This window comes from Phaenicophaeus curvirostris, chromosome 1 (genome assembly GCF_032191515.1).
Source record: "Phaenicophaeus curvirostris isolate KB17595 chromosome 1, BPBGC_Pcur_1.0, whole genome shotgun sequence".
In the NCBI taxonomy this organism is placed as follows: Eukaryota; Metazoa; Chordata; class Aves; order Cuculiformes; family Cuculidae; genus Phaenicophaeus; species Phaenicophaeus curvirostris.
Genome location: NC_091392.1, coordinates 31,211,362 through 31,355,540, shown reverse-complemented (window position 1 = coordinate 31,355,540; position 144,179 = coordinate 31,211,362). Strand labels below are relative to the sequence as shown.

General features: G+C 38.6%; 1 protein-coding gene across 1 annotated transcript; it reads left to right on the top strand.

Annotated features, from left to right (window-relative positions):
- Positions 1–32,032: 32,032 nt before the first annotated feature.
- Positions 32,033–116,061, top strand: ADAMTS20 (ADAM metallopeptidase with thrombospondin type 1 motif 20). Its single transcript, XM_069866147.1, has 38 exons — positions 32,033–32,476; positions 43,997–44,162; positions 47,967–48,223; positions 58,487–58,570; positions 59,300–59,424; positions 60,319–60,359; positions 60,683–60,788; positions 62,472–62,618; positions 63,265–63,406; positions 64,772–64,876; positions 70,363–70,508; positions 71,664–71,845; positions 71,942–72,078; positions 73,111–73,228; positions 76,557–76,652; positions 77,345–77,511; positions 77,621–77,750; positions 78,857–78,983; positions 79,666–79,876; positions 81,216–81,380; positions 82,066–82,230; positions 84,200–84,322; positions 85,637–85,744; positions 86,910–87,074; positions 87,267–87,557; positions 87,922–88,083; positions 90,316–90,492; positions 106,111–106,278; positions 107,463–107,636; positions 109,120–109,290; positions 109,944–110,144; positions 110,271–110,400; positions 110,557–110,651; positions 110,750–110,844; positions 110,939–111,072; positions 111,806–111,897; positions 113,576–113,680; positions 114,352–116,061. The coding sequence occupies exons 1-38, from the start codon at positions 32,033–32,035 to the stop codon at positions 114,439–114,441; spliced, it is 5,742 nt and encodes a 1,913-aa protein (XP_069722248.1). The 3' UTR covers positions 114,442–116,061.
- The last annotated feature ends 28,118 nt before the right edge of the window (positions 116,062–144,179 follow it).

Genomic DNA, 144,179 nt, shown 5'->3' with positions numbered 1-144,179 from the left:
ACACAAGTCCTACCCTTTTTCTAGCTCCCTAATAATTTCCTTCCCTGATTTTATTTTATTGCACTGCCCCTATTATTAGATGCCAAAAGTTCAGGGGATTTGGCAGACTGCTGCTATCATGTGGCAACCCCCTTTGGTGCACAGTAGATATGTTGTGGGTTTACATTGTGTATCTCCTTTCCACATGCTTGAATCAGAGGACTCTTTTTATCCCATACAAGGCTGAAACATTGCCTCAAAATTACAGCTGGAGCTGTAAAGAACACCATAGGCTTGAAGGCCAGGCCTCAGAGAAACTTTATTGGACAACAAGGCAAAATTTTAAAAAGAAAGGAGGAAAACAGATGACAATCACTGCAGGATTCTTTCTTCCATTTAGCCAAAGTGGAGTTTCCAAGTGGGGCTGCAGACTTCACTTAGTAGCGGGTTTTAATAGTTTGCCAACCAGAAGCACCTTTAATACCTCCAGTGTGACCATTAAAAGTTTTATTCAGAATATATCGGATACTATTACTGTAATAGAAGATTAAATTGGCTGCACTTCAGACCCTGCACAGAGGAACAATTTGACTCCTTGCAGAAAAATGACAAATCACATCCATTTACTCTAAAATCTTCAAGTGACGCATCTTCCGTCTCACACTGTATTTATTTTTAAAAAAGAAAGTAGAATCATAGAATCATAGAATAACCAGGTTGGAAGAGACCCACCGGATCATCGAGTCCAACCATTCCTATGAAACACTAAACCATGCCACTTAGCACCTCATCCACCCGTGCCTTAAACGCCTCCAGGGAAGGTGACTCAACCACCTCCCTGGGCAGCCTGTGCCAGTGCCCAATGACCCTTATAGAAATAAAGGAAAACATTAGAAAAATGGCAAAACCAATTATTATGATTAGTAATAGAAGTATTTTTAAAAGTTCAGGGCAGTGAGAGTGTTTAAATGTATTTCTGAAAGACAAAGAATATATTTATACTTTAAATGAGGTTGGTAGATAAATCCAGTGGTGGGCATGGATATATTCTAATTTACTTTATTATCATCTGGAGAACAATATAGCTGACCTCAGAAGTAATTTCTTACATGACTCGTATCCTCTATTTTCCTTTCAGTAGCTATTAGGAATTTGATCTTTCTCAAAATTAGAAATAAATCTGTTTGTACCCTCCTTACACTGGAAGAGCATTTTTTGAAAATGCTTTTAACTAAGAGAAAGAGTCACCAGCCCTTACTGTGTGCATCTCATTCTCATTACACCTGAGTAAAATAATTTTCCTAAAAGCATGCAGTTGATTGAAGAATAGGTTGCAACCCAGGCTGGTAATTGCTTTCAGCCTTCCTCCATAGTTTCACTCTTTCTGGAGGCAGTAGCCACATGAAGAGAGACAACAAACTTGAATACCGGCTGAAGGTGTAAAAAATCAGATTTTAAAATGAAATCTTAAATTAAAATACAATGCTATAATAAAAATTATAATACAATGTTAAAAATTGGTTCAGAGCTCTCTCAATGATTCAATCAGCTTGACTCAGCAAACTCTAAAGTGACATGTGCATTTGACCCTGGCAAATATTCCTGCAGTGGAAATGAGTAAGTCAGATCTTTTCTTGAGATATTCACATCATAGAACTCCATTGTACTGCTGCAAATGTTCTGTAAAGAAAAGACCTGAGTAGGTAATTAGGAAACAGGTTTTCAGGGGTTGGAACTAGATGATGTTTAAGGTCTTTTCCAACCCTAACTGTTCTATGATTCTATAATTCTTCCTGCATCCTGTTTATAGAGGATATAGACAGAGCTTCCTGCTGTACGACCTTCTACAAAATAGTCATTTTTTATTTCTGTCACAGCAAAAATTTGGTTAAATTTCAGGAGTAAATATTTTTTTCTCTCTCTCTCTTTTTCTGTTTTTTTCTTTCTTTTTTTTTTTTTTTTGTTTAAATAGAAAGGTTTTTTGAGAGCCTGTGCCTGCAATGTGCTGTAGCCTTCAACTCTCTCTGGAAACGAAGGAAGTCTCACTTTGCAGAACTGGTCAGAATTGCCAAATATAAGCTCTGGAAGGACAGTCTAAGAAGATGATGGGGTAGACTTTAATCTTCATTAAATGACTGCTGTGCTCTACAACGTCATGACTGAAATCAGAACTGGGGCTGCAGACTAAGGAGAACATGAACTCCTATGTTGGGAGCTGCTAGACCAGAGGAAGAAGCCAAGAGAAAACACAGCTACTGGGATTAAAAAGATATAATAAAGGGCCAGAAGTGTCCATAGGGTAGAGAGATGTCAAGATAAAGCCAAAATGTGCCCTAATCCTTCCTCCTATAATACAAGGTGACTGGGCAATGGATGGGGTGTCTTAGAGTCTGACTGTAGGTGTGTCTGAAGATGCTGGACCTGAAACACTTATTTTCTCAATAAAAGAGGATCCTGCCCAAGAAGGAAAACTCCACAGATCTTACTTTGCTGTCCTTAGGAACCAGAACAGAGATTCAAAGGATCACAGAATCACAGAATCACAGAATAACCAGGTTGGAAGAGACCCACCGGATCACCGAGTCCAACCGTTCCTACCAAACACTAAACCATATCCCTCAGCACCTCGTCCACCCGTGCCTTAAACACCTCCAGGGAAGGTGACTCAACCACCTCCCTGGGCAGCCTGTTCCAGTGCCCAATGACCCTTTCTGTAAAGAATTTTTTCCTAACGTCTAGCCTAAACCTCCCCTGTCGGAGCTTGAGGCCATTCCCTCTTGTCCTGTCCCCTGTCACTTGGGAGAAGAGGCCAGCACCCTCCTCTCTACAACGTCCTTTCAGGTAGTTGTAGAGAGCAATGAGGTCACCCCTCAGCCTCCTCTTCTCCAGGCTAAACAACCCCTGATAATGTGACCCTCCTCCTCACACTTACTGGTCCCTTGGTTTCGTGTTTGAAATTTTATTTATATTCACCGGCAAAAGGAGACACCAAGCAAAAAATGATTAGTTTTCAGAAGAAACTTTATTCTATCAATGCACAACAGTAAAGAGATGCATAGAGAAAGGATTTGTAGATATCACAATAAATCCACTGAGATGCAAAGTGAGACTGTAAGAATTTTCAGTGAAATTAAGGAATGTCTCTTAAAAAAATTTAGTTCACCTTGGTAAAATGTTAAACCCGGAGAACTGCATTATGAAAGTCAGGGTAAAGACAACAAAATGATAGAATTGGTTACTCTGTGCTGTGTGCAGCAACAGATAAATAGGTGACGTCAGTGCCTCTCTGAGTGTCTATCAAAACCCTTCAAAGACCCCAGAAAAAAAGAAATATTCAGCCTAAATAATTTCTGGAAATTGAAATTTCCCTGTATAGTGATCAGACTTGCCATCAAACTTTAGAGAAGTTCAGCCAAAAAAAAATGGATTTTGATGTTCATATTGCATAGTATCTCTTTAACTTCACTGTGGATTAGTTCTCATTTTTTATTTTCTGAACAAGTCAGCTCAGCTATGCTCAGACATTAAAGTGAAATATATTGAGGGCAAAACCTGCATGAATTTAACAAGCGTAGGAGCTATCTAAGAGGCTTGAAGCCCTGAATTAAAAACAACTCCAGTACACCATATATAATTTCCTTGATTTGAACTCTATTATTGTTATTGTTGATATTGCTGCTTTGAAAGATTAACTGCTTGCTTGCTAATTCAGAAAATGTAAATTGATCACTAGTGAGAGATGTGACACTAACAACACACTTCCTAATTCTTTCCCTATGTGATGTTGTTTCGGTATTCAAAATATTCACCATTTTATATATTTGGAAAGGACATGCCTTAGCAATACTACACATATTAACATTGTGTTTTGCTCTCTGGTAATTGCAACATCACTTATTCCGGCATCTAATTCATGAAGCTGCTATTTATAAAATGCTATCTATCTGCTGAATTGCAGCAATGTGGAGGCAGATGCTCCACTAGTAACCCACTTATAGAAACATTAACAGAAAATGAATTGGAAGCAGGGATTTTTCTGAATGGCAGAAGGAAAAGTCTAGTGTTTTGTGTGCTGGATTATGGGATTTGGAGAACAACCTGTGGGAGACAGAAACAGCAGTTGAGGATGAAATGAAGGAGATGCAGGAGAGAAAGAAGGACTGGTGAAGGAATTTCTCAGAACAAAATCAGAAGGAGGCTGCTCAGGATAGTAGGAAATGACTGGGAGACTCAGCATTGTTCTTCAGTCAGCACTTCTACAACAAGCTGGTCCAAATAAAACCCTTCCTAAAGATCACCAAGAAGTAGGTCCAGGAGATTTCCAGTTAAATCAAATCTGCCTCAAACTGTTGACCTGGCAGGTAGCTGGTAGATCACAGGTGTGTTCCATAGTGATGCTTCCAGTATGGGTCTTTCTGCTCTTTTTATGCTAAAAATCCAGTCTGGTCCCTCTGAAGTCAATGTGACATTTCTGCCTTTGGGTTTTGAAGATGCAGGGTAAGAAAAGCAAGTTTCCCTTCAGGTTCGTTTCCTTTCCTCAGACACTGTTGGACACAGAGCTATTAAAAATGAAATGCTTTTGTTTTGTGACTTTGCCTGAGCTGCTTCCTCAAGTCCATCTCACCCTTCCCCACACAATTAGCCCCAATTTTCCTTCTAGGAGGAAAGAATTCACGTAGTATGGTGACCAAATGCATAAAGAGCACAATGTATACAAAGCCACATCATTCCTAAGTGTAGCCTTCCAGACAAAATAGGATCATCTGTGTATCAGTGGGAATTTTACGTCAAATATGAGCTTTACTGAAATAACAAAATCCTGCTGAATTCATGGAGCCAGAATTTTTTGTCCTCATGTTCTCTTACAGGAGTGTTATATAAGGAGAATTAATTTACTGCCCCAGAGGTCAGAGTAAACCTCAGTGTGATAAAAGTTAAAATTGATAAATAAAAGGGATAGGAAATCTTCACTCTTTTTTCTTATGTTTTTATTCAACTGATCTGGCAATTTAATAGAGCGTCTTATTTTGATTTAAGAAAATAATCTGTTCTAAATAACAGATCATCTCTCTTTTTTTAACAATATATGGAGTAACTTAGTGTCAGAAGACACTAAAAAATGCACAGCAAACACTGTCAAATAGAGTGACCCAAGCTTTCCAAAGTCTGGAAACTGTTGTTAGCATACAAAGCTGTGTTCATTAAACCATTTTTTCAATACTTACCCAGACGAATAACATATGAAATAGTCATCCATGGAACAATAAAAGATTTAGTTAACAACTTTTATTCAATTGAAACAATGCGCATATAAAAAAATTGATCACTCAATCAAAAAAATGCAAACAACCACCTCCAGAAACAGGCATTTCAGTCATACTTGGAATTTAAAGTTTCAAAACTGTTCCAAGCATCTTTATCTGCAAAGCCATTCTTTGCTAATAGTCCAGCTCTGGTTTACTTTAGCAGAACTGCTCAGGGTGAAGAACCAAACGACTTTTGTTACCTACAGTATACACAAAGTAAGGGAGTGCTGAATGTGAACAGCATCAGCAGAATCGGATCAGTATTTGAAAAGAGGCTACGCTGAAAAGTATAGCAGTTTTTGTTAATGCATGCAGCATATCTCGTCATTTTGTTGTAGGCAGCTATACATCCTTTTTTCATTTTTCTTTTGAAAAAAATGGTAAAAATGCAAATAAAGAATATGGAAAAATCCTTTCTTGTCTATCTCCCATTAAAATAACAAGTTCTTAAAAAAGAATAATTAAAAGAAACCTGAGAGTGTAAAAAAGTTAAAAAGGAAGCTTTGTCAGGGTAGATCAAACATTAATGCATCTTGTGTCATGTAAAAGATCTGTAGCCTGTTCAGTGAGAGCTGCTCTCTTTTAAGTTACAGACCTCTGTGATCCTATCCCTCATGCAGGCTTTGATTCATAAGCAAACTCTTAGGACACTGACAAAAATTAATACTACTTGCTAGTAATAGCACTTGCTAGCTTGCTGTCTTCTCGATTCTAGCCTATAATGATACAGACATTTATTTCTTCGCAAAATGTAAGTGAATATCAAATCGCTGAAAAGAGTGAACATCTCAAGAAAAGCTGCACGCCCAACTTGCAAGAGACAAGCAGTCACATCTGCCAAGCCATCGCCTCCCATGCTTTGAAATCCATTCCAGAAGGGTTGTTTCTTCCACAAAAAATGCAATGGTAACATTGACAGTCGACAACAAGAAACAGAAATTTGAGTGATATCCTCTTGGCTTGCCTATTTTGTGTCTTCTGAAAACAATAAACTCTTGCAGGAGAAGCACAAACAATGTTTGAGCTCTTCTCTGAAGATACTGTTAGTGCTTAATAATTTCAGACAAGAACAGAAGAGCATTTTAATCTGTGAGAGGGATGAAAGATGGAGCTGGCAAAACTGAATGACACAGAATTTGGGGAGTTCAGTAATCCCCATGAAAATAAACAGCTCTCAGGAAGTACTAAGTGATGATTCCAGGAATTAGTGCTGTTAGACTATACCAATATAACAGCAATTTAAGTTCTTTTAGGTCAGCAATAAACAGTTACCAGACTCTAGAATAACTCAATATAATGCTAGCAGAACCGAAACTGATGTCAACAGGAGTGGAGCTGCATTCACTTCTTTGAAACTGCAGAGATCTGAGAAGCCTGGAGATAAGGAAGAAAATTTCTTGGAAATGGCAACAATAAAAAGAGCTACAGCCAACAGTGGGTAGATTTTGTAACCTATCAGTAATAGGTTTCAGCTCTGTCCCCTGATTTCCTTTGCAAACAGCATTACAGTGTAATGGATCAAAGTCTCTGCTGCACTGTGGCTTCATTCACCCAGAAATATGAGGGTCACTTCTATGCCAGTACAAGCCCCAACTACTGCAGAGCCAAGAGCTGCTTTAAAGCCTGACAACTTCCTAAAGCTTTTCAGGAGCAAGCGTCACTGCAGGAAAACATGCTTCCTCCTCCGTGGAACAATGTGGGTCCAACTATTTGATCAAGCTCAGTTTGAAATTCAGTAATCTAAACACAGTTTGGAAAGGACATTGATCTTTCTGAGCATCCAAGCTGCTCAGAAAGATGGGTCTCTAGTGCACTAAACATTACATCAGTGAATGAATGAACCCAGAGGACAAAGAGAAGTAAACAATGCTGCCTTCTGCACACATAAGCTTCTCCCATCAAAAAAGACAAACCCATTTTTGTTCACTTCTGTAGAGCTTAAGTTTTCACCCTTTTTTTCACTAAGTCTTTACACATTTATTACCTTTTAAGCACTTTCAGCTAAAGAGTTAAAAAAGCCTTTGCACTCTTCTGCTATAACTTAATTAGCGTATAAATGTTGCCTTGGCAACTCTGAAGTGTGAAGTCTGCTCATCCCCAGAACAGGTACAACTGCAGCCAGAAATGCTGCATTTTTTTCCACATTGCCGTACCAATAAATCTCAGCTGTTGCTCAAATAGAGTAATTCTAGGAGTGAAAGGACAGTTTAATCTCCATGTCCATTCAATTTTTGGCCTCTGTAAAGAGACTGCCAAAAAAGTTGCCAATTAGTGCTAATTGTAGAGAAGGTTTTTGTGATGTGCACCCTTGTCCACTGAAAATTGGATTACAACCATCAAACTCATTTCCTATGCCGCTGGTATATTTTATTCAGGTCATCAGCAGTTCTGCAGTTAGCCTTTTTTAAAATAGTGTCTGATCATGCACGAAGAGAACAGAGATTGAAGACTCATCACTGCATTTCACTCTCTTTTCTCTCAATGTGTTAGAATTATTTGGGAGGTTATGTTAGTTGAATTTTCTCAACCACAATACACAAAACCAAAATGAGACTTCAAGACTCATTCAGTTCTCATGTGGTTATGTAATAATACATTAATATAAAGGATTTCCATTTTTAGACATCAAGCCCCTGACAGATGTTTTTGTATCTAGTTGCATTTAGTTAGTCTCCATTATTATGGCACACTTTGATCTGGAGAATTCCTTGTCTGTGATCAAATGTAAAATGAATTCAGATTCATTTCCTTTCATCTCATGCAAGCAAGACGTGTGAACCATTTACTTAGCCTTGCAACTCTGTATGATGAGTATTGTCTTTTTCAAGGTTCCTGGTGGGATTTTTTTTCTTTTTCTGGTAGATGAACCAGCTCCTTTTTATGATCTTACAAAAGACACCAGCAGAATGTCACTTCACATTTGTCAAGAGCAAGGCCCACAATCTCTTTAACAAGTGATGTTTTACAATGTCTTGCAGGAGATTTTTGCAAACTGATGTTAATTAGCTGAGAAAAAGAAAGATAGCAATTAAAACATCAAAACTCTCTTAAGAAAATCTGAAAGGTTCTACTCAACCCTGGAGAGGTAGATGTTATGAAGGCTAACACTACAAAAGGCTCCTTAACTCATCTCATTATAACTAAGCATTGCAGTCATCAGACAAGAGATTACCCTCGTTTAGGAGTCTTTCCTGCCACCATTAAGGCTCAACAGAGTGTGCTGAAACAGATTTTCAGTAATATTAGTTTCTTTGTTTTCACAGGTTTACACCATAACATTACCAGAGCTGTGCACATTTCCTGTACCTCTATGTTGTTGCTACAAGGAATATGGAAAAGGCAAATAGGTAAACCAAAAATACTTTCCCTCACACTTTTACCGTCAGTATTTTAAACCAAAGCGTTACTATATATACTGAACATCATAGGTCAACCATTTAAATTTAAACTCTCAATTTGATCATAATCTTTCCTTTAATCTATGAGAACAACCAATGTTCCTATAAGCTTTGAAGAAGAGGCTTTTGCATACTTATTTTGTACATATGAGGTTTTTTATCCATTTATTTGCAAACTATTTTGTATCCAACCGTCATGCCTTATGCCAACACATTTTGAAGTGAGATACCATCATGGACTACAATCTCACAAGCATATAAGTGTGCATGCAACTTCAGCAACTTAAATAGCCCCTTACACAGCATAAGGGATGTCTGCGCAGCATTCGCAGGAGAGACATCTTTAGACCGACCAGGATTATTTCAAATTTGTGGTCCTAGGTCCTGCTAGCAGTTCAACTTCAGCCGAAATTCATCTCAATAGCCAAAACAGAGTCTGGTGCTGCGCTGCGCCTCTGTCATTGTGGATCTCCCTGGCAGGGTTGGTTACATACTTTCTGTATTTGTCTTGCCTATAAGGTTTTCATGCTCCTCCAGCACAGGGTCCCCATTTCCTCAGCACTGCCTTGAAACGGCAAGCTCTGCCAAACACGTCAAGTGTTAATGGAATGGGTGAAGGTCTCCATGCCTGCTCCTGCCCAGGCACACTCATGTCCCTGGTCCAGGGAGACCAAGGTGGATGGCTCCCAATTTGAGCTGAGACTCTTAAACTGAAGTTTAGGTGACTCTACGTAGTTGTATTTGTTCTTTGCATCTCTAGGACTGACATATGGCAATCTGACACGTATCAGGACCAAAATGTAGCCAATGTCAAGAAACATCATTTGGCCAATTCTTAACCTGTAACTTAGAAGCATTGAATAAAAATGCTGACCTTCTTGCTAACAGCAGCAGTTATTTAGCTGAACATCTGTGCAATGTTTTAGCTTTAACTCCCAAACCATGTTTATGATAACATTGGGTTTTTTTATTGTCAGTTTAGTGTATTTGAACCAATTCTTCAGGGAAAGCTACCTTAATGCCCTGTAGTATTGTTAGGAAGGAGAAGCAAAGCTTATGAAATTCCACAGAAAGGTCACCGAAACCAATAATTGATGAAGTGGCCCAGTGCAAAAAGCCTGTGTAAGACTAACTTTATCTTTTCAGCCTCGCTTATGTCCATGCAGACTGCTTCTGGAAGGACTGAGAAATTTCTGGTCAGCCTTTTAGAGTTAAAAGATTTAAAAAGTAAGTGTAGCAGCTGGATGGACCACAAGAAGCCAGGGGTGCACTATGCAGGGAAAGAAGCAGCTACAGTAAATAAGTTACTGAAAGCAAATGGTGAGTTCAGTTTGACAAACAGAAACATAAAAATATTATAATCTATCTATTGCTGTCCTTTTGTTTGCTTGGAAAAAAAGGATGGTTAGTATGTATGAATAAATTACACCTCAAGTGTAGGTGGGAAGAGAAAATAAGTACAAGGAATTAAGTAATTTTAAAAAAAAAATGCTGTGTTTTTCAAAGTAGATGGTTAAAAATACAATGTGAAAGATCAGATAAACCACCTTTTTATATCTGCTGTGATCCAAGATAACTTCCCCAGTGCATCATTGTTGTTCAGCTGATCTGGAAATTTATCAAGCAGTGGCAGCCGTGTCCCTCGCAAATGCATGGCCTTCCAGTACGTGTCCAAGGCAAAACTGTATTTTCACTGTTTCACTTCTTTGCAAAACTTTCTTCTGTTTTGGCAGAAATTCCACTTAGTGAATTTTTTTTTCCCCAAACTAAGCTTTTGGAGGGACACTGAACAACTTACGTTATATTGTAGGGCGGCATGCAGATATTACTGATGGCAATACTTAAAGGTAAAGGAATAAAATGATCTATGTGATCTGAAGCTCTTACTGGCAGATGATTGAAATACTTTTCATAATCCTTTTTTGCTGCAGTGATGTGAGCTGGTATAATGATTGCTTGTAAAATCCATGATTGTAAAATCTTGATATCACACATTAGTGTTATTTCGAACTTACTGTGCCTTTTTAGCCATTTACTGTTGGAATGCTCTATGTGCAACACCTTCCACCATTTCCACTTGCTCTCTGATCAGCTGCAAGTCCTTGGTTGATTTAATTCTTCAAACTTTTTCTGTCTCTAGGGTAGTAATTATTAACATTGGTTCCATAATGTATCTGGATGGCAGTAAAGAAGCTGATGTTAGAAGGATTTTTTTTCACATACAATATTTGTATGCCACATTGTGTTGTACACTACGTCAGATGCTTTGAATTCCCAAATGTTACAGTTCTGGGAAAACAGGAAGGCAAGGAATCTCAGTTTCAAACTGAAGCACTCCAGTCTTCAAGAAAAAATTGTGACCTCAATTTTCTCCTACAAATCACAACCTTTCTGGCTTGAACATAATTCTGCTGGTTATGGCCAAATAATTTAATGCCATTTGAAACCATTTAGATGTAACGCATGCTTTCTACTGCAGTACACATACAGAATAAATTAGAGCAATCTAAAAATTAGCCCCTGAAAAGGTGCATATGCTTGATACATCTTATTGCTTAGGTAACCAATGGGATATTTCAAGAATCAAATTAATGGTCCAAAAGATGCAATCATTTAAATTAAAAATGAATTCTCCATTTCGACTAGCATGACATCCTGGAGAAATGAATACACAAAGGCTATTTTGCAGCTGTGGAAAAGATTGCAAATAGTTTTGTTCTGCCAACAACTGCCAGTCAGAAAGGGCATGAAACATGACGGTTTGCTGTTCTGTACAGCCATAGTTATATTTTTTGTATATAACAGTAAAGCGTTATGCCCTTGTAGACAAATTTCATTCAAAATAGTGGGGCCCACAGAGGGACCATAGTTTCATCACATAAAGGGTGATAACAAGATCTGTGGGCAGACGGACAAGGGGCCTTTTGCTGTTCATGAGCATATCAGAATTAGTTTGCTATTTTCTTTCAGTTGCAGGATGTTGGGATTTCCCCTTCCTTGTGTTGAGTGGGAAAAAAGAATTTCAGTGATTGTTGAATGTTACCAGCGCAACCAAGGACACTCCCAGGGAGGGACTGCAGGGCTGTTGTGTTGGGCTGACGGACAGAGAGGTGCCCAGCTTTTTTGGAGATGCCCTCATGACACAGTGTCAAAAGGCTCCCCCAGGGGGCCTCTCGGGGATGCCATAAGTTTGTCATGTGCTTGGAAAGATCATTGTAGTGGACAAGTATCCTATATGTCTATAAGTCTCTGACAGCAAATCTGTTCCCAAAGGAATGATACATCCGTTACTGCCAGTGAGTAATCATCCAATGGCCTCAGCCATCCACACATCCACTGGGCTGTGCAGTGTAGTGACCCCAAAAGTAGTCTGAGATTTTGCTCAGTGCTGGTGTTGAAGTCACTTCTGCCCAGGACCATTTATCACCTTCTTGGAGAGCTAAAATTCATCCAAAAGCACATCTATGAGAAAACCCACATTTGGTACAAATAGTATCCATAACTAAACCTGTCTTCTATTTAGTATTACTTCTAGATGGCCCTTCATTTCTTCCATCTGTTGACTTTGTGAGAGCTTGCTTTTTGGAAGAAACTCAAATCTGCAGTGACCAGACTAAGGAGAAATATGTGTAAAATAAAGAAATTCTCTGATACTCAGTGTTCCTGGGTTATCCTCGGCTGCCATTCGTCAGAGTCTTGGTAAAGAAGCCTTACGGAAGCAGGATAGTATCCCCATCTTCTTTAGATTTGGACTGGTCCCACCTAAATACTTTTCCTCTCCAGACAGTGGCACTATTATAACTGACTATGAGTGTGCCATGTCCATCAACACATTTGGAGTCCTTCTTTTTGAATTGCAGTGGAACTAAGTACTCATCTTTTGACTGTAGTACTCATATAGAAAACTGGTTTTCCAGTTGGGGTATTTTTAATGGATATGATAAGCACATGCTCTGTAGTCACCTCTGATAATTTGTTCATTATTTTTCAGTGCCTGCATGTAGGAGAAACCTAGGAAATGTTTATTTCTGTCTACTCAATAAAGCACAAATCTATCAATAACAGCTTCTGACACAATTTTCAGAATTCCTTTTTTTACATCAAGGATGAGAGAGGAATGTTGTTAAACTATCAAGAGGTACCATCTTAAGACATGATGGTTTGTGTAGTCACCACATACAATGCCATGCAGTGAATCATACACAGACAAATGTCATCAGTTATTCAATTTTCTGAGTTTATTTGTTGTTACTATCTGGTATTGCAAACCTTGCTGGGCTAAAAAGGTGAATGTTCTGCCAGAGTTCTGCTTGTCTGACTATTTTTCCAGTGTTTTAGACTCTTACATTTCAGTCCATGGCATTTCAGAATGTCTTAAGGTTTTCCCTTCCATTATGAAAGTAGTTACTCATAACAGAATTCAGACAATGTCCTTCCAGGACTGGAAACTCAAATTTGTTCTGAAAGTCACTAAATAAACCACAACATCTCAGAATCTGATAACTCAAGAACATTTCTATTACACATACCTCTTTCTAGGTAAACAGAAGTAGCACACTATGATTCCTCCTTGTGTCTAGCAAGCATGACAATTAGACTATCTTGGGTATTTCTCAACAGAAACACTCCAGGATTAAAAAAAGTGGTCTTGCTACAATTTCATCTTCCACTTTGGAAGAGAAGTGGAAGACATAACTAACTTTGTACCCGTCATAGTGGAACACAGAATTAAAACCATTAAATTCACGGGTTTGGATCTCACTGAAGCACATTATTCCTCCATGGCACATGCCTCACATAACCTTCAAAGACTGGTGTGAAAGTAGTCTTGCTAAGATTGGAAATACAAACTAATACAGCTCTCTAAAGAATGTAAAGCCAAGTACTTCATTCTCTCCAACACCATTTCTGAGATCCATGCATATTGTGGTAAGTGATATAATAACAAGGTGTTGATGATTTAGCTAAAGAATTTTGTGGGAAAGGTATCTTCATCTTATGTTCAGACAAAGTCTCCAATTACAGTAACAGCATTTTCTTGCGGGCCACAGAGCACACAAATGGTAAGACTTTAAACTGAGAGTTTAAATTAAGTTTGAAGTTCTGGACAAAGATCAAATACAAAAGCACGTTGCATTCAAAGTGTAAGACTTCATCCTGACAGTTTAAAATGTGATGTTCTCATATCTGGACATGTTTCATGGCTCTGCTACAGACTTCTTGGGTAAAGCTAGTAACTCATTTAAATCATGACGTGTTACAGTGTTTTGATCTCTGAAATGAGGATAATGACAACTGTTCATCAGAGAGGTTGTGATGTTTAATTTTTCACTGAAGCATTTGGAAATCTCTGGATGGACTTTGCTATAAAAATATGCAGTACTGTTAGTGTTGTAACTGGGTCATTTATTTACTCTTAGGGGATGCTACAGTTATAGTTTAGATATAGTTTATATCTTAAGTCTTTGTTTACAGTGACTCTTCTTCATTTTCTTTCACTGCAAACTCACATATCTACCTTAGTCCAGAAGTCTGAAGGAGAGTGATTCAGCTGTTATCAAAATATATGAAAAAATTACATCTTTCAGCTGTTAGAGAAATTGAGCAGAAGTATTTGGCAGCTGGCTTCTAATATGCATGTGCAGTAATAGCCACTGTGAACTTCTGCTTTGTGAGAAATAGTTTAAGATCCTAACTCGGTTATCTGTTTCATAAAGAAGTATATTCTTCTTACCTGAGGGAATGAAAAATATAACAGACACACATACATTTGGATAAATAAAAATACATGGGCATCTTCTATGGAAATATATTAAAATCTTAAGGATAACAGTGAAATGAATGAGGTACAAATAAGACACGCTATATATTTTATACAGTGGATTCCAAACTACAGCTGTTGTGACAACCAGCAGTTCTAAAGTCGATCCTCTGGCTGCTTCGCCCCAGCCTATCCATAGGGTGTGTTCTTTCAGGATTTTCCTTAGAGAGTGACTGTCTTTCAGTCTATGGATGTCTCCACACTACGCTATCTTTGCTGCAGCTTTCTGGAAGTGGAAAGGAAGCATGCTTAGAGCAGGGCTCTGATTTGACATCCTTAAATGATGCCTTTGCAGACACTGACAGCTTTGCTTAACACACAACAGTCCCGAGTCTCTTCCAGGTTGTATTTGGAACCAAGCGTTCCCCATCTGAGCCTCAGTATGGTTGAACTCAAAGAAGATCATCTAATTATTTTAGCTCTCACCCCTTTGTCTTTTCTCTAGAGTAGATTAGGTGGACCAGAGTCTTGTTCCTACAAAATGTTGTCTAAAACTACAGTTAGGATAATATTCTCTGTGGATCCTGTCCTAAACTATGGAGAATTTTAACTGTATGCCACTGACACACGGGACTCATAGTTTTTCTCCACTTAAGTCAGTAAGATTATGCTGATTACCAGCTGGAAGCTGAACAAGTGAGATGAAAAATATTCTTCACTCTTGTTGCTGATCTTACATCTTCAATTTCTTCTTAGTAATCAAAGACATCTAGCCTAACTGTTGTGTAAATGAAATCAGAATGCGATTACAAATCATAATTTTTCTGTTAAAAAGTTACTATATAGAAATTCAGTATGATTACTGCCCAAGTATTGCTGAATGTGGTTGCCATAAACCAGATGAGTTTTACATACTGACAGATGAAATTTGGACCACAAATTCTAAAACTGAATTTGGCCAGAAGCCTGATTACCAGCAGTACAGACAGGATAAACGTGCTTCCGTAGCTTGTTTGTTTTAAGGGCTGGATATTTTCAAATAAGGGTATTTTTATCACGAAAATAAATTTTTTTGCTTGTATTCACAATTATTTTTTTTTGTCACATGACATGGTATAAGAACATAAGTTTGCTCACTAGCATAGTCTTTTGTTCACACATCCTACACCTACTCTGCTGCGGAAGGTCAATTTCAGCAGTCAGACTGAATACTAGCACTGATATATAAGGCTTTTTGGTGTCTTTATCTTGACAGATCGTGTCAGTCTCTTGGTTTGTGGAGATAAAAAAAGAGACAGGTCTGGCTTTTATGTCCTCTCATAAGAAGTTGGAGAGAACCAGCAAGCACAAGTTTCAGGAAATAATATAGACAGGCATGTCTTTTTTTTTTTTCTTTTCCCCTAAAATGTCTAGCGTATCTTCTAGTATAAAGTTCTGAAGTATCACATACTTATTTAGTCATTTCAATATCTATGGTAGGCAGGACTTCTATGATTGCTTAGAATTGCGATTGTACAAAGCCACCTTTGCAGGATCCTGTTGTCATTGTCCATAACTTTACCAGACTTTGAGCTGATCCTATATGAAAAATTTCAGACGTAACTTTGTAGCCATCTCTGATAATTGGATTATACAAAAAGTGAGGTATTTCCTACTTGCTGAAAAAGTGCTGCTTACCTAAGACAGTTTCTTGGAGCAAAGACATATATAAGATAGTGGATTGCTCTTCGCATTCTCCCAGATTCTGGCAAATTATAAAACTCAAAAAATTCAAACTGCACTAGAGAATTCCACAGTTTACAAGCTAGATCTTCTATAGATTTTCTCCAAATGGAATTTGCTCTTTTCTTTTCACAGCTTCTGTGCTGATTGCATTGTGTATACACCATCTTCACTTCTCCTAAAAGGACAGCAGATGTCTCCTTCTGGCACTCGGTTTATCACAGTGCAAAATAAAAAATAATTTGGAAAAAACTAACTTTTTTTTTTTTAAAAAAAGGAAAAATACCAGATCTGTTAGGAGTACCATATTGAACTGGAATGTGTGTAAGGAATTCTCTCCTCAATGTGGGGAGACTTTTTTCTCAGTCCTGATTTCTCCTCCACTTGGCCGTGCAAACCCCAGGCAGGCTGGTGTGGGGTGACGCTGTTTGGGATTGTCCTTGGAGCAAACAGCGTCTGCCTAAGTATTTATCCAGAAAACTGGATTCAATCAAGTTAACAATTTATAACCACTGCCACAGAGATCACAGCAGCTTCTCTACAGGATATAGGTCTCTTGCATGAACACACGGATGGGGAATGCTGGCCGGTCTCTGTTTCTACCCTCTCTCAAATTCAAAGACCTTACACATCAATATTAGGTTTTTCACAGTCATTCATAAACATCAGCATCCAGGGCGAACTCCTAGAGGCCCAGGTGAAGACACCCACAGAGGTGCCTAAGGCCACACGCTGCCAGGGATGACAAAAGCAAACATATCCACCCGGCTTGTCTTAGAGAGTCTGAAACCAGGCACCAGAGCATAGGAGACAGCAGCTCTGAAGCAGCAAAGGAGCAGTTCCCTACTGGCTGTGTGGCTCCCTGTTTGCCACTGACAGTGCTGGATGCAGGGACTGTTGCCCTTTGTAGATCTTCCTCTGGCTCTCCTCTGAAATTCTTCCTCTCTTCTCTTCCCTCCTTTGCCCTTTCCTGAGACATAAGTGAATTTTCTCTTGACTTTTCAGGCAGCAAAATTCAAGTTTACTTTGCAATGCTAAGAAGCTTTGAGCTGTCTTTGACTTGGTTTCAAGAGAACTAGGAAGATAATTAAAGAAATATGATAAGAATAAAGCACATTTCAGTAATTAAATACTTAGTCACACTTAAAAAAGCAGAATACTTGTAATGAATGCTCTCGTGCATTTATCCTAATATATTTTAGCACTACTAGATGTTCATGAAAGTTAGCCTTAGTATATTTGGTGGTCATAAGTAAAAAAGATAAGTTGTATACTTTTATCTTTCCTACAGTGTTAGAAGTAATTTTGCTTTTATTGTCAATGAAAATGAAATAGCTGTTTTAAAATAAAAGGTATACTTTAATAACGAACTTGACAGCATTTTATTCTACAGAAGTGTAAAAGAAGTGACAGGTTATTGTGCATGTAATCATGGCTAGTTTTTAACTTCAAACACTCCTCTGTGATCTTAAAAGCTTTTAATTTGTTCATCGCTACAGGTTTGTACAAGCCCTGTGCAACGTCTGTAGGCTGTTTTAACAAATAACTGTAATGGTGGTCCCCAAAAGTTTAATTAGATTTCAGAAGTGGCTTAAGCTCTTATGAGACTTTGACATCTATGACCACCATCAAAAATGTTCACACTTTGAATCTGGCACTACAAAGGTCATGGAAAAATGTTGCATCCCCAAACCCTGCTGAGAATGGTGGGTTTCAAGGTGAGCAGCACCATGGGAGACACGGTCAGTGCTTTGTTGAACTGGGAATATCTGGGAACTTGGAATTCTGCGGCAAATCTCTTATACACTTTGGAGTACTGGCAATTTTGAATTACAGTGCTGAAATACTTAGCTGATAGTGCCATGGCATTAAAGATCAAGAAAACAGAAAACCAGAATTGTATACGCCCTTGTTCTCCAACACCCATTCTCGATTACCCCAACCTGCACTCTATCACAGAGACTCCTCTTCAGGAGATATTTTTAATAATAAAGACCTAGACTCCGTTACTGAGAACAACATACATACCATCACAGTTGAAATACATTGTGATTTTTACATATCGTCATGTGTACCAAGTAATTCACATTTAATTCAATACAGATAACTAAATAAGACTAAACTTTATCATATTTTTCAGTATTTTTCACTTTGTAGCCAGTTTTATGACATTAATTCCAAAGTGTTTTAAAATGTATTAACATATATTGTTTTTGAAATACCAGTTTCTGGTAATTGGTATCAATTGCCATTCCTTCCAAAAAGCTCCAAGTGATAAAATTTGTTGAAATAAGATATATCTGTCCAGTTAGGTAACCGGTAACCCTTAGAGGAGACAAAAAGTGAACACCACCTGGGCTGCTGAGAGAGGGACAGAGTGCCTGAGTCTCCAGCAAGCCACCCACAATGAGGTGGGGGCTCCTTGCGGGTCTTCCCCACTGCCCACCCTCGTAGGAGTCACTTGTAATCATTCTTGCTTTTGGATTGTTTAGTGTATAGCAGGTTTTGATAAAAAGTTTCATTTCTGATGTTCATCATTCATCCTCTCTCATTAAAGTGCTTTTTGGCACATCCTAACAGAAGCAGACTTGACCTGCAGGTCAGATTTTTACGTAGCCAAGCCACTACCAAATATACAGCAATCAAGATAATCTCTCTCCCTGCGCTAAAAAAGCCTAGATAAAAGTGGGTATTAATAAAGCAGATGTTTAATGTCAACAAACAGTTTCCTCTGTGCTTCTACTTTATATTATGTAGCTCTCTTTAGTGATTGAAAGTCTACGATTTAAAATAATTAGCAGTGACATAGGAAAAGATATTTCATCACACTACACAAAGATCATCTTGGCAATATTTCTGCTATAGGAGCCTAAGAAGAGTCTGTTGTCATTGCTGTATAGGTCCTGCAAAGCATCTAAATGCAACGTAAGGCATGCGCTTTAACCGTGCCGTGAGTCATGACTATGCACCACCTAAACTCAACTAGACTCAATTCAACAACATATTCTCTTCTGGCTGGATCCCAAAGTTGTGGCTCACTGTCATCACTTTTAGTTGGCCCTACAGCTTACTGCTCATAGTGCCTTTCCATCTGCTGAGAGCAATATGCCATGCAGCATTCATTCTGGTTGCAGCTCACTTTGGTGACACCAGTCTGGAGGCCCCCCAGCATGAGCGTTTGCCCCTTCAGTTTCTGCTTATACAAGAGAATACGTGAGAGGAGAACAGAGAGTCCTTGGGTTTGGTGTGATTGTTAAAATCAGCTACTCCCAGTACAAACAATTGCTTGACACTATCTTGATGCCTCTATCTTGATACCTAAGGATGGAGAGCTTTCAAAATGCCAGCAGCAGTTTTTCAGGGCAAAAATATGTCTGAGTATTTTCTCAGATGTGTGTTCATAGCTGCTTCACTTTGCACAAAGGATTTCACCAGAAGCAGCCTACCTTTCTGCATATTTGCCACCAGCAAATCAAATAAGTTACAAATTTGAAGAAAATGCATGCATCAATTTCAAGTACCTGAGAATCTGGAAAGAAATTATTGCTGCATTCTAAGGCAAGGAAAGTACCCTGTGATCTCGTCTCTGATGTGGATGGTCAGTGGCTCTGTGCCCATTTTTCATCTCCACCATGATGTTAACCCACCTTACCTGGCTTCTGTCAGTTTACCAGGGTAATCTGTGTGAGAAGGTGATCTTCCCTCTAATCCCCTGCCAGGCTGTTTTATTGTCAAGAACCTGCATTGGATATATGACATTTGGCCTGCTTTTAAACCTCTTGTAAGAGCACACTGTTTTCTAACTCTATAACTTTCCTCTTCTCTAACCTTTTTCTAACCTTTCTTTTTAATTTAAATTTTATATTGTGATGCATTACTTGAAGCTAAAAACTTTATGTTACTAAAGTGGATATACTACCCATGGTGAAGGTAACTTGTAAGCGCGCAGGCAGAAGCATTTTTAGAAACAAAGTTTTTATAACAAAAGTAGAAAACTAGGGGGAATAAGTTGAGCAAAATTGAAGAAACATGATCCATAATATTATACTGTACTGACAGGATTGTCTTCTACATGTGTAATGAACAGTTCTTATTGCTAATTACTAGGCTATAAGAGGTCTTCCTAATATATCCAGATTTAGTACATCAAACAAGGAATGTATCTGTTGCCCTGTAGGCTTTTCCCTGTGGTTATAGGATCAGGTTCTAGCTATTTTATCACTAATTCAAAGGAATGACCTGAGTAAGGTAGATTTCCGATTGTCACAGTCCATCACAGGCAGTCTTTGCAGCTAATAGTTTTCATCTCTAAGACACTATAGTAAAGTTACAGATAATTGTATCTAAGTGTCCCTCTGCAAGGTGTTAGGTGTCTGCCTGTAAATGACAATGAAGATAAACCAGACAAAGCTGGCTGAATTCACCAGGCACATACGGTGCAACTCACAAAAAAGTTTAACTGTGGAAGGAGGTAATTATTTCCCAGAGAAGAATAAGATACAATAACTGTAGTATTATGTAAGTAACACGGGTTAGTTTCTACTCCCAAAGACTCTTGCCATAGTTCTGAGTGAGCCTATTACATACTGTATTACTGACTGCAGACAAAAGCATATTGTTAGGGCATTCACTAGAGCAAGCTTTGCGTCTGAGTGCACTGCTAAAATCTGTAGGAAAAGTTTCCATGTATTATCAAAACCCATCATTTAGCAACCAGAGAACATAATTCTCCCCGTCGCGCTTTGAGAAAATTGGATGCAAAATGTTTCAAAATCAGAAAGACTGTACTTAATGGCCACAATTTAGGAATACAAAAAGATATCTAATACTAAACAGAGCGTACAGCTTTGAGTCAGCTATGAGAAGAACATGTGTACATATATTTGTGAAAAAAGAGTACATTTATCAGCAAAATACTTTAGAAACAGAAGTTTAAAGGAACTTCATTATTGAAAACAGTTCTGTTTTTCAGAAAATGCATTACTTGTAAAGATCTTACAGGTACATCTACTGCATTTTAAAAATTTCTTGTAGGAATATATAATGGATATGTGTCTTAGTAAATGAACTGCAAGAAAGGAGAAAAAAAATCATGAACTCTGTAAATGAAAATATTGTTTAGAAAAGGGGAAAAACAGAGCACATGACATTACTTCATCAAAGAAATATGATTGCATATTTTAAAGTAACATTTTCTTATTGCTGGCAAGGAGGGCAATGCATGTAAGAAGAGGAGAGTAACCACTATGGTCGTCTGTGGCAATCTGAGGGCAGAGAAATTTCTGGGCACAGAGAGTATGCACGCACAGATCCTCTAAGGCTAATGACAGAAGGATCACAGGGTAATGGACACTTCACAGTATCTTTATACTCATTTCAAAGAACAAATTATAGCTTGAGTATTAAAAAAAACCCTAAGGAAAGTAAGCAAACAGTACTGATCTGTATAGAGGGCTCCGTCATTTAGATATTTTTGAGTCACCATAACTAGTTGAATTATTTATGAAATGAGTCACTAATAGCCATGTTAAGGAGGAATGGTGTTTTCCTCTGTTTAGTGTTAATCTTTCTGATAAGCCTGATGTGTTTTTTATGAAAAGCCTGACTGATGCCAGCACCTGCTAACTTGGGATCAGTGTATTAGATTATTTCCTTCTACCACCTGCTGTAGGAAAAGAGCTGGAATTCAGCTGATGTTTTTACATACTGATGACAAGATTGTAACTGTTTCTGTAAACTATATTTTAATCTAGGAGTTTCCCTGGGAACATTCTGCTGATTTTAGCTAGAAATGCTGAAAATATGAACTAAGAATAAAAATCAGAATCTTCTTACTCGAGTTTTAAGAAATATGCTTTCCTTACTCATAATTTACTTTGGTTCTCTAGCAAATCCAAATACTGAATTCACTTTTGATCTTTTACTTATTTTTTTTTTACTCTATACTTATTTTGTATTGGGTCACTAGGCAACAAGATGCTAAGCCATGGAGGATGGCATAATGTCCGTAATAATAAAATCTCATTATGTATAAATTAGTATGCAGGCTGTCCATGTATTCTAGAAACAGAAACAGGCAGCCCTTCAGGAATTACTGTAACTACTCTTTTTGCCTGAATGGTTTCACAGGAATGCAAACATGACAGAGCAGCATGTCATTTCTCCCTGTGATTTGATGTGGTCAGCCTTAAAAAATGGCTCCTTTCCAGGTAACTCATTAGACACACTTATCTATAGTTCCACGCTTTATAGCAGCAGTTTTCAAGAGGAAGCATGCACATGAGCAAAATACATTTCCCCATAAACAGGCTGCGTGCCACTGAAATCCTTTTAGGCCTCCAGGTAATTCTATGAGTAGGGAATGGTCTATAGTTTTATTAAGGATTGAATAAAAGTGCCGTATTGTCTTAAAGTGTAATGAAATCATTATACATGTGTGGGAGAGTTACGTTAAAATTACAGTGGAGCTACTTAGGATTTCTCCTTCTTTAGTAACAAATGCATTACTGAGTACAGAACCTTAATATTTCTCTGGTTTTAGAAATGAAAAGAAGGGGGATCTAGTCTTAGGAAGAAAAACTGCGAATGAAAGTGTCTTGTTGGCTCAAATTCAAATTACTTTTTTTCAAATATTGACTCGCCAAGGTCTTAAATCAAATGACCTGGTGATTTTGCTTCAGGGCTTAGCAAACAAGGTCTACAACACAACACCCTTTGCTTGGCAGGAAAGTCTTAGGATCATCAATAGTTATTTGGGCTTTGCTAGTAACATTAAAGTTTGTGTACTAGGTTACAGAAAGCACAGTCAACCTCTCTGGATACTGATTTTAGCCAAACGCCTTGGGTTTGTACCTCTCACTTCCTGGAAGTGAATTTATAAGTACTATATGAAGGGGAACAGTGGCATCTCAGGAAAATATTGTAAGCTTTTATTAAGTTTTTTAAGCACTGATGGAAGTATTCTTGTACTTCCACAGCAAACTCCCACAACTTACAAATTTAGTACACTCTGTGACCTGTCCACTCATCAGTCTTACCTTCAAATTTGCCACGACCATAACTGTTCAAGGCAAATGCCTTGGGTCCTGGTTGATGTTATATAAAGTTATTACCTTTTTGTTCAGTGCCTGAACCATATTACTATATTAGTTCCTTTGCTCAGATCTAATCTAAATAATTTTTCCCAAAACTCCTAACCAAAGAATGTAAAAGAGAAAACTGGAAAAGTGTTCACTTTGCTATCATTTCTTTCAAGACGCCAGAAGTATGGCAGAGCAGATTACTCCAGCAATAAAGAAAAAGTTAGAGACCTCAATGAGAACAATGTATGATCCTTGAATTTATTTTCTATTGATGCCTTTATGACATACGAAACCATGCAACAGAAAGCTGATCTAACTGCTATACTGTAACAAGTTTTCCATTAAGGAAATGGAAAGTATGTAATATATAGCGGAACATCATAAAGATGTGGAAACACAAGATCAAATCTCCTTTGGAAGGTATAAGATTAAACATGGATTTTCTCCTGGATGAATTCTGTAACTGCTGGGTGGGATAAAACAAATCTTCTTTATTAGTTTTGTAAATCTAAAACTAAATTGAGTCAAAATCATTGAGTAAATTTTGGTTTATTTATCAAAATAAAATTTTTGCTGCAATCTCTTTGAAGATGTAATCAATTAGTCTAATTAGGGCATCACTAATTTCTGCAAAGTCAGCATGTACAATCCACCTATCAGGAAATAATATTTGAGAATTAATAGAGACAGAGGTATAATATTTCCAGGCCTTATAGAATAATGGATTCCAACACAGGTTGAAAATATAACTGAAATGAATTAATTTTGGTAAGTTACTTAGTATTATATAAATTGGATTTAAAAAAAAGTGTCAAAATAATATATGATTTCACAAAGAAAAAAGAAGCTAAAGGTTCTTCCACCCATAACTTTGAATGTTGAGCTTATACAGGCCTAGTACAATAAACACAGTTCTTTACATACAGCTTTGAATTGCTTTGCTATGAAAGCCCTCATCCAGCCTTTGTCTTGGTGGTCAGCTTGGTATTTTTCTTGTGAGTGTTCCAGTAGGGAAAAGTATCGTATGAAGGAAGAGTAAAAAACCAAAGTTTTTAAAAAAAATCAGAATGAAGATGATAGCTTCTGGTATGCTAATTCAGCAACTATCCAGAGCTGACAACTCTTTTCCTAGAAGCTTCTTGAAAGATGTGAAGCATATACTGTTTCCAGGAACAGCCTGTTAATGCTATACATGTTTTCACTCTTCTTTTGTGTTCAGCAACTGCACAGCAAGGCTTATGAATTCTAATATATGAATAATATTCTAATAATAATGAATGAGAGTATCTTGCCCAGCGAGATACTACAAAGATCCATGAATTTCTAATGTTCGTGCATTCATATAATATGGCTAGAATGCCGGAACAGTGAAATTAGTGCAAAACAAGCTCACATCTCCTCTGAAACACAACACAGTGGTATAAGGACATCTCATGATGCTGGTGGTGTTCTTTAAGGAATCTTATTTCTTACTTTGTGTGGCCACACATAGCAAAGTGGATGAGGTTTGGCTGGTTCTGTATCCTTCCAGTCTTCGTGCAGCTCACTTGGATGGACATAAACTTTAATACAAAATTCCAGTCTTAACTGTTTCATTCCTAATAAAGCTAGCATTTCTAGACAGCAAAAGATATCACTGGGTAAAACCAAATCTGAGTTAACACAATTAAGAGCCACTTCACTCACTATTAACAATTCGATACTCACATTTTGTGACTGTCACCTGTGTCTTGCAATGTTAAATTTATGTTCTCCTGTTGAGTAATTTTAAGGCACTGCCCAGAGTGGGGCTCTAGAAAAGGCTGGTAGCTAGGAGAGTGTTATGTGAGCCAAATTATCCCCAGCATGACTAACAGGGTTGATATGAGAGATGAATTGGGCCCTATGTCCCTTTCCTGTAGGGAATACTTTCTCTGGAGCCAAAGTAACAGCTGCACTGTGCTCATGACTTAAAAAAAAAAGCTTGCATTTTTGGCAGAGTGAGTACACATGCCTTTCCCTTGACAGTACAGTAATTCTTATTTTTCTGAATGATTTGTACGAGGACACTTGTACAGCTCAGGTTAGATGGTTGTTTTTTTCCTATTGCACTCCTCTTTAAGAGTAAGCAGTAACCTACACTTGCCTCTTCTTCAAAGCTGAAATTCCCCTGGCTGGTACAACAGGTGCACTGTACTGATGGAGAGCAAAGACAGGGTGAAGTTCAGAGTGAGATTCCTGCACCAGGGTTAGCAGAAAGCACAGAGCAGTCTGCCAGCTTCTGTCCGGCGACACTGAGCCCCGAGACGTCCATGCTGCCTGCACAACACTGTGCATCTAAGGGAGGCAAGTTCTAGTTACATGGTAGGGTGTGCAGTACCTTTCAGTCTCCTGATAAGCCTACATTTCATGTGTAAAACTTGGCAAAAGACTTCATGTCAAATAATATTGAAGTAATGAACTTTCAGTTACCTTTGATTAAGCAGAAAGTAAATGTGCAGACATTAACCTCAGAGGAAGCCACCATTGTTCAAAAACTGTTCGAGTGTGACTGCAGATAGTAGCATAGAAGTATACATACTGCAGGCAAAAAAACTCCACTTTTTTTTCAGAAGAGCTTTTGAATCAGCCTAAGAATGAAAAAGGTCATTACATCAAACAGTTGAATCCATTTATAATATTGGTCATAATGCCTATAGGTTTCTACTGGGTTTCTATAAAATGTCATTGTTTTCACTCCCTTTAAATTCTGTGGGTTCATGGGTTCACCTACAGGGTCATTCTGAGCTGCTCCACTGTACCCTGGTCTCATCAAGAAACTCACTGCACACACAATAACCTCCTCCTGGGCTCTCTCTGGAGTGATCAGACTGGTTGAAGAGACGATCTACTCCAGCTCCACCCAGCGAGGGTGGATGAGACCATGCCAGTGTTAACATCTCAGCTCACCCAAAAGCATTTCCTGCAGCATCCACGCTGTCCTCACATCTTTACCTTTCTTTATACGTTACTCCAATGCTCACAGACCTTCCCATCTTCCCATCTCAGTACCAGGGAAGACGTTATAACTGTGTTATCTAGCATGGGTTGGTTGTTTTTTTTTTCACTTCATACTTGACCAGTGATAATTTTTCTTTAAAATGTCTTTTCTTTGGATCCTATGGTTATTTAGCCCCTGTTTCACTTGTGTTGGTGACAAAATCTTTGTATTTAATTTCATATTCAACGTATGCACTGTCCTTGTGTGTTGTGGGAGTTTCATAGCCAGATCTACCCCCCACTGGAGCTGCAGTTGGGCTTGTGGCTGGAAAGACACTCTGGGAGGGAAGCTGAGGACCAGGCAGGATAGTGTGGGGTAAGGTGAAAGAGGAAAGAGCAGGGTGGAGGATGGGGCAAACACCATTGAACCTACGTCGGCTTTAAGTTATTTGGAGTATGCTGAGTCCTTGCTGAAAGTCAGCCTCTGATAGATGATGCTGAGTTTCATGAGAAAAGCCAAAGCTGCCTGCAGCAGTAGTGGCTGAGCATGCAGGAAGAGCAGAACTGCCACTGCACATGGAGTACCTAATCACCAGCACACAGCAATCCATCCAGCCATCTCCCTCCAACAAACTCAAGTTTCAGCAGCTGACTGCAGATGGATTTATGCAGGAAGCATGGTGAGGCACAGACAAGAGGGGTCATAGAAGAGGCACTGAGCCAGGCTCGCTGCAAGGCTAAGGGTCTGTGCAAGGGCAGCCTGCTCCAGACAACAGTAGCCTTGATCAACAGCGATGGAAGTCACATTTGACCTGGTGCTATGGGCCAGACGGCTCCATGATGTGTGTACGTATACATATGCTGTACAAATAACCTCTGGGACTTCACTGGATAGGCATCAGTAAAGGTGATGAATAAGACAATTGATTGCAAACTGGGCAGATTTCTGTAATGAACTTAGTGTCCTGACAAGAACAGTATATAAAGAGCCTGAGGAATTGATTTAAGTTATATTCTACAAGACAGAAAAATGACAAGACATGATAATAAGGAAGTAAAATATGTACTTCATATAGTCTTCTTTTCCAAATAAAATCTGGTCATAAGTCTTACTTTTTATAACAATTTCACTTACTGAAACATTGCCTTTGCCTTTTCTGAATAAATGACTTCTACACTGCTATTTTCAACTTTGTGATCTTCAGACAAAATCAGTTGCAAAAGACCACTTTTAAAAAAAGGAGGCAAAAACAAGTTAAAAGATTTAATAGCTAATCTGTGGTAGGTTGCACTGGACCAAAAGAAGACATTAATTAACTACTCAATGTACATTTTTACAAATCCTATTCTTTTATCTGGTAAGCCTTATCTAATGCAGCACGTTAAGTATACAATACAAATATTTGAATGATCATGACATAATTACAAATCAGTTTGCCCATGCAATCCTAGCGAAACCCCAAGGAAGTCAAGTGGTTTCAGTGAGCACAGAAGATCCTTGTATTTCATTCATTTGCAAAGTAATTGGCATAATATAATTCATTCCAAACATATCTGCTGGAAGAGATAAGTGAGAAGAATAAACAGTGTAAACAGGCGGAATTATTTCACTAATGTAGGAGGCATTTCAAAGGCAACAATTTAATGGCAAGCTTTAATGTCAGTGTGGATTTAATGAAGTCAGAATACATTACATTGCTGAAAACTGCATTTGCAGATGTAAACCAGTATAGCTCCACCAACTTAGCTGGAACTTTACCAGTCTATAATTTCTAGCCTTGAAAAATCTTATCAAATAGTCTTAGTTACTTCTCCTTTCTCCCTCTTCTGTTTCTTTATAGATTAAGACTATTTTCTCCAGATTTTTTCCCCCCTATATCTCTATTCTTTCAGTATGTCTACTGGTTCTCTTCTCTTCACTTAGTCTCTTCAGCTTTCTCCAGGGACCTTCTTTTCATTTTTTCATAGAATAATCTTGGCTAGAAAGAACCTCTGGAGGTCATCTAGGCAAATGCCCCGCTCAAAGCGGGACTAATTTCAAAGTTAGTTCAGGTTGCTCAGGGCTTGCTTGTGCAGTTGAGTTTCCCGTATCTATGAGGATAAGGACTGCATGACCTCTGTGCCTTCCTCCAGTGCTCAACCCCTCATTTGAATTTTTATTTTATTATGTATTTTTGCAGATGTTCTCCTTTAAATAGCTTCCATAATTTTTCAACCTTGTTTAATCCTTGTGCCTGCCTCTACCCTTCTATCTCTTAAAGTGTTAGCAAACATACTATTTCCACACTTTCTCAGTTTTCTGATGCACTTCTATTTCTCCATAATCAAAAGACACTCCTTCCTTTGATACACAGGGTTATATTTACTTCTCACAAGATTCAAACTGATGCCATATGGGTAGAGGTCAGGTTGAATGACCACAGCTTATTGCCCAAAGCCATTCAGGTAACATGAATACTACTAGAACTGCCTACAACCCCCCTCTTATTCTCCTTTGCTGCTGCACATCCATCCCATCTTGCATTTGCAAGTGAGACTTGTGCCTAAAACCTGTAGATCCTCAGTGGTTTCTGAAAAAGTAGTGGCTGCTAAGCACGAAAAGGTGTTTATTTTGAAACAATCATTCCTCTCAATTTAATTTCTTCCCATTCTTCATGCATTTTACAACAGTCATTAAAATTAAAGCATTCATCCTTAAGCTTTGCTCTACTGCTATGTAAGCACCCTATGTGTTAGCTTTCTGCAACGGGACATCTCAGAGTACTGAAATGAGCTTTGTATCTTTGTGCTTCTGCGGCGGTGAGGATGGAGCTCTCTCCGCCCACCTCCTATTCTTTCTCATTACCCAATGCTTGGAACTGGAGTTTTGCTTATATATCATGATCAGTCTTCTCCAGTGTATGCAGTTTAAAAGAAATGGTTTGGAATTCTTGCTTCTTGCTGGATTACTTTGATATTCATAGTATTTGGAGATTTAGGCTTTCTGTTTGTTCTCAATTTGCAGAAGTCTTCAGATTTCAAATATTTGTTTCTTGTCATATAACAGTACTTATCCGCGGCCCACTTACAGAAAATGGTTTAATATGCACCTGAGAGCTATCATCTTCAGAGTATCCAAGAAGGCAACTCAGTATTCCCAACAAGACCAAATATTCTCAAGATTAAGCTGGATAGCAATATTCTTTGGAACAACCCAGACATCCTATCTACAATCCTAGACTCTCGCAAGGGATATTTGACTTTATTCTAGTGGCGAAGGTTCTTCCAATGCTACCCACCTTCATTCAAAGCCTGACCAGCTCACTCCTTAACTTCAGAAGAAAGCATGTCCTCCAACTCAATTTCTAGCTTACAAGATTCCTAAAATAACAGGTAACCCAGATCACAAAACAGCCATAAGACATAAAAGGCACTTCAAGCTCAAAAAACATACTTTAGGCTGTTTTGCCTTTGACAGAGTGGTCCCTGGCTCCTCTTGTACCCTGGTAAGAACAGAGGAAGTGCCTGAATGAGCTCCGTTCCACCTGTGCACCCTGTTCCCTCCAGCCATACAATAAGGTTATCACTTCTGAAGTTGCTCATGCAATCCTGGCTACCAGCGGACTGATGAACGAATTCACTGAACACAGTACTGGCCAAAACTATAAACATTTCTGCTTAAACCCTTTATCTGTCTTACTTTTTGTTGAAGCAAACAAGAAAACATTAAGCATTTAATAAAAAGAACACAAAAGGAATACTTGAAAAAAAGTTGTATGCACACCGCACGTCTTCTGGAGAGCATTGGTGGCTGGATAGACAGGTCTCACTGCCTGTGTTGACTTCGATCCTCATCCAACTTAGAAACATGGCTCACCATAGCCATCTGCATTGTAGATATTTTTGTTTAGATGGATGACGCTGAAAATCATTCCCTCATCTTTAACAGTGATTAGTCATTGACTAAATGGATTCCTGAGGAATTTTTCATTCAAGGCTAGATTCCTGCCCCCTGCCCACTTGCCTGAAGACATAGGTTTAATTGCAGCTATAAAAACTAGATTTCAGTACCAAACAACTCTAAGTCACATTTCATTAAAACAATTTCCAGAATTGCCTACTTCTTCTGAAAAGAAACCACTGCACTTGTACAGCAGTTGCCAGAGTATGGTCTCCGACCAACCAGTTTTCACTTTGCCCAGACAGAATAATCTAAGTGGGGCACTGAGTGTTAAAAGAAAACAACAGTCTGTTGACACCATGGCATCAGATTCAGCCTTGAGCTCTAGTTCCTTCGAAGTTGCTTGTGGAAACGTCTTCACTCTGGAGTGGACATGAAGGGGAAGGTTATCTGTGGGAGCACGTGGATGACACTGACCCTGAGGCAACACCTTTGAACCTTCGAGCTGCCCAGGGAGGTGGTTGAGCCACTATCGCTGGAAGTATTTAAAGACAGGTAGATGAAGTGCTTAGGGATATGATTTAGTAGTCGACAGGTATGATTAGGCTTGATGATCTCAAAGGTCTTTTCCAATCTAGTGATTCCACGATTCACCCTTTATATAGGGGTGAATCTATATAGGGAAAGAATGTGAAGAGCTGTCATTGAAGAGTAGCCATGAACAGGTTGAAAGCTTGTGGGTCAGAAGACTGAGGAAGCAAGAGGAACCTTGTGGTTGGTGTATACTACAGGCCACCTAATCAAAGAAATCCAACCGATGAAGCCTTCTTCCTCCAGCTACAGGAGCCTTCACGCTCACAAGCTCTCATCCTACTTGGGAACTTGAACCGCCCTGACATATGCTGGAAAAGTAGCATGGCAAGCTGTAGGCAATCCTAGAGCACACTGAAGAACATTAGCTTGTATCAGAAACAGCGTGACCAGAGGGTCCAGGGAGGTTATTCTCCCTCTGTACTCGGCACTGGTGAGACCGCTCCTTGAATACTGTGTTCAGTTCTGGGCCCCTCACCACAAGAAGGATGTTGAGGCTCTGGAGCGAGTCCAGAGAAGAGCAACAAAGCTGGTGAAGGGACTGGAGAATAGGCCTTATGAGGAACGGCTGAGAGAGCTTGGGTTGTTTAGCCTGGAGAAGAGGAGGCTGAGGGGAGACCTCATTGCTCTCTACAACTACCTGAAAGGAGATTGTAGAGAGGAGGGTGCTGGCCTCTTCTCCCAAGTGACAGGGGACAGGACAAGAGGGAATGGCCTCAAGCTCCGCCAGGGGAGGTTTAGGCTAGACGTTAGGAAAAAATTCTTTACAGAAAGGGTCATTGGGCACTGGAACAGGCTGCCCAGGGAGGTGGTTGAGTCACCTTCCCTGGAGGTGTTTAAGGCACGGGTGGTCGAGGCGCTGAGGGGCATGGTCTAGTGTTTGATAGGAACGGTTGGACTCGATGATCCGGTGGGTCTCTTCCAGCCGGGTGATTCCATGATTCTCAATCTGGCTAACAGACCCCCCACCCGAGGGGATGCGCTGCTCGCCCTGATGGTCACAAATACAAGCGAGTTTATCGGTGACACGAGGGAGGGAGGCAACCTGGGCTGCAGCGATCGCGCACCGGTGGGGTTCAAGGTCCCGAGGGCCAGGCGAGGAGGCCAGTCAGGACCCTACCGTTGAGGACAGCAGGCTCGCAGCTCCTGAGGGAGCGAGGCAGCGGGAGCGCAGCCGGCGAGCGCTCGCCCGCCCCCCGGCCGCCATTGGGCCGCGCCGCCGGGGGGCCGGGCCGCGGGGCCGCTTCGAAGCGCGGGCGCGGCCTCGCGGGGCTGCCCGGCCGCGGCGGGCGGCGGGCGCGGCGCATGGCGGGGCCGGCGCGGGCGGGCGGCGGGCGCTGAGGCGGCGCGGAGCCATGCGGGGGGGGGCGGCGGCGGCCGCGGTGCCGGCGCTGCTCTGCCTGCTGGCCGCCTCCTGGGCGGGGGCCCGAGCGGCTCCGCGGGGCCGCGGCGCGCCCCTCACCGCCGCCCCGCGCCTCTCCTCCTACGAGATCGTCACGCCCGTCCGAGTGGACGAGTTCGGGGAAGCCTTCCCTCCCGCGCGTCACTTCAGCGGGAGGAGGAGGAGAAGGAGCGCGGAGCCCGCGGCTTCCCGGGCGCACTACCGACTCAGCGCCTACGGGCAGGTCTTTCGGCTCAACCTGAGCGCCGACGCGGGCTTCGTGGCCGCCCGGTACCGCGTGGCGCACGTCGGGGCCCCGCGGCAGCCGCCCGCCCCCGACCTGCGCCACTGCTTCTACCGCGGGCACGTCAACGCGCAGGAGGCGCACAGGGCGGTCTTCAGCATCTGCGGGGGCTTGGTAAGAGTTCGTGCCTCCCTCGGCTCCGCTCCTGCCCTTCTCGCCCCGGGGGGAGCGCGGGGGTCAGGGCGGGGGGTGCCTGGGGGTCGCTCCGGTCGGGAAGTGCCTCGGCAGCTTGGAGTCGCGGTGATGCTGTTTTGGCGGGATGGACAAACGCTGCTCCCGGAGGGTCTGTCGCTGGGCTGCCATAGGGTGGGTTGGTGCAACTCCTGTCGTCGGGTGCCTTTTTTCATCCTGATGTGACTCCTGGTGTCAGGTGCTGCATCGTGAGAAACTCCCTTGATGTCAGGAGTTCCTCTTGCGCTAGCTCCTGACATTAGCAGTTACATGAGGAGGAAGAAGCATCCCTGTAAAAAGCCACAGTAAGCTATTAGGAACATCAGGAAAAAAATTTTCACGGAAAGGGTCATTGGGCACTGGCACAGGCTGCCCAGGGAGGTGGTTGAGTCACCTTCCCTGGAGGTGTTTAAGGCACGGGTGGACGAGGTGCTAAGGGGCATGGTTTAGTGTTTGATAGGAATGGTTGGACTCGATGATCCGGTGGGTCTCTTCCAACCTGATGATGATTCTATGATTCTGTTGTTTCGATAAAACAATGCCGTTAGTCATCATCAGTTACCTGTTTGTAGCTTTATAGGTACCATGTAGTTATAAGTGAGGAATGGTGGTGCTTGTGATGATAAGAACTACTGTTGGTATCTTCCTTCCTCCGCTTTCAGCCGTGTTGTAGAAGTGTGTCATGTTCTAATAACTGTGCAGTAATGTTTTCTAGTCCAGTTTCTGTTAAAAGGGAATGCGAAGCCTCCTGTTAACTTCAGTGAGAGTGTGTCTACAAAATGCTTCTTAAGAACTGAATTGAGCAAGCGAATAAAAACTCTATTGATTGATACACATTCTTTGCTTATCCCTTGAGAGCATTCCTTCTGTCTTCCAAAGTGGTAATGAAGAAGCAGTGTCACACAACTGCCTATCAAAACACATGTTCTGTGTTGCTAATTTTACGGTTTTGTGTCAAGAAGCAAGATGACTCACACCTAGCTCCTTACCCCATCACTGTTCATTGAATTGCTGAGGATAAATATCAGTAACGTGCACGCTGTAAAAATATGCTGTAAACATTACTGTGAATTTGAGTTGATGTCACATGTTTTTTGCAGTCGCTCAGAAAATTCAAATGCAAGTCTTTAATTTCTGGGAACTGAAAAAATCCAGTCGTATTCCAGTCTTTTTCTTGTAGCCTATAGAAAATGGAATGGAGTTGGCTGGATGCGTGCAGGAGGGTGTAATGCATATTAAAAGAAGGCAATAGACATGGTGGAAGAAAGGATCAGAAATAATTGGTACTTGAGAAAGACACCTCTGTCTAGTGATTGCTGTTGGATATGTGGATGTATGCTGCCTCGTCTTTGGGTTGAGGCCTGTAAGCTTGGGATAGTCCTTGGAAATTACTGGAGAAGCAAGTGTTCAAAAGCAGTAATTTTATGTTCATCAAAGTTTTGCCATTTATCTTGCTTCACAGATGTCTGCCGTTGGTTCTTGTCTGCATTATACAAAACTCAATTTAAACTTATACCAATTCCCCTGATATGTTGCACTTCTAAATCAGAGGGAGTAGAAAGTGGAGGAATCAGGAATATCAGGGCTTTTCTCCTCATGTTTCTTGTTCTAGTAGATGCTCACATACCATGATTCAGCCTGGAGAAGAGAAGGCTCCAAAGAGACCTTAGAACAACCTTCCAGTAACTGAAAGGGGCCTACAAGAAAGCTGGAGAGGGACTTTTAACAAAGGCTTGGGACTGGCAGTGGCTACAAACTGGAGAGAGAGAGAGGCAGATTTAGACTAGACATAACAAGGAATTTCTTCACCATGAGGGTGGTGAGGCACTGGAACAGGTTGCCCAGGGAAGTTGTGGATGCCCCATCCCTGGAGGTGTTCAAGGCCAGGTTGGATGGGGACTTGGGAAGCCTGATGCAGTGGGAGGTGTCCCTGCCCATGGCAGGGGGGCTGGAACTGGATGACCTTTAAGGTCCTTTCCAACCCAAACCATGCTATAATTCTATGATGTTGAGAATAGTATCATAGTCTATATGGGGTAAATATAAGAAATTTTAAAACCTTCTCTTTTCATAACTTTTTTTACTTATTTTAATTCTGTCCCTACAAATATTGCTTGTCATTACTTGAAGGGACCACATGTGCTGAAAATAATTTTTCCTGAAAAACATGCACTGACTGCACTTAAAAGTTGTATCAACTACCTATTATTTAGCAGTTCTCAAACTCTTCCGCACAAGACCCTCCTCTTCTGCGTAATAATTTGAACGTCTCACTTGTCTCTCACTGCTTTGCTGATTTGTTAGCCTGTATCACGTGTACTTCCACTAAGAAATCCTTGAGTGCCTTTAAACTCAGCCTTTGCCTCTTCCAGATGAGCCTTGTGAACTTATACTGCAGCTTCCAGCTGGACTTCATGTCCTCAGCTGTTTCCTGGCTGACACAGTGCCTAGTCTGAGCAAAAGCCTTGTCCCAGAATTTGCAGCTCTGTCTGGAGACCTTCTGTCACTGCTCATTTTACCTTCTGACCCAGCAGGTACAGCCTTGCAGAGGGTATGTAACATATCCAGCATTGTGAGGTTTTTGGAAGGTGAAGCCGAACCTTGCACGGGTGCTGGTGCATATTTTGTGGGAAGTGCCTATGGTTCCCAGGGGGGCAACTGTATGGAGATGAAGAGGTGGTCATAGCCACCTGGTTGCCAGTATCAGCACAGAGTATCCTCCAGCCTGTCTCAGAGCCTTCTGCCTGTGTTCTACCTCATTTGCATTGATCTGAAGTGTTACACTCTTAATGTGTCTGCCAGGGGAAGACAGGTCTTTTTGCAGTCAAGAGGAGGACTGTGAAATGAGGGAGATAGAGACCAGGTGGAATTTTCCTATGCAATCTTGTCCTCCCTGAATGCATTCTTTACTCCCTGGTGGGGCTACCCTCGAAAGTTAATAAAAAGATATTTGTTCTCAAGGGTTTTAGATTTCATATTTTTGTGCATTCAACAAATACACCTGCAAAAATAAGCTAATCAGTTATTGCTCTTTTACTAAACAGTACCAGGCTTAATAAATCCATGCAAATATTTAAGTGGGACTGCTGCTGAGGTAAGATACTGTTTATTGTGAGACACTAGAAACTAGACTAGTGACTTGGTAGCCCTATATTGTATCTACTTTAAATAAAATCTCTCTCCTTTGTAGCATCCATCTTCTTCAATGCTTCATGTATGGAAATTAAAATAGAAGAGATTGCTTTGAACAATTAGCTATAATTTTATCTTCCAGCTTTGCATGTATAAGGCAATTGCAGTAGACCAATGTTCTGAAAGCTAGGGAGGAAAAACGGACATCGATTTAGATGGAAAACTGCAGGAAATTTAGCAATGGAATTTTAAAAATTGCTCTGAAGTTGTGCCTGAGTGATCTGAAGTTAAATCGGGTACTTGAGTTCACTTTATCCTATAGGTATCTGTCCCCAAGCTCTGTGCCTACCTTCATTCACAGCTTCACTGCTGCTTACCAATTTCCTTCTTTTCTTTTTTTGCATTCTCAAGTTGTGTGTTCTGCCCCTCAAGCTCTGCTTTCTCTTTTCACCCTCAGTAAAGCCTTTTTCTGAGTGTGCCAAGAGCGTGTACAACCCAGAGTACCCGTGAAGCATTGCTTAATGGCTCCTGACACCCTGTGTGCAGTTTTGTTGTGTTACATTTCAGAGCATGCCCTGGGTTCAGGGATGCAAATGGCAAAGGGAGGTTAGAAGGTCAGCGGGGAGTCTGTAGTAATTGCAAGGAAGGAGTGTGTAATTAGGGAAGTTTGGGATGCCATCAAAGGCAGAAGGTCATTTGGAGTGATGGCCTGGGTGCCTAGTTGAACATCTGATCACATACAGGCATATTGCTTGCATCTTTAGCGTAATTTTTGGAATTTCACCCTTCATTTCACTTTACTTCCTTAAGTTCTGCGTGTTTTTTTACTGCATTGGTCAATTATAAATTTCTGCAAACATGGGAAACAAGATCTGCTGAGGATGTCCCTGGATATATGTAAAAAAAATCATTTAACTTTCAAGAACATGTGACTTAAAAGTTTATTAACAAATATTAGCAAATACCAGTGAATAAAGTGTCACCATTTATAACTCGAATGAGCCTTCAGTTCCTAGCAGACCCCTGTCTGAAGAAAGGAGCTTTATTTATATTTGTTTTAATCCTCAACGAGTGCTATAAAACCAAGTTGTTTAGTCCCTTGAGAAGCCTGGTATTCTTTTGTGGAGGTCAGGAATGTGTTGACTGATGCTGAGAATAGTTAAAATCAGTTTTTGTGAGCTGAGAGAATGCCTAAGTGCAAAGGTAGTTTATGTGATCTACTGTGAGAAAGGCAAAGATAAGAAAGGAAGAAACACTTTTTGAGTCTGCAGTCTCTGGTTTATAGAGCGATTTCACATGCTCACTGACTGGCAAAAGTTAGGAGTAGGAAAGTACATGTGAATCTCTTTTTGCATGGAACCGCTAGCTATCAGCTTTCTGCAGTCCCGGAAGGTAGGGCTGCTTTGTTGTGATGTGGCTTCTGGAGAGTAACAAGGCCTGTGTGATAAATTCCTTCCTTGGGAGCTCCAGGAAGCCCCTTGGTAACATTCCTTTACTGCATATCAAACTAATTTTGTCTGGAGATTGGCAGGAATATGAACCCAAGTGTGGATCTTAAAAATTGCCACAGTACAAGAGTCTGTGTTTATTTTTTTTACTAATATGGATCAGCGGATCACCTCTCTGAGAGATTTTTGAAAACAATTCTGTCTGCTCTTATGGATGAGTGCAGTGGTTCCTTTTCAGGAAAAGTAGGCAATCCTGGAATTTATTTTAATGAAATATAGTTTTAAATTTTTTGGTTTAATACTAAACCAAAACAAAAAACCCCACAAATAAACCTACAGTTCCCAACCCTCCCTGAAAACGCTAGAAGCTGATGCCAGAATAGCCAGAATCTAGTTTCTTTTGGTGATCTAGTGCAGGTAACAGGCTCCGGATATTTGCTCCTTAGTTTTGTGTTGCTTAGTGCTACTGATTTCAATGAATTAAACTACATTGGTTTTCCAATGAAAGCCTTAACCCTGTAACTTGAAGATACGCTTACCTTGATGTAAATTAATACTTTAACTTCTCGTCGGTCACTTCAAAAAGCTATCTTCTAAATCTGAAAGGCAGATTAATTTTCAGCATTCAGGTCACATTTATAAACCTATGAGCATTCATAAACTACATATTAGCTTTTGTAGGTTTTTTTATCTTAATGTAGAGAATCCATTATAAGCTAGGAAAAAAATGTATGACAATCTGTTCTTGTTTGGACAAACTAAGTCTTGTTGCTGCTGACTGGCTGATGTGATGATTTCCACCTTATAGCTCTGGTTTCAGTTGTCATGTAAGAGTACAAGGTGAGTCTCTAGCCCTGAATCTCTGCAATACAACAGTCAAAAATTTCAGCGCGTCCGTTATCACTCTTTACATTTGTTCTGTCACACCAGCACAAAATGGTTTCAAGTACAAGGACTGATTTTGCAAGTAAAAGGTAAAATGCTGGGCTCTCGGGAATTAGACCAAACTCTACCTTCTCTACAATGAAAAGTTCTAGGTAAAGAATTTTGTACTTGATTGCTTAATTTGATTTTTTTTCCCATTTGATTTTATCTTTGCTGCTTTCTTCTCTGATTATTTATTCAGTTACTCTTGTCTAATTTGATTTAAAATTTTTATCTCATTTACTTTGGTTTGTTTTCTTATTAGCTTTTCCTCAATATACATTCTCAGAAGCAGGCCCAGTTTTTAAGTATCTCCACTTCTGTGATGCTTAATCTAGCATTTTTCAACAATAGTCTATGTTAATGACTGCAGTTGCCTGAAATCTTCCCAGTCTTGCTCTGCTGGTCACAGGATGAATGGCAGGTATATCTTACTATTGCTATCTCATCTCTCTTTAGCTTTGTAGATGCTAGATGTCTTTTTCACATATATCTGGAAGTGGGCCATAACACTTGAGTTTACTTGAATATGATCCTGTATCCCAAAGTCAAATTCTGCCTGTCTGCACTGTTCGTTGCACAATTTGTTATAAAATAGTAAGACAGTGTAGGTCCCCCCTGCATATGTTACAAAAAAAACTTGAAACATACCTGATAGATTATCTCTGTCTCTGCTTTTTATGAAAACATCTCCACAGATGCAATGCTTTTACACAGGGACCAGCAAAGATGAACGAATGCCGGTGGTTATTGGCAACTGTAAGCTGAGAAAATACGTGGGGCTGTGAAATGTGCAGCTGAGGTCTGTCACAGAAAATGTCTCTCGGATGCAGTAGGGTCTGAGTACAGATCTACTTTTCACCAGCAGTTCTGCATGAATTGTCCTTTATGTAGGCACATTGACTTCTGTTTAACGTTTTATCCCAAGGGTGCTCAGACATTGCTGGCCCACTTTTTGCCCACATCCTGAGTCTGGTAGCCTTCTTCTTGGCAGCTGTTTGAGCACATTCTGTTTTCCGGATAAATTGTCCTGCTGGGTGCAGCCTCTTCTTAACTACAGCCTTTATAGGCGATCCACAATCTCTCTTTCATCATTTTGGGTTTATGTGACATGGGTGAATTTGCTGGAAAGCTGTGGGCAGCCACAGAAGGTAAAAATTATATATATGCGTATATTCATTAAACTTCTAGGAAGTATGCAGAACATAGTGTTCATGAATGTAAGTGATTGGCCCTTTGGAACATATGGCCCTTTGGTATCACTAGATGAGCCAAATTACTGAAATGGCATGCAAAACAGCTCTTTTTTGGTCTTAAATAAATGTGTCCAGCCCTAGGTGTTTGTCAGCAGTTGGCAGTTATGGATCTCTGGAAACTGTGCTCTTGGGGAATAGATAGGCTTCCCATGTGAGATAACATATCTGCAATAGTCTCAGTTGCCATTCTGTGTAGTCTCATGTAGAAAACAGTGAGGTAGCAAATTCAGACACTGATAACAGGCTGTACCTTGTGGGAATACTCGTACTGGCAAAAGTACTCAAGGTAACTTACTTTGTGGTTGACTAAAACTGGTGAAAATCTAACCATACCTTGCATGTACTTGAGTGATAATTGCCTGATGGCATATGTGAGGTTGAAAGGACGTTTTGGAGCTGTTCATCTTCCAGTGAAAGAAGAAGGTGGTTCTGCATGTACTTAAAAACATCAAAGCTAGGAAGTTCTCTTTAAACAAAGGTAAGTTGCAAAAGTACATTTGCTTGACATTTACAGAGACAGACAAGATTATATGATGGAGTTTCCTCTGGTATTAAGTGTACAGATCTCCCTAGATCTGTGTTCTGTGGAAATACTTAGCTTGATGATTACTTACCCAAACCCCCTAAAAGCTAAACATCAAAAGCCACCCCTAGAGAAAACCCCAACCAACAACAAAAAAACCCTTCTTAATGTATATTTATAATGCATTTCACTAGTTTCAACAGATAGAGCAGAATAGCTGCTTTTCAATAGTGAAATCTCCATATACAAATCTGTGATAAAAAATGTTATGTGTAATTTTTATCTGACTTGTCTAGCTTTCTCACTGTGAATTGTATATAAAGGTAAAACTAAATTGCCTCTCTTCCTTCCACTCCAATGAATCTTGTTAATTGCCGTGATCCCTCCTCTTTCCAGCTGTCATTGAGACTGTTATTGTAACATTCTCTGAAGTTCTCTGCTAATAGTTGTTGATATAAATTGTATTTAGAAACTCCCAGAATACACAATGGAACTTACAGGAAAGCTGGGGAGGGGCTCTTTATCAGGGAGTACAGTGATAGAACCAGGGGTAACAGTTTTAAGATGAAAGAGGGGAGATGTAGATTAGATACTAAGAAGAAATTTTTTGCTCTGAGGGTGGTGAGGCACTGGCGCAGGTTGTCCAGGGAAGTTGTGGATGCTCCATCCCTGGAGGTTATCAAGGCCAGGTTGGATGAGGCTTTGAGCATCCTGATCTTACGGAAGGTGTCCCTGCCCGTAGCAGAGAGGTTGGAACCAGTTGATCTTTAAGGTCCTTTCCAACCTGAACCATTCTGTGATTCTATACAATTTTTACCAGGATTGAGCCAGATTTGCTTGCCAAAAACGCCTTACAAGGTAAGGCTGTATCTAAGAGCCAGGATTACACTTCCTGCGAGTATATCCTTTCCCCTATGCATTATGCAAAATGGAAATACGTTTGTGTGTATGTGTTCCTTGGTGAAAGTAACTTGGCAGTGAGGACACTAGATCCAGTGCTACAGTTATCAGCGTAGTTAATCGGATGTCGTCTAAACATACAAATAGGTAAGATCCCTTTAGTAGTTTATATGGAACTTAAATTCCTATCTGTAATTATATAGATTTATTTAACAAAGGATTAAGCGGCTCTTCACACCGGGACACTTTTGAGCACGGGTAGGTGCCTCATGAGTTGTGTTAAAGATGTGATTAAATGTGCTGAAGGTGTGATTATATCTGCTGATGAAATCTTAACATCACAGAATTTGTAAGGAGATCAATTGTAGTTAAACTTAGGATAAAAGATTATTTCCCCTATAACAAGCTTTTAGCATTTTCTATTTCTTTCTAAGAAATTCAAAACCAATGTTGTTTCAGTCACTTCAAAAAGGTGTTCCACCAGGTAATGCTTATGCATTGTTAGATATTTCTTACCTGTTGCTTAGCTGGTGTACTATTTATTATTATTTTATTATTATTTTCCTATTTCTGTTATATTAACTCTAGTTTTAATTAAAACATTAGCTTGCAACCACTACCTTTTACTGTATTTCTAGTTGGATTATTGTCTAGTAGAAATATTTTTTCCAGATGTTGGCAGTATACCATGATCAGATAACCTCTAATACTTTTTTCTTCAGTGAACTAATTAAGCCATGCTGAAGTCTTTCATTAGAAAACATTGTAACAGTGGAGCAGGAAGAAAAGGGTGAAGGGCTTCTCACATGATTCAGAAGAGCTTTGAATTAACACAAGAAGGAGGGAGGGAAGAAGGAAAGAGAGTAATATAAAAGGAATGGGGTTTGTAATTTACTTTGACCATGAAAGTACTCTTGCTGGTTTCTTGTTGTAAATCGCTTGCAGTTTTTTGAGTTTGTGTTAAGAAGTCATATCATGAGGGCATAAAAATACTTGAATACATCAGAGGAGCTTACCTGGGAGGGAGTCTGCCAGTTTAGAGTCCCTTTTTCCAGAACTGCAGTTGTTGTTTTGGAATTTTTCTGAAAGCTTTCCAATTTTGCTGTTGGACATATTAAGATTGATTCCACGTTTCTGAAACCTGCTTTATATCCTTATGTTTTCCATGTGTTCTATGAAGTTGCCATTATACACAAGGATATAATTTGTACATGGGCATGGTACATACTTGAACCATAAATTCCACAATATTTATTTCTTCTACTCTTGGGTTAGAACAAATACATTGATTAAGACTGTACAGTTTTAAACTACTTTAAATCCCTAAGACATACCATATATTGTGAGTATCTGTGTTGATCCGTTGAACCTTGATTTAATATAAGGTGTCTAACTCATCCAAAGTATTTTAAGTCCAAGATATAAATTACCTTTCTCATGTGGGTTTTCTCATAAATTTCTTCAAATCAATGCATATGCATAGTGCTGGGTTGCACTCTCTCTTTGGACCGCTTATTTATGATGTGCAAGAGGCTGTTTTCAATTTTGTAGTCCACTTCTACTGAAGAGATCTTTTAAATGTACGTTTACTTCTTTATCTGAGAACAGAAATAGAATGTTTCAGGAGATTTCTTGTTACATGATTTGAGAGGCATCTGTAGATAAGTAAATCCAGTTCATTTCTGATTTCATTTCCTGCAAATGCTTAGGCTCCTGTTTCAGCAACCTCCCTCTGTATATCTAAGTGACTTTGGTTTATTTGGTTTTTCCAAAAGTATTTTTCATTTGGGTCTCTCAGACCTTTTCCTTGTGTGCCTAACTCACAGTAATAGCTCCATTTGCATTGGCCATCTGTCACCTTAACCTGTATCACCTTCATGAATGAAAGACTATAAAACAGTGTAGCTGGTGATTGAGTTTTTGTACACCCTTGTATTCGGAAAATGAGGAGATAACCACATGTAGTGACGAAAATCCAGCTTTAGTCTTCATAGAGAATATAAAGGACTGGAACTGATGGCTTCAAGCTTGATGTCTGCTTGGGTTTTAAATGACAAGGAGCATATACCCTTCTTAAGACAGAACACTGGTTTTTGTCTCTTATCCTTTGGTTTTTTCTCACATACAATATCATGAGTTCTTCTTAACTGTAGACAGGTCAGATAGACTGTAAAGTAATGAAAGTTGAGCCACATATGTTGCCAGGCATTTTATATTCATTGTTGGGCTCAGCTTGATATGCAGGCTTCCGAGTTGCTTGATGGTCTGGCTTTACAGTTGACTTTTGCTGATATGAAGTTGCTTTTTCCACCCCCTCCAGGAAAAATTGTTCTCTATTCCAGGTGACCCTTGCTATTTCAGCTGAAAAATCTTTAAAATATCTCTCTTTGGTAGGAGGCATAAATATTTAACAAAATAGATGAGTTGGTATGATATCCAGTCTACATGATTTCCATTGCTAGTGCATAAAAAAGTGTGGTTAGTGTACATCTAGACAAGGGGCAAGACAGGACTACTGCTTTCAGAGTATCAGCAGTCCTAGACTGCCAGAGATCAGATATGGTGCCTCATGTTGCCTCTTCCCAGTCCTCTGGATAGGATAATGGTGCATAAATGTGGTTTTGAATTCCTAGATGGGTTTTTTTGTCTGTAAACACTTGGTTGTTTGGGTTTGGCGTCAGGAGTTTGAATGGAATTTTCAAAGTGATCAAACTCTTCAATGACACTTCAATGAAATGTCAGCTTTGAATTCCTGGCACTTGTTTCAAAGACTTTAAAAAGAATATCATGTTAGCGCTGTTTCTAATCTATGGGCAAAATGCAATCTTAGAAGAAAAATATTATATAAATTATGTATAGGACAGAAGGCAGCAAACTAGCCTAAAATTTGGACAACGCAGACACTGAATTTCTTGAAGGCTTCTGCTTACATTTGTACAGTTCCCAGCTGGTCTTGCTTGATTGTATGTATATACTCTTTACTTTTGTGATGTCCTTTGTTTTGTTAACTCTGTATAGTGATTACCTGTGATACGTTTTTAATATGCAAGGTAGTCTGTTATGAGTTATTCTGTTGGGACAAGTCTCTGAAAGCAAACTTCTCTTTGCCTTACTTTCAAGCTTCCATCTCCAGCTTCCACTGAAGTTTCCTCTGTCTCACGTGTAAATTTACTTTCATTAATTTCAAAATATTATCATAAATAGTTATTATTTCAATGAAAATTATTTTCCCATGAGTATTTTTAGTGGAAAATAAATCAATTACTTCTCTTACTTTCAGATGGGCACCTTTAAGACACATGATGGTGAATATTTTTTAGAACCTCTGATGAAAGCGGATGGAGGTGATCATGAAGATGATGAGCATAACAAACCACATCTTATATACAGGCATGAAGAACTTAAAAAAAAGTATCAGAAGACCCATAAGCCTTGTGAAGTTTCAGGTATAGTCATACTTTAAATTTCACTGTGACTTTTTCAAATTACAGATGTTAAAAAAAGCAAGATTTAATTTTCATAAATAATATTTGTCTCCAGATTGTTCCATTAGAACCTACATGTCTCTTTCATGTAGGCTTGGCAGCTGTATCTTTTCTGCCATTGACTAATTCAAATATGGCACAAAATGTACGTGGAAAAAATATCGTAATATTGCAAGAACTTCTCTGTGGGTTTACTATGTTCTGTATGTTAACTTTTAAAGAGTAGATTCAGGGGAGTTGTTGTCACTTACGTTTGCAAAAGATAATGACTTATTGCAAGTCTAACAGATAATACAGGACATCTGTCTTTCTTAATAATGGAAGTATCTAACATTACCCACTAATGCAGATTTTTCTCCTTATGAGTATTTTAATAATTTGTTCATCCTACGTAATATTTGGTTTTCTTTAAAATAAAGTGAAGTAATTTACAAGCATACTATTGGGATACGTGACAAGTGAATGAATAGTTGTACTTTCATAGTCTCACAGTGTATGGGTTAATCATTAAACAAAGTAGCTTAGGAGCAGAAATGTATGCAGCGAAAGTGATCATGAAGGACAAAAAGCTTTATTAATACCATAAAGCAGTGAGTAGAAAGCACTGTGCTTTAGACTAATGTATTTTTTAGTGGAGCAAAACATTTTCAGTAGCTGGTTTTTTTCATAGTTGCGCATGCATCTTTGTAGTTGGAAAATAGTATAATGCAAGAAAGGCACCTGCAGTTACCATCAAAGTACAAAACCTAGACAAAAGAGCAGAATTAGAAAGGATTTATTTGAAATTGTAGGTGTCCACAGACTCTTTCTAAACACTAAGTTACCATCTGTTTTGGGATATAATGATGTAGAAGCCTTTGAAGATCCTGCTTGAGCAATGCACTTCTTAACCTTTACTATTATACCAGTGCTGTTTAAGAAATATTTTCATTGTGTTGGAAACACGGGTTTTTTTATGTGTTGTGACATAATAAATGCTTTTCTTTTGCTTTTGATAGAAGCATATGGGCTTCATTTATTTGGCTTCAAAGAAAAAACAAATGGGTAGATATTCACAATAGGAGAAAACAGCTTATATTGGGTTCAGCTTTGTGTTTAGAAAAATCATGTCTAATTAAAATCCTACGCCTTTCGTGAGATTTAAACTTGCATTTATGGAATTTGAATGTAGTTGCACTTCCGGAATGTTTAAGTAAGGCTGAGTGCATAAATATGTCTGTCTGAAGAAAAGGAAAACATAAAATTTCAATTTAACTTTCTTAAGGAGTATCTATGTAGATGTTCGAAAATATAAATTGCAAAATAAATGGTATAGCTTGGGTAGCTAGTTTTTTAATTTTTGAAATTTCTTAAAGTATAAATTTATACTCAGAAATGATATGTTGAGAATTCTGGTTTTTTTTTCATAGATACTACAGCCAGAAAGCAACCATTTTAATAATGTTGCATTCAACAAATTGTAGTGAAAGGTATTGCTTTTTTTAAACTCAGTTTTAAGAAGCTGGTGCTGATAGTGATTGCCATTGCAGAACAAAGAGTTCTTTGTTTGAAAATCAAGAAAGTTTTATTTTTCCTAATTCTTTTTTTAATGATGAATTATATGTACTGAACCAAAGTAGAGGCCTTTCAGTTTGTTTCTTTGGGTATTTTTTCTATGCTGTATATTAGAATGCCATTAACATAAGCAACCTAGTGTGAGGAATAAGTTTCCAAGCATTAAGAATATGGTCATTTCCCCCCTTTCATTTATTGGAGCAACTACAAAAGGTGGTGAGCCAGTGATTACTGTCATTTTTGGGGGAGCGAAGTTGCAGCAATATTCGTGCAGAAAACCCTTATGTTATATTTCTGCCCTTCTAAAGAAAAGATTTGTCTCCTTTAATGCTAGTCTTCCTGGGTATTCATATCCTCTCTTCAGGGAAGTACATAGGAGATCTAGCAATACTTGTTGTCTTGAGAGTTTCTCTTTTTCTGGTAAGTGAACCTTGACAGAGGATATGGAGAGGCATAGCCTTCAGTACATCTTAGTTTGAAATTGGACCATGATAATTACTTCTAAAATTATCTAACTACTCTTTTTCTCACTTTGTACTAATTTTTTCTAAACTAACTGCTGATGAAAATTTAATTGGAATCCCTGGTACAAACCTTACTCAAACCAGGATAGGACATCTGCTACATTTCCTCTGTCCATAAATCCTATGTCCTTAATATAGGAAAGCTCATCTGAGTTTACCATAGTAAGGTTTTGATAAATATGGTAACTATTACTCATCCACTTGTTGATTTCTGGTGTTTAGAAACAAAACCAATTTGATTTGTTCTGGTATTGATTACTTTCTTGGCTGGTTTATAAAATTAGGTCTTCTTTAAATGTTCACTTTAAATATAGATGCTGTTTACCATTTTGCTGGTACTCTGAAAGCTCAGACATCATCTGTGACATAGTAACAATAATGTGCATATGGGATTGCTTCAGCCAGTTCCCATCAGTGCATCAAACTTGCTCAGTCTGAACACGTCTAATATATGTAGCTATTCATGAACAAGTTCCTTTTCAAAGCCAGTCTCCAAATTCTCCCTTTGTTATTGTTAGTACTGATAGTTTTTGTAATTGTTATAGCTGTATTTTGCGACTGACTTCTACACAATTACTCAGGAAACTTTAAGGAGCTTGCTGTTGGCTCTCTGCTGTTTTCTGGCTGTTGTGTGCCCTAACTTTAAAAAGGACAAACTATTGCCCTATCAAAAGTAGCTTAAAGTTTAGATGAGAGCTCTTCCTTTGAAATATGGAATGCATAGATATAAATCCTCTCAAGCTGAGAGTGGCAAGAGTTGGGATCTCTGAATTCTTGACTCAATGTTGTAGTCACTAAGTCATTAGAATAAAAGGATTAGGAGACATCCTTTGGCAGCCACTTTTTAAGATAAAATGTAGCTTCCAGAAAGAGTGGAGGTTTGTTCTGAGGGGGCTGAAGTGTCTGGTTAGCTGCTTAAGTTCTGGAGAGTAGTGAGAATTAAGATATGCTTCTCGGTTAAGTATGCTGTATAGTCCAGCCACCAGAGGCTTCTGGTGCTCAATAGATAAAATCAATGCATTAATCAGGGAGTCCCCTTAGCAACAGCATAAGTGGATGCAAACTGTACTTAGTTTGGAGCTACCTGGGTAGGTTCTGTATTTCCTTTAGAACCTAATCCTACATAATGAATATTAACAAAGTTGTCAAGGAAATTACTGAAGGCTTTCGATGTGTACTTGCTTATAAAGTGAACTCCATATTTGTATGGCATTAGTTATAGAAATGAAAAAGTCAATAGGGACTCTTGAATTCAGGAGTCAGGCCTAGTCTGTGTTATCGTTTGTTTTGATTGGTTCTGTCTGAGTCGAAGGTTTGTGTGTGAATAATATGTAGCTTGTTTAATTAACTTGCTTCCTTTGTTGCACTGCTTAAACTGTAGTGCTTATCTCCTTCCGTCCTGCCTGTTTGGATTATACTTCATTCTAGGAAATGTATAATACTGCTATATCTTAACTAATTTTTAACAGTGCATTCATGTATGATAGAGCTATATGATAAAGTACAAGGCTTGTAACTTGATGTTCCTATTACAGCCTTCCATAACATATTTTTGTAATTCTTGCAATTGTTCTCTTGGAAATAAGTTCATAAATATGTTTGCTTCTTATATTTTGGGCAGCCTTTTGCCTGTTTTGCTTTCTAAATTTAGAAATTGCATTCAACAGCAAATCTTTTTACTTTACAGAAAAAGACATGAAGAGCACTTTACCACATCCAACCATCAGCAGTTTAAATGAAGACAGCAGTGTTTTACAGAAGTCTCTCAATTTAGAACATACTTTAAAGAACCTATCTGTAAAAGATGATGGCAATTCACATTCCAGGAAAAAACGTTTTCTTTCCTATCCAAGATATGTAGAAGTGATGGTTACAGCTGACACCAAAATGGTTCATCACCATGGGCAGAATTTACAACACTACATACTAACACTGATGTCAATAGTAAGTAAACTTAACTGAAACTGCTAATAATTATGAACTTATTTCTAGTCTGTTTTCTCTTATACCACTTCCCTGTCTTCTGGTTTGATTGAATTCTGTATTAAAGCAAAGAGATTCCATAAACATAAAAAAAGTAGGGCCAAAACTTCAGATTATGGATCTTTTCAGTTTAATACAATAAGGTGTGCAGGTAAAATGCTGTGACCTATTTCCTGATTTGCTATTGTGTTAGAAGAATTCTTAAGCTTCAGTAAGTTAAGCATATGGATTAATTACAGCAGGCAGAGGTTAAGACATTGAAAAAACGCTTGGTTATAGTAATCATAGTTTTTCAAGTAATATCAAATTAATATGGGTCAGACTTTGTGTTGGCATCATTTAGCTGACCTCTTTCTGTGGTGAATTCTTTCTTGAACCAAGAGTCACTTCTTGTATTGATTCAGGATCCAGTAAAAAAGAAGCTCCGTAAAATCAAAAGGGTTATCTGTTGAACCAATTTTTTGGAAAAGACATACTAAAATATTCTGCATAGTAATTATTTCTAGATTTCTCTCCTTCCATCTAGTCAAGAAGCTTAATTTATATGAAAATGTGTCTAACATTGAGCTTGCAGAATAGCTTTCTAGTTTCCACTGATATCAATTATTTTGCTTCATAGAAATGTCTGGTGCCATCTAAGATGCCATTGGACATCTGGCTTGGCATCAGCTGCTGCTTCACATAGGTGTGCAAGTCTCCAGTAGACCTTGTGTTGTATCTGCCAGTTCCACACAGGTGTCTGATGATCTATAAGCATATGAAGTGACATGAGATAATGTGTCGTTACGCAACTGAACTGAGTTCTAATCACTCAAATATTTAGATCTCCTGTTGATGGCAGTAGAGGTGCTGTCATCTATTACACAGATCTAGGCACCTAAATGTAGAAGATGGGATTTTCTTTAACTTTTTTTAGGAAAAATCATGACTTGGAAACTGTTTTGGTTTTTTTTACACCACTTTACAAAAAGATGAAATGGAACATTTCCTCTGTAATTTTCATGAGGCACTTTTGTGATTATAGCTAATATAATTCCCAGTGTTCTTAAGAACATCGTTCCTGCATATATAATTGTATGTTTGACTGCTATTCCTTACAAAGCAATGATTGTGTCTTTATTTACATAATTGGACTTGTACTAGATAAATAGGATATGCATTTTGGAATTGCTAAAGAGAGTCTATAGAAACTGTTTTTAAGGTCTAGCATTTAATATATACACATATGAGTGAAACTTGGTATTTCATTCTTGTATTTACCTATCTATGCTGTAAAACTAGGGCTTAGGGAAGTTATTGCTGGCTTTGAGGTAATAACAAACAATAAAACACTACATCTTTAATGGGAATTTAATATCTTTCTACTGTGGTATTCAAAATGATGTATAGATGGCATTTTCTGGCAGCTCTCATTCTACATGTACATCTGCTACTTCTGAAGATAATACTGAAAAGTTTGTTAGAACTTTATTTCTAGAAACACTTAGCTTTATGTTCTGCTCTATAAATACAGATTTTTTTTTTTAAAAAAATAAGATCAGATCTTAATTCAGAAAGATTTTCTTCACAGTGCATTTAGTTTCTTCCCCCCTGCCCCAAGAATGCATATCTCAGCTCATATCCCTTCTTTTTGAAGCATTTCAGCAATGTTATAGAATCACAGGATCGTAAGTTGTAAGCAACTTTTGGGTGTAATCTGATCCAACCCTCTAATCACATACATATTGCTTTGTCAAGCAATTAAATAATGCATGTGAAGATATAGTCTTCAGTCTCTTCATTCTTCTTCCCCATAATAGTTATTTTTCAGTAAGCTAGTAATAAATGTGAAGAATAGGAAGACAAAGGACTGCCACTCTTTGCTATGTAATCTGTGTTAGAATTCATCAGTATGCAGGTGAGTAATTTCTTGACCCACAGCCTGTAAGTGTTTGAAATACAACAATTTTAATCGTATTTCATTACTCATAAAGGGAAGAAATGAAACTATTAAATTTTGTCCTTTCTGCCATCATGCAGATAGCTTTGATTGTTAAATTTAACTGGTACTTTTGTCTGGTTAAGCAACTTGTTCTGTTACAGGAAACTGTCAGCTTGCTGGCATTTTAAATGAATCAAGTGTTATACTCTACTCTTATAATCATTCTGAAACTTTTAAGGATATTCAGTTTTGGCTTGGATTCTGAAGACTTAAAAAGTTGAAGCGTGTAAATTCCATTAAATTTTAATGAAGCTTAGACATCCAGTCCTAGAAGATCCTTTGAAATCTGGCCCATTTTTCTTCCTTTTTTTTGTTTTTGGTATCAGAAAAGTCACCAAAGTAGATTTGCTGCTATAAGGTACTGGTTTATGAGTGGAAAATAAGAACTGAAATATACCACTAAATATTTTTAGGGTTTTAAGTGTCTTGTCACTGATCCAATTCAACCTGAAAAGGCTTAACTCACAGCATGCAAGTAATCCCATTGAACTGGAACTGGAATGCATTTTCTTATTTCTTTAAAATTGCATAAAACTTGGCAGGGTAAGTATTCACAACATTTACACTATGTCTTGGAAATACTTACTTGTTCTGATTGAAATATGAATTCAAAAGCAGAAGGAATACCTTTGCTATATGACTTCATAAAAACTTGTGTTGAAATACAATAGTGACATTATTTAATGTGAAACAGTAAATAAAATTATAATGAAGTCTGTGATTGCTTAACTCGGGATGTACTTTCTTGTTCCTCTGAGTGATGCATCAGCAGAGCAGGCAATAGGTGCTGTGCTGCCTTAATAGATTTCGTAGCCGGAGGACTCTATCATAGGCATATCATGCTGTGACTATTTGAAGTCCCTAACACAAACGCTTGATCTTAGCAACTGAAATAATTCATTATGACACTGAAGTTTACTGTAAAAGTACCAAACCTTCATCGAATTTGGTTCTATGATACATTTTGAGATACTGTCCTAATTTTCTGAATCAGGATTCCTGACATCTTTTTAAGAAATATAGTGCTTATATAGTTATTTTTGTAGTAAAAAACTTCTTGGTCTGTTCTTAGACTATGCAGCAGGAATTAGACTTGTTGCTTATCTTGACATATGGATATTTATATGGGCATGAAAAAACCCTACTGCTTTTTAAATTGTGACTGCTCTTGTGTTCTAGCTCCAGGGTGCCTGTACATTAAATGTCATAATGCCTTATACCTCTATACATCTTGAGGTCCACCAGCTACTACACAGGTGGAAATTTTACAGTATGTAGGCAGGTCCATAATTGCCCACTTTTACTGCTGTTAGTGCTATTTACTACCATTGTCACCTAAGAGCTGGTGGGCGTGGTTGTTGATTAGGTGTTTAATCATAGAATGCCTTGGGTTGTAAGGGAGCTTTACAGGTTTCCCCCTGCCCTGCAGAAGCAGGGGACATGTTCAACTAAATCAGGTTGCTCTCAGCCCCATCCAACCTGACTTTGAATTTTTCCAGGGATGGAGCCTCCACTACTTCCCTGGGCAACCTGTTCCTGTGTTTCACTCCCCCCATTGTAAAATATTTCTTCCTTATATCTAGTCTAAATCTACTCTCCCTTAGTTTACAACCATTACTTCTTGTCCTTTCATACCAAGCCTTGCTAAAAAAGTCTGTCCCCGTCCTTCATATAGCCCCCCTTTAAGTATTTGTCTTTGACTTTCGTCTCAGTACAACAGAACTCAAGGTCTGTCCTTATGGTGAAGCCTCAGTATTATTTAATTATACAAAGGTCTTTCTCTGAGCTACCTGGGACTTGTCTCATGTATAAGAAGATGTTTTGCCAAGCAAGGCCCATACATCTTTATCTTAGTAGCTTCTAATGGCTAGAGAAACATGGCTATGGTTGTGCCTTGTGAAATGATATTTTCAGTTAGCTTCTTTCAAATACCGAAGGGAAGGATGCTTTGACATCTGAGCTGTGCATGATGCCATTTTATGTGATCAGATTATAGTCTTGGTGCATATTTTCATAAAAAGGCTGTGTATGATGATGATTCGTCGCCACTTAGTGAGTTACTGCAATATTAAAGGAATATCTTTGCAGCCGTCTCATTTCCAAGGTAGAGATAAGACAGAGAAGAGACATTCATAGCATGGTGACTCACCCTTTAAAAGGAATATATTCTTTCTTTTTGCTTCCACTAGGGCCCTATAGGGTGTCAGCTGTAACCTCTACTTGGTTAACTTGGGGGATGTTAGATTGGAGAGGACTTGGATGAAGGGATAGGAGGTGTCCTAAAACTCATAGGAAAAAGGAGTAACTCTGAGGTGTGTAGGTATACTTGTGCAAGTATGCATGAGAATTCTCTTCTGGCATTAGGTTTCACCATTGAAATCACAGATTTGTACAGAAATACGGATAAAGCAAGATAGGGACTGACACCAGCAAAAATAGCACAGCTCTCTCATTCTCGCAGTGAAGCAATAAATGTGATGACTCTTTTTTTCATCTCATAACCTAAGACAATTCTGCTGTTTTATGAAATATATGTCAGAATCAGGATATGGCAGTGGAAGAGGTGAAAGAGAAGTCTCCCAGATCCTGGATATCTCACAGCCTTTCAGCACTACAAGGATAAATAAGAGATTTTTTGAGCCTGCAAAAGACACGTGACCCAAGAGATGTGTTTCTTTCAAGGGATGTGAATATTTGTATTCTGGTACCATGGTTGTGTGTTACAGGCAAGACAAAAGGAAAAGAGACCTTGTGATACCATATTTAGGAAAAAAGAGCTGAAGAAGTCCGATTTGATTTTCATTTTTACTTGTTTTTTTTAATTTGGATTTTTACATTTGCTTTATCTTCCAGCCTCTATTTGTACTTGCTGGTTTACTAGCTCCTTTTCTAAACAGGGTATTTTGCAACAATTCACAGTCTCACTTTAATGATAGGTAAACCAGGGACATCAGCAGAAATTAAACTTTGATGTGACCAAGTTACTTCTAGTCAACTGGCAGCCACAGCTGTGGTGACGACAAGATCTGACTTAATCTTTGAGAATTTTGTGAAAATGAAAGCTGTGATCACTGAAGGGTGACTAGCTTTATTTACTTATATTTTTTCCCTTTCTTTGTTGCTGTGTGGTCTGAATTATTAGGTAGGATGGATGCTGGTTTTAAGAGTGGAAAAATCTTTTGAAACTAATTTCCCTTTGTCCTGTCTATTGCCTCCTACTCCTGTTAAGCCTAGATTTAGATCACTGTAAAGTAGATCTGGAAATGTTAAAGAAACAATGTATTCTATCAAATTCCAATCTCATTTCATCATCCTTTTTTGTGAATGCTTCCAATAAGAGACCACTGAAAGAGGTATCCTTAGGAGGCAGAAGTAGGCAGTACTTATTTTTAATTAAAAAAATAAAAGGATAATTATCTCATATTCCACATCCTTCATACTTCTGTGCATTGACCTACCATTTCAAGTGTCAGTTGATGATTTTAGCCTCTACAGTTCCCTAGGTAAATCTTCAAGTTCGGGTTTTTTTTTGTGTTTTTTTTTCCTCTTCACACATGTTCAGACAGCCTGCAGAATATACCCTACTTTACTGGCTAGGGCATCTCACTATCAGCACAGAGTCTTGCTCTTTGAGCTTTTGAAAGCAGTGGTGATAAATTAATGTTTTGGAGGTCATGAAAGTGGCCATGAGATGAAGGATCCATATTTTAACTCAGATGTAGGGTTTATGAGAGACTGTATACTTTAGATTCTGAGAATAGCTGCTGGCCTTGGCCGTCTAACTGACATGATTTCGGGCCTCAACAGCTCTTCAGACAGAGATAGCCAGTTCAGATGGTGCATGGCTATGGTGTTGAAAGTTCTGCAAGAGATTCTCTTCCGGTATGCAATGAGGTACAAATTGTATTTAGAAACTCCCCGAATACACAATGGAGCTTACAGGAAAGCTGGAGGAGAGCTCTTTATCAGGGAGTGCAGTGATAGGATGAGGGGTAATGGTTTTAAAGTGAAAGAGGGCAGATCTAGATTAGATATTAGGAATAAACGTTTTACTGTGAGGGTGGTGTGGCACTGGCACAGACTGTCCAGAGAAGTTGTGGCTACTCTATCCCTGGAGGTATTCAAGGCTGGGTTGGATGAGGCTTTGAGCACCCTGATCTGGTGGAAGGTGTCCCTGCCTGTAGCAGCGGGGCTGGAACTGGATGATCTTTAAGGTTGTTTCCATCCCAAACCATTCTCTGATTCTATGATCCATCAATTACAGTAATAACCATAAACAAGAAATGCTACCTTTTAATCCTGAGAAGATTCCATCTTAGATTCCTTGCCCAGATTGTTCTAGTTGCCCAGGGTCAGAAATCAGCCTTCTTCTCACATGCTATACTACAGAAGGCATTTGAGAAACTGAGGAGTAACATTGCACTGAAGGTTGACTGGTTAATGTTCCCATCCAGTTCTCAATCTTTTTGCCTCTTTCACCTGATAGATACCCTTGCAGAACTGCATGAGTCCTGTATTTGTTTTTGTCCACTGTGTCAAGCGTCGTTGCTTCAGATGACCTCCATGCTCTTTACTTGACAGCCAGTGAAATGCAGCTGTTCCCTTGATTCCAGAGCTTTCCATTCCAAAACAAGACATTAACTAGACAGCTTTTCAAGTTACTTGTAAGATGTTTTTGACTAATCTAGTTGCCTTCTATGATGGAGTTTCTATGATGAAGTGACTGCATCAGTGGACAAGGAAAGAGCTATGGATATCATCTACCTTGACTTCTGTAAGACATTTGATAGGGTCCCCCACAATGCTCTGGCTGCTAAATTGGAAACATGTGGGTTTAGTGGGTGTTAGACTGTTAGATGAGTAAGGGATAGGCTGGATGGCCAAGTCCAAAGAGTTATAGTCAGTGGCTCAATGTCCAAGTGGAAACCAGTAATGAGTGGTGTCACTTGGGTTCCATAAATAATTACTAGTTAATATATTTATCAGTAATATAGTGGGATTGAGTGCACCCTCAGTAAGTCTGAAGATCACACCAAGCTGAGAGATTCAGTTGATTTGCTTTAATGGAAGGATGCTACCCAGAGTGACCTTGACAGGCTTGAGGAATGGACCCTTGTGAACATCAGGAAGTTCAACAAGTCCGAGTTCAACAAGTCATGCAGCTGAGTTGGGGCAATCCCCAATATTAGTACAGACTAGGAAATGAATGGATTGACAGCAGCTCTGCAGAGAAGGGCTTGGGGATACTGGTGGATGAAAAAATTGGACATGAGCCAGCATTGGGTACTTGCAGCCCAGAAAGCCAACCATATCCTGGGCTGCACCAAAATAAGCATAGATAGCAGGTTGAGGGAGGTGATTCTTCCTTTCTGCTCTACTCTCATGAGGCCTCATCTGGAGAACTGCATCCAGCTCTGGGGTCCCTAGGACAAGAAAGACATGGACCTGTTAGAGTGGGTCTAGAGAAGGGGCACAAAAATCATCAGAGGGTTGGAATATCCATCTTATGAGGAAAGGCTGAGAGTCTTTCAGCCCAGAGAAGAGGAGGCTCCAGGGAGATCTTATCGCAGCCCTCCCAATATACAGAGGGCTCATAAGATTGAGAGAGACTAAGGCCTTCAATTGGCAGGATGAGGGGGTAACAGTTTTGAACTGGAAGAGAGTGGATTTAGTTTGGATATAAAGAAGAAATCTTTTATTATGAGTGTGGTGATAGGTGCAACAGGTTGTCCATGGAAGTGCTTGGAAGAGTAGAAGGTCAGGTTGGATGGGTCTTTGAGCAATGTGGTCTAGTGGAAGATGTCCCTGCTTATGGCCAGGTGAAGTTGGACTGGATGATCTTCCTTTCCAACCCAAACTATTCTAGGATTTTATTTAACGTATTTATATTGCAGAGCCTGTTTCAGCATTATAATCTAGACATGAACCTGTATGATTTTGTTACTTGTTCCATAAAAGATCTTTATGTTAATGCTATGTGCACAAAATCTTCTTGTATAGGTTTATGCTGTAACAAATTCTCTGTTATATGTGACTCTTATATCAAAGTAGTAGGAAAATGAGTCTTTGGGACAAGTGTCTTCACTTTAAAGCCAAAGATCCTTGCAGATTTTATTTCAGATTCTTCTCTGACATGATTTTGGAATGTCATATGAACCTTCTTCTCTTTCTTCTTTGGTTAAAAAGAAAGCCCAGAACTTGAAATATTTGAGCTGTAATTAATCTCCCATAGCCTCATATATTTGAAGATTAGACACCTTGTCTCCCTCCGTAGTAAGGGGGTAAATAAATATAAGTCGTATTACCATCTTGTATGAAAATACATATATCTAAATATGTATCTTCAGATAGGCATGCCTACGTAATAGTTCATCCTTTCTCCTTCTCCGTTGACTACTGAAGGAATTTAGACGGCCAGCTTACTGTTAGTGGCATGAGCTGAGATGTATGTGATAAATGTGTTCTGTTATTCTAAGAAGGTAATTCATTGAGGAACGTGTGTTGACTGTTTGTGATCTTTCATGAGGACGATAAATATTCTCTCTAGGTTTATCAAAGTGGATCTCAAATGATAAGAACACATTATAGGCTTGATAATTTGTGGTAGTTTAAAAGTAGTTTTGATAGTAGTGAAATGGTAGTTTATTCCATTAAAATTTAGATGACCCCTTCTGCCTACATAGTGCTTGATCCTTTACAGGCACCTGTTCTTTGATAAAGGTATTCTAAATGTGTTTATGCCAAACTGACCTCTTCAGTGAGTGCTTGAGAGATCTGCCTTATTCCCACCTTGAAATAACTGGACGCTTGATGGTTAGTAACCAAGAGTGGAGTCCATATGGAAGGAAGCAGACAATGGCTGTGCTGCTCTGAAAGGTATTCTCCACCTGGATTCCAAAACTCATGCTCTTTCCTTACCCTTATCACATCCTTTATTTCTAGCTCATGTATCAACAAAAGAACGAAGGACAACACTACACATTGTGCTCCCTTCAGTTCAGGGGAAGGTGGGGTATAAGTCAGTGGGAGCCCGTGCTTTGTCAGTTCCAGCTTTTAGCAGAATTACTCAGTCTCAGGTACATGGGATTCTTACATAGTAAGAATCTGGTGTCACAAGCAGTATGAGCAAGTTCAAGTGTAGGCTGCGTATGAAAGAAGTCTTTTTTTTCCTGCATCTTTCCCTCTGTCAGCACCTGTGTGGTAGGGGCTGCACCAGGAATGAGATCATGTTGATAAATATAATGTGATACGAAGAAGAAAAAAAACCCTCTTTTTTGTGCCAGTGAATCTGTTCCTTGATCCTGTAGTCTTGCAGTCTTAGCACGTCAGAAGGGAGGAAAGCCAGTACTTCTGCATCTGGTGGCAACTCCTGTGTAGACAAAGCTGTCATTCAACAACTGCTTAAAGCCAAGTTGTAGAATCTACATGGATGGGATGTCTGAAGCTGCTGTTGTGGATGGATAAGCTTTTCTACTGTTTTTATGAAGAATAACTTTCAGAATCATACACTTTGGTGTATGGCATTGCCTCATGATTTTTACTGTCTGGCTGCAAGATTATATATAAAAATACTGGTTGGGTATGTGAATGCAAACTTTATAAAGAAAACTTTCTGTGTCATTGTATTTCCAATAGAGGTTTACGCTTCTGTCCGCCTTCCACTAAAAGCAAGGGCAAAAGCTTATTGGTTCAAAGTTGCTTTCTAAAACCCTCTAATTCTTTAGGTATGGATTCAACAAATCCTCTACATAAACTTGTTTGTCTATGACAGTCACAGTGACATTACTTTTGTTCCTTCTTTGTTATTTTATCAATAAAACAGGTTTTACAGTGTATAGTAAGTATACTTCTTACATTAGCATTTCAACATGGTGCCTAGATGTTTGAAAATGAATATAAAATTATACCTATTTGGATATTAAACCCTGTAATTTTTTTTATTTGAGACTCTTTTAGAATAGTTACTTTTAATGTGGTGGTTAGTACTGGAAAACAGCATGTATGCCTGTTCTGATCTTTTTGTGTATAGTAAATATGAGCTATTTTGAGGTAGCATCTTATTTTAAAAACTGGGCAACTATCTTGGGTTTGTCACCATATCCTTGGGTAGAAAGGTACAGACAGCAGCATGAGATCAGTGCATAGCAACTTGTTTTTCTTTGATAACTTGTTTGCATATGGAAAAGAGAGAGTTTTTATTAGGTGAGTTTAATATTCTAATCTTCTGACTTTTTTCTCTTTAGGTTGCAGCAATCTATAAAGATTCAAGTATTGGAAATCTTATAAACATAGTTATTGTAAAATTAATTGTAATTCACAATGAACAGGTAGGAAAAATAAATATTGAAAAGATTTCTTTCTAATAGAAGAAACAAAGTACATGAATTAGCATTGCAATTCCTAAGTTCAAAATGTTTAGTTTTAAATACAAAATGTTTTCTTAAACTCTGAAAGTTTGTTGGTTTGGTTGTTTGTTTTTTTTTAAATAGGAGACTAAATGTCAAATGTGCAGTTAATTGCAGAGCCTGTATCTTTATTTAGTGCCTATATTTCCCCATCTCTATATTAGCACCTCTTGTTGGCCTAAATGGATGTAAATCAGATAGTATATGAAAGCTTATGGCATAACTACATGAAGTGTTGTTATATGCATGGAAACATAGCAGGGAAATGACAGTTTTTATAGAGGGTTTTGGTGGAGGGTTTTCAGCCTTAACAGCTGTAATATTTTAAGATTGTGAGAAGTATATGCTTTTCAAATACACAGTTTTATAATTATTTACCATTGTCTTCTCATGATATTTTTTTAAGATTTAACATGGGGTGCATGCTCACATACATTGATTCTAATAATGACTTCTTGTGACTGATTACTTATGACTAAATTAAGACCCGACCCTGCAAACAAATTTGTGTGAGTAATATGGAGTCCTGACGACTTCCTTTTCCATGCACAGTCATTGTTTTGCAGATTAGGGGCAAAAATGAAAAAGCAATAAGTGGAAGTGCATGATTTTAAAACTCCTATTTGGTTTTTTGTGCCATTTCTTGCACAGGAAGGTCCAGCTATCACTTTTAATGCCGCTACCACTCTTCGTAATTTTTGCTTATGGCAGCAAACACAAAATGCTTTGGATGATTCTCACCCTTCTCATCATGATACTGCTGTTCTTATCACTAGGTACAGTATCTGAAATAGCCATAATTACTCAGCTAGGTAAGACAAATGCTCCAGTTTCTTTTTTACATCATCATTTTTTAGCTATTCCACTTTGTTCATAGATAACTGAAGTGGGTAAAGACACTCTTTCACTTCTCAAACCACTGATTCTCAATATGCGAGCAACTACTGAGGTAGTGCTATGTTGGTAGCTACCCATCTGATGAACATTTCATTAAAGATAATGGAAATAAATTAGACTTAGAGCTGTTACAAGGAAATGAAGTCTCTGTATGCATATGTGATCAGGACAGGCTGTTGTACATATTAGAATCAGATGCAAGTTGCAGTGACAGTCAGCTCTTGATAGCCCAAGTGTAATTAGAACTACCAAAAGCTTACCAATGGAAAACATTTAAATGTTAATATGCCCTCAGTGAAGGTTCTGATGTTCATTCACTGAAATATATTCTCTCTGTGCTGTTCTTTGTCATTATTTTGTTTCCCCCAGTGTCCAATTTGGGCACACGCCAGTACTTCAAACTGTTTGATATTTGTTTGGAATTTTATGTTGTTGTTTTGGCAGATGGTCCACTACATAAGGTAGTTTCAAGTATACTGCAGTCTGTACCTTTTTCAGCAACGTTTCATGCTTGATCTACCTTCTGCATTGTAGAGAAAGAACATAGTACTTGAAACTTTGTTCTTTGCAGGCTAGATAGAAAGCAATACTGTGATCTTAGTCTGGTGAATTTAGATTACTTTTCATTGAAATGCAGATTGCTTGAAGGGACTGTAAGATTAAAAATTGAGAATCAGATTTGCACTTGCTGTAATTAGTATAGCAACAGTGAAATACTTTAAAAATTGTCTTTTATTTGCTTTAATGATTTTAAATAAATCTTTTCCTTCAAGGGAAGATATCTGCAGAGCTAGAGAGAAGTGTGATACTCTTGGTGAGTTGGTTTTTTTTCAATTAGTATGATTTTATAACAGAAAATCTATAAAAGAATTCCACTGTTGGGGGGGAGGCGGAATAAATTAGGAATAAATCAGAAAATAGATGCAAAGTTTAAGTCACACAGACCAAAAAAAAAGTCAAATTCTAAATGCTGTTCTGCCCTGGCACGTACTTTGGTGCCAAGTGGTTGTTCATTTTATGTAAATTTGCTGCATAGTTGAGGCATGACTTTAAACTCAAGTGCCATAGTGCTTGTTTATAGAGGCACACATGAAAATTCATTCTGTTAAGCTTTTATATAAGGATTCAATTTTGCAGGTTTAGCAGAGCTAGGTACAATGTGTGACCCACTACGCAGCTGTTCTATAAGTGAAGAAAATGGATTGAGTGCCGCTTTTACTATAGCGCATGAGCTTGGACATGTGTAAGTAACTATTTCCCAGCAGGTAAATTTTTGTTTCCTTTTGAATATGACCAGTTTCCAGTGATGGACTCTACCTTTCTAAGAGGGCACAGTCTGCTACATCCGTTTAGGACAGTTGTTAATTTTGCTCTTTTCATCGAGCCAGCCCTGCCCACCACCTAGAGGCAGCAAAATTGTGAATTCTGTAGTCTGGCTGGTTGGAATCTTGAACTATGGGAGATACTGGCCATACAGCTGTATTTTGTCCTTTAGTCATATGAACTGGTTCGGACACTGGGACAGATATTTTACTTGTGAACATAGTCCTGATAACTCCAATTGCATTCTAGCCTGACAGGAATTTACCTTTAAGCAAAGACAACTGTTAATATAATGCAGAAATATTCTGTCTTGTGTTTGATCCTTTCAGAATACTATAGAGTTACAGAAAAAGAAATACTTTACACAGAAAAATAAGAGGAGATGACAGCATTTTATTTTATGAAGCATACCTCATCAGTGATGGCAGAAAGGTGTTATACTCTAGCTCCATGAGGTATGCCACAGTGTAGGTAACAATGATGTTAGACAGCTCAGTAGCTAGCTTCTTGATTTTCATGTGCCTGGAAGTTCATTTGTCATGGTGCTTCAACTGAAATACAAAATAAGTGTATTGCATAAACATGATGTTGACATGCTCTGCAGTTTGTTTTTGTTACAAAGTAAGTTATGATGTGAATATTGGGGTAATATGTTACAGTCTACTGATGGCCTGTATATTCAGATGAGGAGAGGCATTGTTCATTTGAAGTGTCATACCCCCAAAATACTAGAATTTTTCTGGTGAGCTAAAGAACTACATAATCATAAAATTCTTGCACTGCCTAGCTATCTATATATACACATGAGGTCCAACACAAAAAAAAGCCCAAACCCTAGACTAACACTATAGCTTGGGAACCAAGAGTGGAAGAGGGGAGACAAAGAGGTGGTTGTAGAACATTTTCTAACCTATCACGGTGAGACAAAGCTCAACTTGATTGCTTCACTCAGTACAAGTGGACACAGGTTCAAATATAGATGTCTTCTTACCTGTGGTTGGAAAATGCCAGTGTGCAAGACTGAACAGTGAGTTAAAATCAAGGTTTCCTGTGAAACAGAAGAAATCCATGATAAACTTTTCAATTAATGTCTGAAGCTTATGGTGAAGAGATCCCAAAGATCAAGTTGGTGCTCAAAGGAACTGATTTTCTGTCGGTAGAAGATGTGAAAACAAAAATGATGGAAATCCTCGACAGCCTTTCAGAAAATGATCTGTGAAATTGCAGCATCGTATGCAGCTGTGTGTCAACTCAGATGGGAACTATTTTGAAGGTGATCATAGTCGGTTTTCTTAACTTGTTAAATAAAAAAGTTACAGGCACAGTCTAGTTGGTTTTTTTTGTGTTGGACCTTGTGTGTCTGTGTGTATATAATAATAATAATAAGGAGCATTTTGGATAAGGAGAGAATTTTGTAGGGTATTCTAAAGATACCTATTGCCATAATGTCAGATAGTCATAGTGAGTGAGTCATATTAAATTTTAAGGCAAAAATGAAGTTAAGTTTGAAAATAAACTCAAAACTCATACATTTGCTGCCACAACAGAGTTTCAGTTAATTATTGCTGAATTTGTTTTGGAGTTTGTCTGTTTTAATTTTTAGATTTAATGTGCCTCATGATGACAGTTTCAAATGTAAAGAAGCTGGAATTAAACATCAGTACCATGTGATGGCTCCAACTTTAAATTACCATACAAGTCCATGGACATGGTCAAAATGCAGTCAAAAATATATCACTGAATTTCTTGAGTAAGTTTCAATGTAATGCTGTGGGTTTTGTAGGTTTTGTGGGGGGTATTTGTTTTTTGTTTTCAATTTCATGTCTTTCTGGGAAGTATTTTACAGGTATTTCTTTAATACCAATTTGTGTTGTTCTTAGGTTTGACCACTGACTTGTAGGGCCTTGGTCCTCCAGAAAAATATATGTATTTAACTCTGTGGAGGGTTCATGACTTTGTTAAAGTTGAATTCAACACGTGAAGCTAAGATTATTAATTTTTTTTAATATAGTGGTGTTGGTTATTGAAAATATCTTTACTGTGATTTTAGTGGATCAGAATAGACACTGTATTTTCAGAAGTTTTTATTTAAAAAAATAAGTATCAGGTATAATTTAGGCAGTACCCTCTTTTTATCCTGTAAGAATATGGAAACGAGAAATGACAGCCAGAAAGCAAAAGAACTCAAGCGTTCTTTGGTGGATATAATGCAGAATCCATAAAAGAAAATCAAGTGACCTTGTTTATTTTACTAATTGTAATGAAAGTCACTACATAGGCAGGTAGGCATGCAAACCCTTAATTCCACTGAGACATGCATGTGTAAGTCTTCTGTGAGTAGGCTCTCAATGAATTAAGAGTGATTTATTCACATTTTGTTCTTGTTCTTACAACAGTACTGGTTATGGTGAATGTCTGCTAGACAAACCTAGTGAAAAAATATATGATCTTTCATCTCAGCTGCCTGGGGCAATGTATGATGTCAACAAGCAGTGTGAACTTATGTTTGGTGTTGGGTCACAGGTGTGCCCATATCTGGTGAGTGAATAACACACAAATCATGCTCAATTTATGCTAAAAGAAATATTGAAGGCTGGGTTTAGAAATGATATCTCAGAACTTCTGGTTTTGGAAGAATTTTGTCCTGAAATATGTCAAAGTTCAGATTCTGTTCTGTTGAAGAGGAAGGAGTTCAATGGAGAGCATTGCAGCTCCATCTGCTAGAAATATATAGAATTAAAAAGTAAGATGAAGTAATTTTGAATTGCATATCTGTGAAAGTGTTAATTCCTTTAGAAGATTTAAAGCTGCATAAATTTAGGCTTCCGGAAGCCACTGAAAGGAAATTATTTCAACATTTTCTACAGATGTTTTCACATTATAGCTCCTGTCTTACATTAGCAGTATTTCTTATCTGCTTCTTTTAGTACTTTTTAAAAATGTATAACTTGAAAGTTAATATATGAATACAAATGTTTGTCACAAATATTTGGTCCAAAGTGTAGATTCCCTCTACTTTATAAGAGTCAACTATTTTCATGCCTATAAGAGTGTACAATCTGTATATTTTTAAAAAAATTTCTTTAAAGCAAAATTGGGATCAGGAAAGAAAACTGGGGTAAATTAGTACTGACACAAGCTGTGTTCTCAAAACTTAATGTGGTGAGTGCAATATAAAATAAATACAAATATAACATTATGGCTTCATTCGTTACTGTCAAGATGTCATATAGAGTTAGATTTTGGACCAACTTGTCAAATATCTCTACTAGTGCTGCATGGCTTATTGGAGCTTTTTAAAGGAGAGAATTTAAGATCAGATTCAGACTGAATTAAGTGGAGCTTTTGGTGAGGTACAATGTTGTTTAGGAGCAGTCAGGCTTTATGGGAATGTTATAGAAAAGTAAAGGGGGGATTTGAAGACTTGAAGACTGCTTTACACATTTGTAATCCATAAATGTTAATTGTCCATTAAGAGTCTTTTAACAATTTGAAAAGAAGGCTTTCTTCTTAATTTTTTAGTCAGTATATTTGTAAGAAGAATTCCAGTTAAAGTCTTTATCTGTCCGGCTATACTCAAACTGTGTTGCATAATCTCAATCATAACCTCTTACATACTTTTAAATTAAATTTTCTACTGAATTAGAAAATGAGGTTATCCATTACTTCTAGTGGAATCAGTTTAAATATTCCACGTTCCCACCTGGCCTTAAGCAGAATCCATTTTGGTTTTGTTGGGTTTTATTTTATTTGGGTTTTTTTTTTTTGAGTCTTATCTGTGAAAGTGCTAGTACTAGTAGCAAACACTAAGCTCATGTAGGATGAGAAAACAATAAATGTAATCAAACCAATATGTAAAATTGTGTTTAATGTACAGCAAAAGTAATCTTGTTTTCTTTTTAGAAACAATGCAAACGTTTATGGTGCACAAGCACAGAAGGTGTTCACAAGGGTTGTCGTACTCAGCACATGCCTTTGGCTGATGGAACAGTTTGTGGTATGGGAATGGTAAGCCTTCATGTGTTTCTTGGTGCTTGTGTATGACAAAATTGTTGATTTAAATAAAGATTAGTGCTTGCTGTGGCAATAGTGCCCCTGTAGCACACTGATTGTGTGAACAGTATCTACCTGACTTTACCTGCGGTTTCTTTTAGTCCTGTAAATGTCGTGTTATGTAACAGAAGTTGTCTATTCAGAGTAGTTATAAATGTTTATAGATGCCACATTTTCTTGGTTAAAAACAGCTGGGAGACCTCAGGGAAAAGTTGCCATTCTTCCTTCTGTTTAAAAAGTTTGGATAATTCATGACAAGCTGTTTTTTTGACTCCTTGTTAATGCTCTGAAGTTGAATTTCCTGGGAAAAAGATACCCCAAAAGCGTTTCCCCCATTTTATCTTGTTGAGGCTGTTTCACTGAACCAGAACGAATTAAGTATGAGTGTCTTAGATACAGGAGTATGCTATTTTATTTATTTTTTTTTAATTCAAGGAGGGTCTTCCTATACCCTGCTTGTTGGTTTATTTGGTAAACAGCATTTGGATGATGAGAGTGCAGCTCACTACTTCCTCATCTGGAAGTTTTTGAATGCAGATATTAATCTGTATCCTCTGAGGATATAACCTGTCTTGGAAAATCCGTAAGGGTCATGAGTGTCTGATTAGTAGATGTCATCAAGGAACTTACAGAACCTTGATAGAAACAGAAGTACTGGTGGAGGCTATTGAATCTAGAATTATCAGTGAAGATACGAGGGCTTTAGTTTTGGATTTGTATGTGGTTTGGGAAGTGAAAACTGGGTGCTTGAGTTCTTTGCTGATCTAATCTTTGGTTTCTAGATGTCTCAGTTCACCGCCAATGAGTAGAAGTATTTTCTTACCTATAAGGGGATTGTGAGAATAAATACTTCAGAGTTTTTTTACATGCTGAGATGTGACAGTGATTATCTTTAGTATGGCTGGTTTGTTATACTGAGCTGCTTTTAACAGCGTATTTTGGCAGCTTCAAATGCTGTGGGAACCATGTTAATTTTTTACTTTTTGATAGTTTTATAGGTTCAAAGATGATTAAAAATATCTAATCTAATTTCTATGTATAGTAGGCTGCTACATTTCACTCAGTAATTACTGAATTTTCCCTAATAACTTTTAATCTTTACAGACTGGCTTTTCCTTTTGGTAAAACAGATAGTAGTGAGGATCTTGAAAATATGGTCTTTAAGGGTAACAGTTTAGTGGGTGAGCTGTCTCAAATGATTTCTTTCCCTTCTGCATGATTAGGAAAAGTTATTTGAAGCTTGCAGTGGAAGCTTTCCTTGATTAAATCCTATGCATACAGCTGGTTTTATAGAGTTTATTCCATTTTTCAGTCAGTCACTGATCAGAAAGGAAGTTCATCTTTTATATAAAACTTCATGTTTAATCTTTACATTCAATTGACTTGATTCTAATTTGCCAACAGCAGATGACTTCTTTTATATAAGAATACAAAAACCTATTTTATGCAATTACTGCAGTGAAACCAGTTCTCTCTAGGAAGTGAAGAGCTAATTACAGTCATTACTTCTGAAAGATGTAAGAAAGAACAGCAATTAATCTGATAAATTGTCATCTGTTCTTGTCTAAGGGACAAGCTCCTTTCAAGCTCAGTCAGCAAGTTTCTGTTGATGTTAATAGGAAAAGGACATGGCGACTAGTAATTGTAATTAATATTTGCTGGCAAGCTAAATATATTTGGCATTTGCAGCATTTTTGCTGTGATGAATAGGGAAAAGATCCCTTTAAGACATTTGTAATTTTATTATCTGCTTTTTAAACTTAGATTTGACAATGAGTTTATTTTCACAGTAATCTTTATTTTTTTTCTTCAGGTTGTATGTCTAATTAGTGGATCTTGCTCTGTGACCTGCTTTATCTTTCTTTCCACAATTGTAAATTGTAGAATATCAGACTCAAGTGAATGAACTTTTCTTAGTGCTTGCATTTCCTAATCTTCCTGCCATATGTCATCTATCAAAATGCACGCACATTGAAAGAGAATTATGTTTTGTGTGTCTCATGTTGCATACAATTGTGGAGCTCAACGACTTCTTACGTATAATATTAGAACATACGGGTAGCATTTTCTTTAAACATTAAAGGGAAAATGCAGCCTAATATTTCAGTGTCTTATAGGAAATAAAGGAAATGTTTTCTTGAGAATTTGAATATTTCCTGTATCTATAGAGTTAATATTATTGGTTATCTAGAATTAATATTACTAAAATCTAAAACTTTGTTCGTCCTAGGGTTACTTAGAAAAATTAATTGCTTGTCAGGCTTCTGCTGAATTATCTGAAAATTTCTCTTCACTCTCTCTTTTATACAGGCCGAATGTTTAGGTCTGACAGTAGCCTATAGGTAACTATTCTGCTGTCTCTGAGAACAGTTTCTTACTCCATTGATGTTCACGCTGTGTCTCATCACTTCAGGTGCTTTTAGTTTGCCTGTTTGCCTTCAAAAAGATCCATAGGAAGTCTAAGCTTCTTCTGCCAGCTTTTCTAACAACATGTAAACCTTCCCTGAAGCAGAGTATGTGGTCCTTAAATTCTTTGACCTGTTTGGTACTTCAGAAACAAAATGGTAGTAGATACATGGAGATGTGCCGTATGTAAACATATACTGAGTTTGCAGTGGTGAATTTTTCCACCTCATACGACTGTTTGTCATTACTTGAAAGTATATCTGGTGGGGTTTTTTTGTGAGAGATATTATTAAATACAAAGGAATGCATTCCTGGATTGTCATACTAAATACAATTATATGATATAACCAGAGTATAAAGATTTTATTGAAATGTTATTTTTTTTGTGTAATGAGGCATAATGGCATGAAAGATATGAAATAGTTAGTGCTTTTTCATGTCTTGTCTCTGTAATCAAAGTTACTATGGGATTATCTTCAGAATTAAGAACAATGTGTATGATTAGGCAGATGTAGCCTGCTCACTGCATGCCACAGTGAATTTCATATATACAGTTGTAATTTTTGTTGCTATGGCATAAGCTGTATGTACAAACCAAGAGCATAATACAGCTCAATAAGGGAAGTATTTATATGCTGCATTGAGGACCAAGATACAAGAGACCCCAGGTACTGCAATATATGAGAGTTATTTTCTGTTAGTTCAAGCACACAGTGAAATATTTGTCTTTTTGGTCTTCAGTTAAAGCATTAGTCTTATCATTAAAGAAGTGATGAGCTGGCCAATTTGCTGGATCATTTAAATGACTGTATGACAAGATAGATCTAGGGTTCTTGTTCTGTGATTCCTTTGGGCTTGAAAACCACCTTGAATGGTTATATTCTTAGAGGAAGGCATTTAGGGCTGAAAAGATAAGTCCCATGTGCAAGAGTTGGTGTGATGAAGAATTATACAGGCAGGCAATTTTCTTGCCAAGTTGGATTAGGAACTCGGGCAAAACTCAAAGGAGAATCAAATTCCTGTTTTGAGAGCAAAATGATTGTTACCATATGAAAGTAAGTATCAATGTAATAAAAGGATACATTAATGAGGAAAAAATGGCTTCTAGGAATTATTATATGCAGTGATAAAACCATTGAACAACATCTGAATCTTGTATTGTTCAGATACATTCATAAAGATTGTACACATATTTTGTATGTTCAGCAAAATTTGTTAATTGGTAGTTCCTACAATAAATTTGTAACATAATAACTCTTGAAATTCTATGCAATGTGTACATTAGTTTTAAAAAGTGCTGGAGTCCTGCAATTATTTTCATCTGTGTATCCAGAGGTTCTTGAATTGTTCTACATGCCAAGGACTTTAATTACCAAAACCATTCTAGGCTTTCAGGTAATTCAAAGCTGGTTTATGTCATGGAGAGCAGAGAGGCAAAGCCTAAGCTTCAGAAATAACAAGCAATTGAGTTGATATAATCCATTCTGATTACTCTAGTGACTGATCCATTTATGCAGTGCAGGGAAGGATGGAATAAGCCAATCTGTCTATAGGACTAGGGGAATCCCTCTTGAAAACAAACCTAATGATCAGTCTAATCCTGAGTCTGTAAACAGTCATCTAAAATAAAGAGTCCTCTCTATTGTGTAAGAGCATTGACCCCATGTAGTCTGTACTGCTCAGTGTCTTGTCTCCAGATGTGGGCAGTCTTTGTTACTTCAGAGAATGTTTGAAGGACAAAGTTGAGGGCGTATTATCCACATGGAAGTCAACAGGAGACATAGTGCTGACATTATAGTATCTTATAAATATTCTATTTTATTACTTAAACTGTTCCACTATGCTTCAATCAGATACACCACCTGGGATTTTATAAAGCATACAAGTGAATTAGAATTCCAACTGCCGTAAGTGAACAATAGGATTAGTGATGGTAATTCCTGCTGTTTCTTTGGAAAAAGTTACATGTACACCAATCATAAGATTCTCATTTAGGCTTTTTAGTCCTGTAGTTTTTGAGTACCTACCTAAGTGGATTAATATTTGCAAAGTCAGGGACTTGATAGTAAATACTTAGAAGCAATAGACTGATCACTTGATTCTTCTGCGAAAAAAAAGATAGTAATTAAAACTTTCTATAATTAACAGTTTACAGGTATGGGGTCATGAAGTCTCATAACTGACATGAGCACAACAGAATAGCTTTGCAAACTTTGTCTTCTTAATAATATAAATTCCAGCAGGTGAAATGGAAATTGCACCTTTACATAAGCTTTTAGTTGAAAACAAGTGGTTCTTCAGCAGGAATGAAGTCTGAGATAGCACAGCAGTCATTGCAATGCAGTATCTTGATATAAGCATTATTATTTATTTAAACATTAAAGTTAGTGATAGTAAATTTAATAAATTAGTAGTAAATATATTTTTTGTAAAATATAAATAAATAAAAATATAAAATATTTTTCACTTGGTTTTGTAGATGTAAAAGTCTGAGGTTAAGGATGAATCTATAGCACCATCTTGCTTTAGAATAACCAAGAGCTTAAATGCTTGAAAATCTGTGTGCTTTTCCCAAACAATCCCACTAGGTTACTTAGCTTTCGGAATATTCAAAGCACTCTGAAATTCTTGGTGATTTATCGTTGTACCTTTTCACTTTTTGTGTCAGCGTGAATTTTCATATTAACTTGGAAGAATCTCATACATATAAGATGATTGTAAGCCTATTTTTGAAGTGCATGAAAACATATCAGGAATTCAGGATTTTGAGATTCTTATGTAGTCATTTGAATAAAGGAACAAGACCTAAAGATGTATTCAGCATCCAGTAGCTTTTATAGACAGCAAAGAACTCTTTACAGCATTTTTGAAAATACCACCCCTGAGTAAGATACCTTAAAGGAAAATGAACATTTTAGAAAACGTTCAGACCCAGATTAAGAGCAGTAGGCTATTACATGTTGTTTTTCTGTGCCTAAAATACGGAGTAACTTTTGCTTGACTTACAAATCCTATTTTATTTGTCAACTCTGCAGCACTGTCGCCATGGAATTTGTGTCAGCAGAGAAATGGAGACACGTCCTGTAGATGGAGAATGGGGACCTTGGGGACCTTATAGCTCATGTTCAAGAACTTGTGGAGGTGGAATCAAGAGCAGCACCAGGCTGTGTAATAGACCAGAGTATGTTTTAAATTGTTTTACAGTAGTGCTTAATGAAGATATTGCAACACAATGCATTGGTTCAAAACAAATTGAAGGCATTGTGGTTTACACAAGTTACTTCAAGGCACCAATGCAAACAATGCTTACTTCAGCTACAGTTGAAAAGGGTTAAGTCTACAGACTCTAATACACAGACAACTTTGAGATTACTCTTGTCTCACAATTATATTATTCATATTTGTAGGTATTTCTAAGGGCTTATTTTGTCAGAGTCTATTTTTTTTTCTAGCTTTACTCTAAATGCTGAGGGTTTCTTTAGACATTGAGGTGCTTTCTTTGGAGTAAACTCTGCAAAAAGGAATATATATGTTCCCTGGCAATCATTTTAGTGAAACGCTTGATTTGCTTTGATTGAAGTTTTTTTCACACTGTGACCACTAGGCATGTGCACAAGGAACACTTGTTACAGCAAAGTCATTTACAACTTACCTTTATAATGAAAAAATTCTATTGACTGTATAATTCAGTGTGGTTTTCATTCTCTGTAGTAAAAATCAATGAGAACTTTACCCTTAACTTCTCCAGGAGAACCATAGCTGCAGCTTGGCTAGTTTCAGGGCTTTCTAGAAAGTTATGTCATCTTGATGTTATCAGTGGGATGAATGAGCCTCAAACTACCCCAGGTTATTTTGTTTTCTCTGATGAGTAAGAGGTGGTAGATTTCCAGACAGATATGCATCTGTCTGTCTTTAGTAACTGGTAGTATCGATACGCTATTGATTTATTCTTTTTTTCCTTCCCAAGATACTGAATTATTGTGCAGCAGGGCTTATAACAGGAAATGTGTTTTAGGCATTACAGTAAATGGTGTGTTTCCCACGATTTTCCATTTTTAGTTCTTTTGATCTCTAAACTGAAACCAGTTTCTACACAGCTTTTTCAGCTCTGTCCCCTTTCATTGTCACTGTAAAATAATAATTTTAAATTACTTCTTCACTTGGATATAAATGTATGCACAGCGCAACAGAAGATAAGAGTTGTGTGTGGGGAAGTCAGTAACGATGCAGAGTGCTGCGTTAGATTTTTTCTTTAGATTGGTGGCTCAAGGCACTTATGATGGAAAAGAGCGATTTTAGAAACTGAGTGTGTTCTACATTTACCTGTTTTTCTTAGACCAAGAAATGGAGGAAAGTACTGTGTTGGCCGCAGGATGAAATTTCGATCATGTAATACCGATTCATGTCCAAAAGGCAAAAAAGATTTCCGGGAGCAACAGTGCTCTGAATTCGATGGCAAACACTTTAATATCAATGGTCTTACATCTGCTGTTCGCTGGCTTCCAAAATACAGTGGTAGTAAGTAATTATACATTTTTTCAATTAACAAAATAAAAATGTTACTTTAATTGAAGTTTTACAACAGACAAGATACCTTTTGGATTTTCTTTCCAGTTTCTATGAAAGATCGCTGTAAACTTTTTTGCCGAGTTTCTGGAACAACGTCCTACTATCAGCTGAAGGACAGAGTTGCTGATGGTACTCCCTGTGGAGCAGAAACCAATGATCTCTGTGTTCAAGGCTTATGCAGGGTATTTAAACTTATTAATTTTTAAAATCAATTTTAACAGATGGTAAAAGTAGACATTAAATATTTATCCTAATAACCATTATTGAAAATATGTGCAGCAAGATGTTTTGAATTTACTGAAGTTAATTTTAATCCCTACTGAATTTAAGATCTGGAAATGGAAGTAATTAAGTGAAGAACATACAGTATGAGAGTTAATATTGTCCAAGTAAGCAGAAAGAAAGTGATCCAAAATTGGCATAAAATATACATGCTGTGTATTTATTGATGTCATATTTCTGCTATCAAAGAATTCTAAGAAGTAGAAAATGCAAGGGTAAATAGATTATATATTTATTATTTCATTGCGAAAGGAACTAATCCTTGAAAGGGATCATTTCAGCATTCTTTACTTAATAGCAGTTATGGAAGTGCCACAAGATTTTGTTGGGAGAAGCAAGGTGCTATGTTATAACAACTCAAGACTTTTTTTGTCAAGTCCAGAGTGTTTTGCCAATTGCAGTGGAACAGTGAATTTGGATGAGGAGAAGATACGGCCTTTTTTATAGTGTGGAATCAAGATGAAGGAAAAAATGCCAGAAAGTGATTCTGTTTATCATAATTTTTTTAAAAGGAAATGTAGGTAAAGATACATAAGCAAAAATTGTGCTTATGCTAGTTTGACCAACACTGTGTATGTGTATCCCTTTGCTTCTTTTGCAGTAATGACAGACTTTAAAAGAATTGATGACCATGTACACATGTATAGTGCTTTTAGGACTACAAAATCTTTTTATTCTGTTACATATTCTTACACAGTTGATGTAGTAAGTGTATTTGGATTGTACATTCTTAGTACAATAGCACTACTGTGTTTTGACTTTACATCATAGCACCCAAAAAACCTAAAAGGCTTTTCCCGAATTGCCAAAGAAGATCAGATACATACAGTGATTAAGAACATTTTTGGAGAATGGGAAGCTTGCATTGTTTTGATTTTTTTCCATTGGGCTGAGTGATGCAGAGCTATTCTATTTTTTTTTTTTTTTCCTAGCAAGCAGGCTGTGATCATGTTTTGAATTCCAAGGCAAGGCGAGACAAATGTGGAATCTGTGGTGGTGATAATTCTTCATGTAAGACTATTACAGGTACTTTCAACAGTGCTCGTTATGGTATGTTTTGGTTTTGTTTTGTTGTTGTTTTTTGTTTTGTTTTATTTTTTAAAATTTTGATGCTTATTTCAGTATGGTTTAGAAAAAGTACTTTAAAAGGAAGAAAGCTTCCTGCTTTGCACTTTGCTTTCTCTTGTCTACAACACCATGCAGCTGAAGGAGTTACTCCAGTATCGCCTTTCAGTTATGTAAACGGATAGCAAGAAGTCTGTGGTGTGAGCAGCTGAGGAGGTTCCTTTTTTCCTATAGGGGAAATGATAGCCTGTGAATTGTGAACATTCTCTTTCCAGAGAACATGGGCAGCAGCATTTGTTCCTCTTCTTTGGCATGTAGTTGAATGAGAAACTTCTGACTAACCCTGGTAATTTCTATTTCTTTCATTTAGTTCTGTAATAGGCCTACTGATAGTTCTTATATATGTAGTCCTTTCTGGGAGATATGGAGAGGCTATTGTATGTGTTTAGCAGTGCAGTTAAGTAATTAGAGCATAGATCATAAGCATAGAAGTCTTCACGTTAATATCTGATTCCTAAAGGCTCTTTCATGCTGCATCACTGGTTAAGAGAGACCACAGGCAAAGTGAAAATGACACCTGGAGAGCTGCCAAATAAGATCTTCATAGAACAAAGGAATTGCTGGTTGAAGAGGAAAGTATGCCTAGTATCCTGTTGAATTTTTTTTTCCTGGTAGAGGGCTTGCAGCAAGCAAAAGGACCGAAAATCTTCAAGGTTGGATACAGCTACCATTCGCCTAGAGAAACATGTAACATTTCTTGTGTCTGTCCTGAGAAGCTGGAAGAAGACACAACCAGCTATTAGGGACTGGATTTCTGAACATGTGTTCAAAGCACTGGAGGAAAAGGATGTATTATTTTGATAATTCTGGACTGTAAAGGACTGTCAATTTTTTTGTTTTCCACCACTATAAAAGATCCTTTTGCTTATTGGTAGCACAAGAATTCTGTTATAAATACATTTGATGGAAGTGACCATTACATTAAAACTGCCGTTTATACAGTTATGGTTAGGACTGTCACCCACTGCTGTTTATCAGCTTTGCATTGTTGCAGACGTATTTGCTTCTAAATGAAGCTGGAGGAAAAAAACACATTTTGGGATGAGGAAAACCTTGATTTATTAATCTGTTTTTATACTGAGTTGAGTATTTTAAATTAAGTTTGAATTCTTGGAATTCTAGCATATAAAAGATGATACTGAATAATAGTACTAGACGGCTTGCTAAACATTTAGGATGGTCACTCAGGTGTGCTCAGGTAGGAGTGCAGCAATGCAAACAAGAGATTGTAGCTAGCTGATTGCTGCAGTGTGAGTATAAATAGGGGGCCTGTGACATCCCAAGGCTAATAACTTAAAACATTGTCTGAGGAAATGTTCTCAAAAAATTCTGAGTCAGGATCACGAGATAAGTATGCCAAAGTCTGTATGCTTCATCTTTTTCTTTTAACTCCACCTGGTCCCTTTCCATAATTACATGAGTCATTTTATTAAGGCAGAATTTGGAATTGGGCAGTAGCAGCCTGTGGTATGTGCTTGTATTCATGGAATTATAAAATTGTCACTAAGTGTTTAAAGAGTAGTGAAACCATCTTCAGAAATTCATTACCGTGAAGTCTAATTTACTTAGCTACCAATATAGGAAATGGTAATCTAATTGTGGTCTTCCAGTACCTGAAAGGGACCTACAAGAAAGCTGGAGAGGGACTATTCATAAAGGCTTGTGGTAAGACGAGAGGGAACTGATATAAACTGGAGAGGGGCAGATTTAGACTAGACATTTGGAAGAATTTCTTCACCGTGAGAGTGGTGAGACACTGGCACAGGTTATCTAGGGAAGCTGTGGCTGCCCCATCCCTGGAGGTGTTCAAGGCAATGTTGGATGGGGCCTTGGGCCTCTTCTAATCTAGTGGGATCACAGAATCACTAGGTTGGCAAAGACCTCAAGGATCGCTGAGTCCCTGCCCATGGCAGGGGCGTTGGAACTAGATGATCTTTAAGGTCCCTTCCAACTCGAACTGTTCTATTTTATAGTTTCGTCCCATATTTTGTCATACATAACGCTGTTACCACAATGTCTTCAGCAAGTGAGATGAGGGCCTTTCAGTGTGTTTGGGGTTTCTTCTCATTATGTTGAAAGACTGACTGAAGGCTGTGTGTTTACCCAGAGCATGCAGCGTGTCAGTTTGCAATTGCAGTGCTGCCCCCAGCTGGTAAATGTGTTGGGCTTGTGAGAAGTTTAAATGTTCATTTAAATGCACAGCACAGTTTTAATAGATTAAAAGCACCACGAAGTTAATGGATTATGAAATTGAAAAGGCTATTTCGATTCAAATTTTTACCCATAGTTAGCCACTCACCTCTAAAGTTAAATCATGGCAAGACTGTTGAACACAGCAGAATAAATGGAAAAGTTAGCAGAGGTTATATTAATGCTTCAGATTGCATGTTTGTGTTAATGATTTGTTTCCAATGTTTTCCATACTCAGGTTTCTTAGATATAAGAATCCTTTTGAATTTTTGATTTAGCATTGTGCAAAACAACTTTTTTTTTTTTTTTTTTAACCTGTACTTATGTGCGGAGTGACAGTTCTCCATGCACCTTATTTTGTTAACTTACAACAAGGCTACTGTAATAGTAGTTGGAGGTATTACAAGAAATATTACTCATTCATGAAGCATTTGTATTTTGAAGGGAGCACACTAGGGTAGCATTTTCAATAGGAGAAGGTAGGTCAAGGACGGTTAGTTTATCTGATCTATCTACCTATGTGTATGGCCTGCAATACTGCAATATTTGAGTATTTAGAGCTCGTTCTCTAGAGTGCTGTCATAAAATAATGTTGTGAGACAGAGAAAAGCAAACCCAATTGTATAAACAGGGAGTGGAGGTACTTGTTGTAAGTAAATTTGTCTGAAAAAGTAAATGACTTATTCAGACTTGTATAAAAGTTTTGTGGTTAAATTGTGAGGAGCCACAGTGTTTTCTGAGTCTTACTTGATACACTTGACTACTTCCTAGAGTTGCATGGCTCTCTAAAGACTTTTCTGAGTAGATGGAACTCAAGTTATTGGTTAAGTATTGAACTCATATTTCTGAACACAGGAATGAATTTTAATGACTTCTAACAGCAAAAATTTAATATACATGAAGATATTCACATTTCCTTCCTAAAACTTGGGGGCGTTCAGCAGTGGCTGTCACTGTTGCACTGTAGGGTTTTGTGAATAAAACTAGTTAAACATATGTTCATATTTACTCGTATTTGACTATTTTATTATATATAATTAATTTATGAATAATTACATTGCAGGTTACAATGTTGTAGTAAATATTCCCAAAGGAGCAACAAACATTGATATTCAGCAGCACAGCTACTCAGGGAAGCCAGAAGATGACAACTACCTTGGTAAAAGCCTCCTGTGTATAACATTGATGGATAGTTTTTCTGCTCTTGCCAGAGGTCTGCTCTAGATGTGTATTATCTCAAGTCTGATAAAGTCCTCAGAGCAAATATCTCACAGAACACACAGCCTTCAGTCACTGGCGCTAGCTGCCATTTCAGATAGAGTAGAGCCTGAATAGTATACCTTTACTAAAAATTTTACTTTATTATTGTCATTTAATTCTTGTTATTAATCTTGATTATTGTAAATTGATCATCATTTTAAATAATTAGTATTATAAATGCTTAATAATTTGCTTTATTTTTACTTTCTTCACTAAAAGTAGCTCTTGCAAATACAAGGATGTGGGCTGTAGAATAGGTCAGAAAATCAGATAATTATTGTTTCCTCCCGCAGTTGCAAAACTTAACCAAATTTAAAAGTGTTGACTACAGTCAGCCCTTCAGCAGAACAAATATTTTTAAAGTAGTGTTGTTAGATATAGAGAAAGTCCATGACAACTGCTTAGGTGAAAGTTACTCACAGTTAGGGTTGAATTCATACATTAGAAACTGTTTGGGACAACTTTAAAGTATTACACATGCACTAAAATAAAGCTAAGTGTTGATGAAAAGATATATTATTAAGAGTTTTTATTGGTAGAACTTTTTAATTTAATAGCTGCTTTATTTCCAATATTTTATTTTACTTGTAGCTTTATCTGATATTCATGGAAATTTTATCTTGAATGGAAATTTTGTTGTAAGCATGTCAAAAAGAGAAATCAATATACAAGGAGCCATTTTTGAGTACAGTGGTTCAAACAGTACGATAGAACGAATTAACAGCACTGATAGAGTCGAAGAAGAGCTAACCTTACAGGTGCATGTTTACTTTTTTCATAAGTTTGAAAATTTGCTACATGATCATTATGTTCATAATTTTATGTTCAAATTCACTGAAAAACAGCTATCGTTTTATTTCAATTAAGGTTTTGTGTGTAGGGAATTTATACAGCCCTGATGTGCGTTATTCATTCAGTATCCCAATAGAAGACAGAAGCGATCTGTTTACGTGGAATCCTTATGGACCCTGGCAAGACTGCAGCAGGATGTGCCAAGGTAATGTGAATTCTTTTGTCACCAGAATTAAAGATCTTATGGCATTTAGGAAGGGACTGGTGTTAAGTACTCAGGTTTTTCACCCCGGCTTGTAGGAAGGAAACTCAGCACTCTCAGTAAACCTTAGATGTACAGAGGCTTTAAGGACAGAATGGCTTCTGGTTTTGGTTTGTCGTTTTCAGTATTTATGCAATGCATTTCTATATTCAAAATTACAATTTTATTCCTTTCTTTTGTAGCCATAGTAATGGTTTATTAAAAAAATAAGGTTAAATCAAGTGCAGTGCCTCCTCAGAAAGCAGTTACTGTGTATCTACTAATATGTATTAGGCTTTGTTATCCTATTTCCAGATGATCACAGATGAGTCTAGTGTCTTTCATGTATACTTATTTGATTTTTTTGGTTATTTGCTACATGGAGTGAATGTATTTAAAGATATATTTTACAATTGTTTAACTGTTATTCCATAGGCCATTCCAGTGTAAAAATAAAAAGACAGTATGTATGAAGTGTATATACATATAAAGAGTATGTACACAGGTGTATTTGATACTCTTAGCAGCAGGTGCTAGAAATCCTTGTAGATATGTTATGGTGAGTTTCTTCTGGTTTTGAGTCAAGTTTTAGATGTGCCTTTGTGTTGGAGAAGTAGAGATCTGTCAGATGTGGTATGTCTCCAAGCACTCCAGGTCTTTTAGGTACCTTATGACTGAATTTTCTGCTTCCTTAAAGAGAAGGATCACAACCTGTAGGTTAACATGGTGGTTTGAATACTTGTTAATTAGCAAAGGAAAGATTTGGAATACTTGACTTGATAAGTAAATGAACTGTTGCAGTTCTGCTGGTTTCATAAAGTTGATGTCCTTATAAGACTACTGCAGTCCAGCTGGGAGATGGTGGTGGTGACTGGGATAATATTGATCTCTATCTGGAATGCAGTCAGCTGCTCAAAGCAGCACATTTGTGAGGATTCTGTTGTATGCAACAGCTAGTGTTAACAGGGTGTCTCAGTTAAATTCCTAAATGTTTAATGGAATCCATTACTATAAAAATACACTCTAATTTCAGCCCTTTATTTGCTTTCTTTTGCTTGTTTCTTTTCAAGGTATTCGAAGAAGAAGAATGATATGCATACGTAAAAGTGATCATGTGGTAGTGTCTGATCAGAGATGTGAACTTATACCTGCTGTACCAGATGTCTTTGAGAAGTGTAATACCGAGTGTGAATTAAGGTAAAAAGAGGTTCCTAAGTGGTGAAGCTATTTTGGTCTTAGATATTTTTGTTATCAGAGATTAAAACAAAGTAATTAAGATTGCTTTATCCTCTGTCCCTCTACTCCCATCTCTCTCATCCTTCTCATCATTCCTTCTTTTCATCAAATCTTTTGGTATAACGGGTTTATACATTATGTTTGCACCTTTGAATCTAAATAGAACTAGTGTATTTTTCTAATTTTTATTGGTAAAATACAAAGTCTTCTGTTAGGATTGTGAATCTATTCTATATATCCTGGTACAAAAACTTGTATTGCTGAGCAGAATACTTTTTTGACCTGACTTGTATCCGCAACTGGAACTAATTTGAGGCAGACTTGTGTTCGCACTCCAAGAAAGCCTACACTGAAGGATTCAGAAGATGAACAGTTAGAGTTCTAGCTTACATTTTTCAATGTCACCTAGGAGATTAAGACAAAATATCCTTTAAATTCAAAAAAGTGTTTTTAAACCTGAGTCACATTCTTTGATATTGCTTTTAAAATTCCTGTGATGAGATAGATTTTACAGTTTTATGTGTTCCCTAAAATGCAGATCAGTATTTACATGACAATTCGTGGCCCATTCTGAGTGCTTTATTCACTGTGGTTTTATTTTTTTAAAACAGAGTTAGTTTTCTATAACACTTTCTCCTTGTAGGTGGCACAACTTTGGCAAAAGTGACTGCACATCAAAGTGTGGCCCAGGGTACCGGTCTATAGAGATCCACTGCATGAAGTACTCTATTTCAAAAGGAATCAGTGCTCCAGTGGATGATAAGTACTGTGCTGATCAGCAGAAACCACCAACCAGAGAGCCCTGTCACGGTGACTGTACGTTAACAAGTTGGCACTACACAGAATGGTCAGAGGTACAAATTGAAAGTCTTATAATTGTACCGTTGTATTTCTGGTTAGCATTCATATCAAATTTTTATCATTTTATATCCCATTTTTTATTTGAATTAACTCAAAGAAAATAATGTTTGACAAATGCAGATTTGTAGGAGGAGCTATTACTAATATATATAAATATATATTTTGGCAAATTCCTTGTATTTTTGTGAGAGACTGGCTAAATTGTTGGTGGCTTAGTTTTGGAAGTCAGCAGAGAAGGTCTGTTGCTTACAGGTGTATATTTTATTTACAGACTTAATTTAGTTCTGAGAAAAAGAATGAGTATAATTTCACCTTTAATCTGCAGTAAAGAGTTGTGTCTTGGAACTACTAAACAAAGTGCCAGATTTCTGTCATGTTGTCGCACCCCGAAAGGCTGACAGAGTAAGACCCAGAATTGTATTTAAATATTCAGTTTATTACCTATAATGTTACAATTCTAAGTCAAGACTATAAGCTTACGTTTAGACTAAAATTAGTATCCTGTAAGGGTTTGGGAAGGACCATACGACCTGTACAGAGTTCAGTGATAGAGTCTTTAGATGTTTCCTCGAAGCTGCTGCGAGTGAAGTTTCTGCAAACGCTCTGGTTCGGTGTCCATGGGTTGCAAACGACGTTGTGGTGGGGGGAATGGGGTCTCAGGCCAGCTGAGAGGGAGCTCCGATTTCTGCTTGCTCCTGTCAGTCTTTTATAGTTCGTTGTGAATATCTGGGGTCCCAGTCGGCCCAATCTTATCAGTAGTGCCAGTGATCTGAGAAACAATGGATTGCCGCGCAGCCCCCACCAGTGTGTATCAGTCCAGACAATTCTAGGGTTGTAGATCAGGATATTCCCATTGCGAGGAACTTATAAATCTTATTAATAGTTTTGTTTTTGAGGACCACTTCTGAATCTTGTTTTGTTTCACAGTTAGGCTGTATATCCACACACCTGTGTTGGTATGTGGGAGAGAGGGGTCTCATGGGCCAGTTTGATCATTCTGAAGGCAGAGTGGCAGAGACATAATCGCCCATTATCCCAGACTTATTTTTGCTGCACAGATGGGCTTTGAGATGGCCGCTGATATGGAGTGGCCACCAGACCTCCGTACGGTTCCGTTCCACATCGCTGACTCGGTAAAGCAGGAGCCCGCTTCAGCAGCTTCTGACGGGGGGAGGATATGTCACATGTGAACACATTAGCAGTCTGTGGATTAAATGTAGGATACGTTTGTCTAACACAATGGTTACTGTCTTTCATCTTTATACTGACAACTTATTTTGACCTGGTTTTATTGTATTGTGTTTCCTGTCTCATATTATCTATACACCACAGTGTTCCAGGAGCTGTGCAAGAGGTGTCAGAACTAGAGAAGCTTTTTGTATGAATAATTTGGGTCGTCATCTTCCAGACAGAGAATGCCAGGAACTTCCGAGAATTGTAACACAGAGTTGCAATGAATTCTTATGCCCAAGCTGGTCTGTTAGTGAATGGAGTGAGGTAACAAACCATGTAAAATTTAAGTCACCTCTGGTCCTGGTCATGAATATTAGCATAAGCTGCTTTAAAAGTTTGGGGTTTTGTTCGGGCTATTTTGGGGTAAGCTGATACTGAACATTCGGAAATCCTAGGATTTGGCTGATATACGTGCCAGGTGTACAAATGACATGAGAACTTCTGGAAAGTACGCCTAGAATTTATTTTGTTCTGAAATTTCATTACATTAAGATGAGATAGTGAAGCTGCTTAAAGTGCATCTGTCTACAGTAATAGGCTTACCTGCCTTTTTTAATGAAGCAATGAGAACCATCCAGGCAACAGAAGAACAAAATTATATCAATTTTGTTATAGACTACCTAGCTATAAAAGATTAATCAATAGTTTAACCATTTTTCCTGTGAAAGCTGTGATATGTGCACTTGTATTTTAATGGAAACAAATTATCTGTACATTGTTCTTGTAAGTTCTTTAAAAACTTAATAATGATTTATTTGTGTTAACATTTGGGTTGGTGTTTACAGGAAATGTAGAGTTACTAAAAGAACTAATCTTGGTGAACTGTTTACATTCTTGAAATATTTTTGTTATTTATGCTATCTCTGAAATCCAACAAATTACTAAAAGAAAATGAAGCTATTAATGCAGATTCATGTCCTTACGAAATTAATGACTTATAATTTTACAGTGTCCTGTGACATGTGGCAAAGGAATGAAGCATCGTCAAGTATGGTGCCATCTTAATGATGAACAACTGCAAGATGATTTCTGTAATCCAGATGATCGACCAGAATCAATAATACCATGTGAACTTCATGAATGTGCATCTTGGCAAGCAGGGCCTTGGGGATCAGTGAGTACATAAGAATTCCTGGCTTCTTATTTCCTGGTTCAGACTATGAATGATCACGAACTGATACCTTTTACACATTTTATAGAATCATAGAATAGTTTGGGTTGGAAGGGACCTTAAAGATCATCTAGTTCCAACTCCCACTAGACTAGGCTGCCCAAGGCCCCATCAAACCTGGCCTTGAATACCTACAGGGCTGGGGCACCCACAGCTTCCCTGGGCAATTTATTCCAGAGCCTCACCACTCTCATGGTCAAGAAATTCTTCCTTATGTCTATTCTAAATCGGCCCCTCTCCAATTTATAGCCATTGCCACTAGTCCTATCACTACAAGCCTTTGTAAACAGTCCCTCTCCAGCTTTCTTGTAGCCCGTTCAGGTACTGAAAGGTCGCTATAAAGTCTCCTTGAACAAGCCCAACTCTCTCAGCCTGTCCTTGTATAGGATGTGCTGAATCCTAGGCAGTTACTTTAGTTGAATTGATTCATATATTTATTTGCTCCTCTTGGCTATCTAACTGGTGATTTAGGAACAACTGTCTATAAGTTACATGTCCAAAATAGTCTTTGACCCTGACCCATAATCTCAACGGTGCTTTTACACAAAGATGGTTTGGTTTTTTTTTTACACATAAATGTTTTATATCTCCAGAATAATGAAAATATAAACAACAAACAGCCTAGATGAATGGGACAGGTAAAAGACAAAATATTTATAGGTGTGTATTTAAGTGGTAACTTTTAATTAAGTTCATAGAAGTGTGTATGGTAATAGTAGCAGGCAAAAAATTAGTACTTTTTTATGTTTTGTTTTGATCTTCTGTCATAAAAAATCTGCTATCTCTTTATGTGAAAGTGCTGTTGAAAAATATGTTCTTGTTTGCAATGATGCTCATCTAATGTATACCAGAGTGGCTTCAAAATTCAGGAAAAAAAAAAAAAATTAACTTGCAAAGGAAAACGTCACCTAAAAGACGAAAAATAATTAAGAAATATTAAGGTACACTATTTCATGGAGCTTTCGTAAAATCAAATTACTTAAACCAACAGAACCTTTGGATTATTCAGTGTTTCTTGGATGCTAGTGAGAATTCATAATTGAAGATCAAATGATATTTATTCTTTTACATATAGCTGGTTAGTGAAATACAGAATAAATATACCTTTGGAAATTAAGTGTATTTTTAATTTAAGCATTTCTTTTGTGTAGAACTTTTCTCATGTAGCAATATTAAAAAAATAATTCAGTCTCATGATATAATTCTTCTGAATAAAAAAAAATTTGCTGTGTATGGCCTTGCTGGAATAGCTTTTACAAGCAATTTACCAATCCATGTCACTGGAGCAGCACTTTCCATTGCATTTTTTCCACTCTTATCACCTGGTAATAGCTGTTGAAAGCCTGAGTTTTTACCAGTATTTGTGCTTGAACTGCAGTGTTTATAGGTTGAGATTTATGTAGTAATATTTTCAGCCATCTAACATTTTAGGTGCCTTTGGGTGTGCTCTTAGCAGACTCTGTAGTGAAGGGAATAATACTTAACTGCTGCAGTTAGTGATTCATTTGGAAGCCACCCCTTGCTCCCTCCCACACATTCTTTCTGTACCCAAGTTTTTATAACTGAGCATGACATTACATAGCATGGATTGTCTCTTTGATCAGTTCAGGTCAGCTGGCCTGGCTATGTTCCCTCCCAATCTCCTGCCCTCCAGTCTACTCACTGCAGGGGGCAGAAGGGAAAAAAAGAAAAAACCTTTATCCTACACAGGCACTGTTCACCAAGAGACAAAATATTGGTGTTTTATGGACACTGTTAAAGCACCTCATGGGCTGCCATGAAGAAAGTTAATACCATCCCAGTAGTCATTCCTATTTATTCCGAAAGGAGTTTTAAAGTAGAAAATGTAATTAAAAATAAAATTTGTTTAGAAATAGTGCTATTTCACATGTATGAAATTAACTTTTAACAGTGTACTGTAACATGTGGACGTGGATACCAGATGCGTGCGGTCAGATGTGTTACTGGGACCTACAGAGTTATTTTGGATGATGACAGGGAGTGTAATGCTGCTACTCGTCCTAGAGACAACCAAGTAAGTTAGAAAATACCTTTTAGTTGATTATATTTTTTAGTTAGAAGCATCTAAATGCAAGTGTTGTCTGCTGACTCTTTGAGGGAACTTCCAGGAAATGAGTTCTGAAAGGAGAAAAAAATACTGACACTATCTGTTTTTTTCCCTTAACTTCAAATTTGACCTAGGGAATTAGAGTAAAATAAGAGTAGTTTGGAAATTGGAGGTTTGAAAATTCAGTGTATGTTTGAAGGAGTCCAGAGGCCTTTGATTATTTGCGAGGTGGAAGGTCCAGCAAGTGGATTGTTACAAGGAGACTGCTTCCCATGATATTTCGTAATAGCAACTAACTGTCTTGGTATCCTCTAAAACTCTGCTCACATATAGTTCTTAGAAGAATCATATGGGTACTGGAAGAAAGCTTTAGTTGTTTTAATAATACTAATTCAGAACTGTGTAGACATGTATTAGGATATAAGATGGTATTGATATGCTTTTCCTTTTTGACTCAGTTTACTTAATTTTTCAGAAGAAATGTTTTTAATACAGTCAGTGGGTTTACATTTAACTAAAAGGAACTGCTGTCGTAGACGCTATGTATTAAATGTTGATCTGGTCACCAGATTGATACATCTCATTTCACAGAATCACAGAATCACAGTTATATCTAGCTAAGCTGGTAACCACATACCTTCTTGAAGGCTTACTCTGCTTCTTGTCTCAAGGAGAAGAGGGGGGAAAAAAGGGATTCTGTAGTCCAGAGTGAATCCCTCACAAGTTACTAGCGCTCTAGTGGCTTCTTTAATAAGATTTGAAAGCATAAAAGCAGAGTAATTGGTATAAATTTATTTCCACTTACAGGTGAAAACACTGAGTTTGAGTATGCTTTGTATTTTGAGTTGTGGTGCCACTTTGCTGTTGACTGAAACTGGGCAATTTTGTCTTGTCTGTTGCTGAAGGTATAAAGGACAGGACAGCAGAGCCACCATCCTCACTCAGTTCTTATTTACTGCATGGGACTGTGAAACACGGCGTAGTAACGTCTATGCTTACTACCTCCAGCAAGTGACACAACATAGTTCTTTCTCAAATTGCAAAAATTATAACTTAGTACAGTTTCAATGTCAAACAAATTTTCTTTGCTTCTTGATTTGAAGTGAAGCAAACCAAAATAATTCAATGAAAGGCTCTTGAATAATGCCAGGAAAAAGTTAAGATGGTAGTTACTTGTTAATTAATGCTGGTTTATTGTAATGACAGGAGACATTTGCTTTACATTTGTTTTTTCAAAACATATATTTTTAAAGGTTTGGTTTTTTTTTCTTATGCCCACAGGAATGTGAATTGCCCTCTTGTCCAGAAAATACAAAGTTATGGACTACGCTGCTTCCTCTGGTTCAAGTGGGGAAGGTGACTCAATGGAGATATGGATCATGGACCCCAGTATGTAATGTAATAATGGTCATGTCTTGCAGAGCAGTCCTGTTTCCTTCACCTATTTTTTCATTAAGCTCTCAATATATTTTTCAGACTGATATCTGCTTGGCATAGATTTTAAAGGAATTCTAAAATTATTTTTAAGAACCTGTTTCTTAAGTAGGTGAGAAGCATTCCCAGCAAATTCTGAGCACTTTGAATCTAGCCAGGGAAAATAAGGAGGGGGGAAAAGAAAGGATTCTATGAGCTGGGGTTATGAACAAAATACATTTCAAATGATTGAGAGTATGCAAGGAAGTGCTTTTTTAAAAATAATTGTTCAGTTTCTGAGTATGGAGACATCTTTCATTGTAAAATATAGTTTAAATATTTTATGTGAATAGCAATATTAAACAGTTTGGGTCTTTAGAAGTCTAATTTTACATAATTTGTAAAATAAGCTTTATGAAGAACTGTTTCTACACAAACTATTTAAGGGAAGAGATTTTTATTTTGATAGTGCTGAAAATTCGTTTTAGTTGGCAGTGATGTCAAAGTTTAAAATCATCTATGAAAATGTGGATGTGTCTGTTAATCCCTTGATAAATACAATTACATCTTTGCACAGCTATTTTAACTAAATAGCAGTGAAGAGTGCATAGACTGAGGCTATTCAGGAACTTTTCACTAAATCTGCCGTGAACTTCTTAGCTGTAAAGGCATCAGAAGGGGCTCAGTGGTATATGCTAATATAAACTAGAATGGCACATGGATTGCGAATATCAGTTTTTATTTTATCAGTTGGTATAAATATTGCATCACTGTATAATAGCTAAAATGTTCTGAAAGTTATTCTTTAATGTTTCTCCTGTTAATAAGTTTTAAATTGCCTTTGCAACTGAACAATAATTCCATGCTGTCACTGAAATTTTGCCTGTTCAGATACACTGAGTTGCTTCACAAGAATTAAGGCCATGCAATTCGGTTCCAAGATAAAGGGAATTCTTAAGGTCTAAGTCATCCAGCAATATTTCACTTTCTCTCCTGAATGCATCAATGTGAGATGGAAGTCTGGTTCGTGGTGTTTAATTCTAAAGTCGAGGTGATACTAAGCTGTGTTAGGGTTTTAGATGCTTGCATGATCTTGTCTTGGTCTCCTAAAGTGCGATGACTTTGGATTGTTCTCTGACAGTGCTCTGCATCCTGTGGGAAGGGTGATCGTGCTCGCTATGTGAGTTGTAGAGATGAACATGGAGGAATAGCAGATGAATCTTTCTGTGCTCATTTACCACGACCAGCGGAAATTTCAAGTTGCTTTAGCCCATGTGGAGAGTGGCAAGTTGGAAATTGGTCCCCTGTGAGTATTAATTGTAACTTTTTTTTAATGGGTTAGAAATTGGGACTTAATATTCTGTCCAAGTATGATTATTGAAATTGCATCCCTTGAAAAAACAAAGTATATTTTTCTTATTATCCAAAGTAAATATAAATGCCTTTGTTTATTAATTATCAGTGTTCTGACACAAATGTTGGGTTAATTTTTGGTCAGTGCACAGTTACGTGTGATAGCGGAATAGTCACAAGACAAGTTATCTGTGTCAACTATCATCAACAAATCAACGAGAATTACTGTGATCCTGAAGGCCGACCTTCCAAAGAACAAGAATGTAATATGCCACCATGTCCACCGGCTTATCATGATATTCTGAAAATACATGACCAGCCAAGTCATTTTCCAGAAATAGGTTACGTTCCAATACACCATCCACAAGACAATATAAATCAGTGGAACCATCCCTCTGTGGGAGGATATCAATGGAGAACTGGACCCTGGGGAGCAGTAAGAATTTTTTTTTAAATATATTAATACGTTCTTTCACATGTGTGTTAACATTTTTGGAAATGTTGTTGCAGTACAGATTTGATCAAGAGTGAAGCATATTTATTTAAAATATTATTACTATTATTATTGTTGTTATTAAGACTATAGAAATACAAAAATGTTATTTTTCTCCAATTTCAGCTTTAAGATACTCCTAGATAGCAGTAATTTTTCTTCGCAAATTTTAGTTTTGAAAGTTAACATTCAAAATAATAATTTTAAGGAAAATTAACATTCAAAATAATAATTTTAAGTTGTTTTAGCCAACATATTTTATGTTTTTCTGATCCACGGTGATGCGTATGTTTACATGTTTTGGTAGTGCTCTAGTACTTGTGCAGGTGGATTTCATCGTCGAGTTGTAGTATGTCAAGATGAGGAAGGAAGAAGCGCTAGTTATTGTGACGAAGCAACAAAACCTCCAGAGTCAAGACACTGTGATTCTGGACCCTGCCCACGGTGGAACTATGGGAACTGGGGAGAAGTAAGATGATTTCGCTTTCAAAGGGAAACATTATTTACCACATGAGCTTAGAAATAATAAAATAATTATTTTATAGAATCATCGAATAGTTTGGGTTGAAAGGGACCTTAAAGATCATCTAGTTCCAACCCCCCTGTCACGAGCAGGGACACCTCCCACCAGACCAGGCTGCCCAAGGCCCCATCAAACCTGGCCTTGAACACCTTCAGGGATGGGGCATCCAAAACTTCCCTGGACAACCTGTGCCAGTGCCTCACCGCCCTTGTGGTGAAGAAATTATTCCTTTTATCAAGCTTAAATCTGCCCCTCTCCAGTTTATACCCATTCCTCCTTGTCCTATCGCTAAAAGCCTTTATGAATAGTCCCTCTCCAGCTTTCTTGTAGGCCCCTTTCAGGTACTGGAAGGTCGCTATAAGATCTCCTTGGAGCCTTCTCTTCTCCAGGCTGAACAAGCCCAACTCTCCCAGCCTGTCCTCCTATGGGAGGTGCTCCAGCCCTCATCTTTGTAGCCCTCCTCTGGACCCATTCCAACAGTTCCATGTCCTTCTGATGTTGAGGATTCCAGAACTGGACACAGTACTCCAGATGAGGTTTTACAAGGGAGGAATAGAGGGGCAGAATCACTTCCCTTGACCTGCTGGCCATGCTTCTTTTGGTGCAGCCCAGGATACGGTTGGCCTTCCATGCTCTGAGTGCACGCTGCCGGCTCGTGTCAAGCTTCTCATCAATCAGCACCCCTAAATCTTCTCTGCAGGGCTGGTCTCAATCACTTCATCCCCCATTGTGTACTGAAATCGGGGATTGCCCTGTCCCAGGTGTAGGACCTTACACTTGGCCCTGTTGAACCTTATAAGGTTCTCACAGGCCCACTTCTCCAGCCTGTCCAGGTCCTTCTGGGTGACATCCCATCTTTCTGGTGTGGCAGCTGTACCACTCAGCTTTGTGTCATCTGCAAACTTACTGAGGGTGAACTCGATCTCGCTATCTATATAATTGATGAAGTTATTAAACAGCACTGGTCCCAGTATGGACCCCTGAGGGACACCACTTGTCACGGATCTCCATCTGGACTTCGAGACATTGACCACTACTCTTTGAATATGACCATCCAACCAGTTTCTTATCCACCAAACCATCCACCCCACAACATCCATCTCTCTCCAATTTAGAGAGGAGGATGTTGTGGGGGACTGTGTCAAAGGCTTTACAGAAGTCTAGGTAGATCACATCCGTTGGTTTACCTGTGTCCGTTGCTGAGGTTACCCCATCATAGAAAGCCACTAGGTTGGTCAGACAGGATTTGTCCCTCTTTGACTATGAGTGAAACTGAACACCAATTTTCACTTCTTTTAAAGGAATTAGTTTCAACCTGTTTTTCTAAACTTTCCTTGATCAAATCCAGAACACTAGTGTAAACATAAGTAGAGTAAATATTTGTCCAAAAGAAGTATTGTGTGAGACTAAGGATGTACAACATATAATTAAGCATTGCAGAAGCAGTTTGAATCTTGAGAAATACCAAATTATTTTCTGTTACCAAAAGATTAATTGTATGCAGTAAAATATCAGTGTAATAGCTAGTCTAAAAAAATTAGCACAAGAAGCTATAAATAAATGTTATTACATTAAATTTCATACGTACTGCCTAGAAGATCTGCAAGTAGTAGTATCTGCTGGGTTGTAGTTACAGATTAGAAGTATTAAGATAGGATCATGCATCTAAAAGATGTGCCTGAGTTAGAATGCTTTGGTGAAACATTATACATTACTGGGCAAAGAATAGTTTCTTTATTCCATATAATGTCATATCTTGACCATGCATTCTTGCTCAGCCACTAAAGAAACAGTTAAAACCAGTTAGCTTGGCATTCATTCTAAACTGACCTCTTGTGATTCCTGCCCTCTTTTCTTATTCTTGATACAGCAGTATCTAGAGTTGGGAAAAGAAGAAAAATTGTTTGAATGACTATTTTATTTTTCATCTTTCTCCCTCAATTTGGCCCAGTCTAGCCATTTCGTTCTCAAGGCCAGTCTGAGTGTCATGATTTTTGTGTCCATAACTGCAGACTTGGGATCTAGTTAATGCAGATGCTGCAGGTTTTGTCTGACTTTTTTTTTTGGCCAGGGAATATGAAAATAAATATACTAAATAACATGTACTGATTATTGCTATATCCATTTTCTTTAACAGGACGTGATTACTCTTAACAAAAGTAAAATTCTGTATTTCAGTGTACTAAAACTTGTGGAGATGGAATAAAGACAAGACTGGTGATTTGTCAGCTTCCTACTGGCCAAATGTTGGGTGATCAAAACTGTGAAATTCTAGACAAGCCACCTAATATGGCACAATGTAATGTGCATTCTTGCCCTGGTGAGGTTTCATGGCATCGGGGACCGTGGAAATCGGTACGATAGTGTTCACTGATATTTTTTGCTTTCTTTTTCTTTCTGTCAGTCTTTCTCATTGCCTTTTAAAAAGTGTATTGTTATTTTATTTGATAACAGTGAAACAATAATGCATGTGGAATGTAGTCTGTGTAGTTTTATTAAACAGTTGTTCCTGCAGTCATTGAATTAAATGGTAAACAACCATCTATTCAATGGGAACAATATCATGCTCATCATAGGGAATATTTTGAAAATTACCAGGTATCATCATAGCTGATAGCACTACCTAATAGGTTGTTCTATTTTGAAGGGTTATGATTTGATCTGTGTTTAAATTTAAAAGCATATGCTGTAATTTATACTATTATCTACATATTTATATTTGTAAAAAAAAAAAGCCGGTTAGTGCATAATTTTTTCCTTATAGTATTTTGAAGTATAAAAGAGCTTCCGTACATGTATATTACACTGTCATCAAACATTTTACTACTTATTACGTGTACATTTGTGTATAAAAGTTTATATTTGTGGTTTTAAAACAGTGACTAATGAAAGCTGTCTGTGTATAATTATGTATGTAACTATAACATGTTATTGTCTACATGTCACTGTCTAATATGTAAAAATGCCTACTGTAATCGCTATTAATCTTTAAAATTGTCACTGGCAGGTAATTAACATACTGAAGTAATCGTAGCAAGCTCTACAATATAGAGCACATTATATTTCCCAAGCTGTGAATTTGACAACAATATTTATTGTTGTGCTCAGTTCTAAGGAGAATAATGGCAATCAAAGGAGGTTGGATCCAGATCTGTTTCCATTGAAATCCGTTTTAAACCTGTAATTAACATCCTTGGGAGATGGACTAGGACAACAGTTCTATAAATATATTTTTTCAGTTGATAAAAATTATGTAATTTGGTTCCTTGAATTAACAAGGAAATATTTTTCAACTGTTGTCCAATTTCAACTTTTAATATTTTATTACTGTTTATATAATCTATTCTAATTCATTGCACATAGACTTTAGATCGAAAAATTGAATTACTAATATACCACAGTTCTCTCTTCCACTGTGCAAAAAAGTTTTGGGTCTGCATTTAATAGGCATTGGAGTATCTTCTTTAGCCATTGGCCAAATAATTAGTAGTGACTTGCTAATGTTTAGTTAATGTATGTACTTAAGATGCTGAGAAGACAAGCAGGGTGTTCAGCACACCGTTGCCTTTGTACTCAGTGTCTTTTCTCCTTTTAGACTGAAAGTTATTCACGACCTGTTCCTCTGTTCCTTCCCCGAGTGACGTAGTTTGTCCTGCATTAATAGGTTACCTAAAAGCTGTTGTAATCTTATTGTAGAAGTAGCATATGGCTTAGTTTTGCAAAAATTTTCATGTTGGTTTACATCATAATTGACATAAAAACACATTTTAATACTTCAAAAACTAAGTTTAGAATGGAATCTAGTTGTTAGAGAGAGTGTCTGTTCCACCTGAACATGAGATAAAACATCTTTACTGTGAGAGTGACAGAGCACGGGAACAGAATGCTCAGAGAGGTTGTGGAAACTTTCTGTGGAGATACTAAAATCCCATCTGGACATGTTCCTCTGCAACCTGCTGTAGGTGGAACCCACTTTAGCAGGTGACTTGGACTAGATAATCTGCAGAGGTCCCTTCCAACCCGTGGAACTGCTGTATTTCTGTCAAAGAGTTTGCTCACTGATTGCTCTAGCTTTTACATAGCCAGTTTCCTCTTCAATTTTAGATTCCAGCAGAAATAGATTCAGAACAAGTCAAATAAGCTGAGCAGTTCAGAATCCTGAGTCAAGAACCTGATCCACCATGTAGGATTATTCTAGATTATCAGTTGTCAGTGCACAATGGGGCAGTTGTAAGAAAGGCTCTGCTTATGATTTGAAGTCATAATTTTGGTTGATGCATTTGCAGTTCAGCAGCTATGAGCTGTTACACTTTATAGTGTCTGTCAGTAACAGAGCTGGCCATTACAAAACCTAGTCTATGCACTCCTCTGTTGCTGGTTTCTGCAGTTGTCCAAAGGGATGGACAACTCAATCTCAAATTTTGAGAATCTCAAATTCTAAGGGTTCATAGCACACCAGGACACTTTCTCAGAACTATTATGCATACTTTGAGACTTTGAATCTTTGAAACATTAATTCAATCTAGAATTTTCATATAATAGTATCTGAGCCAGAAATATGCTCTGAAGTTTTACAGATGGCTAGGAAGCACATACAGTAATTTGAATTTGTTTTATCTGGAGGTCACTGAGAGACTCTGACAGTGATCTTCTTAAAATGTAGCTTATCTTCCATACTCTTATGCAAGTTTCTAAGGGAATTTTCGTTATTAAGAACTGAATCATGGTCATATTTTTATTTCCCTGCTTTTTTATCAAAAGCCAAAGGAAATGGAGTGAGTTTACACCTAGTCTGTGCATCTTGAGGGGCTCTGCCTTGTCTTCAAAGAATACTGCCGTCAATTGTTTATTTAAATGAGGTTGATGAATATTATACAAACCTTTTAATTCAAATGTTTCAAGATTTCATTGCCTAATTGGCATATATCTAAGTACACTATCTCTTTTTTTTTACAAAAATTACAATGCAGTTGTATATATTTATACATATATATTTATAATGTATTTATTACTTAAATAATACATAAAGTAAATATAGCTGCTTACTTTGGAGTTCCACCACCAGTAAATCTGGCTCATGTGCCTTGGATATTTTTCTTTTAGACTACTCTAGTTTCATTGGTGAAGGGATTGAGGCAGTGATCCAAAACTTCATGAAACAATGCATAAATTACAAGCTAAAAAGTATGGGAACCATATGTCACATTATATAGTCAAGAAAAATTCCATAGCATTTTGACAGCTGGCTAAGAGTACTTTGCCCTAGTATAGATTTTTATTGTATTCCTTCTTTCTACAGGTCATTATTGAGTTCTTGTGTTTAGTCCATGCAGTAAGTCTTATCATTTATTGTATTAGTTTTCATCAGAGTGGCTCAGGTTTTCTGACCCTAATAACAAGAAATTTTCTTTTACTTAAAGCATAAAAAGAGAGAATATTACAAAATTGCAAAGATACCTTAAGGCTTTAAAATTGAACCATAATGACAAGATTTAACAGTGTAGTGCTAGAAGAGTCGTATAATGATCTGTCTTAATTAAGAATGATGCTTTCTTACTTGCAGTACTAAGCTTTTTTCCTCTAAAGAGCATTTCCCATATCCACATGCTTTAGTATTCTTAGCTAAACAATTGTCTATTAACTGACAAAGTTACGTGGGAATACAATCAAATGGCATTCCGTTAATGGGATCAATGGTTATGTTTAGATACAATAGATCTTCAAATACATAGTTCAGATACACGTACTATCTTGCAGAACTTTCATGTATAGCTTTGTTGCTAAGCTCTGCCAGTTACACTTCAGAGCATGGCAAAGTTAAGGTCCATCTTGAGGATTTTATTTTCTTTCAGATTTTCTTGAAAGTGTCTACATTAGGAGCTCTGTTTCAGTACTAATCGGAGAGAATTTATACTCGCTATTGTGAGTTAATTGTAGTGCTGTCATTAGCACTTTTCTACTTTTTTTTTTTTGTGTTGGACTTCATGCTCTTTTACTTCACATTTATATTGTGATTTGATAGACGCTACATCCAGTTCTTTTCACAGTTAAGACTTAAGAGTAGAATTTTACCATATACCAGTTGTGACATCAGATAATTGTAGAATTCTTTTCTTAATTAAAGTTTTTAAGATATTTTCTGTAATTAAAGGGACTGAAGATTAAAAGTGGACAGACGACTTACTGACAACATAGTAGTCATGTCAATTTTATTTTGTTAGTTAAGTTGAGTGTCACAGACAAGTGTTTCACTGACTGTTCAAATTGTGTTAAAGAGTCCTACACAACTACCGTTTAAGAATAGTCATTTTTCTGAGTTCTTTGGAAACAGTCTAAATTTGATTGTGCCTGTGATACAGGCAAGATTTGATCCTTACAGAAGATAGCTATATCTTTACATAATTTCATAGGTATCACTTGTGACTTCAGAGGAAATAGGTATAAAAAGAGTGGATCAGCTCATCATCTAAGTTAACTCTAAGTGTTAGAAACATCTTGCTGCTGTTTCTTAGTGCCCTTCAGATAGATAATGTAATATCATTTCAAGTGGCAGTTGATCTAGTTCTATAGTTTTCTTTTTAGTTGCTCCAGAATAATTTCAGTGTAATTCTGTCTTTGCACTAGTGGAAGAAATCTATTATTACTTTTAATGAATATAAACTTATTTTTTAAGAATTGGTGTCCAAGTCCTCTCCCACTGTTGTTACTGCCAGGCATCCCATTGACTTCTGCAGGAGTAGAAGCAGCCCAGACTTGAATAAGAAAAATAGTTAATTGTTGTCATTTTAATGCAAAAAATCTTGCTATGTATCATAAGTGCCTTCATTCACTTTTTCTAATGTGTAAAAAGTATTTATATCTTTAAAGATAATCTTTTATATTAAAAGGGAATTCAGAATCAGTGAACTTGGTTTTCAAAACCAGCTTCAGTCATTTACCTCTACTTCTGCTGCTGCCCAATGTCAAACTTCAGAATACCTCATTACCAGTACAGCACATTTATTTAATGTGAAAATGGCTGAAATGTTAACGTTAGCACATACGTTCATTTTTTAAAACTTTGGAAATGGGGGTACATTTTCAGAGACAATTGATAACATGTGTCACTACCCGAATAATGTCATAAACCAGACTTGGGATAGTGGATTTCATTTAGGGTAATTCTGATAAAAATGAAAGAAAATATTTTTTTTTTAAAATTCAAATACAAATATTCATGTACTGTTCATCAAGTTTAGAGGACATTTCTCCACTTTGGTGCTATGTTGCCTGTATAGCTTGAAATAATAAATAAGTTATAATGTATGTGTGATAATTTAATTTAATGACTGACTTGTGTCTGAAATACAGTTTCATTTTAACCCTTCTTTTGTATGCATGTTGTGTGGCTTTGTGTTTATAATTAACGTGTTCTTTATTAAAGAATGCTAATGTTTAAACTCCTTAAAATAAAAAATAAAAAAAAGGTGGGGGAGATGGGAACTAACCACTTTTGCTGAAAGTGAGGGGTTTTTACCACTGAGTAATCCTTGTAGTGCAATGAACTTCATATGATATTTTAATGACAACGTTTTCACGAGGGAAGCTCTTATCCTTGAACACGAAAAAGAAGGTGTAAACGTTGTTACTGATAGATGCAGCATTTGATGCCATTGGACAACTGAACGGGAATGAGTAGTTGGCACGCAACCTTTGATGATAAAGCTTAAAGATATGAGCTACTGAAAGCTTTGCTGGAGCTATAATTTTATGGCCCAGTCCTGCTTCCACTTAGTTGGTGACCAAAGACACAAAAAAATGAGAACTATAACGTAATGTTATAGTCAACCTCAAAGACATAACATAATTTTTTATGTTCCTAAAACACTTGCATGAGGAGGTTTGCAGAACTTTCTGACCCTCCATTTAGAAAGAGAACAAGTAAGAGGGGAACAAAACAAAAACAAACAAAAAAAGGACAACAGAATATCTTGGAAGGGGGGGAAAAAATCAAGTGGTCCTTACTGCCATTCCTATATATATATCTATAGCCAGTTCATGACAATGAAAGGAATCAAAAGTTACTGATGTATTTATTTATTCTTTGCAGAGTTAGAACTTTCAGAAAGCTGAAGGGCTCTGAGTGGCCAAATCTTTGTGAAAATCGTTCTGAGCTGGCTGTATATATGTGGCAATTTTGAAAACCTGTCGCAACTCAAAACATATTGGTTCAGAATCATGTTGGGACCCAAATTTAGATGTTACTAATCGTATATTAAAGTATTAAAGTTTCCTGAAATTTATAAAGGTTGATACACTAATATTTTGCTTACACGGCATAGATTAGGAAACGAACAAAATATTCCATATTTCTCTTTTATGGAAGCTCCTAGTCTTTTCTGTGAAAACTGGTAATTGTGGGAGACTGGTGGCTCCTCTGAGACGGGCTGCCACATTGATCAATATATGTACTAGTATGCAGCTATGTAGAGCCCTTTCACTTCAGTTGGAGCAGGATTGGACACAAAAATCATCTGAATCAGGCCTTGAGAAGCTCGTATGCATGCTCACATTTACACATGTGACTGTAGTATTGGAAAGATTAGCCTGTAAGTAAATTTGAAAATATACGGAAGAGTGGCTTAGGTTGAAAGCTAACTGGAATTCAACATGTGGAGGTAGGTAAAATGTTTTACCTATTATGTAAAATATACTCAAAACCATATTTTTGTGCCCTATTAATGTTTAAAATTATTTGTTTTCTTTTTCTTAATTCTTCAGCTGACATTTAGTTAAGTGCCATAGAAAGAATTGTAATTTTGTATGCTTCTAAAAAGTTTGAAAAATTTCTCACAATACCACATTGTTCCAGTATATATTGCTTTGTATTTCCAGTTGACTTTAGAGTTCAAATACAGAACCTTAGTTTTTAATCAAATGAAAAACTGAAATCTATAGACAGACACAAAGCTCGTGTATTTGCTAATCCTTTAATTTCTGAGCGACTGTTTTGTTGCTGTTAATCAGAGATTGCAGTTGTTGTGATATAGTGTTTCTTCTGCCCTTGTTCCTTTTTTTTTTTACAAACTCATCTAAAACTAATTGGTGTACTGTATTGTCTAGTTACTTTTGTAATTGGCTAATTGAAGGGACCCTATCTCTGAAGATAAAAAAAGAAGAATCCATAAAATGAAGTTTTAAATTGTGAAAAGTATATAAATAAACAGGTTTTTTTGTGTGCAATCCCTTTGATTGTATAAACGTAAGCTTCTGTACCAGAGATCCTCCATCATGTCAAAAATATGGTCCAACTTTTATTGTGAAGACCTATGAATAAAATGTCACACTCAAGGGGGAGCATTACTTTTCAGCGAGAAGGCGGATTTTTCATTCCCATGCATTTGCTCAGTGTTCCTGAGCTTCACAGTCTGTTAAATGGTGTCTGCTTGTTAGAAGCAACAGTGAATGTTTGAGTTGCTGTTCGTTTATCATGGAGGTTGTGGATGTAACTACTGGGTGGACATACGTAGGTCTGTTGTTCTCCATTTGGAAAATGAGTCCAGAAATGTATCCATTTATTGGAAACAGAAAAAAAAACCCCTGCATGTCTTTGGCTCACACTGGATTTCTCTGAGGACTCATATCTCCATTTGTGCCACCCTTCTTTCTTGATGCTTCCACTTTACTCGCTGTTTGTCTCCAATGCTCCTGCCTTCATGCAGTTCTTTAAAGGTATTACTGGTGTTACGTGACTGTGGAATAAAGGACAAGACTTGCTGAAGTCTGACCAAGTCAGCAGTTTGATGTCTGCAATGATGTAATGATAAAAGTACCTGTACCAAATACTTTCTAGGAGGTATCAAAGACAAAGATCAGGATTGCTGTTCAGCGTTGTAAGCTTGACATGAATTTCTACTTGGAGAATAAGATTTTCAGAAAGACCTAGTGATAGTCTAGCTCTGTTCCTGTTTGCCACTGGTTTCAGAAGGAGAGGTAAGGCAGAATTGTTTGTTGGGCTTTGAGGGTTTGTTTTTGGGGGTTTTAAAATTTTTTTAATTTACCACTGTTCTGGCATTTTTAGATGTGATTTGCATCAGCTGTTTGTTCTGTATATCATTGAACTGAAAGGTGATATAAGTTAGGTACATGTACCAGACATATTGCAGGAATGCTGGCTGAGCGGTGTAGTTTCTGTTCCCTCGCTCTCAGCAATTAATAAGCTGATCATGCTTCTCATTGTTTTAATGTGTACTGTCATTAATTACAGTGAGAATGTTGCTTGATTGAAGGCTGATGGTGAAGTTCTTAGCAGCAGTATGCACAGTGACACTTAAGTCCTCCATGTGAGGTGGCATAGCCTGCCAAAAGGCTGCTGAAAGTAGGCAGAAATACCTATTGTTTTCCTGATTCTCAGATGGTAACCAGATGCAGTGGATTCAAATCGAGCAAGTAAGGCAAGAAGAGTAACTATAAAATTTATTTTTTACTGTAATTGAGAGATGAAAGGGAACCTATAAAGGAAGTGTTAAATGAGATACCAAATGAGGTATGTCATTACTGTTGAACGTATTAATCATTAACTCATGAAATTGTGATCATTAGCTTCAAATTTTCAAAAGCATCAAGCACAAGGCTTGTTTTTGCACCTCTCTAGTGCTGTCACGTAGCAGCATTACTGTGCCTGTCACTGGTAGATGGTTCTCTTAGGTTACTGTTGTGTCTGATAAAAGAGCTTCCAGGAAAACTGAAACCTGAAAGAAAGTAACGTATGGGGGACAGATCATGACAACTGAGTCCGATTTTGGACTTTGACTCAACTATTCATGTTTGAGTCCAATCAAGTACGATACTCATTTTCTGTGAAGAATTTCCCTCTTTTTCTAGATGTCCTTCTATTTTTGCCACTGTTCTGTTCATTTGATTTTCCTCTTCTCCCTCTGTGCCACACAAATTTCTGTTGACACCCACACTAATATCTCCATAATCTGTGTGGAATGGTACATGGAATACAACATAATTGTTCTCTAATGCCTTGAATTATACTCTTTATAGATTGGATTATACTCTTCTCCCTGTATGCCATATTGATTTATTCTTGTCCAAAGTCTGAGTCAAATTTTATTCCTTGTTCTGAAACTTGGAATTGAATATCAGGCCCAGTCAACATGGGTTCACAAAAGGCAGGTCTTGCCAAACTAACCTGATCGCCTTCTGTGACAAAGTGACTCGGATGCTGGATGAGGGAAAGGCTGTGGATGTATCTTCCTGGACTTCAGCAAAGCCTTTGACACAGTTTCTCACAGCATTCTGCTTGGGAAACTGTCACCTCTGGCCTGGACAGGCGCACACTCTCCTGGGTGGAAAACTGGTTGGCTGGCCGGGCCCAGAGAGTGGTGGGAAATGGTGTGAAATCCAGCTGGAGGCCAGTGACAAGTGGGGTTCCCCAGGGCTCAGTGCTGGGTCCAGCCCTGTTCAATGTCTTTATCAATGACCTGGATGAAGGCATCGAGTGCACCCTTAGCAAGTTTGCGGGCGACACTAAGCTGGGTGGAAGTGTCGATCTGCTGGAGGGTCGGGAGGCTCTGCAAAGGGATCTGAACAGGCGGGACCGCTGGGCAGAGTCCAATGGCATGAGGTTTAACAAGGCCAAATGCCGGGTCCTGCACTTGGGGCACAACAACCCTGTGCAGTGCTACAGACTAGGAGAAGTCTGTCTAGAAAGCTGCCTGGAGGAGAGGGACCTGGGGGTGTTGGTTGACAGCGACTGAACATGAGCCAGCAGTGTGCCCAGGTGGCCAAGAAGGCCAATGGCATCTTGGCTTGGATCAGAAACGGCGTGACCAGCAGGTCCAGGGAGGTTATTCTCCCTCTGTACTCGGCACTGGTGAGACCGCTCCTCGAATCCTGTGTTCAGTTCTGGGCCCCTCACCACAAGAAGGATGTTGAGGCTCTGGAGCGAGTCCAGAGAAGCCGGTGAAGGGGCTGGAGAACAAGTCTTATGAGGAGCGGCTGAGAGAGCTGGGGTTGTTTAGCCTGGAGAAGAGGAGGCTGAGGGGAGACCTCATTGCTCTCTACAACTACCTGAAAGGAGGTTGTAGAGAGGAGGGTGCTGGCCTCTTCTCCCAGGTGACAGGGGACAGGACAAGAGGGAATGGCCTCAAGCTCTGGCAGGGGAGGTTTAGGCTGGACATTAGGAAAAAATTTTTCACAGAAAGGGTCATTTGGCACTGTCAGAGGCTGCCCAGGGAGGTGGTTGATTCACCTTCCCTGGAGGTGTTTAAGGCACGGGTGGATGAGATGCTGAGGGGCATGGTTTAGTGATTGATGTTGGACTCGATGATCCTGTGGGTCTTTTCCAAACTAGTGATGCTGTGATTCTGTAAATTCCAAGATACTTTTTTCTATAAGGATGGTTATACAGTCCAAGAATGCATGCAAGGAGAGCTGTAGTGTCCCTGTAATTGAAGACAAGACTAACAAACAGGAATGGTCCAGGCGTGCCTGATCTAAATGCTGAGCAGCATGATGGACTGGATGAAGTCTGAGTCCTCCCTAGCTTAGCCTGTCTCCCTTCCATTGCTTTAACTGCAAAAGCACATTTAGAGGTCTGGCAAATCAGACTCACAGACTGCAGCTACAAGGAGGACTTGGTCAAATCAAGACAGTGACTTGAAAATACCTTCCGTGTAACTTATGTAGTTAACATAGGCGTAACTTAGATGTAAAAATAAATCGTACACATGTCTCTTGAAGTTCAATCAACTCTCTCAGGAGTGATGGAATGTCTGGTTTTCTGTAACCATGGTCCTTTTCTGAGTGCTCGAGTTCATGGCACGAGTGTTTGTACTTGTTTTAGTGAACAATTACTAACTCTGAAACAAAGAATTCAGTAGGACATAATTACAGAGTCTGTTTCTTTTTGACAGTAGTGTATATTCTTAAAGGAAAGAACAACTTTATTAATATTCTTTTAGCTGAAAAATGCCTATTTCATGCTCAAGCATTGCAAGGACTCCTGGGGAGATGCAGCTAATGGGGAGGTGGTAGGCACAAGAAGAGCTAATTCTAATAGGACAATTTAAAAGTTCAAGAAACTCTCAACTAAGTAATGCTCAAAGTAGTGTTTTACTAATGTCTCATGCAGCAATGGTCCCAGTCTACTTCTAGCATAATTTTAAAAGAGACCAAACTGATTTTTTTGGCCAACCAGAGATCATCAAAATACAGTTTGTCAGACACTCAAGCAACTACTCTGTTTAACCCTCTAAGTTTATAATTATTGTGATCCACAATATAAATCTGTGATTTGTTTTTTTACCCTAGTCTTCCTGTCCAGTCACAGAAGTGCCTGCCAAACAGTAGACAGTTAAGTCCCAAACAGCCATTTGCCCAGTGCCCTCTGGATGGGATGGAGTAGAGAATCAGATGTATAGAAGAGAGACATTCAAGGGTTAAGACTAAGCAATTTTATTATAATAGGTAAAGCAAAAGCTGTGGCAGCATGGAATGCAAAATAAGGAATTCATTCATTACCTCCTATCAACAGCAGGCAGGTGTTCAGACATCTCCAGGAAAGCAGATCTCCATCACACATAAGCGTTACTTGGGAAAACAAATGCCATCACTCCAGATATTCTCCCTCCTCTTTCTTCCCCCAGTTTTTATTGCTGAACATAATGTGATATGGTCAGTAGGGGACAGCTGTCCTGGATGTGTCCCCTCCAAACTTCTTGTGCACCCCAGTCTACTTGCTGGCAGGGCAGCGTGGAGACCAGAAGAGTCCTTGATGTGGTATAAAATAAGTAAATAAATAAAATATCCATGTGTTATCAACACTGCTTTAGTCACAAATCTCAAATGTTGCACCTTTTCTTACTATGAGGAAAATTGCCTCTATCCTAGGCAAAACCAGTGCAGTTACTTTTAGACACAGTGATTTATTTTTTAAGTCCCTTTGACAGCTAATATGAATACAAAGAGAGGCTGCTACATGCTTGGCCATTACTGGTCTGTTTTTCAGTATTCATAAACCTACTGAGTAACGTGCTAAGCTACAGAAAATGTTCCCTAGAAAGAAAAGGCTAAGAAAATTTGGAAGTAAAGTCATAAATGAGTCCAAAGTCTTCAACTTTTCAATGAAATCGTAACAATAGCAAAAGAATCAAAATGCTTTTAGTGAATATCTGCATGTCAGCTGCAGAAAAATGAATTTGATAGGAATTCATGGTGGCGTGCCTGTCTGTCTGTCCCACAGAACGCATCAGGAGTTCTATCAGGCTGATCCTCACAAAACTTTATTACTCTGAAAAAACCCTGAACAGATGAATCCTAGTTACCAATGTTATGGAATGACTTTGAACAATAGTAATCAAGTCCAGCTTTTTGCTGTAGTTTTATGTTTTTTAAAGAACTTCTGACATATGGGATATATTACTTTAGCCAACTTTGAGACAAGTGCTAGAATTTCTATGTGACATGGTTATAGGATTTTTTTTTTCAAAGAAATATTCGCATTTCTTTGAGGTTTTGTGTGGGCTTTTTTTTTTCTACACATGCAGTCTGCAAAAGGTGTAAGCCTCCGGTTGTGTGGGATGTCTTACAAATAAAGCCACATTATAGACATGTTGAACCATAAGGACTATGTTGTTCTTGACCATGTTTAGGTTTGAATGGAAGGAGCTCAAAGCAGCATGGAAGTTAAGTGCATGTGTACTTTCCTCCGTCAGGAGAGTTAAGCCTTGGGAAGATCACTACCAGAGCAGAGCAGAGCAGACACCGAGCAGTGAGAAGCCCATATTCCACAGACAGTGTGAAATAATGCATTATCTCAAAGAAGGAACACAGGCTTATAAAGGACAAAATTCAGCCTTGTAAGAAATGTCTTCTGGTCTAGGTGCACTAAAAGCACAGCTCTCTGAGCAAAACACTGAAGGTGAGGCAAGAGGTCAATGCACCCTATAAGCTACGTCTAGGTGCCTCTAGCCACTTAGGAGTCCCACTCGGGGATATTCTATGGAACCATTATTTTTCATTCAAAGAACTGAGCAGGTGCTATGCTCTACCCTTACAGAAAAGAGGCATTCCCCACTTTATATTATTTCAAACTTTTGTTTCAGCATTTGAGAGACTTGTTTCCTTCTCTTCATGTTCATTCTCTGTGCTGGAGGACAGGCAACACTTATTTCCTTGTCAGGAATCTCCAGTGAGAAGCCATATGGGACAGGAGCAGTTTCCCTTTCCTTTCCTTTTCTGAAGGTGGCCCCTAGCTAGTAAAGAACACAGCTGGGTCTGCCTGCAGCTGATACTAAGGCATTCTGAGAGAAAATGGTCCCTTTAAGAACTATGTTAATGCGTTACCTAAGGAATTAAGCAACAATATGTCCAATTTCAGGAGAATACTTTACCTACAGAGTAATAGACACTCTTAAAAGTTCCATTTGATGATTGCAGATTATCTGCATCCAGGGCGATTGCATTAGATTTTTCACATGTTAAAGAATAAAAAACATTAGGAGCTTTTCCATTTCTTTGGTCGTACTATAAATCTTATCTATATTGTTCAAATAAATTGAAAATAATTCCTATCTGCCAATTTTACTTATCTTTCATTTGTGTTTCTACATTTTACATTAAGATAAGAACAGGTTTCTACTAGCTTGAGTCAAAGCTAAACGTTATTTAAATGAAAGGAAGTTTAATAGCATTTTAAGTATCTATTCACAAAGCTTCTGTTTTTTACACCTAAAGTGATATTTTCTTTTCTGAACTCGTTTCAGTTTCCCCTCTAATATACTTGAAAAAAAAAAGGATTCTTTTAATTCTTGTGTAATCGTACCCTAATTACAAAATTCAGTAGAACATCTTTATGAAAGAGTTGCAAATAATCTCTTTATGTACAGGCACTGCACTGTAACTGCTAAAAATATCTTACTATTGTAACAGGTTAACTTAACACATGTTCTTTTAAAGACAGAAATTGAAGTTAAGAACGGCACACATGGTAAATATTAAACTAGCCCATTTAAACATGAAAAATATGTCAGCCAGTTGAGTTGAGGCCAATTAAGAAAAATAGAAACGACCCCAAAAACCCAGAGCCACTACTAATGTGGGGAAATAAACATATAATGTTGTATCTAGTTGGTGGAGGTGCTATTGGAAGATCTTTAAAAGACTGAGACACAGGGTAAAAGATTTCTTTGTGTATTCTCTTGCTATTAGCCACTGTCAAAATATATCTGCACAGGTTGTATAGACAAATACGTGTGTGTATATATACACACTGAAAAGTCTTATCTTGATCCTTAACATTGAGGACAAGGACACATTAAAGAGGGAGGCTATTCTATGCTGTGTAAGCTTCGGCTAGTAAAGGAGAACTTCTTTAGTTGCAGTTCTCAGTCTGGAATGACACCCCCAGAAGAACTAGAAGAGCTCTACCTGACATTCCTCTGGAGCCTCTTTAATTCTTCATGGGTGAAAGCTTTTGAGTAAGGAGGGGCACATGACATTTTCCTAACACATGATAGAAGGAGGTTAAGGAACTTTATGCTGCACTTTACTTTCATACTACTGGACAACAAAAAGGAAGAATCTTCAGAGTTTAGGGGTCCTTTATGTCTACAATTTATGATTGAAATTCCTGAAAAAATCTTTAAGGGAGGCTAGAATCAATTATCAAGATAATATCGTTATTTTAGTTTCCATGTATATATGTTATCTTGCCTGCTTTGATAATTGAATCCTCTGAATTCAGAGCTGTATTTTCTGAAAGGCTTTTATAATGATGCGGTTTGCCAAGATTTAGGTTTTCTGACCTACATTTTTCATAGATAAGAGGAAAGAAAGAATTTAGTTTTGGGTAACTTTTGCTCTAGGAAGTATTTTTAAGTAGTTCTAAGTTAATAAAATAAATTGTAAGAATACATGAATAATTTTTAAAAATGATAAATTGCAAAATTTTGAGAGAAAAATTATGTACTTTAGGAACAAACATTCTTATTTACTGGGATTATATAGGAGACATAAAAGCAAGCTGTGGCCAAATCAATACTCTATCTTCTTGCAAATATAATTATAGTTGCAAAAGAGGAACATTTCCCTCATTGCACTGTGTGATAAACTTATTGCTTTATTCTGGAGAAGTTCCATTTCAAACAAATTGGCAGTTTTAGTTAACCATTTAAGATTACACATATAAACGTTTAAAAACACATAGGAATCCCTGCAGTATTGAGAGCAGGCGACTCAGCTGAGATTCTGTTTAACAAAGGGTAGTTGATGTTATTGTAAAAAATGTTTCCTATCAGATTAATTTATTACAGTAGCTTGTCTTTCTGTTTTTCTCATGCAAGCATTTGTCAGGTTGTTTTGTTTTTTGGTTTTGGTTTGGGTTTTTTTTGCAAGTATTTCCAGTTGCTGAAATTTGTATGTTCTGAACTTCATTACTGGAAAATAGAAGATGTATGTTTTTAAATGTGCTTAATTACTTTTATGTGTAATCCTACTGACACAGACAACAATGTAAGACAAAAGGAGAGAAATATCTTAGGTGCTTTGGAAAAAAGCCTATTTTCAAGTCCTCCTTTTCACATCCACTTAGAAATTATATTTTAATTTGAGCATTAATTCTCTATTTGATGTGTAGGAAATGCTTGGGAACAGAAAGGTGCTAGCACATTTTCTTGTGGGATAGATAGATTGATATTACAATCTCCTGCGTGGATAGGGATGGCTGAGCTCAGGTATTTGTCAATGATGATATGAATGAATGAACAAGATAGGAGATGCTTGCGGTTACAGATCAGTAATACTCAGTGTGAGAGAGCTTAGACAGAAATTTCAGCTGAGTATGACAGATATTCTATCTTAATACAGAAACTTATTCCTACAGGGTCCATTTTGGGTGAGGCCACAGCTTGTTATGAATTTTTTATGGTTTTCTTATTACTTTGAGATTTTTAGTAAAGTAATGAAATACACTTCTCTTTTCAGTGTTCTGTTTCCTGTGGGAAAGGATTGAAGTTTCGTGATGTGCGTTGCTTTAATAGCTTACAAGCTGAAATAGAGGAAGGCAACTGCAGACATTTAAAAAAACCACGCACATACAAAATATGTAGAGCTGGAAGATGTCCTGCTTGGAAGGCCAGCAGATGGAAAGAGGTATGTAAAATCTGTCATAATTATGTTCTCTTAAGACTACAAGACAAGATCATATTCATGGCATCCTAGTTCAACAGAAGTAATTGTTAGGGACCTTTCTTTTTTTATATACATGAACATCAGAATTAAGTCTACAAAATAATAAGCAGTTCATTATATTATGTTTTTCTTTCTTTTAAAAGAAATTGAAAGTAAATATCTGTGAAACCTGCGAGTATTTGGTAATCTGACCCTTATATTAGATAGATACCTTGAAAATTCAAGGTAATTGTAAATTTTTAAAGTTTACTTCTTACCTTCAACGATGAATTCAGTAATTCCACTGTGATTGATATCGTAGTCTGAACATTGAAGTGAAGCCAATTTTGTGGTGGAAGGACAAGAGACCGTGTGCACAATACCGACTTTTTCCCTGGTTTGATCTCATGAAAGATCTCTCACCTGACTGTGAAATCGTGTGCAGCTGAGCACATGGCAATATTTTGCCTTTCACTCATTCTTTCAAAATAAAGTTTGCCACATTTGACAGAGACACATTGCCACTCTTTGCAAGCTGGCCACGCTTGATAGAGCAATAACTGCTCCATGGTTAGCCTTGAGTCTTTAGGATTTGGTACCTAATCATGCTTCTGACCAGGTTAAAAGGTGGCTGGCTGTCACTGCTGTGCTGACATACCTTTAGCCAGTAGGGAGGATGGAAGGTGTATGGCAGAAAGGATTTGAACCTTTTTAAAAAGGATTCAAAATCCTTAGTACTACCTACAAAGTAAGAGAACGATCCTCAAAATACTAGACAATTTGCAAGATTTTTCAACCTGAAATACTCAGAGTTTTCTTTCATTTAGTTAGTCTCTAATAAAGGAATTATATAAACTCAGAGCTTAAATTGTTTAATCTTGCTTGCTTTACATATTCCTATAGTGATTGCTCCTACTGTGAATTGTATAAGCAGAAAGATCAGTCTAGGTATCTCAGATACATTTTTTACCATATTTCTTAAAAATTTTAATTGTAGCTTCACATTTATTTGATTTTTTTTCAGATACAATGAAACGCTTGTATGGTAGAGGCAATGAGGTGTATTTTTAAATAATATACTAAAAATCTGTAATAATGGCAAGCGTGCCACCTTCTGGGTACTATCTCATTTCACACTGACATGCCTAATTTTGATCAATTTTTAGTGTTCTGTATCATGTGGAGTGGGAGTTCAGCAAAGGGATGTCTACTGTGAGCTGAAGGGCCTGGGTCAAGTGAGTGAAGCGATATGTAATCTTGGTACCCAGCCTGCTAGCAAGAGGCATTGCTGGCTGCCTGCCTGCAGGCAGTACCAGTGGTTGGCAGATGAATGGGAAGATGTAAGTCAAACTTTCAACTTTTATGAAGGAATTGAATGATGTCATGAATTTTCTCTGGTTTGTGTTGGGTTTTTTTTGTTTTGTTTTGACATTTTGATACATTTCTGAAAGCTGAATAAGAAGTGACCATGCTGGATATTCTGCAAGCTTGAAAACCTGAAGAGTGACAAAAAAAGTCAAAAGCTTTGTTTGCTCTTTTGTAAAGAACTCGTTTGTCTACTGGTGTAGACAAAAGCTCTAGTGGAGCTGTGAGCAGGGACTGTATAATTTGTATCATTTGACTATAAAATTCTTTATATATCACATAAAATATTTAATAAAACCTCACTATGAATAACCCACTTTGTAAGAACAGAAATACAGATAAAATGTCAGCTGGAAGTGAAAACCCCAGAGGTAAAAACTTTAGACAACTTTTTTTTTTTTTTTTTTCAAAAATCTATATGGAAGACTAACCAGGAAAGAAAAGAAGCAAAATAAAACTCAGCAATCTCCTACCCAATACACATTTTCATACTCAAGAATATCTAAGGATACCTTGAGGAGAGAACTGTCATTATTAAAGATATAATAACTATTTTCTACATGGTAAAATTTGAATAAATTTTGTACCCATGTATCCAAACATACAAACACATACAAAGTGAGGGGGAGAGAGAATGAAAAGTTGTGTAATATTTGAAATGCTGTACAGAAGAGTCTGTCTTTTACTGTGATGTTATACAAAACTCAGTTTATGCAGTTGTGGCATCTTAGTAATCTGCCCTGTTAAATTTCCTAGGGCAAACCCCCTGAAGCCCTGAATATGAAGACTCGAAAGACTCAGGGACACAAAGCTGTAGAAGCGGTTGCTGTTAAAATATAAATCATTTTCTGGTGCTCTGAAAAACCTGAGTTGTATTCATACAGTTTGGAAATACATATTCCTCTGTTAAGCTATACTGCGGGAAAGATGATGATGTATGTGTCTTCCAAGTGTTCTCTTCTCATATGAAGCTCTTAAAATCAGAAATGGTGGAAACGTCTCAGAATTCCACCAAGAAGTGAGAGGGTACTGGGAGTAAATGCACAGGCTCAACAGATACCTGCTGCCCAAAGCTGACACTGGCTTCATTAATAGGGAGTTTTGTTTTCTTTTGTTTTATCAGTGTAATATGACATACATACTTACAGGGGTTAGTTTTATTGTTTTCAAGCCCAACTTATTTCTTTCATATTTAACTTAAGTCCTTTTTCACTCAACTTATCTTGGCTTGACATTTTCATTTTCTCCTCAGTCCCACCCAGCAGTTAGGGTGTCGTGTCATTGTGCACTGTTAGCTTTTAGCTGATTAGATGTACCTGAACTTTAAAAACAATGCAAAGGATTTTGATTCAGTGACTGATGTCACAAAAGTTGGTGGTGTATGGCAACTGGCAAAATCCTTGTTCTGTACACGGCTACCTTAAGTACAAACACTGTGACTGTTTTTCTCATACTCAGTGCCTGGCATCATATAGAAGAAAGGAAGTACACCGGAAAGTTAAATGTGTGGATGAAAACCATCTCCAAGTGGATGAGAGTTTCTGTGATCCTGCCACAAAGCCTCTATCAACAAAAAACTGCAGGATAACTCCCTCTAAATACATTGTGCTTACAGCAGACCTGTCACAGGTAAACTAATTATACTGCTAGCACTTCTTTTATATAACTTTACATTTAAGAATGTTGCATTGCTGTAAAATATACATTGCATGCAAAGTAAAAAAAAAAAAGAATTTTTTGATTTGAACATGAGCGCCTAAACTTTCTCCACATTGAACCTTCCAATCAGCCACGATTTATTTTAGTGACGGTTATCAGTCATCTAGTCTCCCCTGGCTGGGGCCATGAACACCTGCTAGGGGACAGCAGTCTCTGCAACAGAATTCCTTTCCTGGTCCCAGGAAACTCTCTTGCAAGCTGAAACAAACAATAATATTTTCCTTGATGTCAGTGTAGCAGTGGATTAGTATTTTTTTCCCTTACACACCTGCACTATCTACCTGTGCATGTCTGTCTGTGCACTGCAACTGAGGCAGAACTGCTCTGAAACCTCTGTGAGCTCTGAAAGAAGAGCAGCACGGTCCTTTCCATCTCCTTGCATGCATAACTATTGCATATCCTCACTTCTGCACGCTAATGTATAATACCAGCCCCAAGGCAGCACGCATTGGATTAAGGCTGTTGCTAAAGCAAGGATCAGAGCTGACTTTTCTGTAATTGCAATGCTGTGAGAAGATTCAGTTTCATAGAAGTAATGCCTGTGCTTGGGGTTTTTATTTTAGTGCTCAACCAGCTGCGGGTTTCATTACCAGCAGAGAGTTACGTACTGTGTTGGAATCCATTCTGTTAAAAGTCAGTACGCCCATGGCCTTCGAACTGTAGTTTACCGAGAATGCCCGGTAGAGCCATCCCTGTACAACCATAAATGTAATATCAAAGGATGTTCACAAGCAGCTAGCTGGAGAGTGGGGAAGTGGACCAAGGTGAGTACAGATGTGCAAGCTCATTTTTGATAGCTGCCTCAAACACGGATGTCAAGACTAATTTGCTGACCTAATTATGTTCATTATTTACTACCTTCTAAACTCTTGATGGATATCCACATCTAGTGCTCAGTGTCTTGTGGAGTAGGGGTGAAGGAGAGGACCGTAGAATGTATGACTGAAAATGGCTTATCCAGTGACTTGTGCCTGCCACATATAAAACCAGATGCCAGAAAGATCTGCCATGAGGAAGAATGTAAGTGACAGCTGCAATTTTCAGTTGAGCTTAATGTTTTCCCAGGTTATTTATACAAAAGCTATAAATATATTTGAAGCATAATTATGCAAAAGTAAGTCACAAAATTAAACTCTGTTCGTGAAGTATTAATATGATTCAATCATTCATTTGAAGGTGAAATTCTTACCACCTGCAAAGATATCCAGATTACAAAAGGGATTAGAAAGGATGGTGAATACCTACTTAACGTTAAGGGAAGGATACTAAAGGTACTCTTAATATTTATGAGTTTTTATGAGCATATATTTTTATGAAATAATACCTTTCTAATAAAGATTTTTCTAAATGGTTCTGCTTTGTCTTGCAGATTTATTGCTCAGGCATGCACTTAGAGAATCCCAAAGAATATTTGACATTGCTAAAAGGTGAAGCAGACAACTTCTCTGAAGTATATGGATTCAGGTGCAAAGGCAGTTTTGTAACTCTAACATGCATTTATGTCTTCCAATGTTATAGAAAACGTCAAAAGGAAAACTAAATCTTTGCTATTTTCTAGGCTACAGAATCCATATGAATGTCCTTTCAATGGAAGCAGAAGGCAAGACTGTGCCTGTCGAAATGATTACCTTGCAGCTGGCTTCACAGTTTTTAGCAAAATAAGATTTGATGTAGCTTCCATGCAAATTAAAAGTAAGCATTTTGGCAGTTTTAGCTAATGTGAGTGTTCTTTTGAAATTGCACATGGTTGTGATTATGAAATTACTATTTTGATCCACTTATGGATCCAATTATACTGGGTTTTGGCAAACAAAATTATTATTTCCTTTAGGAATTAAATGGGAATTTCAAAGAATAAAAAAAATGGAGAAACCATCATTACTGCTTTTGTTGGTTTGTCCCAGGTGGTCAAGTGGTATCTTACAGATACATCTTTTATATGTGAACTAGCTCCAGTTCCTAAGGTTTTATTCCCATTATTCCATTTCCTTTTAGTCCCTGTCCTGTTTTTCTTGGGAAGTCTTCCTGTCTCGTAGCTAGCCTCTTCTCAGACCTTGGTAGACTTACTAAATGGAGAAGGAATCTTGCAGCACTTTAAAGCCCCTTCCTGAAGGTCGCAAGGTGGCTGACAATCATCTCAAGTGGAGCTGCGTGCAAGTGCAAATCTGCCTGCCCTTCATCCCTTTCCTATCTCAGGTAGAAATCTGGGCTTGTAGGTTGGACTGAGATTACATACAACCAAAATGGGTGATTTAAAACGTAGTTGCTAAAAAAAAACCCACAAACACACAAACACCCTCCCACAAACAAGCAAAAATCCCACTCAAAATACCCGCCCCCCGCCCATGATAATGCCTTTTCTCACTGTTTTCACCTGACCTTCTAAAGCAGCAGTTTTAGTGTTCAGTAATCTTCTGTTTTCTAGCCACAGATTTTCTTTTTGCTCAGACAATACTTGGGAGAGCAGTTCCATTTGCTACAGCTGGAGATTGCTACAGTGCTGCCAGATGCCCACAGGTATTTATGATTTCTTCTGCCCTTGAAATGTGCATGTATGGGGAGGGGGAAAATCTGCATGGCTGGTTTAGAGCTGCAAGGTTCTAAATTGATCTTGTATTCTGTTCAGTGGGTGGATTAGTCATAAGTAGTTTTTTCTTACTCCTTTTTGTCCTGCTACATCATATTTTTTTGTCTTTTCTGTTTTTCCCTCAAATTGTTTACTCCACACGTTCCCTCTAGGCTTCATATTCAGCTTTCTACATATTTCAAGTATTGCTCTCCCTAACTGCAGACACATATCCTTTGTTTCCCTAATTCCTTCTCAATTTTTATTCTCCTCCAGCATCTTTCCTTTTCCATAATCTTGCAGAATTTTTCTTCTTTCCTGCTTCTCTTCTGACTCTTCTTACCTTTGAAGACTACCAGACGAAATCAATCCTGTTTAGCTGTAGGATTTCAAATTTATATGTTCATTCGTGTGTCTACATCAGTGTTTTAGTTTGGATTGGTTGGTGCTTTTTAAAGTGACTCTCTGTATTCTTCCAATTTATTGGTTTTTGGTTCATATCACAGAGAAGTCTTGAAAGACATGAATGAGGTTATTTCTGGATGAAAATAAACGAAGCTATGATCTCCAGAAGAAGGATTTTAACGCAACCTAGCTGCTAATGGGGATTTGGTCTGTGGGACTAGATGAGAGTTAGTCCAAAGTGAAACCCTAATCTGTGTGCTGTATACAGACATAGGGCTGTCTGAGTTTTCACTCAGAGATCACTTTTTCACTCTACAGCTCTGCTCGTACTGCAGTGTCCTTGCTAATGCAGACATAGCCCTGGTCTGAACTAGCCACCTAGGCTGCCTTTGGAGTGTGCTGGCAGAAATGAGATTCTCTAGAAAACAGTTCAATCTTACTGTTTTCCTAGAAAACACCCAATCTTACCCTGTTAAACACTTTAGGATGCAGTCAATTGGCCTCTGGAAGTGTATATTTATATATGCTCTCTGCTTACAAAGGAGTTAAGACAGACTAGCTCAGACTTGTATGGAGGTGAATCCCTGTTGTCTATCTATCCTAGGTGTTTAAACTCAAAACACACTATGTGGGTGGACACAGTCAAAGGGAGCTAGAGAAAATTATGTATAGTTTTGGGACAAATGAATTGCCTAAGTCAGACAGACTTAACTCCTGACGAGAAAGCAGTTAGAGTTCATTATAGCATTGGATACTTTCAAACTGCAAATTCTTTGGGCTTAATATAAATCTATTTGCAATCTGTAACTTCTGTTGGGAAGTCCTTCTGCTTACATGCTTATGCACTGACTCATTTCTATTCAAGATCTGCATTGAAGCTAGCGCTTTTAATGCAGTAGAAAGGCCGCCGTTCCTGCACTTCCAGGATTTTTTTTTGTAAATTAGAATTTCATATGTAGGAAGGAGGCTAAAATAGTTGGAATTGTCTGGCATTCGTTCTGTATTCAGACTCTGCAGACAGATGCTACCGATCAGCTGATGCATGAGTCCTACTTACTGCAGAATAACATGTTTATGTATTTGTACTGTCTGTACAACTTTGAGTACTTAAGATCTGGACGTACACCAAGTGATAAGTGCAGACATGCAAGTGTAAGTTGTTTTAGTGTTTTGAACTCTATTGCCTCTCTATTTCACCTTTTTTTTTTTTCCCCCCCTCCTTAGGGACAGTTCAGCATTAATTTGGCTGGTACAGGTCTGAGATTATCCAGTACGGTTAGGTGGATTGCTCAGGGCAACTATGCAACTGCTGACATACACAAATCCCACGTAAGCTGATGTTTTTTTCCTTTACTGGCTGTTATGACTTGGAATATTGTGCCTCTAGAGGTGCAAGTGAAAGCTAAATGTGAATCAGAAATAGTGCATAAGGTCTCTGATCCATCCAGATCTTCTTCCAGATGTAATGTGAAATCTAGGCCTGATAATTTAAAGATCTCATACCATGCCTAATCATACCACCCAGAATACAATCCAGAGGAGCACTTCCTGCCTACCCTTCTCTTACTGATTTTAATAGCCTATTGTTATATTAATAAGGTCTACTAAAAGTTTCAAAAATACATAATAATTTAAAAAAAAATAAACAAAATGCCTCCCCCCGCCTCCCAATTTTATTAAAGATAACCTACTACAGAGGATCCATATAGCTTGCTTGCCTCCAACTTGATCTGTATGGAAAACCAAAAGATTGGTTGAATAAGAATGGTGAATATGCAGAGTTTAAGACTGCATTGATGGTGAGCCAGATAAGAAGGTACACAACGATGCTGATAAAGGATCTCTGTCCCGTTTTTCTGCTTTGGTGCTGTTTCTTCATTTAGTATTTGTAGGTAAAATTTGTCAAAAGGCCTATGGTGTGTAAATCTCAAGAAGATTTTTGTACAGATGTGATTTCAATTGTTTTTCTAGACTGACTGTTCTTTTTCTCCAATTCCCAGGATGGTACTAAAATATATGGAAGATGTGGAGGATTTTGTGGAAAATGTATTCCTAGCACAATTACTGGTCTCCAACTTCAAATACAATGAGAACTCTGATGTGGTGGAAACATCAAAGCAGGGACATCCGCCATTGAGGTGCAAATTGTAGGTGCTGTGTATATATGTATATCTTTAATTCTTTCATCTCTGTAATGCTCATTACTGTGATGCTCACTACTAAGAACTCCTCTTTTCCTCAGTGTTTGTTCAGAGATGTATTATCTGTTTGTGGGCTAGCTAGTGCATAAATCACAATCATAAGCCTTCAGGTTTTAATGGAGAGGCGTTCATTCAATGCACAGTATATATTAGCAAGTAAATTGCACTGAGGTTACTACTATGGGTAACACCCTAAACTCTACCATAATTGTATTACCTTTCCTGCAACTGATTCAGTGCAATTCATTATGCAGTATTTAATATAACTAATATTCTACTAATTATCTTGATCAACTGTACTAAAATATAGAAAGGAATGAGTTATTGCTATGTAGAGAAGACAGGTAATATTTTAAATTGCTTTCAATTTTGTGAAACCTCTTAGGAAATATCTGACAATAATTTATAGAAGAAAAGTTTATAACCAATGTACTTGAGAGAGTTTCTGCAGATCTGTTTGTTCTCTGTCAGAAAACATTTTTTCCCCATCCCTTTCATCGTATTCTTTGTGGTGCTTAAACACTACCAGTAATCCTGAGAAGTGTGGTTTAACCTCTGTAATCTCTATTGTACACATTAAACGTCTAGACTTAGTTTTGCTGTGGTTACAGGAAAAGAAAATAAGGAAACAACTTGCTTGGAAATCTGAATTTAAATCCCTGTCTCTTATCCAAGTATGCTATAAAAGCAGCGTATTCTGTTTACTGTAGCATCTTGGATGTGATTGAATATGCATTTACTTAAACACTCTCCATATACATCTTACTCCTTTATGTCCAATGGCATATTAGTAAAAGCTGTAGTGTGTGTCCCTCTCGTATTACGATTCAGCATTATTTTCAGTAACCTTAGTGAAAACTCTGAGCAGAGGCAGCCTCAAGCCCCACAGTGTGTTTCGTGTCCATCTTTGGCTCAGTTTAATTTTTCAGTGGTTGTAAATACAGTTCTAACATCTCCTAGTTAAAATTCTTTCTTCCAGAGAAGTGTATGAAAGAGTTAAAAATTTAAGAAAGATCTAGCTCTTTGATTTGTTGTTTTGTATTACTTTACAGTTCAGAACTGCAGAAATACATGCATTTCAGGGCTGACTCTCAGGTATTCAGAATAAAACTTTCTACATGCACAATAATGTACAGTATATACCAGATGGCTATACATGCTTTTTCTGATGATATGTGATCTCTAAACCAAATACCTATTTTGCATGCCAGTAAAATTGGTAGATCAAATGGCAGCTAGGTTGTATTTTTACCCACAAAGTTAGTCATAAATTAGATATATATGTCGATTAAAAACTAATACTCTACCACAGAACTGTAAGCAGCTACTTTTTAGATAACACATGTAGGTAATTATTTTGTGATCTCTGCATCAGAAATGTGTCTTTGCACTATGTGCCCTATATTAATTATAAACATTAAGAATACACAAAAAATATTTTCCTAGAAATGTTTACATTTATGATTAAAATTTTATAATTTATAAAATATTTATATAATAAAGTTGCTTGTGTGAATGGTACCAGAATACTTTTGCATTTTTTTATTGATGCTTCGTACTAAATGTTTCAAAAACACTTCTTCATGCACAGAAGAACTACAGCCTTAACAATTCTTCGCAGTAATATACATAGACTTATATTGTAGTAAGTGCCACACAAACAGGTTACAGTCACACAAATATTTCCCGTGAAAATAAATCCTATTTCAAGGGAGGCGAACTCCACGTCTGTGTGCTCTTTCCAGTCATCCCCCCACAATCACCTATACATCTCTTGGGAGGCTGCCCTGTAAATCGTTCAGTGAAATAGTGTAGAAACCTGAAATAATCTTCCTCCTGCCTGTGCTAAACTCAGATCAATCATTTGTAGTCTGGTCCCTTCACCTCTCTGCTTTGGCAGAAGAGGAACTGTAGGCATTGTCCCTCCCGAAGAGGACCATTCTCTTTTTAGCCCTGAAACTCCAGTTCAAGGCTAGGAAGCACTCAGCTCTGCTGCCACAAAATTGCTCTGAAAATCTTCTACAAAACAAAGTGATTTTTAAGCCATTATTCAACACAGTATTTTTTTTATTGGGTAATATTAGTAATTTTTGAGTAAAAATGTATTTTCTATAATTAGAGCAAAACCTGTGGCCCAATGTCAACTTCTGCATAAAAAACCACTGTATCGTGTTGTAGTTTTTTGCATCTTTTCGTTCTCTTCTCCTTACTTTGGAGTTTTGATCCTGGAGTAGGAAGAAAGTACCTATGTGTTGTGGCACTTTGTGAATTTCTTGTGTTAGAATTTTGATTTTGTTGAGAAAAAGGGATGAATCACCTCTTTTCATCTTACTAACTTTATATCCTGAGGGCAATTTAAGGCAAACGTAACCTGATGATCAGCTCTGACGAATTTGGAGACATGATGATGCTGATATGTCATAAAAGATTCAAGCAATAAAATGAGAGCGATGGTCTGTATTTGCAGTATGATGTTTCCATCTCCTTTAATTGATATTGCTGCAGGTTTCCATTGCACTGGGCAGCTGAGATGCGTGGCAGAGCAGTGGGGTGCTCTGTGTGAGTGCTGTGAGCTCCACCTCGTGGGTCTGCGTGTGTCAGTCTGCCCAGAGCTAATCACAGTCACACAGCTCTCCAGTTTTGATTGATGTCTAGGAAATGAAATGCTGAATTGTCCCATCACTATTTTACACAGAAAAATAATAGTAATAGTTTAAGATGATTGTAACGATACTTTGCTAGATGTCTTCTAGGACATTTAAAATTCTGTCAATGACAGCATCAAATATTAGGTGACACAACTGTACTTGCTTGTGTGTATGCACATACACACACATCTGGTACTTATCTGAAAACTGAATGCTGAAGATGGATTAGATGAACAAAACCTTGTTGCTCTCATTTATCTGACAAAATATCACTTGCTGTGCTATGAAATGATATACTGGCATGTGGCAGTGCCTGTGACAGCTCTTGACGGAGGTATCATCTAGGTGTCTTCTACTTGTATTTCCTCTAAGGTGATATCTGGGAGGTGGAAGTGGAGCTGGAAACCCTGGATCTGCGTCCACTATCACGTCTCCATCCTAGCTGAATTCGTGCTGGTGTGGTGTGCTGTGCCACTGTCCCTGTAGACAGGAGCAGGCATTTGATCCAGGACACACACAAGTTGTACAATCAACTAGTCCAATGTTCATGGGAAGAGTTGTGACTGTGTGCTCTAAGCATATATATGTGTCTATGCAGGTTTCTGATAGATGGTTGTGTATTTTTCTTATTAACTGAAAGACTAAAATATCTAAGACATACTTCATGAAATCCTGGAGAAATTCAGAATCTGAATAAAATATTATTATCTGGCAAGCGCCGTCTGTATCTTGCAGGGCTTTAAGAAAGATTAGTGATGAGTGTGAGGAGTTGATTTTTATTGTTTCCATAAAAACCAAACAGATTCCTGAAAACTGATGTTCTGTGGCTATTGAAACTGAACTTAAATTAGAAGTGGAACAGAAATATGCTGTAATATTTTACCCTTAACTTAAAAAATAGAGAGCAGGAAAACTATGTGCAAGAATAGTATTGAAGCAAGATAATTGAATATTGAAATAAGAAATTAATATAAAAATTAGCATTATATATCTATATATATAAACATTACAGTTGAGATTTTATAGTAATCCATGTTGACTTTATTTATAAGTTAAAACCATTTCCAGCTGCACTCCAAAGAAGCCCACAGCAACTTTTTCCAAAAATTAACTTTCATGATACAATACACTTCCATATTTCTGATGTTGCAGATGTGGTTCATGAGCCATGAAATGCCAAAGGCTGCACTTAGATGCCTTAATACTTACTCATGTGCTGAACGTAATGTCTCACTCACTCAGCACAAGTAAAAGTAGGACTGGAAACCGGCGTGGCAGAGTGTCCTCCAAGAGTCGCAACCCTGGGGAAGCATTTTTATTCTATGGACTAGTTCACAATCTCTCATGTAAGGCTTGCTTTGCTGTCTTGCAGTACTTGGCCACCTTTTCTTGATCGTCTATGATTTTTCAAGACCATCTCATTGCATCTATGTATTAAAAAAAATTTCAAAGGGGCCTCAACACCCCCCCTGTCTCTCTCTCTCTGATCTGGTTTGGAAATAGGCTGAATAGATCATATAAAAAGTAAGCTATTGCTTTTAAAGTGCATTCCTTCTTCATGATACTGGCTTTCCTTCAGACAGAACAGGAAATGTGACTACGGCAGGGGAAAATTACCTGCCTTTTATTCAAACAGAACAATAACCTATCTGACTTGGAGTTGAATCTGACATTTAATCTTCTCATCCACATAAGGTGGTTTGCTTCTGGACAATTAAGTTTATTTTGCAATACCTTAGCTTGACAGGCTTTTCTGGGCTTTGTTTATCCTAGATTTAGAGAAGCAATCTGTGCTCTGTTTCTGATAAATTTCTTCTTATGTTCAGTTATGATAGATATTTCTTTGAATGAAAATACTGTAGCAGCAGAGCAGAGCAAAGATCTAACTGTATTTATGTGTATATTCTGCCTTTAAACATGAACAGCTGTGCATACACTCATCTGTCTCATGTCTGACTCTGTGCTGCCATCCAGAACCTTTTCCTTTTTAACAAACATTTCCTTCTTTAATCTGTGTGTGTGTTTTATCTCTGTTTCTGCAACAAAATTCTCTTGTCCACATATGTTTTTCAAACCCTATTTGTATAATTAAACAAAGCACGCAACAGGGAGAACCTGCACTGTAAATGGTAGAGAACTACTCTCTCTCAGAGTAGCTGAAATCAAATAAGCAATTTCTGTCTTGCATACCATTACTATTTTGTTTTGGAAAGCAAACCTCCACATTTATGAATACTGAAAGACTCTTTTTGAAATCGCTGTATGGTCTTATTTTACAGTCTGATTTACAGAAGCAAGGAACATTCAAGGAGAGCTCATGAATTTTCTCTTTGTGAAAGGCTAGTGTGATTCATAGCAGCAGCATATATTTATGCGGGGTGGGATGAAATCTTTTTTGCACTTCGGTTGTATCTGTTGGTCATTCATTGATCATGGTAATGATATTCATGGTCAGTTCATCATTCACCAGGAGTGTTTTGATCTTCTTTTGGAAGCTGGAAAAACTAAAAATGTAGTTGCAGAGAAAACAAACTGAAATTTGTGCTTGTAAAATCAGGGGGTAGAAAGCTTCATTTTAGTGCTTTGTATTTAAAATGTCTTGCAGAAAGGCTCGTTATAAAAACATTTACTTAACACTTCAATAAGGAAAAGAGCAGCTTTGCTGGCGTTTGTGTTCCTTGAAAGTCTGCAACTCAGAGAGGGCTAAGAAAGCTGCCACTATATCAACCCCTTTCATCAGAGCTTACAAGGTATTGAACTGAAATCTTTTGCCCTTCAATTACTGTTTTACGTCTCGGGTTTATTACTACTCTTGGCAGAAAAGTAACACTGTCCTCAGTTCCTTAACTAATTTTCTGCTTGTAACTTCTGAGAGAGAAAGCAAGATGAGGGGAGTAAATTCATAGTTGTTACCTCAAAGGAAAACACACAACCTGTGTGCTGATGTAAAAGCAGTACTAGAAACTGCACAGTGAAAAAAAAAAAAGATATTATTTTGCACCTAGAATCCTCTCTTCCATGCCAGGATTAGAGATGTATTGCTGCTATTTCTTATGCAGCTGGGTATATTTTTGATATTATGCTGCCAAATATTTGCTCAGAGGGATTATTTTGAGATGAATCTATGGAGAATGCAGATAGACAAGCGTAAAAGAGGGAGATTTTCTTTGCATTGGAAGCACACCTTCCTGCAATGTGTTTGCCCGGCCAGCTGTCGACAGCATTGCTTCATACGAAATTGGACATTCAGAATATTTTCAAAACAGTGAAGGAAGTGAACTCTGGAGCACTGTTTCCAGCAGTAACTTACACCCCTGATGAGGCAGAGGGACAGGGAGGGCTTTATCTCTAAAATGGAAACAAGCTTCTGGCTGCCTGAAAATATGAAAATCTTACCTAGCCCATAAGTAAATTAACCCCCATCACTGTTATTAGCACTGTGTTGTTGCTTCCATAACTAGCTATATATAAGCTTTAAGAATCACAAAACTTTAATAAAAATACATATCTACAGGAATTCTGTACTGCACAGTGGTTTTTTTCCTTCTGTGTGTTTTGTTCTGTGCACCACAAACATTGTTCCATATCTTTCAGATGAGCCTGACTTTCCTAACCAAAACAACCTTCTTACGGAGAAATTTCTTCTTTCTGCTTCACACACTGAAAAAAAGTGAGGTATCATATTTTAATGTTATTGCCCTAGAAACACACATACAAGAAACCATCTATATAAATATTCCTACACCCACCCCATATACACTCCTCATCAAGCCAGCGGCGTTTTCCATGTCAAAGCAGAAACTGGAGCAAGCATGTGAAGCTACTTGACAAAGCTGTTAGGGGTTTTTTTGTTTGTTTTGTTTTTTTGGGGTTTTTTGTGATGTGCTACATTACAAAAAAATTCACATGAATCAGTGTGACCACTGTTTGATGCAATAAAAGATTTCCGTCCCTGATCCCACAAGTCACCACTCCAGGATATATTTCTAACCCTTCATTGAGTCCCGATAATATGCAAGTAATTCTGCACTGGTGCATGGATCTAGTGTGGGGATCCAGTTCCCCATGCTTGAGACCTCAGGCTGTGGGGTTTTTTGGATGTTCGTTCCTGTCTATATGTCTTCCCCTAACATTTTGTCCAATACAAAGCACATGATTATTTTTCAGACTACGCTGTTACTAATAGGAATACTAGAGAAATGGTGTAACACAGTAACTCTCATGGTGTATTTTTGATCAGGAGTAGCTATTCAAAATTTCTATTTTATTACAAATTTTACCAGTTAAATTTCCTATAGCTACACAAGAATCACTCACTGTGGAAGCAGAAATTTAATGCAAATTTGAGGGCACATTTTGCTTTAAAGCTCTATCTAGTGCATTCTGTTGCTAATATACACTGCCTTTACCATATGATCCAGAGCTAAATGATGTTATCACTGCCATGCCAAGTATGAGCTAAAAATATCAGAACATTAGATATGAGGACATTAAGATGATATCTTGGCATACAAGAGACAGAGTGCCATGAGTACATAGCTGCAACTGATGGATGATAGTCCTAAACCTAGATTTTCTTCCTAAAAAGAGCCTGGCCTTAAGTACTGAATTACTGAACGTGTCAAAGAGTCTCCCTTGCATTTATAAAACCCCTGCTTGTTTGTCTGGGAGGTGATAGATTTTTCCTCACTCACCTTGTTGATCCATCCTTGCTCCAGTGGCAATGCACTGATTCTTTGTCATCAGGAAAAAACTCCTCCGTGAGCTGCAAAGGAGAAAGATATTTCCTTCCAGCATGGCTTCAGTGGTCAGTGCAGAGCTCATGCCTTAGCATCACCTAGAGGCAACTGGTGACTGGTTCCCCAGAAGCACTGACCTCGTCAGTCTCATAACCAAGCCCTATTTCTTTCTGCAGGAGTTGTCAAGGAGCTCGTGTCCTGTGTGCAGCTGTGGCTCAAATGACCAGGCAGAGCACCTCTCAGGCTCTGCGCTGGGGTGTCTTCTGTGTCTTGCTCAGGAGAGTTCTCCTTCTGTCCTGCTTGTTTTTCAGACAGTTAGAAACTGTCAGAGAAATCTAATACAAAAGGTGTCTTCTTCAAATCTCTAACTGTTTGATTTAGGTTTCTTGACTTATTACCAGTAACAAATTTCACAAGTTCAGAAAGGGAAGGCCAAAGAAAGTACCTGTCCTGATGAACATGACTGGCAAACTGGTAACAGCAGACTAGAAGAGGCCGAGGTACTCAAGAATGTTTTTGGCTCATTCTTCACTGGCAACCTCTCTTTCTACACTTCTTGAGTGGAAGGACAGGGGGAACAAAGAAAAGGTAAGGTTTGTGATCACCTGCAGAACCTGAGCATGCATAAATCTATGGTACCTGAGGAGATACACTCCAGAGCCCTGAAGGAATTGACATGTAGTTGCCACTTTCCACGATATTTCAAAAGCCATGTCAGTGAGGTGGAGTACCTGGGAAATGTCACACCTGTTTTTAAAAAGAGTAGAAAAGAGGACCCTGGAACTATTGACCTGTCAGCCTCACCTCTGTGCCTGGGAAAATCATGGAACAGATCTTTGCTGAAGCCATGCTAAAGCACATAGGAGGTGATTTGAGACAGCTAGCATGGCTTCACCAAGGGCAAGCCTTGCTTGACCAACCTGGTGGCTTTCTATGATGGAGTGACTACATCAGTGGACAAGGGAAGAGCTATTGGTGTCATCCATCTGGACTTTTGTGAGGCCTTTGACACTGTCTCCCACAACATACTCTCAGCTGGAGAGATATGGATTTGATGGATGGACTGTTTGGTGGATAAAGCATTGGTTGGATGGTCTCATCAGGAAGTCAACTGCTCAATGTCCAGATGGAGATTGGTGGCAAGAGGTACGTATTGAGACCAGTACTCATTAATATCTTCACTAGTGACACAGACCCACCACCTCTCCTTCCCCATCTATCCCTCCTGAAGTTTATAGCCAGTCATAGCAGCACTCCAGTTGTACGAATCATCCAAGCACATTTCCTTGATGGCTATTGTATCATAGTCTGCTCGTCTTACAATTACTTCTAGTTCCTCTTGTTTATTGCCCATGCCACATTCGTTGATGTAGATGCACTTCAACTGGGCTGTTGATCCTGCTATACTCGTAAGGGGAAGAGTCTTAATTCCTAAGTGATTACTCACTGAATTTTCTTACCCATCAGTAATCTTTACTCCTGTGCTGCCATTTGAAGTGCTGTCACCCACCTCTTCAGAGGCGGCAGACCAAGGGTCCTTGCCAGCACACCATTCCTCAGACACTGGAGTGTCTCTACCAAGCCTGGTTTTGTCTTCTCCCCTTTCACATCTAGTTTAAAGCTGTATTAATGAGCCCTGCTAGCTTTTTGGTAATTGTCCTTTAGTCCCTTGGGGGCAAATGTACCACATCCTTGGACAGCAAGCCTGGTGCTCTGTAGGCCAACCCATGATCAAAGAACCCAAAATTTTGCTCCTCGCACCAGGTTCAAAGCCGGGTGTTTATTTCTTGGCTCTTCCTATTCCTTCCCTTGTTATTCCCTGTAGTTGGAATGACAGATGAGAACACTGCCTGTGCTCCCAAACCCTTCATCATTCATCCCAAGATCCTGAAGTCCCTTTTAATTGCCCTCAGGGTTATTGTTTGGATTTCATTACTACCTACTTGGAAAATCAGTAGTGTATAATAATCCATGGGCCTGATCAGAGTTGAAAGTTTTCTTTCTGCATCTCTAACTGAGGCCCCAGGTAGGCAGCAGACTTCCCTACATAATGAGCCCCATCTGCAGATTTGGCCTTCTGTTCCTTTCAGAAGAGAGTCACCTATGTCACTAACCTTTATTTTCCTCTCAACAGAGGCTGTTTTGATGGATGGTTTAGGGTGTCTTAACCTAGGGAACATTTCTAGGCTGTGAGACCCATCATCCTCATTGAGGTTTGGTTCTGCTTGCAGGGCTTTGTATCTATTGTGCAAGGGAACCTGGGAGGCTGAGATTTGCACAGGGGAGACTCAAGAAGGATGATGCTCACTTGAGGAAAACATCTTGAATATTTAAGAGGTTGCAAAAGAGTCTGTAACTCTGGCAGATTGTGAGGGAGAGGAAATTTGTGGTTTTGAATAACATAAGCTGGCGCCAGCTCCTCTACTTTTATTCCAGGAGAAATTTTATTAACAGTTGAGAAATACAATCTGACTCCAGATTTCTCTATCGCGGCCCTCTCAGACACAATGTCCTCAGCTAACACAGCAGCAGGAAAACTGGCTGCTAAGGGGGTTGCTCTGACACCTCTCTTAGGTGCTCACAGCACGATGTGTTTCTTTGCTGCAAATCCGTTTTGCTGTGCTGAGTGCTGTACGTTGGCCCTGGAAAGAGTGTGCTCTGTATTTTGGTGGAGGTGGGCAGCAAGGGAGGAGCGCTACGACTGCTCTGCAAACAGGAGTCTGGAGCAGCACGCTTACCCAGACAGCCCCTCGCCGCTTTGCAGCTCTCCAACTGACTCACACTGGCTCAGGGTGGAAACCCAGGACAGAAGTTCACAAGTCAGGACTGAGGAACATCTGGTTCATATTTACCCAGAAAAGTTTGCATCAGACACCAACAGCTTGGGCCAATGGAGAGAAGGAGTGTATTTCTCAAGCATCTTCAGACTAGGCACGGTTTCTGAAATTGAAGTAATAAATTAGGGCTTAAGGAAACCATTTGAAATCAGATGGCTGAAACAGAGACTTTTTCTGAGAAAACATAACTGTATGTTAGCACTCTGATTTCTCTTCCCCCTTTGTTGTGCCTACCCTTATAAGAATCTGCATGCAGCCTAGGAGGGAAATATTTCCCCTGCAAACAGGGAAGTGTGCTCAGCAGCATGGTAAAAACTGCTGGAGCTCTAAAGTGATCATTTTAGAGTGTTGTGTGCACTGACAACAGCATAATATTTAGAGCAATCACTTCCTAAGCATTTTCTCCAGCATATATTGAACCAACAAGATGAAATCAGGAGCACACCAGATGTTACCCTAATGTCCCACAAGATAGTGACAAAATAATTTTTAATTATACAACGCTTTGATTTGTGGTACACAGACTTAGTGATTTCAAATATTTTCTTACCATCAGTTGCACTGAACTCTGCTTATATAACATTGAACATATTTTAATAGCTTACTCGTTTGGCAGACATTCATTCTTTTAAGTACTTTGTTGATTATGTGATAAATTAACTTCAGGACTGCATAGCAAGTTTCAGTCCTCCCACATTAGGAATCACAAGTTGTCTGGATGCTGGAGAAGGAAAATCACTTTTATTGCTTCTGATCTATCCCTTTGCCAAACTACTTCCCCTCCCATCCCCCGATTTTTTGTGTGAGGTCTTATGGTCTGTAGACTCTTTCATTTCTGAATTAAGCATGAAAAAAAATGGCTCAGTGAATCAAGCACAAGAAAGGTGGCCACTGTAGAGCTGGTACATACTGTCCAGAGGTAAGGCTGGGAGCTAACATGACAAGGAAGAAGTGAGGATCCAGAAGCAGGGAAAGTTTGGAAATCATCTTCCCTATCCTTAGCCCCCAAATAGTTTCATCGAATCATAGAATCACCAGGTTGGAAAAGTCCCATTGGATCATCGAGTCCAGCCATTCCTATCAAATACTAAACCATGCCCCTCAGCACCTTGTCCACCCATCCCTTAAACACCTCCAGGGAGGGTGACTCAACCACCTCCCTGGGCAGCCTGTTCCAGTGCCCAATGACCCTTTCCATGAAAAATTTTTTCCTAATGCCCAGCCTAAACCTCCCCTGGTGGAGCTTGAGGCCATTCCCTCTTGTCCTGTCCCCTGTCACTTGGGAGAAGAGGCCAGCACCCTCCTCTCTACAACCTCCTTTCAGGTAGTTGTAGACAGCAATGAGGTCTCCCCTCAGCCTCCTCTTCTCCAGGCTAAACAACCCCAGCTCTCTCAGCCGCTCCTCATAAGGCCTGTTCTCCAGCCCCTTCACCAGCGTCATTGCTCTTCTCTGGACTCGCTCCAGTTTCGTAGAGTTTCTTTTTCTTTTAATTTTTTTTTTTTAACTATAATTAATTTTGTCTATTCACTTCTTTGGGCAACGAAGGTGAGAAACGGAAAAGACCCTGGACCTGCAGAATTTGCCTTTTGGAAACTGTGCCCTCAAACAGCACTGGGGATGGAGCAAGCATCCGACATTACAAACTGCTTGTCTTTTAGAGGTAAATGTATTTTCCAGTATTAGAAACAGTTGCTTTCCTAGGTCCTATTGTTTTAGAAACAATAAAGGCAATAAAGGCAACAAAGCCCTATTTTTTAGCCTGTCAAGGGAAAACAGAAACACTCTGTGAACACTAACTCTTTCTTCATTTCAGTGAAGGCAGGAGTTCATTTTCATAGACTGAATGACTCTAGCCATTCAGGTGCCTGAAAAACATTTTAAAGAAAATATATTCCCACCTGTAGGTGTGGGTTTCTATCAATAGGTGGCAAGATCAGACTAGTTCTTTGCTAAGACTTACAGATTCTTTTCAGTGACTTGAAAGCCACAGGAACAGATTTTCAAAAGCGTTTTAGATGTCTAATTTTCAGTGATTTAAATATGAATTTACTGTGTAAATATGTTCAATATCTGGTCAGAAATATCACTTTAAAATTACTTATGCATTCAGAAGATAATGTGAGATGCAAATCTTGTGTGATAAATCACAGCTGTGCAGAGATGCTCAGCTTGTTCTGAACAAGCTTGTTTGGCTATCAGATGCGGCGCGCCCACGTGAGCATGACAGCCCACCCAGGAAAATCACCCCCGCTGAGACACGTACTTAAATTGCCTTCGAAATCTCACCTCCCACCCTCAGCACTGCAAAGACATTTGCTGTGAATTTCTTTCTATGGATTTTGCCCTGGACCAACAAAGGCCGACTGCAATGCACTTGTAATTTTTAATTAATCATGTATGAGATTCAGTCAGATTTATTGTGACAATGTTTAGCCCCTATTCTGGGAGATGGGATGTAGCCAGTTTACACTTTCATGGCAGCGTAAGTGGTAGCAAGTGAGATGGTTTGAACTCAAGGAAAAGCCCTGTCCTCAGCAGCACTAGCTTAGTCAGACTTAGTGGGGCTTATAATTTTCCCATTTTAATTCACATTCTAAGGGTTGTTCTCCCTTTCTCCATCTCTCCCTCTCTGCGTCTCTTTCTTCAAATGCCAGGTAATCTCCACCCCAAACCTGCTCTGCAGCAAATCCCCAGGTAGGTGCATCTTCATGTAGATTGTTCCACACCTCCAATAATGCCTAATGCTGCATTTGACACCTGGCACTGGAGGAAACCCTGCCCTTCCCTGCCAGCATGGACACACTGGATGAATTCCTGCTGTCTACACCCACTTTTTGTAGGTTTTTACATATAAGCCACGCAAATGATTACAAGCACAACCACACTTGTCTGGAAGCGAGCTATTCATACTTGTATAATTTTCATATAAGAAACTAGATGCCTAAACTCATGTTCAATGTATAAAGAAAAATGACCTAATTTTAAGCATCCACCATTCCCATGGCCTTTTCAGACATTATTCAGATGTGCAGCCCTTGGCACCTAACTGGGGAAGTTTTGGCTTATGCTTCCAGAGGTCTGTAAGAAAGCTTATTTGTATATCATTATTCTAAGGGCGTGAACACAGTCATCTGATAGTAGGCATCTGGGCTTGCCATGAGTCCTGGGCAAAATATCAGTGTTACTGATAAAGAGTTCTCTTTGCAGCTTAATGCTAGCAGCCATACTAGCTGACATTTTATGGAAAGCAACTCATTGACTCATTTAATATCTTTTTTCAAGCTATATTAATGAGGATGTTTTAACAAAATAAGGTTGGTTGGTAAAGGTTTTAAGATTGATAAAATTTAACTAGACTTCTGGAATGAATTTGACACAATCATTATGGTTTTTTTTTTTAACTAGCAGAAGCAACAAAAAAGTAACTATAGAAGAGAGAACATTCTCAGATAACTGTTTCTCTAGTCAGACTCCACAGGGCCTGGTTCTGGGCCCTATTCAGCAATGATGGGGAAAACTATTAAGCTATGAACAAAAACTGCCACCAAAAATGCAGAGCCCCACTGCTCCATTCTTAGCTGGCTTTCCAACTAGAACAGGTTGCTCAGGATGTCCTCATATAGTTGAGTGCTGAACATCTCCAGCAATGAAGTCTCTGGACATCATCTTCCAGTGTTTGTCTGCCCTCATAGTGGGGAAAAAAAATTATGTCTTACTACCTAATTGGAATTTTCTGTCTTGCAATTTGCATCTGCTGCCTTATGTGCTTCCAGAAGGAGTTCTTCTTCCCTACATCTTCATTAATTTTTTGTAGACTGCAATAAGATTGCGGTTGGACTCGGTGATCCGGTGGGTCTCTTCCAACCTGGTTATTCTGTGATTCTGTGATTCTGTGAAGATACCCCCTAAACCCATCTCTTCTCTGGACTGAACAAACCCAGCACTCCCAGCTTGTCCTTATATGGCTTGTGCTCAATGTCTTTCTTGCACTGGAGAGAACAAAAACTAGACAAAGTACAACAAACCTGGTTGCGCAAGTGCTGAGTATAAAGGAGTTGTTATCTGCAAAACCTCATCCTGTTGTCCAGAGGATGCCACTACTAAACAAACACCAGATGGATTTTGCTCTTCTGCTCACAACCATTCATCTTGATGGTCACCATCTACCTAGCCAATTCCACCTATTCTGTAATCCAAGTCTCTTGCTCATGTCTCACTTGTTTGGGTGTAAGGACACTGGAGAAAGCCTTCCTGATATCAAAGTAAAATTGAAGGCCTGCTCTCCTCTTGTTTGACTGTCAGCCATCTCATCACAAAGGGCTATTATGTTGGTCATTGTCTCTGGCAAACCCACTCTGACTGTTCCCAAGTACTTTCCCATCTTTTATGTCCTTGGAAATGGCTTCCAGGAGAATTTTCTCCATGAACTTTCTGGGACTCAGGGGAAATTGGCTCTTCAGCCTCAGAATAAAATGAAAGTCTGAATATTCCTCTACATTAGAAACAACTCCTAATACTCCTACCTGATCTCTTCATAAATGATCTGGATGATGGGATTGAGAGCACTCTTATCAAGTTTGCTGATGACACCAAACTAGTGGTGAGGTGAACATGTCAGAAGGGAGAACCGTCTCTGCCTTACAGACAGACCAGATAATCTGGAAGAGCGCACTAGCAAGAGCAGTATGAAGATTAGCAAATACAAGGTCCTGCACGAGCAAAGAAATAAACGAATATTCCAGTAAAAGCTAGGATCTGTGTGGCTTGGACACAGCCTTACTGAAAATATCTTGGGGATTCTGGTGAACAACAGGCAGTATTGGAACCTGGGCTGCATCCATGGAGGCATTATTGGCAGAGTTAGAGACATGATCATCCCACTCTACTTAGAGCTTATCAGGCCATACCTGAGTACTATGTCCAGGTCTGGTCCCTACAATTAAAAAAGGATTCAGACAGACTGGACAGGGCCCAAAGAAGGTCCACAAAGAAGATGAAAGGGCCGAAGAACCTGCCCTTTGAGGAAAACTGAAGGACTTAGGTGTCTTCTCCTTTAAGAACAGAATACTGTGATGAGGTCCCTCCAGAGCTCTCATTTCTTTCTGGAGGCTTTGGAGGGACCTCATCACAGTCTTCCAGTACTTAAAGGGCAGCTACGAAGAGGATGGACGCTCTCTCTCTTCAGAAGGAGCCATATAGAGAAGACAAGAGATAACAGGTGCAAGTTGCACCAAGTTCATCATGAAATAAGGAAGAAATTTTACAGTGAGAACAATCATTCACTGGAATAATTTCCCCAGGAAGTGGTAGAGTCCTTATCACTGGAGATTTTCAAGATGCAATTGAACAGGTGCTGGATGATCTCACCTAGTTTATCTTTTCCACAAAAGTTTGGACCAGATAATCTTTGGAGGTCCCTTCCAACCTGGGCTGTCCTATGTTTCTGTGATTCTAATTTATAGGCACTAAGAGAGCGTGTGTTTTGTAATTACTGAATGTATAAGCTTTTAAGACAACTATGGAGTTAGATTTGGCCCAAATCGGGAGAAGATATGAATGGCCAGAGTTCTGTGTCACTGCTTTATCCCAAAATGTGGCCAAGCTGGTGAAGGGGCTGGAGAACAGGTCTTATGAGGAGCGACTGAGAGAGCTGGGGTTGTTTAGCCTGGAGAAGAGGAGGCTGAGAGGAGACCTCATTGCTCTCTACAACTACCTGAAGGGAGGTTGTAGAGAGGAGGGTGCTGGCCTCTTCTCCCAAGTGACAGGGGACAGGACGAGAGGGAATGGCCTTAAGCTCCGCCAGGGGAGGTTCAGGCTCGACATAAGGAAAAAATTCTTCACAGAAAGGGTCATTAGGCAATGGAACGGTCTGCCCAGGGAGGCGGTTAACTCACCTTCCCTGGAGGTGTTTAAGGGACAGGTGGATGAGGTGCTGAGGGACATGGTTTAGTGTTTGATAGAAATGGTTGGACTCGATGATCCGGTGGGTCTCTTCCAACCTGGTGATTCTATCATTCTATGATTCAAGTATTTTGTGACCATCTTTCCTCTCCCCCGTGCAGACAACATGTTCACTTCTAGTGGACGTTTTTCCTGATACCAGTTTCTGTCAGCACAAGTCTGCTCAAGCTGGAAATTGCTGATTAGAGCAGAAGTGTAGGACAACTACAGCCTTTGCATGTGTTCGTGGAGCCACTTTTGCAAGCCAACATGCAACTACAGTCCCCAAACCCGTGGGGCGATACCAAGGGTGGCATCCACAGGCTGAGATATGGTTTGTCTCCAGACACCATGGGAAAAGTGGTTCACACCACTCCACTGCACTTCGTAGCCTGGTGAAGTGATCCGTCTCCTCCTCACTGGATGGCAGGCAGGGTGTGAAATGCAGCCTTCTCTGCTCTGCTGCACCCACTGTGCTGGGACAGAGACTTCTGGCAGAGGAAGGGAAGGAACAGAGCAGAGGGAAGCTGTGACCTCTCTAACTGCCTCTGCAGGATCTGGCAGAACAGAGGGCCCGGCATGGTGTGGCAATGCCATTCCCTCTATGCCATCAAAACTGAGTTCTGTCATCACTTCTGCTGCCTCCCTCGCCTCTTTTCTAAAGAAAAAGTCTGCTTTCTGAAATTTATGGAGCAAGATGTTCTCTAAAAGCTGCCTTTTGCTGATCCTCCCCTGAAAATACAAAACTTTGCAGCATTTGGGAACATGCGTGAAGAAGGAAAGCTCTGTGGTGGATTAAAGCCATTTTTGGCAAAAGATAAAAGACTGTCTTGTGCACACACAGAAGAACAGGAAGAAAAGCTCTCAGGGGCACAACCAATTACAGCTCATATCTTGTCTGGGCTGTAGGAGATAGTCACTGGCACGGACCCTGCAGGAGTGCAAACCCAAAAGGGATTTATAAAAACAAATCCTCATGTGGCATATACCTTGTACACCAGTATAGCCCAAAGCAATTTGTAGAACAGGAGGAAGAAGACTAAAATATGATGATGTGCAAGCACGACGAATATTTTTCTCTTAATTGAATTTCCTCTGGTCTTCTGTAGTGAACTGACTGAAACAAAGGATCTGCTGTTCCATACTGTTCATAAAAAGTTCAAGATTTTTGCAAATTTGACACAGTCCCAACTAGGACAGAAGTAATCTTTATACATGACTTTATGTATAAATGCAGATGCAAAAAGAAAATCCTAAAAACATTTCATTTGGAAAATTGAACATCCAACGTGAAACGCAGACCTGTTTATGGTGTATGGTTTTGTTGATTCTACTGCTGCTAGAAGTGACTGTAAAACCAGCCAGCGTATGGATAGCAAACCCAGAGAGAAATCCCACCAGAACTAACCTGTAAAAGCCACCAGACTTTCCTTGACAGAAATGACAACGTGCATTTCATTAGTGACAAAGGGAAAGATAGTTTGAGTGCAAATATTTGCAGCCAGCTCAGACTTAAATATTTGTTCTGTTATCCGGTGGTCGGCATGACAGCCATGTAAATCCAGACTAACGTGAACAATAGAGACCTGTGCTGTGGTCATTTAGGAAAACGCATGTTGACTTGATTTGGTTACATAAAACATTGGGACAAGTAGTGGGATTTTTTTTTTTCTGCAGGAATACGTGCATTCAGTGTTGGAGAAGGATTGAAATCAAGCTGGGCTGAAAAGAAGTGACTTGAGAGCCATCCTCATCCAGCACACTCTTTGGGTTTGTTAGGAGCTGAATTGTGACTGTAAAAGCCACGTCCCTTAGGCTCCTGCCAGACTCCAAAGTGTCCTCTGGCACCAAAAGAGCAAAATGACAACAAATACTTACTAGATGTCCCAGATCCACGTGAGCAGCCTTTAGGGGGACACTGGTCTCAGCATCTCCTCTGTGGTGTCCTCACTGGGAGGCAGCAGAAGGTGCTCTGGACTGACATCACCTCTTGGTAGTGTCAGCAGGGGCACATGAGGAGTTGGGGGTGTGACCTGGGCAGGGTTTTGCTTAGACCAGATCTGTCACCAACAAGGACATCCAAACCGCCCTAGCCACAAACAGACTTCAGAGAAAGGTGCATGGAAGATATGTCCTCAGCCCATGGTATGGAAATAGTTTTCTTCTGCATTATGGCTTACTCTTCCTGCTAAGCAGTGGTAGGAGCTCTGAGTGAGCCAAAATCCCAGTCTGCTCACAAATGTTTCATAAGAGGGAGACTATGTGTAACCAGTGATTTGTCATGAGTTAACTGATGTGAGACACACCAGGATTTGCAAGGTAGAGATGAATCGGCCTGTCAAAGCAACATAAAAATAGTTGAAATCTTCTGGATAAGTGTTACCATCAATTACTCCACTTTCAGGCCAGAGTCTGAGGGCAGACGCAGTATTTCAGCCACTTCTTTGAACGCTTGCGCTAGAGAAATTGCAAAGACTGTGCAAGTTATACAAACTTGTTAGATCATTATACCATAGTCCCTAAGTACTGTGCAACTGCTCGTAAAGGTGATGTGAAGGATGCTCTTTGGTTGTCTTTAGGGCCTCTGTGGCTGCAATGCATTTGCATCAGACTTGAGAATGGGGTGAATGGGAGCGGGAGAGAACTGACTGGAGATGCATTGCTTATTTATTTTGATGTTACCTTCAGTTTACCTTCTCAAATTTTCATTTCTGGCCTCATTGCAGATTTTCATGATTGAAGGTGGTATATGAGTGCAGACAGGGATGCAGCAGAAATTGAGAGCCCGGCTTGGCAGCCACGACTCATCTTATCCAAGGGGACCTGGGGAGCTACTTTGGATTTTAGGAGCCCAGGAATCTCCAACCTAAGTGGTAGAGCTGCAGTAATAAATTAAAAAAAAAAAACCCAACAGTTTCAATCTGCAACAAAGACAAGTTAAGAGTGTAACTTGGAAGGCTAAATACCATTTGACTGTTCTTAAGGTCTGGGGCAATGATTTGAGCCACATGTCTGATTATAGCAATTTTAATGTTGCTTGTAACCAGGCTAAATCTGCACAGTACTTGATACCTCAGTATCTACAAAGGACAATGTCTGTATTACAAGCCTGGGCAGCCAGCATGGGCAGAGGAGCCTGAGGACTGTCCTGGTGCACAGAATCGGGGCTGGAAGAGACCTTCTGGTTCTGAGCAGGGACTGAAGGTTTTTGCAGTTATAGGGGAAGAGAGAGATGATAGCAGCCTGGTTTCTGGTGAGCAGACCTTTCTGAAGGCTGAGGATATGTGACTGAACAGACATTTTAAAAGCAGTCCGAGCTGTGCAGTGCTTAATGGGTCCTCTCACCCACATCACCCCTGCTCTGCAGGGCATGACCAATTCAACCAGCCCAAATAGGGATGCCCAGGCTCTACCAGTGGCTTCAGACATGTCTCCATCCCAAAGAAGAGCTTGCAAAACCTTGTTCATTCAAATTTTCACTAATTATTATTGACATTTAGTATAACCTTGCTTCAAACTCTGCTGGACATGGCACCTCCACGTACCACGTTTCATCTGATCATCACAGAGTGTGGCAAAATTTGTGGAATTCAGAGATGTCACTGGAAAAAATAATTGGCGGAGGAGTATAGAGAGGAAGAATTGAGGAGATGGTGTCTGTATCACCTTTTCTTTTTTTTTTTCTCCAGTTTTTCTAAATATTGTGGGGTATATTGTGGAAAAATTTTAGCCATCGGACTAACGGATATTAGTAAAGTGGAGACTGTGTTAAAAATAAAGTGCCAGGTTGTCCTCTGCAGAAAGTTAATAAAAAGAAGGAAGTGAAAGACTGCTCATTATTTTTAATGACTTTGCTTTCCAGCTGAGTGCCTGTATCTCCCTGCCTTTACATTCTGCCTTGTTTCAGTTCATTATGGCACATTCAACTGCTCTGGAGAATGATGGCTTTGTTCTAAAGCATTGAATTTATCAAGAGGCCTCTGGCCCAGCCTGACCAGGCTGTTAATCATAGCTCTGCTGCCAGGAGGAGGATGCTGAGAAGAGCCTGATGCACGGCAAGTCCAGCCTGGATGCTTGGGAGTTCTTTGGCAGGGAGAGACATGCTGGGTGCTAGCGCTGCTGAACGCCATGTGCAAAGCTGTCATCAGAGTCGATTAAGCTGTGGTTGGTGACTGCTTGAATGTTTACTGTGTGCACATTTCTACATTTGTCTCTCTTACTGGCTCCACCTGACATGAACATCTCATTCCCTGTCAACGGATATTTGCTTTATTAACTTTAAAATACAGCACACATTTTGCAGTTCAGAAGATGAAGATTCATGAGCGTGCAATTCAGATCATAGTACCAAGAAAAGCACCCAGAATATTCAGATAAATCTGCAAACTCCTTGCAGGGAGCCGACAGCGAGAAGAAAAGCTAAAAGCAGAAGCTGCATTTCCAGTTTTGAGAATGAATAGAATTCTCAGCAGCCTTGCTTGGAAAATTCCATGCTGTGATTCTCTTAATATAAAACTCTTTTGCTGTGTTTTAACTCTTTGCATAACTCAAGGCCCACAATGCATCCAGTTTTTTTTAGCATTACATTTACAATGACTTCTTTGGAAACAAGATGTGCATTTTCTAGGATTTGGTAGAACCTTCTAAAAGGGGTCCACAGCCACACCTCAGGGTCTTTCCAGTGTTTTTTCCTACAGCTCCTCTCAAACTTCTTGGCCAGCAGATTTTGTTGTCATGTTCTGCCTCCTCTTCTTGCTTATTAGGGTTGTGGCCCTGCAGGAAAACCTGCACCATGAGTCTCATGTAACATGAGTCCAGAAGTCCTAGATGGCACGGAGAAGCCACTGGGCAGTAGCAGGGGATGCAGAGAGACCTTGCACAGCTGTGCTCACTGCTGGAGTGACTCTCTGGCTTTTTCCACAACTCCTCTGTAGCTGCTGCTTGTGGTCTCAGCTGCCACTCCTGGAGGGATGGAGGCTTGTAGGAAACTGCAGTCAGGCAATTCATAACACCAAGGGCTTTCCGGTGAAAATGACACTTCATTGGGACAACAGGCTCTCAAGATCAGCCTGGCCAACAGGAGAAGGATATTTTTTTCCTGGAGTTGGGGCAAGGGTTGGGTGGACGGCAAGGGGTCTAGTGCTGATCATTTAAATTCTGGGCACAGCAGGTTGGTTGATACTTTGAATTTGCTTACCTCTTAATGCTGAGTAAGGCGAAAACTCATTTATATTGCAAATGACATTTTTTAACTGTTTTAATCCAGGAAATGAAAACTGTGACCAGAAATGTTGCCCTCCTCTGGCATACAGGTGTTTAAACAAAAAAAAGACTCCACCATGATTCTTCCCAGTTGCCTGGGGAACGGAATGATAGCTTCAGCCAGGGAAGAAAATGATCCCATTCTTGCATGCAAATTCAGCAAGGAGTCACATAGAGATTCCTGGGGGGTAGGATATGGTGTTTGTTTGTTTTCCAGCTCTATGAGACCCCAAACTTGGCTGTACCCTGACAAGACGCTACAAAACACTTTTCTCTCTTCTAGCATTAAGTTAATGAGAGATATGTTTGACAGATGCCTATTGACAAGTTAATTAGACAGAATCACAGAGTCACAGAATCACTAGGTTGGAAAAGACCCATAGGATCATCGAGTCCAACCATTCCTATCAAACACTAAACCATGCCCCTCAGCACCTCATCCACTCGTGCCTTAAACACCTCCAGGGAAGGTGACTCAACCACCTCCCTGGGCAGCCTCTGCCAGTGCCCAATGACCCTTTCCGTGAAAAATTTTTTCCTGATATCCAGTCTGAACCTCCCCTGGTGGAGCTTGAGGCCATTCCCTCTTGTCCTGTCCCCTGTCGCTTGGGAGAAGAGGCCAGCTCCCCCCTCTCTACAACCTCCTTTCAGGTAGTTGTAGAGAGCAATAAGATCTCCCCTCAGCCTCCAATTCTCTAGGCTAAACAACCCCAGTTCCCTCAGCCGGATTCACTGGATTGCAGAAAATACAAAAAGAAGGAAATCAAAATGTTCAGGCAGATGATTTAAAGGTCCTCATCCTGGAAGAGAGAGGGATTTACTGGTTTCATTTCCCCAAGGCTAATCCTGCTCTAATTGACTTATTACTGGAGTTTGAAGGAAAACAATCCATGACAGCACAGCCAGTGAAGGCATGATTGCAGCTGCTGGCAGGCGACACAAGGGGAGCCAGTAGGTTGCAGCACGTGAAATGACACGGAATGGCACTGGTCATGTGTGGATCTTGGTGATGCAAGAGCCCTAGATGGGCACATCAGTGATCATTACGTTATGGACAGGGAGCATTGAGAACAAGTTCATGATTCATTTTGACTCAGTGGTTTCAAATGCAGTTCCTCCACGAGAAAAACCTCAGCCTTTTTCTAAACACAGAGCGGACCACCAGGGATCACATGTTAAAAAAAGGACAACTGTAGCTTTTTTATGAACTACAAAATACAAACTACATATTTACAAAACAAACTCAGGACAACAAAGCCTTGGTTTTGTGAGAGGCAATGCAATGCACATGGTATGACAGAGCTTTAAGGACAAAGACACTTCAAAATACAGTAGGTCTAGAAGCCAAGCAAAGGCTGAAGAGATTTACATTTTTCAGCATTGGGAAAATCTGTTGAGCTTCCCATTAACATGGGAAAATTGTTTTGAATCCCTTGTTTGCATAATTAAAATGCAGAGCTAGAAAGGAATTCAAATTTGGGCTGAATTACACTGAAGAAACTACGTTCAGTTTTGATCATTTTGCTTGACAAGGACTTTTTGATATTAGAAATGCACTGAAGATATACTACTACTAAAAAAGAACTATTATGAAATGCCTGAGGGATAGAATTAATTAACCAGATAAACTTTCAAATAAGCAAACATAAATACATGCTAAATTACAATAAAATTCTTGTGGAATTACATATTTCTTCCATAACAGGCCAGATGATCTCATATCATGAATGTTATTATTGTGACTACCACGGTTCTCCAGGGAAGTTCAGAAGACACAGTGAGCTTCAGGTATGGTTAGATAGTACAAGTGTAAGTTAAATAAAAGAAAACAAACATAGGAGAGGAAAACAGTACAGAGGAAAACAGTACAACTATGTAGAAAAATATCTTCTGCCTCTTCAGATAAACTTTATTCTAAGATATACTTCCCTGCCTAAAATCAGTGGAAATGCCTTTCTCCAGAAGGACTTAAAAGGAATGAGCTAGAGTTGAAACAGGTGACTACATGAAGATCCCATCAGATATGTGGTTTGGCAAGGAAGGCATAAATTCTGGTATCTTCTGTTGGACCAGGTTTTCTGAGGCTTTGGGCCAGGCTTTTCAATCAAGGATTTTGTTTGAGTGTTTCTAAGGGAAAACTGGTAAAAAAGAATAGTCTATCAGACCAGAAGTATTTTACATTGCTTGAGTATGTGTACATGCAGGCAATAAGCATTGCTAAGTAAATTTTGGTAAAGCACTCTGAAGACAGAAAATTTCAGAAATTCTAAAAATCCTTTAATACTTTAGCCTTACTACAGACTTTTTCATGTGGAAGAACCAGCTGTTGTACCACATAGTAAAGTCAAAAAAAACCCAAAAAACACTGGTGGTAAAGGCAAGGAAAAAGCTCTCAGAGAAATTGACACATTTCTCACTTATTAGGACATTTCCTTGATTTTAAGCATAATTTACTCTGCTTCAGCCACATGGTTTCAGCACATTTCCTTTGGAACTTCTGTAATTCTTTCTGGCAGGGATCCGAGGTAATATAGTGTAGTCTCATCTGGGAACAGTATCCTAGGAAAGCAAAAATATCCCAAAGCTGTAAAGAAAATAAAAATTAGAAGTTAGCATTGAAGGGTTTGAATGAAAAAAACCTGACTAGATCAGAGATAAGTGAACCCCCTCACTTGGTAACCTGGACAACATGGATGATGAGGATGGTGTCAGCTCACCCTGCATGCCAGCAGGCCTGGGAGAGATGTCCTTCCTCCAGCCTCTGGGACTCATCAAGCCCCATTCCTGGTGGGCTCATGTTTCATGGCTGACTGACTTTTTAACTCAATTATATTAGGCATGAGGCATGAACTCTCTCCTCAGTGAATCCACCCAGGAGAGAGAGAGAGACTGTGACTGAGCCGCGATTATTTGGACATGAATAAGGCAAAGCCCTGAACTGTGCTTTATGCAGAGCAGGGTCCACCAAGTGCTACAGGATCCTTTATTTCACCAGGAGAGGATTCCAGCACAAACAAAGCACGTGATCTCTTGAGGTTCAGCAGGGTCTGAACACCAAACAAACACCACGAGTACCCCTCTACAGCATCCTGTACAGGGCTGAGTGGGATCTCAAACCCCAGCAGGCGGACAGATCCATGCAGTGCAGTACTGATCCCTGTAAAGACACGAGCCAAGGTCCCGAAGCAGTGCGGCCACGTCACCATAGCGTCCTGCCTGGCCTAACTAAAGAAATGGAGCCAATTAGGCTAGGCACAGTGCCATATTGATTAGATGATAGAGACACAGCCCTGACATCTAGACATGCTAGCAGGATAACATGGCACTTGGCTCACATATTACCCAGATAAATCAGAGCCTTTATTCTCTGTAACTGTCAGCATGGCACTGCTTGCAAGCACTGCCTTCACAGGAACTTGAATGCTGCATTGTGTTTGTTTTTCTTTACTATTACCCAGAACCCAACAGTCATCTCCCTGTTTTGCAGGCACAGTTCCTGAAATAAGATTAACTTTGTCTCCAGGGGTCACTTTTCAGCCAGCAAACCAAAAGCTGTGCAGGAGAATGAAAACAAGTCAAAGAGAGAAAAAAAATCAGGCTATGTCGCAGACTTTCAATTTGTGATATGAAAACCTTTCAAGGCTCTTTACGGGGAAATATGTAAACCCACAGATTAGGATTTTCATGTTCAAACCTTCCATGTTCTTTTAACATGAGGAGTTGATGGTTTTCCAGCCGTGTCCCAGAACATACAGATCATTGTGTGGATCCGTTTCCCCATAGGGCTTACCCCACAGCCCTCTCTGTCCAGACCCATCCTGCAGCACAGCACCCTGACGGCAGCCCTGCTAGCTCGGCAGATGTCCTGACAATGACAGCACAGCTACAGTAAATATGGATGGATCTGTCCTCTGGTAGTTGTTTTTTGTGGCCTTCGTTTACCACTCCATTCTCATCAACTAGGACATTTCAAAAGGACAGACATATTTTCTTTCTCTAAATTGTTCTGGAGGGGCTCTGAGGATGTTAATATTTATGGGTCTGACTAGCTGGGAAATTACTTTTTCATATCAAGGCATAACCATTTTGAATACCCTGTTTCAAGGAAAAAGTGAATCCCAAGGTTCAAGCAGGGCTGAGAAAGAAAGAGAATATTTTATTAGCTATGATCTCTCTGATCAAAGCAATAGAAAAAGCATTTCTCTGTCTGCAGAGAAAACAATGAAGAATGTGGAGCAGGCAGAAAACCTCATGCTCATTCACGGGTGTGTGTGCCTGCACTTCTGAACCCCCTTCCCACCAAAAAAAATAACAGCACAGCCTTTCAGTCTGCAAGCATATGCACGCATCTGCACTTATCAGGTTATGAACATCTCTATTTTACTCCATTTCAGTCTGCAAATAAATGCAAATGGACTGATGAAGCAAAATTACTTTATTCTGCTTTTCCTCTATGGAAAAGATGATGGAGCTGCTTTGCTTGAGAGGAGACAAGAGGGGGCACTCATGCTTTTCCTACATGAGGGCTTTTGATTTACGCTAAGTTAGTAGGAAATGTATCTGAGAGTGTCCTTGTTGGAAAAGGTTACAGGAAAAATACCAAACTAACGTAATACCATAAAGAAGCAGAAAACTCGTCAGAAAAGGAAAGAACAAAAATGGAGGTGCGTGGGTAATGTTCGAAGAAATCCTAGTGATGGGTGCTGGGAGGCCGCACTCTGAAAATGTGCTTAGGTGGGAGGATGAGGTGTTGCAGAAGGTGGAAGCAAAGCTCCTGTGGGGGTGAAAGAAATGCTGGGTCTAATGTGTAGTCCACAGCAACTAGCTAAAGCTGGCCTCAGGCCCCTTGCAAGGTTTTAAATTTTCAGAGTAATAAAAAGGGCTAAAGGCTGAGAGTAGCTGAAAGAGATACACCTTGAAGGGCAGTCCTCGTTTTACTAATGAAACAGTTTGGGCTGCCTACACAGGGTCACTCAGGAAAGTTAAATAAATCCATCAGCTAAAGGTGTGAAGTCAATTTATATAAGTTATAGCATGTTAAAGCTCAGTGTGAATAGTTTCATTCAGGGTAAATAGCCTTAGATTACTAGAGCTTAATCTTCTAGATTACCAGAAACAAAATATGTTTTGATAGCAAAGTAAAACAAGATGGAGGGAGAACTAACATCCAGTTAGTAAATTAGTCCTGCATCTATGGTCCGTCTTTGTTTTTAGCAGCAGAAAATCCAATGCTACTCCAATAGAAAAATAAAGTCTATCATGCATTATAAATACCCCGTAACAGCCTTAGCTGCAAAAGGCTGTAAGGAGCATGAAGTGGGTTACAGCTGCTAAGTTCAGACCTCATGTTGTTGGCTGTGCCATTGCGAGTTCCTTTTGCTTTCTGTGTTTCTCTGTGGGTACCCCAGCTGGAAATGAACCATATTCCTTCTGCAAACAGCAAAGTCAATTAACTATGAATTAACCTTTAACTAACTCAATTCAACTAAACTATCAGATAGTGATAATACCAGAAACATAATTGATTCTTTTATTAAAAACTACATTAATTTCCTCAGTTAAGTGAAACATCAGTAAGTCAGAAACTCTGCCTAGCTCAGTAAGATTCCTCTCTCTTCTCTTAGCTTGCCATCAGGTTCTCCTCAACATTTTCTCTCTGTATCCATAATATGAGTGATGCTTGTGTCTTTTTTGCAGGTTTCCCTCTTGGCCCTGGCATTATCCCAGGTTCTTCCAGAAGTTTAGTCTGCTGTATGAACAAAGAACTTCTGATGCTACAACTAAATAAGTGAAACAAAAATAAGAGAGTTGTCTGAGATCAGCATGAACTTGTGGACACTAGTTTATGAGTGCATCTTCTTCACAACAAAACCTGAGCCATAAGTACCTTCTGAAAATCATCAGCTCCCCACTAGAACTTCACAGAACTGCTCGTGGAAACTAAGATTGGGATTTTCTAGAGAAGTGAGTTTTGCTAGTCACTTCAGAGACCTTGTGCCAAATCACTACCTGAGGATGAAATTAGGTTAGACAAGGAAATATTGTACAGTATATATGTGATAACATAATAAGTCTGATTTTTTTTAAATTAATGGCCATATGTGAATGGATTTTTTATTGAAGTACTCTATCACTGAAGATAAAGTCCTACTGCTACCTCTTCCCTAGAGCACCCTACCCACAAATGTATCAACACCCTTAAGGGTCACATTTTCCCTTTGGAAAATATCAGACTTGTTTTAGAAAATCTGTGACCTATTTTAACAAGATAGGTTTGGAAGTGTAACTCTAAATTGAGTGTTACTCGGTTTCCATGACACTTGGAAGAAAGTCCACAGGAATGTGGAAGTGGGATGAGGAACCCAATGAGAAAATGAAAGCATTGCACTAACAGGGCATTCACTTTAAAAAAAGAGGTGAACTCCTGTTTGGGTAGAAAAGGCAGGCTGAAATTAGATTATTGAACACTAAAAATGTAGCCTAAAAGGTTACAGAACCTCAAGCTCTATGACCCTATCCCCTGGTTTGGAGTCAATGTATATTCTTTGTATAACACATTCACTGTGTAAGACTGATTAGACACCCTGTATAAAACTAAGATATTACTAGCTACATGGATCATTAAGGAAACCATAAACAGTATATAAAATAAGAATCATGTGATGGTTCTGAATAGCCTTTTCCACAGTCTAAGAAGAAAACTGTTCTCTCCTTAATTCACCCTTTTCCCGCTATAAGGTCGTAGAAGTGTTGCGCGAAATATAGCGTTTATGAAGTAGAGAACAACTGGGTAAAGGCCTATATGCTCCATTGTACTGCATAATTAATGATCAGGTTATTTCTCCAACTTCTTCCTCTAACAGTTTTGTACTATCTTCATATTCATTGTTCTAAACTCCCATTGCCCCAAATGCAGAGTGAATGACAGCAGAAATATTTTTTACTCTGCTACAAGGAAATTCATTTAAAGTTTATTGGTGAATAAATTTTTAAGGCATTTTAACAGTGAATTTGCCTAATCCAGGAGCCAACTAGCTTTCAAACTGTCTTCTTAGGGTCTGGGAAGAATTCCTCAAAAAGCTTTATGATCAACTCTGAGGCATTTGTCTCATCTTTAAAAGATTCTGAGAACAAGGCCACACCATACTAAGCAGTCAGGAGGCTCTTTCTGGAGAAAAGAAATCACATTTGCTGAAACATATCTAAGGATGAGATTAAGAAACCCAAACAGGACCAAACCAGAAGTCTCAAGTCCGAAATGATTTTCCTTATCCCTATAATTACCTGCAAGATGTCAATAAAATTACTACATATTTTAATTATTCATTTATTTTAGTCACCATTAGTCACCGTTTAAACCAAAGAGGCTTTAGAAATGTCTATAACCTACAGAGAGACTCATCTAGGATTTATATACAGATTCCAGGCAACTTGCTTTCCAAGACCCTACCTTCAACACTTGGGAAGATTCTCCTTTTACATTTTCACTCAGTCACAGCCCTCCTGGTCTTCAGGGTATCATCCTTTGCTCTTCCAACCCCGTAACACTGGAGCTGGGTTCTCAGTGTCACTAACCATCTGGCTTGCCCAGTGTCTGTTTGAAAAGGTACCAGAAAGCACAGATGCAGGACAACATTCCTCAGCCATCCTCGGGAGCTGGTGACTGAATGCAGTCATGCTCATCTTCTTGTGGCTCTCTGCCTCTGGCTACCTGTCTCTCCCTGTGCCTTTTCCCTCTTCCTGCCAACTCAATCCCTTTTCTTCAAGAGTAACACAAGGAGGTTTGCAGAACATCGTGAAGGTGCCCAAGGGTGGCAGGCCCTGCAACCAGGAGTCGTCAGACTTGGTTTCAGCTGCAGCAACAAGCAGAACCACAGCAACTTGCAGGAGAAAGGAGATCAAAACTGTTCAGCAGGGAGGTAACAAAAAGAGCTATTTGAAACACTTTCTAGGATAGCTAAAATGACTATTTGGGAAAGGAGACACCATTTTCCCTAGGAAACGTTTCATGCTGAATCCCAAAAAACTCACAGGCAACCAACTGGGGAAGGACCATGGAAAGTCTGGCAAGGTACTGTGAGTGACCTGCTTTCAAGCAAAGATTAGCATTACTCAATTCCTTCCAGAATCAGGCTACGTAACAGTCTCCTTAGAGCTTACATTTACTTCCACACATTTTTGTACTGCCCTACAAATTAGA

Coding starts and splice junctions, on each gene's coding strand:
- ADAMTS20 (XM_069866147.1), top strand. CDS start 32,033: ATGCGGGGGGGGGCGGCGGCGGCCGCGGTGCCGGCGCTGCTCTGCCTG. Junction 77,512..77,620: donor AAGAAGAGCTAACCTTACAG/GTGCATGTTTAC, acceptor ATTTCAATTAAG/GTTTTGTGTGTAGGGAATTT. Junction 109,291..109,943: donor TTACAGCAGACCTGTCACAG/GTAAACTAATTA, acceptor TTTTTATTTTAG/TGCTCAACCAGCTGCGGGTT.